This window comes from Pleurodeles waltl, chromosome 1_2 (assembly GCF_031143425.1).
Source record: "Pleurodeles waltl isolate 20211129_DDA chromosome 1_2, aPleWal1.hap1.20221129, whole genome shotgun sequence".
In the NCBI taxonomy this organism is placed as follows: Eukaryota; Metazoa; Chordata; class Amphibia; order Caudata; family Salamandridae; genus Pleurodeles; species Pleurodeles waltl.
In genome coordinates, this window is record NC_090437.1 from 1,342,988,321 (window position 1) to 1,343,132,499 (window position 144,179).

Here is a 144,179-nt window from a genome sequence, read left to right on the forward strand (position 1 = left end):
GTCGGTAAGTGGTGTGGAAAAACCACCAACAAGCCTTGGCAAACACAAATGTCGTGGATGAAGAAAAGTGGAGCTGCCGGTGACCAGCAATGTCCGGGGGCTCAACCCAAGGAGGGGAGTCCTAGGTGACCCTCAGCAGTGAGAAGAGTCACAGGAAGAGGAGGCAGCCCACACAGGCGACCCACAGGCAGCAAGCACAGGAGTTGAGGTGAGGCCCACGCAACACACCTAGAAAGGAGTCCCACATCGCAGGAGAAGCACACAGAGGGCTGTGTGTCGCAGGCAAGAGTGTTAGGTGTTGGGGTTACAAGGAGCCTTAAGATCCCTTGGAGGAGATGCCAAGAAGCCTTGGTAGCTGCAAAAGACGCTGTGTGGAGAGGCAAAGGCTTACCATCTTCAAGTTGGTCAGCTGGTAGAGAGGATCAAGGGGACCACTCCACCCATAAGGCAGGATCCTCACAGCTCTAGAGGAGAGGAGAGCCATGCTTCCGGTCGTCGTTGCTGTTGGTGCCTACAGATGCAGAGAAGGGAACTCCTTCACTCCAAGGCAGATTCATTTTTGCTTCTCGATGCAGACTGAAGAATTGCCACCCTCAGAGGATGCACAGCTGGGAAAATGTTGCAGTTGCTGGAAGGAGCCAGAGAAACAATGTTGCAGAGCAGAGTCGTCACTGTAGCTGCAGATTGTAGGTTCCTGTGGAGTCCAGTGGCCAGAAGTCAAAGTAAACATTGCAGCGGAGTCCTGCTGGAGTCCTGCACATCGAATCTGAGGACCCACCCAAGAGGGAGACCCTAAATAGCCCTGGAAGGTGGATTGGTCACCTAGCAAGGTGACCACCTATCAGGAGGGGGCTGTGACGTCACTTGCCTGACCTGGCCACTCAGCTGCTCCCAGAGGCCTCTGCCCACCTTGGATTCAAGATGGCAGAATCAAGTGGCCACCTGGAGGAGCTCTGGGCACCAAACCTGGGGTGGTGATGGACAGGGGAATGGTTACTCCATTTTCCAAAGTCCAGTTTCACACCAGAGCAGGGACTGGAGGTCCCTGAACCGGTGCAGACTGGTTTATACAAGGAGGGCACCAAATGTGCCCTTCAAAGCATACCAGTGGCTTGGAGAGGCTACCACTCCCAAGCCATGTAACACCTATTTCCAAAGGAAGAGGGTGTTACCTCCATCTCCAAAAGGAGAGCCTTTGTTCTGCCTTCCTGGACTTGAGCTGGTCAAGCAGCAGGAGGGCAGAAAGCGTCTGAGGGGTGCCAGCAGCTTGGCCTGCCCAGAAAACCCCAGAAGGCCTGTAGGAGCAATGGTAGGGGTCCTCTAAGGAGCCCCCAGAGTGCATGGAATCATACTTCGAACACTTGCAACAGTATTGGTGTATGATTCCAACATGTTTGATGCCAAGCTTGCTCAGGTTCGGAGTTACCATTATGTAGCTGGACATAGGTAGTGACCTATGTCCAGTACACATATAAAATGGTGCCCCTGCACTCACGAAGTCCAGGAAAATGGAGCTGGAGTTCATGGGGACACCTTGTAGGAGGCTGGCCTGGCTTGTAGTGGGTACCAAGGGGTACTTACACTCTGTACCAGGTCCAGTTATCCCTTATTAGTGTAGAAGAGGTGTTTCTAGCAGCTTAGGCTGATAGAAGGTAGCTATAGCAGAGCAGCTTAGGCTGAACTAGGAGACATGCAAAGCTCCTACTATACCACTGGTGTCATATGCACAATATCATAAGAAAACACAATACACAGATATACTAAAAAATAAAGGTACTTTATTTTTATGACAATATGCCAAAAGTATCTCAGTGAGTACCCTCAGTATGAGGATGCCAAATATACACAAGATATATGTACACAATACCAAAAATATGCAGTAATAGCAAAAGGAAGTAATGCAAGCAGTGTAAAGTTACAGTAGATTGCAATAGGAGTACATAGGTATAGGGGCAACACAAACCATATACTCCAAAAGTGGAATGAAAAACCACGAATGGACTCCAAACCTATGTGAGCTTGTAGAGGGTCGCTGGGACTGTAAGAAAACAGTGAAGGTTAGAAAAATAGCCCACCCCAAGACCCTGTAAGGTAGGTGTAAAGTGCACCTACAACCCCAAGAGAGCAAAGAAGTCGTGATAGGGGGATTCTGCAAGGAAGACCAACACCAGCAATGCAACAACAGTGGATTTCCAGATCTGAGTACCTGTAAGACAAAGGGACCAAGTCCAAGAGTCGCGACAGTGTCGAGAGTGGGCAGATGCCCAGGAAATGCCAGCTGAGGGTGCAAAGAAGCTGCCACCAGGTGGAAGAAGCTTTGTGTTCTGCAAGAACAAAGAGGACTAGGAACTTCCCCTTTGGAGGATAGATGTCCCACGTCGTGAAGAAGCTTGCAGAGGTGTTCCCACACAGAAAGACCGCAAACAAGCCTTGCTAGCTGCAAGGGTTGCGGTTAGGGTTTTTGGATGCTGCTGTAGCCCAGGAGGGACCAGGATGTCGCCACTTGGATGAGGAGACAGAGGGGGCGACCAGCAAGTCAGGGAGCCCTCACAGAAGCAGGCAGCACCCGCAGAAGTACCAGAACAGGCACTTAGAAGAGGAGTGAACCGGAGTCCACCTGAAGTCAGAAAAGGGAGTCCCACGACGCCGGAGGACAACTCAGAAGGTTGTGCACTGCAGGTTAGAGTGTCAGGGACCCAGGCTTGGCTGTGCACGAAGGAAATCCTGGAAGAGTGCACAGGAGCCGGAGCAGCTGCAAATCACGCGGTACCCAGCAATGCAGTCTAGCGTGGGGAGGCAAGGACTTACCTCCACCAAACTTGGACTGAAGAGTCACTGGACTGTGGGAGTCACTTGGACAGAGTTGCTGAGTTCCAGGGACCACGCTCGTCGTGCTGAGAGGGGACCTAGAGGACCGGTGATGCAGTCTTTTGTTGCCTGCGGTTGCAGGGGGAAGATTCCGTCGACCCACAGGAGATTTCTTCAGAGCTCCTGGAGCAAGAAGGAGGCAGGCTACCCCCAGAGCATGCACCACCAGGAAACAGGTGAGAAAGCCGGCAGGATGAAGCGATACAAGGTTGCAGTAGTCGTCTTTGCTACTTTGTTGCGGTTTTGCAGGAGTCCTGAGCAGTCAGCGGTCGATCCTTTGGCAGAAGGTGAAGAGAGAGATGCAGAGGAACTCTGGTGAGCTCTTGCATTCGGTATCTGAAGAATTCCCCAAAGCAGAGACCCTAAATAGCCAGAAAAGGAGGTTTGGCTACCTAGGAAGGAGGATAGGCTAGTAACACAGGTAAGAGCCTATCAGAAGGAGTCTCTGACGTCACCTGCTGGCCCTGGCCACTGAGAGCAGTCCAGTGTGCCAGCACACCTTTGAATCCATGATGGCAGAGGTCTGGGGCACGCTGGAGGAGCTCTGGGCACCTCCCCTGGGAGGTGCAGGTCAGGGGAGTGGTCACTCCCCTTTCCTTTGTCCAGTTTCGCGCCAGAGCAGGGCTGGGGGATCCCTGAACCGGTGTAGACTGGCGTATGCAGAGATGGGCACCATCTGTGCCCATCAAAGCATTTCCAGAGGCTGGGGGAGGCTACTCCTCCCCAGCCCTGACACCTTTTTCCAAAGGGAGAGGGTGTAACACCCTCTCTCTGAGGAAGTCCTTTGTTCTGCCTTCCTGGGCCAGGCTTGGCTGGACCCCAGGAGGGCAGAAACCTGTCTGAGGGGTTGGCAGCAGCTGCAGTGAAACCCCGGGAAAGGCAGTTAGGCAGTACCCGGGTCTGTGCTAGAGACTCGGGGGATCATGGAATTGTCTCCCCAATGCAGAATGGCATTGGAGTGACAATTCCATGATCTTAGACATGTTACATGGCCATGTTCGGAGTTACCATTGTGACGCTATACATAGGTGGTGACCTATGTATAGTGCACGCGTGTAATGGTGTCCCCGCACTCACAAAGTCCAGGGAATTTGCCCTGAACGATGTGTGGGCACCTTGGCTAGTGCTAGGGTGCCCACACACTAAGTAACTTAGCACCCAACCTTCACCAGGTAAAGGTTAGACATATAGGTGACTTAAAAGTTACTTAAGTGCAGTGGTAAATGGCTGTGAAATAACGTGGACGTTATTTCACTCAGGCTGCAGTGGCAGGCCTGTTTAAGAATTGTCAGAGCTCCCTGTGGGTGGCAAAAGAAATGCTGCAGCCCATAGGGATCTCCTGGAACCCCAATACCCTGGGTACCTCAGTACCATATACTAGGGAATTATAAGGGTGTTCCAGTATGCCAATGTGAATTGGTGAAATTGGTCACTAGCCTGTTAGTGACAATTTAGGAAGCAGAGAGAGCATAACCACTGAGGTTCTGGTTAGCAGAGCCTCAGTGAGACAGTTAGTCATCACACAGGTAACACATACATGGCACACTTATGAGCACTGGGGCCCTGGCTGGCAGTGTCCCGGTGACACATACACTAAAACAACATATACAGTGAAATATGGGGGTAACATGCCGGGCAAGATGGTACTTTCCTACACACCTCTGCTAGTGCGGGGGTGCCCTCAAACACAGGTACCTTCACTCTGCCCTCTGGGCTAGGAGGGCCTGCCATAGGGGTGACTTAAAGTGACCTGGTGCAGTGACCTGTGGTGAAAGGATGCATGCACCCGGGTCACGCAGACTGCAATGGCAGGCCTGCAGAACCCTTTGCACAGGCTCCACATGGGTGGCATAATACATGCTGCAGCCCATGGGGAACCCCTGCTGCCCCAATGCCCTGGGTATCATATACTAGGGACTGATATGGGAGCACCAGTATGCCAAATGTGGGGAGTGTGAAGTCCCAGCAACCAAATTTAGAGGGAGAGAGCACAGTCACTGGGGTCCTGGTTAGCAGGATTCCAGTGAACACAGTCAAAGCACACTGACATCAGGCAGAAAGTGGGGGTAACCATACCAAAAAGAGGGTACTTTCCTACAAATGCCTCCCAGGGGTTCAAATCAGCCTTTCACATTGTAAACAATATTCTTGCTGGTTAGTAAAGAAGTAAACCTGGGGGCACATAGCTCAAGGTATGGAAATCGCACATGGGCAAATGCCTCTCTTTGTACCATAACCTTCTTGGTGCCTGTTAATGATTAATGCTTGTGACTAGCGCCATGAAGCCATCACTTCAATGTGACATGGAACAGAATTCTTCCCAAGGAGGTCAAATGCACTTCTATCCTGCGATAGGTCGGTAGAGGTCTCACTGAGACCCCGACAGTCCAGTGGTCCATCTGTCCAAATTTGGTGGAGGTAAGTCCTTGCCTCCGCTCGCCAGAGAGTAATCCTGTGCACTGCGTGAACTGCAGCTGCTAGGGCTTCTGTGCTCTATAGCAAGGAATCTTTCGAGCACAGCCCAGGTCCCCAGCACTCCGTCCTGCATTGCTCAACTCGCTGAGTTGACCTCCGGCTTCGTGGGACCCTCTTTTGTAGTGTTGAGACGACCGCCATGCTCAGTTTTCTTGAACCCGTGTTCAAGTACTTCTGTGGGTGCTGCCTTCTTCTGCATGGGCTCTCTGTGTTGCTGAGGGCCCCCTCTGTCTCCTCTTCCAAGTGGTGACCCCCTGGTCCTTCCTGGGCCTGGGCAGCGCCCATTTTCTTCAACCGTAACCTTTGCAGCTAGCAAGGCTTGTTTGCGGTCTTTCTGCATAGAAACAACTCTGCATCCTCCAGCATTCCGTGGGACATCTTCTGTGCAAAGGAAAAGTTCCTGGCATCTTCCGTTGTTGTAGAATCTTCAGCTTCTTCCACCCGGAGGCAGCCATTTTGCACCTTCATCCGGGTTTAGTGGGCTCCTGCCCCCCATGGACACTTTCGTGACTCTTGAACTTGGTCCCCTTCCTTTACAGGTCCTCAGGTCCAGGAATCAGTCTTCAGTGCTTTGCAGTCAGTTGTGGTCTTTGCAGAATCTCCTATCACGACTTTAGTGTGTTTCTGGGGAAGTAGGGGAAGTTTACTCCTACTTTTCAGGGTCTTGGGGTGGGGTATCTTGGACACCCTTAGTGTTTTCTTACACTCCCAGAGACCCTCTACACACTACACCAGGCCTGGGGTCCCTAAGTGGTTCGCATTCCACTTTCTTAGTATATGGTTTGTGTTGCCCCCAGGCCTATTGCATCCTATTGTATTCTGCAGTGTTTGCACTACTTTTCTAACTGTTTACTTCCCTGATTTTGGTTTGTGTGTATACTTTGTGTATTTTACTTACCTCCTAAGGGAGTATATCCCCTGAGATATTTTTGGCACATTGTCACTAAAATAAAGTACCTTTATTTTTAGTAACTCTGAGTATTGTGATTCTTATGATATAGTGCTATATGATATAAGTGGTATAGTAGGAGCTTTGCATGTCTCCTAGTTCAGCCTAAGCTGCTTTGCCATAGCTACCTTCTATCAGCCTAAGCTGCTAGAAACACCTCTTCTACACTAATAAGGGATAACTGGACCTGGCACAAGGTGTAAAGTAAGTACCATCCGGTACCCACTATAAGCCAGGCCAGCCTCCTACACTGAGGAAGTGAGCTGCATGTCTGTGCTGTGACAGGTGGGTAGAGGTCTCACTGAGACCTCCACTAGGACCAGAGAAGGGTCACGTGAGCAGGTCCTATCATCAGAAGAACTGTGCCCGTGACTAGCGCCTTGAAGGCATCACTTCAATGTGACATGGACCAGTATTCTTCCCGAGGAAGTGAGCTGCATGTCTGTGCTGTGACAGGTGGGTGGGGGTTAGGAGTAGGGAAGGGTCACGTGAACAGGTCCTATCATCAGAGGCACTGTGCTTGTGACTAGCGCCTTGAAGCCATCACTTCAATGTGACATGGACCAGCATTCTTCCAGAGGAGGTGAGCTGCATGTCTGTGCTGTGACAGGTGGGTAGAGGTCTCACTGAGACCTCCACTAGGACCAGAGAAGGGTCACGTGAGCAGGTCCTATCATCAGAAGAACTGTGCCCGTGACTAGCGCCTTGAAGGCATCACTTCAATGTGACATGGACCAGTATTCTTCCCGAGGAGGTGAGCTACATGTCTGTGCAGTGACAGGTGGGTGGAGGTCTCACTGAGACCTCCACTAGGACCAGGGAAGGGTCACGTGAGCAGGTCCTATCATCAGAGGCACCGTGCTCGTAACTAGCGCCTTGAAGCCATCACTTCAATGTGACATGGACCAGCATTCTTCCAGAGGAGGTGAGCTGCATGTCTGTGCTGTGACAGGTGGGTGGGGGTTAGGAGTAGGGAAGGGTCCCGTGAACAGGTCCTATCATCAGAGGAACTGTGCTTGTGACTAGCGCCTTGAAGCCATCACTTCAATGTGACATGGACCAGCATTCTTCCCGAGGAGGTGAGCTGCATGTCTGTGCTGTGACACATGCTCGTGACTAGCGCCTTGAAGCCATCACTTCAATGTGACATGGACCAGCATTCTTCCAGAGGAGGTGAGCTGCATGTCTGTGCTGTCACAGGTGGGTGGGGGTTAGGAGTAGGGATGGGTCACGTGAACAGGTCCTATCATCAGAGGAACTGTGCTTGTGACTAGCGCCTTGAAGCCATCACTTCAATGTGACATGGACCAGCATTCTTCCCGAGGAGGTGAGCTGCATGTCTGTGCTGTGACACATGCTCGTGACTAGCGCCTTGAAGCCATCACTTCAATGTGACATGGACCAGCATTCTTCCAGAGGAGGTGAGCTGCATGTCTGTGCTGTCACAGGTGGGTGGGGGTTAGGACTAGGGATGGGTCACGTGAACAGGTCCTATCATCAGAGGAACTGTGCTTGTGACTAGCGCCTTGAAGCCATCACTTCAATGTGACATGGACCAGCATTCTTCCAGAGGAGGTGAGCTGCATGTCTGTGCTGTGACAGGTGGGTAGAGGTCTCACTGAGACCTCCACTAGGACCAGAGAAGGGTCACGTGAGCAGGTCCTATCATCAGAGGAACTGTGCTTGTGACTAGCGCCTTGAAGCCATCACTTCAATGTGACATGGACCAGCATTCTTCCCGAGGAGGTGAGCTGCATGTCTGTGCTGTGACACATGCTCGTGACTAGCGCCTTGAAGCCATCACTTCAATGTGACATGGACCAGCATTCTTCCCGAGGAGGTGAGCTGCATGTCTGTGCTGTGACACATGCTCGTGACTAGCGCCTTGAAGCCATCACTTCAATGTGACATGGACCAGCATTCTTCCAGAGGAGGTGAGCTGCATGTCTGTGCTGTGACAGGTGGGTGGGGGTTAGGAGTAGGGAAGGGTCACGTGAACAGGTCCTATCATCAGAGGCACTGTGCTTGTGACTAGCGCCTTGAAGCCATCACTTCAATGTGACATGGACCAGCATTCTTACCGAGGAGGTGAGCTGCATGTCTGTGCTGTGACACATGCTCGTGACTAGCGCCTTGAAGCCATCACTTTAATGTGACATGGACCAGCATTCTTCCAGAGGAGGTGAGCTGCATGTCTGTGCTGTGACAGGTGGGTGGGGGTTAGGAGTAGGGAAGGGTCACGTGAACAGGTCCTATCATCAGAGGCACTGTGCTTGTGACTAGCGCCTTGAAGCCATCACTTCAATGTGACATGGACCAGCATTCTTCCCGAGGAGGTGAGCTGCATGTCTGTGCTGTGACACATGCTCGTGACTAGCGCCTTGAAGCCATCACTTCAATGTGACATGGACCAGCATTCTTCCAGAGGAGGTGAGCTGCATGTCTGTGCTGTCACAGGTGGGTGGGGGTTAGGAGTAGGGATGGGTCACGTGAACAGGTCCTATCATCAGAGGCACTGTGCTTGTGACTAGCGCCTTGAAGCCATCACTTCAATGTGACATGGACCAGCATTCTTCCCGAGGAGGTGAGCTGCATGTCTGTGCTGTGACACATGCTCGTGACTAGCGCCTTGAAGCCATCACTTTAATGTGACATGGACCAGCATTCTTCCAGAGGAGGTGAGCTGCATGTCTGTGCTGTGACAGGTGGGTGGAGGTTAGGACTAGGGAAGGGTCATCTGAGCAGGTCCTATCAGCAAAGCTTATGTCCTGTATTGTTTGTTAACAAAACCTTGTTTCGTGTGTATTAGTTCAATCGGAGTCGCTTTAATGAACTATGACTACATCTCCCAGAATGCATTATGCCCTCAAAGGAAAGGCCAAGAAAATGATGTCCCTGTCTCGTGCGGTAAACTTAGTTTAAAAGGTTTGTTTATAAATGATAACCACTGTGGGGCCCACAGCGATCGCCCTTTTAAGGGTGTAAGTGAAGCTGGATGTGATGTAAAACACCACGAGATACCCGGAAGCGTCTGCAGATCAGCAGGGGGTAGAGTGAGTGAGCAGGCGGGAGTAGTGCAAGCGGAGGAGCAAAGAGTGAGGGTGTGGGAGAGTGCTGCGAGGCCGGGGTGAAGGTAGGAGAGGCGCTAGATACAGATGGAGGAGAGGAGATAGACACAAGGGAGGAGAGGGGGAGGGCTGCAGCCAGTGTGTACAAGAGGGAGTGAAGACCACATGACACAGGGACAGGAGTGAGGGCTGGGAGAGTGCTGCGAGGCCGGGGTGAAGGTAGGAGAGGCGCTAGATACAAGGAGGATAGGAGCTAGACACAAGGGAGGAGAGGGGGAGGGCTGCAGCCAGTGTGTACAAGAGGGAGTGAAGACCACATGACACAGGGACAGGAGTGAGGGCTGGGAGAGTGGAGTGAGGGCTGGGAGAGTGCTGCGAGGCCTGGGTGAAGGTAGGAGAGGCGCTAGATACAGATGGAGGAGAGGAGATACACACAAGGGAGGAGAGGGGGAGGGCTGCAGCCAGTGTGTACAAGAGGGAGTGAAGACCACATGACACAGGGACAGGAGTGAGGGCTGGGAGAGTGCTGCGAGGCCGGGGTGAAGGTAGGAGAGGCGCTAGATACAAGGAGGAGAGGAGCTAGACACAAGGGAGGAGAGGGTGAGGGCTGCAGCCAGTGTGTACAAGAGGGAGTGAAGACCACATGACACAGGGACAGGAGTGAGGGCTGGGAGAGTGCTGCGAGGCCGGGGTGAAGGTAGGAGAGGCGCTAGATACAAGGAGGAGAGGAGCTAGACACAAGGGAGGAGAGGGGGAGGGCTGCAGCCAGTGTGTACAAGAGGGAGTGAAGACCACATGACACAGGGACAGGAGTGAGGGCTGGGAGAGTGCTGCGAGGCCGGGGTGAAGGTAGGAGAGGCGCTAGATACAAGGAGGAGAGGAGCTAGACACAAGGGAGGAGAGGGTGAGGGCTGCAGCCAGTGTGTGCAGGAGGGGGAGAGAACCACAAGACACAGGGGCAGGAGTGAGGGCTGGGAGAGTGCTACGAGGCCAGGGTAAAGGTAGGAGAGGCGCTAGATGCAGAGGGAGGAGAGGAGCTAGACACAAGGGAGGAGAGGAGGAGGGCTGCAAGCTGACCCCTCAACCTCCTCAGCGCTGACCCCTCCTGACCTCTAAATAAGCAGACATGACTCTCCCGGTCTTCTTCGGGTGTGCCTTCATCGCCTTCGGGCCGGCCCTCGGCCTCTTCCTCTTCACAGTGGTCCGGGACCCTCTCCGCGTCATCATCCTTGTTGCAGGGTAAGTGGGCAGGAACCAGTATATTCCTAATAACTGCTCGAGTGTCTGCTAACACCCAGCAAACCAGCCTCAAAGCGCTGCAGAGCAGAGTTTATTCTCACTAAACACATTTTATCGACATCGGAAGGATGCATGCTGAATGGACCTGGTGGCTGTTGTACCTATGACCCGCAGCCCCGGATCACTGAGATACCTTATCGGACCAATCGTCGCATGAAGGGTCGCGCGCACTGTCTGATGGAAATTAATGGGTCACCCTAAGGTTTCTGGGTGTATGGAAGGTGCTATCTCCCTCGCCCTGGTTGTCGTCTCCCTCGCTCTGGTTGCCATCGTCTCCCTCGCCCTGGTTGCCATCGTCTCCCTCGCCCTGGTTGCCATCGTCTCCCTCGCCCTGGTTGCCATTGTCTCCCTCGCCCTGGTTGCCATCGTCTCCCTCGCCCTGGTTGCCATCGTCTCCCTCGCCCTGGTTGCCATCGTCTCCCTCGCCCTGGTTGCCATCGTCTCCCTCGCCCTGGTTGCCATTGTCTCCCTCGCCCTGGTTGCCATCTTCTCCCTCGCCCTGGTTGCCATCTTCTCCCTCGCCCTGGTTGCCATCTTCTCCCTCGCCCTGGTTTCCATCTTCTCCCTCGCCCTGGTTTCCATCTTCTCCCTCGCCCTGGTTGCCATCTTCTCCCTCGCCCTGGTTGCCTTCCTTCTCCCTCGCCCTGGTTGCCTTCCTTCTCCCTCGCCCTGGTTGCCATCTTCTCCCTCGCCCTGGTTGCCTTCCTTCTCCCTCGCCCTGGTTGCCTTCCTTCTCCCTCGCCCTGGTTGCCATCTTCTCCCTCGCCCTGGTTGCCATCTTCTCCCTCGCCCTGGTTGCCATCTTCTCCCTCGCCCTGGTTGCCGTCTCCCTCCCCCTACATCTAGGGAAGGGCCCTTCCTACCATGCTAGTGTCATGGAAATTGCTTTTCTCACTCCCTTTGCCAGCATTGGGCTTGTGTCCACAACGGTATAGATCTCCCTTGGTTTCTTCCTCATACTCCTTATACTCATTATAGCGGTCTCCCCTGTCTCCTCAGCAACGGGGCTCCCTCTTTTCGCATGATAGCATTGATGGGGTCTCCCTCTGTCTCCTCAGTTTGTTGCATTGAAGAGGTCTCTCTGTATCTCCTTATTGCCACTGAAGAGGTTTCCACCTGTTCTCCTAGTTACCTTGAAGGACTCTCTCCCTGGTTGTATTGAAGGGATGTCTCCCTGGATGTATTGAAGGAATGTCTCCCTGGTTGTATTGAAGGGATGTCTCTCTTGTTGTATTGAATGACTCTCTCCCTGGTTGTATTGAAGGAATGTCTCCCTGGTTGTATTGAAGGAATGTCTCCCTGGTTGTATTGAAGGGATGTCTCTCTTGTTGTATTGAATGACTCTCTCCCTGGTTGTATTGAAGGAATGTCTCCCTGGTTGTATTGAAGGGATCTCACTCTGGTTGTATTGAAGGGATCTCACTCTGGTTGTATTGAAGGAATCTATCCCTGGTTGTATTGAAGGGACTCTCTCCCTGGATGTATTGAAGGGACTCTCTCCCTGGTTGTATTGAAGGGATCTCACTCTGGTTGTATTGAAGGGATCTCACTCTGGTTGTATTGAAGGGATCTCACTCTGGTTGTATTGAAGGGATCTCACTCTGGTTGTATTGAAGGGATCTCACTCTGGTTGTATTGAAGGGATCTCACTCTGGTTGTACTGAAGGGATCTTTCACTGTTTCGCTGGTTGCATTGAAGGAATCTATCCCTTTTCCTCTTGTTGCATTAAAGGAATCTCCCCCGGTTTCCCTGGTTGTATTGAAGGGGTTGATGTAATCTATCCCTGCTCCCCTGGTTGCATTGAACAGATCGCTCCCTGTTTCTCTGGTTGCATAGAAAGAATCACTACCGATTTCCATGGTTTCACTGAAGGAATCTCCCTCCTGTTTCCCTGGTTGCATTAAAGGAATCTCTCCACGTTTCACTGAATTAATCTCTCCTTGTATCCCTGGTTGCATTGAAGGAATCTATCCCTGTTTCTCTGGTTGCATTGAAGGAATCACTCACTGTTTCTCTGGTTGCATTGATGTAGTCTCTCCCTGTTTCCCTGGTTTCATTGAAGGAATCTATTCATGTTTCCGTGGTTTATTTGCAGGAATCTCTCCATGTTTCCCTGGTGGCACTGAAGGAATCTCTCGCTGTTTCCCCAGTTCCATTTAAGAAATCTATTCCTGTTTCCCCGGTTACATTGAAGAAATCAATCCCTGTTTCCCTGGATGCATTGAAGGGGTCTCCCTCTGTTCCTTTGTTGCATCGAAGGGGTCTCCCTCTGTTCCTTTGTTGCATCGAAGGGGTCTCCCTCTGTTCCTTTGTTGCATCGAAGGGGTCTCCCTCTGTTCCTTTGTTGCATCGAAGGGGTCTCCCTCTGTTCCTTTGTTGCATCGAAGGGGTCTCCCTCTGTTCCCTTGTTGCATCGAAGGGGTCTCCCTCTGTTCCCTTGTTGCATCGAAGGGGTCTCCCTCTGTTCCCTTGTTGCATCGAAGGGGTCTCCCTCTGTTCCCTTGTTGCATCGAAGGGGTCTCCCTCTGTTCCCTTGTTGCATCGAAGGGGTCTCCCTCTGTTCCCTTGTTGCATCGATGGGGTCTCCCTCTGTTCCCTTGTTGCATCGAAGGGGTCTCCCTCTGTTCCCTTGCTGCATTGAAGGAGTCTCCCTCTGTCCCCTTGTTGCATTAAAGGGGTCATCCGCTTCCCCTGGTTACATTGAAGGGGTCATCCTCTGTCCCTTTGTTGTAATGAAGTGGTCTCCCTCTGTCCCTTTCTTGCATTGAAGGGGACTCCTTCGGATGCATTGAAGGGGTCTCCCTCTGTTCCCTTGTAGAATTTAAGTGGTCGCCCTCTGCCCCCTTTGCATTGAAGGAATCTCCCTCTGTCTCTGTGTTGCACTGAAGGGGTCTCCCTCTGTCCCCTTGTTGCATTGAAGGGTTCTCCCTCTGTTCCATTGTTGCATTGAAAAGATCTCCCTCTGTCCCCTTGTTACATTGAAGGGGTCTCCCTCTGGTCCCTCGACGCATTGAAGGGGTTCCCTTCTGTCCCTTTGTTGCATTGAAGGGGTCACCCTCAGTCCCCTTGTTTGATTGAAGGGGTCCTCCTCTGTCCCCTTGTTGCATTGAAGTGGCCTCCTTCTGTTCCTTTGCTTCAAAGGAGCTTCCCTTTGTTGCATTGAAAGGGTCTCCCTTGGTCCCTTGGATGAATTTAAGTTGTCTCCCTTTGCCCCTTATTGGATTGAAGGGGTTTCCCTCTCTCGCCTTGTTGCATTGAGAGATTATTCCTTTGGTCCCTCTGATGCATTGACGGGGTCTCCCTCTGCCACCTGGATGCATTGAAGGGGTCTCCCTCTGGTCCCTCAGATGCATTAAAGGGGCCTCCCTATGTCCCCTTGTTGCATTGAAGGGGTCTCCCTCTGGTGCCTTGGATGTATTGAACGGGTGTCCCTCTGTCCCCTTGATGCATTAAAGGGGTCTTCCTCTGTCCCCTTGTTGCATTGAAGGGGACTCACTCTCGTCCTTCAGATGCATTGAAGGCGTTTCCCTCTGGTCCCTTGGATGTATTGAATGGGTCTCCCTCTGTTCCCTTGATGCACTGAACGGGTCTACATCTGTTCCCTTGTTTAGGGTCCCTTGGATGCATTGAAGGGCTCTCCCTCTGGTCCCTTCGATACATTGAAGGTGTCTCCCTTTGTCCCCTTGTTGCATCTCTCTATGTCCCCTTAATGCATTGAAGGGGTCTCTCTGCGGTCCCATGGATGCATTGAAGGGGTCTCCCCCTAGTCCCTCGGATGCATTGAAGGGATCTCTCTCTGTCCCCTTGTTGCATTGAAGGGGTCTCCCTCTGTTGCATTGAATGTGTCTACCTCTGTCCCCTTGTTGCATTGAAGGTGTCTCCCTATGTCCCCTTGTTGCATTGAAGGGGTCTCCCTCTGTCCCTTTGTTGCATTGAAGGGGTCTCCCTCTGTCCCTTTGTTGCATTGAAGGGGTCTCCCTCTGGTCCCTCATATGCATTGAAGGGGTCTCCATCTGTCCCCTTGTTGGATTAAAGGGCTTTCCCTGTCTCCTTTTACATTGAAATAGTCTCCCTTTGTTGCACTGAAGGGGTCTCCCTCTGTTCCCTTGTTGCATTGAAGGGGGTCTCCCTCTGTCCATCGGTTGCATTGAGGGGATTTCCCTATGTCCCCTTGTTGCATAGAAGGAGTCTCCCCCTGGTCCCTCGGATGCATTAAAGGGGTCTCCCTTGGGTCCCTTGGATGTATTGAACGGGTATCCCTCTGTCCCCTTGATGTATTAAAGGGGTCGCCCTCTGTGCCCTTGTTGCTTTGAGGGGGTCGTCCTCTCGTCCCACAGATGCATTGAAGGGATCTCCCTCTGGATCCTTGGATGCATTGAACAGGCCTCCTTCTGTCCACTTGTTGCATTTGAAGGGGTCTCCTTCTGTCCACTTGTTGCATTGAAGAGGTCTTCCTGTTTCTCCTCCTTGCAATGAAGGGGTCTACCTCAGTCCCCTTGTTGCATTGAAGGGGTCATAATCTGTCCCTTTGTTGCATTGAAGGTGTCCCCCTCTGTCCCCTTCTTGCATTGAAGGGGTCTCCCTCTGGTACCTCATATGCATTGAAGGGATCTCCCTCTGGATCCTTGGATGCATTGAAGGGGTCTCCTTCTGTCTCCTTGTTGCATTGAAGGGGTCTCCCTCTGTCCCCTTATTGCATTGAAGAGGTCTTCCTCTTTCTCCTTGTTGCATTGAAAGGGTTTCCCTCTGTCCCCTTGTTGCATTGAAGGGGTCAACCTCAGTCCCCTTGTTGCATTGAAGGGGTCTTCCTCAGTCCCCTTGTTGCATTGAAGGGGTCATCATCTGTCCCTTTGTTGCATTGAAGGTGTCTCCCTCTGTCCCCCTCTTGCACTGAAGGGGTCTCCCTCTGGTACCTCATATGCATTGAAGGGATCTCCCTCTGGATCCTTCGATGCAATGAACGGATCTCCTTCTGTCCACTTGTTGCATTGAAGGGGTCTCCCTCTGTCCCCTTATTGCATTGAAGAGGACTTCCTCTTTCTCCTTGTTGCATTGAAGGGGTATCTCTCTGGTCCCTCGGATGCATTGAAGATGTCTCCCACTGGTTCCTCGGATGCATTGAAGGGCTCATCATCTGTCCCTTTGTTGCATTGAAGGTGTCTCCCTCTGTCCCCTTGTTGCATTGAGGGGGTCTTCCTCTCGTCCCTCAGATGCATTGAAGGGATCTCCCTCTGGATCCTTGGATGCATTGAACTGGTCTCCTTCTGTCCCCTTGTTGCATTGAAGGGGTCTCCCTCTGTCCCCTTATTGCATTGAAGAGGTCTTCCTCTTTCTCCTTGTTGCATTGAAAGGGTTTCCCTCTGTCCCGTTGTTGCATTGAAGGGGTCTACCTCAGTACCCTTGTTGCATTGAAGGGGTCATCATCTGTCCCTTTGTTGCATTGAAGGTGTCTCCCTCTGTCCCCCTCTTGCACTCAAGGGGTCTCCCTCTGGTACCACATATGCATTGAAAGGATCTCCCTCTGGATCCTTCGATGCAATGAACGGATCTCCTTCTGTCCACTTGTTGCATTGAAGGGGTCTCCCTCTGTCCCCTTATTGCATTGAAGAGGTCTTCCTCTTTCTCCTTGTTGCATTGAAGGGGTATCTCTCTGGTCCCTCAGATACATTGAAGATGTCTCCCACTGGTTCCTCAGATGCATTGAAGGGGTCTCTCTGTCCCCTTGTTGCATTGATGGGGTTTCCCTCTGTCCCGTTGTTGCATTGATGGGGTTTCCCTCTGTCCCCTTGTTGCATTGAAGGGGTCTACCTCTGTCCCCTTGTTGCATTGAAGGGGTCTCCCTCTGTCCCCTTGTTGCATTGAAGGGGTCTCCCTCTGTCCCCTTGTTGCATTGAAGGGGTCTCCCTCTGTCCCCTTGTTGCATTGAAGGGGTCTCCCTCTGTCCCCTTGTTGCATTGAAGGGGTCTCCCTCTGGTACCTCATATGCATTGAAGGGATCTCCCTCTGGATCCTTTGATGCATTGAACGGGTCTCCTTCTGTCCACTTGTTGCATTGAAGGGTGTCTCCCTTTGTCTCCTTGTTGCATCTCTCTATGTCCCCTTAATGCATTGAAGGGGTCTCCATCTGTCCCCCTGTTGCATTGAAGGGGTCTCTCTGTGGTCCCATGGATGCATTGAAGGGGTCCCCCCCAGTCCCTTGCATACATTGAAGGGGTCTCCCTCTGTACTCTTATTGCATTTAAGGGGTCTCCTTGTTGCACTGAAGGTGTTTTCCTCTTTCTCCTTGTTGCATTGAGGGGGTATCTCTCTGGTCCCTCGGATGCATTGAAGGTGTCTCCCACTGGTCCCTCGGATGCATTGAAGGGAACTCTCTCTGTCCCCTTGTTGCATTGAAAGGGTCTCCCTCTGTCCCGTTGTTGCATTGAAGGGGTCTACCTCTGTCCACTTGTTGCATTGAAGGTGTCTCCCTATGTCCCCTTGTTGAATTGAAGGGGTCTCCCTCTGTCCCTTTCTTGCATTGAAGGGGTCTCCCTCTGTCCCTTTCTTGCATTGAAGGGGTCTCCCTCTGTCCCTTTCTTGCATTGAAGGGGTCTCCCTCTGTCCCTTTCTTGCATTGAAGGGGTCTCCCTCTGTCCCTTTCTTGCATTGAAGGGGTCTCCCTCTGTCCCTTTCTTACATTGAAGGGGTCTCCCTCTGGTCCCTTATATGCATTGAAGGGGTCTCCATCTGTCCCCTTGATGGAATAAAGAGGTTTCCCTCTGTCTCCTTTTACATTGAAATAGTCTCCCTTTGTTGCACTGAAGGGGTCTCCCTCTGTCCCCTTGTTGCATTGAAGGGGTCTCCCTCTGTCCATCGGTTGCATTGAAAGGGTCTCCCTCTGTCCATCGGTTGCATTGAAGGGATTTCCCTATGTCCCCTTGTTGCATTGAAGGAGTCTCCCCCTCGTCCCTCGGATGCATTAAAGGGGTCTCCCTTGGGTCCCTTGGATGCATTGAACGGGTATCCCTCTGTCCCCTTGATGCATTAAAGGGGTCTCCCTCTGTCCCCTTGTTGCATTGAGGGGGTCTTCCTCTCGTCCCTCAGATGCATTGAAGGGATCTCCCTCTTGATCCTTGGATGCATTGAACGGGTCTCCTTCTGTCCACTTGTTGCATTGAAGGGGTCTCCCTCTGTCCCCTTATTGCATTGAAGAGGTCTTCCTCTTTCTCCTTGTTGCATTGAAGGGGTCTCCCTCTGGTACCTCATATGCATTGAAGGGATCTCCCTCTGGATCCTTCGATGCATTGAACGGGTCTCCTTCTGTCCACTTGTTGCATTGAAGGGGTCTCCCTCTGTCCCCTTATTGCATTGAAGAGGTCTTCCTCTTTCTCCTTGTTGCATTGAAGGGGTATCTCTCTGGTCCCTCGGATGCATTGAAGGTGTATCCCACTGGTTCCTCGGATGCATTGAAGGGGTTTCCCTCTGTCCCCTTGTTGCATTGAAGGGGTTTCCCTCTGTCCCCTTGTTGCATTGATGGGGTTTCCCTCTGTCCCCTTGTTGCATTGATGGGGTTTCCCTCTGTCCCCTTGTTGCATTGAAGGTGTCTCCCTCTGTCCCATTGTTGCATTGAAGGTGTCTCCCTCTGTCCCCTTGTTGCATTGAAGGAGTCTCCCCCTGGTCCCTCGGATGCATTAAAGGGGTCTCCCTTGGGTCCCTTGGATGTATTGAACAGGTATCCCTCTGTCCCCTTGATGCATTAAAGGGGTCTCCCTCTGTCCCCTTGTTGCATTGAGGGGGTCTTCCTCTCGTCCCTCAGATGCATTGAAGGGATATCCCTCTTGATCCTTGGATGCATTGAAGGGGTCTCCCTCTGTCCAATTGTTGCATTGAAGGGGTCTTCCTCTTTCTCCTTGTTGCATTGAAGGGGTTGCCCTCTGTCCCGTTGTTGCATTGAAGGGGTCATCATCTGTCCCTTTGTTGCATTGAAGGGGTCTCCTTCTGGTACCTCATATGCATTGAAGGGATCTCCCTCTGGATCCTTCGATGCATTGAGCGGTCTCCTTCTGTCCACTTGTTGCATTGAAGGGGTCTTCCTCTGTCCCCTTATTGCATTGAAGAGGTCTTCCTCTTTCTCCTTGTTGCATTGAAGGGGTATCTCTCTGGTCCCTCGGATGCATTGAAGATGTATCCCACTGGTTCCTCGGATGCATTGAAGGAGTCTCTCTCTGTCCCCTTGTTGCATTGAAGGGGTTTCCCTCTGTCCCCTTGTTGCATTGAAGGGGTCGCCCTCTGTGCCCTTGTTGCTTTGAGGGGGTCGTCCTCTCGTCCCACAGATGCATTGAAGGGATCTCCCTCTGGATCCTTGGATGCATTGAACAGGCCTCCTTCTGTCCACTTGTTGCATTTGAAGGGGTCTCCTTCTGTCCACTTGTTGCATTGAAGAGGTCTTCCTGTTTCTCCTCCTTGCAATGAAGGGGTCTACCTCAGTCCCCTTGTTGCATTGAAGGGGTCATAATCTGTCCCTTTGTTGCATTGAAGGTGTCCCCCTCTGTCCCCTTCTTGCATTGAAGGGGTCTCCCTCTGGTACCTCATATGCATTGAAGGGATCTCCCTCTGGATCCTTGGATGCATTGAAGGGGTCTCCTTCTGTCCCCTTGTTGCATTGAAGGGGTCTCCCTCTGTCCCCTTATTGCATTGAAAGGGTTTCCCTCTGTCCCCTTGTTGCATTGAAAGGGTTTCCCTCTGTCCCCTTGTTGCATTGAAGGGGTCTACCTCAGTCCCCTTGTTGCATTGAAGGGGTCTACCTCAGTCCCCTTGTTGCATTGAAGGGGTCATCATCTGTCCCTTTGTTGCATTGAAGGTGTCTCCCTCTGTCCCCCTCTTGCACTGAAGGGGTCTCCCTCTGGTACCTCATATGCATTGAAGGGATCTCCCTCTGGATCCTTCGATGCAATGAACGGATCTCCTTCTGTCCACTTGTTGCATTGAAGGGGTCTCCCTCTGTCCCCTTATTGCATTGAAGAGGACTTCCTCTTTCTCCTTGTTGCATTGAAGGGGTATCTCTCTGGTCCCTCGGATGCATTGAAGATGTCTCCCACTGGTTCCTCGGATGCATTGAAGGGCTCATCATCTGTCCCTTTGTTGCATTGAAGGTGTCTCCCTCTGTCCCCTTGTTGCATTGAGGGGGTCTTCCTCTCGTCCCTCAGATGCATTGAAGGGATCTCCCTCTGGATCCTTGGATGCATTGAACTGGTCTCCTTCTGTCCCCTTGTTGCATTGAAGGGGTCTCCCTCTGTCCCCTTATTGCATTGAAGAGGTCTTCCTCTTTCTCCTTGTTGCATTGAAAGGGTTTCCCTCTGTCCCGTTGTTGCATTGAAGGGGTCTACCTCAGTACCCTTGTTGCATTGAAGGGGTCATCATCTGTCCCTTTGTTGCATTGAAGGTGTCTCCCTCTGTCCCCCTCTTGCACTCAAGGGGTCTCCCTCTGGTACCACATATGCATTGAAAGGATCTCCCTCTGGATCCTTCGATGCAATGAACGGATCTCCTTCTGTCCACTTGTTGCATTGAAGGGGTCTCCCTCTGTCCCCTTATTGCATTGAAGAGGTCTTCCTCTTTCTCCTTGTTGCATTGAAGGGGTATCTCTCTGGTCCCTCAGATACATTGAAGATGTCTCCCACTGGTTCCTCAGATGCATTGAAGGGGTCTCTCTGTCCCCTTGTTGCATTGATGGGGTTTCCCTCTGTCCCGTTGTTGCATTGATGGGGTTTCCCTCTGTCCCCTTGTTGCATTGAAGGGGTCTACCTCTGTCCCCTTGTTGCATTGAAGGGGTCTACCTCTGTCCCCTTGTTGCATTGATGGGGTTTCCCTCTGTCCCGTTGTTGCATTGATGGGGTTTCCCTCTGTCACCTTGTTGCATAGAAGGGGTTTCCCTCTGTCCCCTTGTTGCATTGATGGGGTTTCCCTCTGTCCCCTTGTTGCATTGATGGGGTTTCCCTCTGTCCCCTTGTTGCATTGATGGGGTTTCCCTCTGTCCCCTTGTTGCATTGAAGGGGTTTCCCTCTGTCCCCTTGTTGCATTGAAGGGGTCTACCTCTGTCCCCTTGTTGCATTGAAGGGGTCTACCTCTGTCCCCTTGTTGCATTGAAGGGGTCTACCTCTGTCCCCTTGTTGCATTGAAGGGGTCTCCCTCTGTCCCCTTGTTGCATTGAAGGGGTCTCCCTCTGTCCCCTTGTTGCATTGAAGGGGTCTCCCTCTGTCCCCTTGTTGCATTGAAGGGGTCTCCCTCTGTCCCCTTGTTGCATTGAAGGGGTCTCCCTCTGGTACCTCATATGCATTGAAGGGATCTCCCTCTGGATCCTTTGATGCATTGAACGGGTCTCCTTCTGTCCACTTGTTGCATTGAAGGGTGTCTCCCTTTGTCTCCTTGTTGCATCTCTCTATGTCCCCTTAATGCATTGAAGGGGTCTCCATCTGTCCCCCTGTTGCATTGAAGGGGTCTCTCTGTGGTCCCATGGATGCATTGAAGGGGTCCCCCCCAGTCCCTTGCATACATTGAAGGGGTCTCCCTCTGTACTCTTATTGCATTTAAGGGGTCTCCTTGTTGCACTGAAGGTGTTTTCCTCTTTCTCCTTGTTGCATTGAGGGGGTATCTCTCTGGTCCCTCGGATGCATTGAAGGTGTCTCCCACTGGTCCCTCGGATGCATTGAAGGGAACTCTCTCTGTCCCCTTGTTGCATTGAAAGGGTCTCCCTCTGTCCCGTTGTTGCATTGAAGGGGTCTACCTCTGTCCACTTGTTGCATTGAAGGTGTCTCCCTATGTCCCCTTGTTGCATTGAAGGGGTCATCATCTGTCCCCTTGTTGCATTGAAGGGGTCTCCCTCTGTCCCTTTCTTGCATTGAAGGGGTCTCCCTCTGTCCCTTTCTTGCATTGAAGGGGTCTCCCTCTGTCCCTTTCTTACATTGAAGGGGTCTCCCTCTGGTCCCTTATATGCATTGAAGGGGTCTCCATCTGTCCCCTTGATGGAATAAAGAGGTTTCCCTCTGTCTCCTTTTACATTGAAATAGTCTCCCTTTGTTGCACTGAAGGGGTCTCCCTCTGTCCCCTTGTTGCATTGAAGGGGTCTCCCTCTGTCCATCGGTTGCATTGAAAGGGTCTCCCTCTGTCCATAGGTTGCATTGAAGGGATTTCCCTATGTCCCCTTGTTGCATTGAAGGAGTCTCCCCCTCGTCCCTCGGATGCATTAAAGGGGTCTCCCTTGGGTCCCTTGGATGCATTGAATGGGTATCCCTCTGTCCCCTTGATGCATTAAAGGGGTCTCCCTCTGTCCCCTTGTTGCATTGAGGGGGTCTTCCTCTCGTCCCTCAGATGCATTGAAGGGGTCTCCCTCTTGATCCTTGGATGCATTGAACGGGTCTCCTTCTGTCCACTTGTTGCATTGAAGGGGTCTCCCTCTGTCCCCTTATTGCATTGAAGAGGTCTTCCTCTTTCTCCTTGTTGCATTGAAGGGGTCTCCCTCTGGTACCTCATATGCATTGAAGGGATCTCCCTCTGGATCCTTCGATGCATTGAACGGGTCTCCTTCTGTCCACTTGTTGCATTGAAGGGGTCTCCCTCTGTCCCCTTATTGCATTGAAGAGGTCTTCCTCTTTCTCCTTGTTGCATTGAAGGGGTATCTCTCTGGTCCCTCGGATGCATTGAAGGTGTATCCCACTGGTTCCTCGGATGCATTGAAGGGGTTTCCCTCTGTCCCCTTGTTGCATTGAAGGGGTTTCCCTCTGTCCCCTTGTTGCATTGATGGGGTTTCCCTCTGTCCATCGGTTGCATTGATGGGGTTTCCCTCTGTCCCCTTGTTGCATTGAAGGTATCTCCCTCTGTCCCATTGTTGCATTGAAGGTGTCTCCCTCTGTCCCCTTGTTGCATTGAAGGAGTCTCCCCCTGGTCCCTCGGATGCATTAAAGGGGTCTCCCTTGGGTCCCTTGGATGTATTGAACAGGTATCCCTCTGTCCCCTTGATGCATTAAAGGGGTCTCCCTCTGTCCCCTTGATGCATTAAAGGGGTCTCCCTCTGTCCCCTTGTTGCATTGAGGGGGTCTTCCTCTCGTCCCTCAGATGCATTGAAGGGATATCCCTCTTGATCCTTGGATGCATTGAAGGGGTCTCCCTCTGTCCAATTGTTGCATTGAAGGGGTCTTCCTCTTTCTCCTTGTTGCATTGAAGGGGTTGCCCTCTGTTCCGTTGTTGCATTGAAGGGGTCATCATCTGTCCCTTTGTTGCATTGAAGGGGTCTCCTTCTGGTACCTCATATGCATTGAAGGGATCTCCCTCTGGATCCTTCGATGCATTGAGCGGTCTCCTTCTGTCCACTTGTTGCATTGAAGGGGTCTCCCTCTGTCCCCTTATTGCATTGAAGAGGTCTTCCTCTTTCTCCTTGTTGCATTGAAGGGGTATCTCTCTGGTCCCTCGGATGCATTGAAGATGTATCCCACTGGTTCCTCGGATGCATTGAAGGGGTCTCTCTCTGTCCCCTTGTTGCATTGAAGGGGTTTCCCTCTGTCCCCTTGTTGCATTGAAGGGGTTTCCCTCTGTCCCCTTGTTGCATTGAAGGGGTTTCCCTCTGTCCCCTTGTTGCATTGATGGGGTTTCCCTCTGTCCCCTTGTTGCATTGAAGGTGTCTCCCTCTGTCCCGTTGTTGCATTGAAGGGGTCATCATCTGTCCCTTTCTTGCATTGAAGGTGTCTCCCTCTGGTACCTCATATGCATTGAAGGGGTCTCCATCTGTCCCCTTGTTGGATTAAAGTGGTTTCCCTCTGTCTCCTTTTGCATTGAAATAGTATCCCTTTGTCCCCTTGCACTGAAAGGGAGGGGTCTCCCTCTGTCCCCTTGTTGCATTGAATGGGTCTCCCTCTGTCCCCTTGTTGCATTGAATGGGTCTCCCTCTGTCCCTCAGTTGCATTGAAGGGGTTTCCCTCTGTCCCCTTGTTGCATTGATGGGGTTTCCCTCTGTCCCCTTGTTGCATTGATGGGGTTTCCCTCTGTCCCCTTGTTGCATTGAAGGGGTTTCCCTCTGTCCCCTTGTTGCATTGAAGGTGTCTCCCTCTGTCCCCTTGTTGCATTGAAGGGGTCATCATCTGTCCCCTTGTTGCATTGAAGGGGTCATCATCTGTCCCCTTGTTGCATTGAAGGGGTCATCATCTGTCCCCTTGTTGCATTGAAGGGGTCATCATCTGTCCCTTTCTTGCATTGAAGGGGTCATCATCTGTCCCTTTCTTGCATTGAAGGTGTCTCCCTCTGTCCCTTTCTTGCACTGAAGGGGTCTCCCTCTGGTACCTCATATGCATTGAAGGGGTCTCCATCTGTCCCCTTGTTGGATTAAAGCAGTTTCCCTCTGTCTCCTTTTGCATTGAAAGAGTATCCCTTGGTCCCCTTGTTGCACTGAAGGGGAGGGGTCTCCCTCTGTCCCCTTGTTACATTGAATGCGTCACCCTCTGTCCCTCAGTTGCATTGAAGGGATCTCCCTATGTACCCTTGTTGCATTGAAGGAGTCTCCCCCGGGTCCCTCGGATGCATTGAAGGGGTCTCCCTTCAGTCCCTTGGATGTATTGAACGGGTATCCCTCTGTCCCCTTGATGCGTTAAAGGGGTCTCCCTCTGTCCCCTTGTTGCATTGAGGGGGTTCCTTCTCATCCCTCAGATGCATTGAAGGGATATCCCTCAGTTTTTTTGGATGCATTGAACGGGTCTTCTTCTGTCCACTCGTTGCATTGAAGGGGTCTCCCTCTGTCCCCTTGTTACATTGAGGGGGTCTCCTTCTCATCCCTCAGATGCATTGAAGGGATATCCCTCCGTTTTTTTGGATGCATTGAACGGGTCTTCTTCTGTCCCCTTGTTGCATTAAAGGGATCTTCCTCTTTCTCCTTGGTGCATTGAAGAGGGTGCTCTGTGGTCCCCTTGATGCATTGAAGGGGTCTCCCTCTGGTCCCCTTGTTGCATTGAAGAGGTCTCCCTCTGTCCCCTTGTTGCATTGAAGGGATCTTCCTCTTTCTCCTTGGTGCATTGAAAGGGTTTCTCTGTGGTCCCATGGATGCATTGAAGAGGTCTACCTCTGGTCCCCTTGTTGCATTGAAGAGGTCTACCTCTGGTCCCTTTGTTGCATTGAAGAGGTCTACCTCTGGTCCCTTTGTTGCATTGAAGAGGTCTACCTCTGGTCTCTTTGTTGCATTGAAGAGGTCTACCTCTGGTCCCTTTCATGTATTGAAGTGGGTCTCCCTCTGTCCCCTTGTTGCATTGAAGTGGTCTCCCTCTGTCCCTTGTTACTATGAAGTGGTTCCGTGGATACATTGAAGGGGTCTCCCTCTGGTCCCTCAGGTGCATGACCAGGTTCTCCCTCTGTCCCCTTGTTGCATTGAAGTGGTCTCCCTCTGTCCCTTGTTACTATGAAGTGGTCTCTCTGTGGTTCCGTGGATACATTGAAGGGGTCTCCCTCTGGTCCCTCAGGTGCATGACCAGGTTCTCCCTCTGTCCCCTTGTTGCATTGAAGGGGTCTCCCTCTGTCCCCTGGAAGCATTGAAGGGGTCTCCCTCTGGTCCCTCGGATGCATTGAAAGAGTCTCCTCCTGCTTCCCTGGATGCATTGAAGGAGTCTCTTTCTTTTCCCTCGGACGCATTGAAGCCGTCTCCCTCTGTTCCCTAGTTCCATTGAAGTTGTCTCCCTCTGGTCCTTCGGATGCATTGAAGGGGGTCTCCCTTTGTCCCCTTTTTGCATTGAAGGGGGTCTCCTTTGTCCCCTTTTTGCATTGAAGGGGGTCTCCTTTGTCCCCTTTTTGCATTGAAGGGGGTCTCCTTTGTCCTCTTTTTGCATTGAAGGGGGTCTCCCTTGTCCTTTTTTTGCATTGAAGGTGTCTCCTTCTGTCCCCTTATTGCATTGAAGGAGGTCATCATCTGTCTCTTTGTTGCATTGAAGGTGTCTCCCTCTGTCCCTTGTTACTATGAAGTGGTCTCTCTGTGGTTCCGTGGATACATTGAAGGGGTCTCTCTCTGTCCCTTTCTTGCATTGAAGGGGTCTCACGTGTGCTCTAGGTAAGAGTGTCATGTAGGGAGGGCGTCGTGTGTGTGTGGGGGGGTGGTGTCCTGTAGGGAGAGTGCTGTCCTGTGGGAGGGCGTCCTGTGGGGAGGGTGTGCTCTAGGGAAGAGCTTCCTGTACGGAGGGTATCGTCCTTTGGGGAGGAGTGTCCTGTATGTAGAGTGTCCTGTATGTAGAGTGTCCTGCAGGGTGAGGGGTGTCCTGTGGGGAGGGTGTCCTGTGGGGATGATGTCCTGTAGCTAGAGGGGTCTCCTGTAGGGTGGAGTCTCCTGTAGGGAGGAGTCTTCTTCAGGGAGGGTGTCCTGTGGGGAGGAGTGTCCTGTAGGGAGAGCCCTGTGAGGGGTGGTCTACCTTGGCTAAGCCTGCCAGAAGGCACACATGTTCCGTGCTGTCGGATTACATTGTGTACAGTAATCTTTATTGCCCTCTAGTGGCAGGGATTGTATATTGCTTGACAGCTGTACGTAGTACCTATGTGTCATTGTGTTACCTTAGACCCAATGCCTGCATTGTGAGATGTCCTATGACCAAGGCCGGAGGTCTGAGTTAGTTATGGTGACAAACCAGTCATGAAGGCCTGATTGTTTACAATGAAACCTACTGATAAAGGCAATAGGCTTGACGTATTGATTGTGAGACGCATACGGTGAAGCCTAGAGATGAGTATTTTGTTACATGGAATCTCACAGATTATTATAGTTGGCAAGGGATTTGGTGCTGGCTACCTCCGCTGACAAAGCCTGGGTGCAGACGGTTTGTACCTCTCAATCCCTTCTAGGCCCTCTCAGGAGAGGTGGTATGTTGCGTTGGCATCTGCAGAGTTGTATAATATGTCGTTTTCTGAGTCCGTGCTTGATGCCCGCCTGTTGAACACGCTTAAGCTCAGTGCAGGAAGCGGGTGGGTTTGGTGACCCGTCAGTGATATCAGCGAGAGGCCTGATTGCTTCACTAGGAAAATTATTTGTGGTGCCGTAGGTCTGATCTATTTATTTTGAAAAGTTATGATAAAGTAGCCTGACATATTGACTGTAAATTGTTGTATTGATCAAGGTCCAACACTCCTTCTTGTTAAGACACCCATCGCCAGCTTCTTGAAGTTTGGATCTGTGGTCTCTATATTGATAAATGTATAGGAAAGTATTGGGTGTTTCTACCCTTTATTTAAAAAAAGTTCAAAGTGATTGTTGTCTCGTCGCCTTATTGATTTACTTGGAAGTTGAATCACATTGTCTCCATCATATATTGTTACATCCACTAATTGTAGGTGTACATTTTTGGTACGTTGTGTGCAGCCGACACGTGTTTCGCCTCCTCAGTGGCCTCATAGCTTGGGGATTTGTCAAGGCTTAATAAAACATGTTTATTCTAAATATATTTTCTTCACACACATTTAGGAGATTCATAGTGTCACTAGGTCTCAGAGTTAAAAAGCTTGTTAAAGCCAATAAGTATTTAGGCGTGGGTATTTCTCTTTTTTAAAGCCTACGGGTAGGTGTTTTATAAAGTGAAATGTTGCAGGTTAACTTTGCAGGACAGGATTTTGGTGTTGGGGAGGTACTTACACTGTAAAAATGATTGCGTGAATCGCTTCCCCACCTTCTGCCAATATTTTGCATTAGAATAATAAATAATACCAACATCCAAATAGATAAATACATATAGAAACATAAGGGGCCTTGAGTAATGTCTGGTCTCGTCAGGTATCTCTGAGTGTCATTTACACTCTGCTCCCATCCTGGACAGGGTACTGCTGGGGTAATGGTTAAGCCACATTAGTCACTGTCTCCTTGCTTTGTGAATGACACCATTCTTAGGTCGAGCATAGCAGAGCGCAAGCGCTGCTTTTCCGATATGTTGGTATGTATCTGGGCTTTTACCATGCCCACCGCACACCCATCCCTATCACTCGTTCGTGGGCTTGCCTTTCAAAAATGCTTTGTTATCATTGGTAAATGTTTTACGTTTGTCGCTCCTTGGGGCAGTTTTGTTACTGCCTTGTACATCGACCCTGTTACATGGATAATTGCACGCAAGCGAACTTCTTTTTCATTTTGTGTCTCTCTTCGCACGCATGGCGACCGTGGCTCTTTGAATCGACTCGCTTATGTCAACTGTTTTACTTTTTATTTGCAGTTTGTGTGGCAAGAAAAGTCCAGTTAGGAATTTACAGCGCTAATAGCTCTAACTGAAACAAACGCAAGACCCATTGCATTGCAAATGCTTGTTCACTTTTGTATGTGCCCTTCGCATCCATGGGCACTAGCGGGTGAGTCAAGCAACTCGGAAATATGTGGTAATCCGAGGGCTTCGCATTGGGTCTTTACAGGGAGAGCGGTGGGACGGGGTGGGCTAATGCAATATCAGAATAAGGGGGTTATTCTAACTTTGGAGGAGTGTTAATCCGTCCCAAAAGTGACGGTAAAGTGACGGATATACCACCAGCCGTATTACGAGTTCCATAGGATATAATGGACTTGTAATACGGCTGGTGGTAAATCCGTCACTTTTTCCGTCACTTTTGGGACGGATTAACACCTCCTCCAAAGTTAGAATAACCCCCTAAATGTCTTATTCTTCCCAAGCTGCTGCTTAACTGCTGAAAACCATGTATTTGCTGCTGTGCCCAAGAGAGTATGTCTGTAGAGCCGGTGAGCTGGGGGTCTGAGAACACTGCTGTGTTCCCGAGCTGTACCCACAGAGTTAGAGTCCTGTGGCCTGCATTTCCATCCAGAAACGCAGAGAGTAACTGTAGGAAAAGTAAGAAATAGTGTGCACAGAGTCCAAGGGTTCACCTTAGAGGTAAGATAGTGGCAAAAAGAGATAATTCTAATGCTCTTTTGTGGTAGTGTGGTCCAGCAGTAGGCTTATCAGAGGGTAGTGTTAAGCATTTCTTGTACACACACACGCAATAAATGAGGAACACGCACTCAAAGACTTACTCCAGGCCAATAGGTTTTTACATAGAAAAATATATTTTATTTGTTTATTTTAAGAACCACAGGTTCAAGATTTGAAGTAAATACATAAAATGCAAGGTACTCCACACAGGTAAGTTAGGAACTTTGAATAAAAGCAATATCCTATAGAGTCTTTGTTAAAATGGCAATAAGCTATTTTAAAAGTGGACACAGTGCAAAAATCAACAGTTCCTGGGGGAGGTAAGTAAAGGTTAGATTATGAGGTAAGTAAGACGCTCTCAGTTCCTGGGCATAGGCAGCCCACCGTTGGGGGTTCAAGGCAACCCCAAAGTTACCACACCAGCAGCTCAGGGCCGGTCAGGTGCAGAGGTCAAAGAGGTGCCCAAAACACATAGGCGCCTGTGGAGAATAGGGGTGCTCCGGTTCAAGTCTGCCAGCAGGTAAGTACCCGCGTCCTTGGGGGACAGACCAGGGGAGTTTTGTAGAGCATTAGGGAAGACACAAGTAGGCGCACAAAACACACCCTCAGCAGCACAGGGGCGGCTGGGTGCAGTGTGCAAAGCAGGGGTCTGGTTTTAGATAGGAAACATTGGAGGGACCCGGGGGTCACTCTAGCGGTGCAGGCAGGCACAGGGGGGCTTCTCGGGACAGCCACCACCTGGGATAGGCAGAGGGTCGCCTGGGGGTCACTCCTGCACTGAAGTTCGGTTCCTTCTGGTCCTGGGGGCTGCGGGTGCAGTGCTCGATCCAGACATCGGGTCCCTTGTTACAGGCAGTCGTGGTCAGGGGAAGCCTCTGGATTCTTTCTGCAGGCGTCGCTGTGGGGGTCCAAGGGGGTCGTCTCGGGCTACTCACGGGGTCGCAGTCCCCGGGGAGTCCTCCCTGTTTTGTTGGTTCTCTGGATCTCGAGCCGGGGGCGTTGGGTGCAGAGTGTGAAGTCTCACGCTTCCGGCGGGAAGAGTGAGTTCTTTGGAAGTTGCTTCTTTGTTGCAAAGATGTAGCTGTTATTTAGCAGAGCTGCTGCTCACAGGAGTTTCTTGGTCCTGGGGGTCAGGGCAGTCCTCTGAGGCTTCAGAGGTCACTGGTCCCTGTTGGATGCGTCGCTGGTTGCAGGTTTTCGACTCTGGAGACAGGCCAGTAGGGCTGGGGCCAAAGCAGTTGTCGTCGTCGTCTGTCGTCTCTGCAGGCTTGTAGGTCAGCAGTCCTTCTTCTGTTCAGGTTGCAGGAATCTGATTTCCTGGGTTAAGGGTCACCCTTAAATATTAAATTTAGGGGTGTGTTTAGGTCTGGGGGCAGTAGCCAATGGTTACTGTCCTTGAGGGTGGCTACACCCTCTTTGTGCCTCCTCCCTGAGGGGAGGGGGGCATATCCCTATTCCTATTGGGGGAAATCCACCAAAACCATGATGCAGGATTTCTAAAGGCAGGGGTCACCTCAGCTCAGGGCACCTTGGGGGCTGTCCTGACTGGTGGGTGACTCCTTGTTTTTCTCATTATCTCCTCTGGACTTGCTGCCAAAAGTGGGGGCTGTGTCCAGAGGGCGGGCATCTCCACTAGCTGGGGTGGCCTGGGGCATTGTAACACGAAGCCTGAGCCTTTGAAGCTCACTGCTAGGTGTTACAGTTCCTGAAGGGGGGGGAGCTGTGAAGCACCTCCACCCAGTACAGGCTTTGTTTCTGTCCTCAGAGAGCACAAAAGCTCTCACCCCAGGGGAGCAGAAACTCGTCTCAGCAGCAGGCTGGCACAGACCAGTCAGTCCTGCATTGAAGGATTGGGTAAAATACAAGGGGCATCTTCTAAGATGCCCTCTGTGTGCATTTTGTAATAAATCCAACACTGGCATCAGTGTGGGTTTTTATTCTGAGAAGTTTGATACCAAACTTCCCAGTATTCAGTGTAGCCATTATGGAGCTGTGGAGTTCGTTTTTGACAAACTCCTCGACCATATACTTAATAAGGCCACACTGTACTTACAATGTCTAAGAATAGACTTAGACACTGTAGGGGCATATATTGCTCATGCAGCTATGCCCTCACCTGTGGTATAGTGCACCCTGCCTTAGGGATTTAAGGCCTGCTAGAGGGGTGACTTACCTATGCCACAGGCAGCATTTTGTGTGCATGGCACCATGAGGGTGATGCCATGTCGACTTTGCCTTTTTCTCCCCACCAACCCACACAATCTGCAATGGCGGTGTGCATGTGTTAAGTGAGGGGTCCCTTAGGGTGGCGCAACATATGCTGCAGCCCTTAGAGACCTTCCCTGGTCACAGGGCCCTTGGTACCACTTGTACCTTTTACAAGGGACTTATCTGTGTGCCGGGGGTGTGCCAATTGTGGAAACAATGGTACATTTTTAGTGAAAGAACACTGGTGCTGGGGCCTGGTTGGCAGGGTCTCAGCACACTCTGAGTCAAGTCAGCATCAATAACAGGCAAAAAAGTGGGGGGTAACTGCAACAGGGAGCCATTTTCCTACAGTAACCTTGTAGGAAAGTACCATCTTGCCTGGCATGTTACCCCCATATTTCACTGTATATATGTTGTTTTAGTTGTATGTGTCACTGGGACCCTGCCAGACAGGGCCCCAATGCTCATAAGTGTGCCCTGTATGTGTTCCCTGTGTGGTGCCTAACTGTCTCACTGAGGCTCTGCTAATCAGAACCTCAGTGGTTATGCTCTCTCTTTGCTTTCCAAATTGTCACTAACAGGCTAGTGACCAATTTCACCAATTCACATTGGCTTACTGGAACACCCTTATAATTCCTAGTATATAGTACTGAGGTACCCAGGGTATTGGGGTTCCAGGAGATCCCTATGGGCTGCAGCATTTCTTTTGCCACCCATAGGGAGCTCTGACAATTCTTACACAGGCCTGCCACTGCAGCCTGAGTGAAATAACGTCCACCTTATTTCACAGCCATTTACCGCTGCACTTAAGTAACTTATAAGTCACCTATATGTCTAACCTTTACCTAGTAAAGGTTGGGTGCTAAGTTACTTAGTGTGTGGGCACCCTGGCACTAGCCAAGGTGCCCCCACATTGTTCAGGGCCAATTCCCAGGACTTTGTGAGTGCGGGGACACCATTACACGTGTGCACTATACATAGGTCACTACCTATGTATAGCTTCACAATGGTAACTCCGAACATGGCCATGTAACATGTCTAAGATCATGGAATTGTCACCCCAATGCCATCCTGGCATTGGGGAGACAATTCCATGATCCCCCGGGTCTCTAGCACAGACCCGGGTACTGCCAAACTACCTTTCAGGGGGTTTCACTGCAGCTGCTGCTGCTGCTGCTGCTGCTGCCAGCCCCTCAGACAGGTTTCTGCCCTCCTGGGGTCCAGCCAGGCTTGGCCCAGGAAGGCAGAACAAAGGACTTCCTCAGAGAGAGGGTGTTACACCCTCTCCCTTTGGAAAAAGGTGTCAGGGCTGGGGAGGAGTAGCCTCCCCCAGACTCTGGAAATGCTTTGATGGGCACGGATGGTGCCCATCTCTGCATAAGCCAGTCTACACCGGTTCAGGGATCCCCCAGCCCTGCTCTGGCGCGAAACTGGACAAAGGAAAGGGGAGTGACCACTCCCCTGACCTGCACCTCCCCTGGGAGGTGCCCAGAGCTCCTCCAGTGTGCTCCAGACCTCTGCCATCTTGGAAACAGAGGTGCTGCTGGCACACTGGACTGCTCTGAGTGGCCAGGGCCAACAGGTGACGTCAGAGACTCCTTCTGATAGGTTCTTACCTGTGTTGCTAGCCTATACTCCTTCCTAAGTAGCCAAACCTCCTTTTCTGGCTATTTAGGGTCTCTGCTTTGGGGAATTCTTTAGATAACGAATGCAAGAGCTCATCAGAGTTCCTCTGCATCTCTCTCTTCACCTTCTGCCAAGGAATCGACCGCTGACTGCTCTGGACGCCTGCAAAACCGCAACAAAGTAGCAAAGACGACTACTGCAACCTTGTATCGCTGATCCTGCGGCCTTCTCGACTGTTTTCCTGGTGGTGCATACTTTGGGGGTAGTCTGCCTCCTCTCTGCACTAGAAGCTCCGAAGAAATCTCCCGTGGGTCGACGGAATCTTCCCCCTGCAACCGCAGGCAACAAAAGACTGCATCACCGGTCCTCTGGGTCCCCTCTCAGCACGACGAGCGTGGTCCCTGGAACTCAGCAACTCTGTCCAAGTGACTCCCACAGTTTAGTGACTCTTCAGTCCAAGTTTGGTGGAGGTAAGTCCTTGCCTCCCCACGCTAGACTGCATTGCTGGGTACCGCATGATTTGCAGCTGCTCCGGCTCCTGTGCACTCTTCCAGGATTTCCTTTGTGCACAGCCAAGTCTGGGTCCCTGACACTCTAACCTGCAGTGTGCGACCTCCTGAGTTGTCCTCCGGCGTCGTGGGACCTTCTTTTGTGACTTCGGGTGAGCTCCGGTTCACTCTTCTTCATAGTGCCTGTTCCAGCACTTCTGCGGGTGCTGCCTGCTTCTGAGTGGGCTCCTTGTCTTGCTGGGCGCCCCCTCTGTCTCCTCATGCAATTGGCAACATCCTGGTCCCTCCTGGGCCACAGCAGCATCCCAAAAACCCTAACCGCTACCCTTGCAGCTAGCAAGGCTTGTTTGCGGTCTTTCTGCGTGGGAACACCTCTGCAAGCTTCTTCACGACGTGGGACATCCATCCTCCAAAGGGGAAGTTCCTAGTCCTCTTCGTTCTTGCAGAATCTACAGCTTCTACCATCCGGTGGCAGCTTCTTTGCACCCTCAGCTGGCATTTCTTGGGCATCTGCCCACTCCCGACTTGAGTGTGACTCTTGGACTTGGTCCCCTTGTTCCACAGGTACTCTCGTCTGGAAATCCATTGTTGTTGCATTGCTGGTGTTGGTCTTCCTTGCAGAATTCCCCTATCACGACTTCTGTGCTCTCTGGGGAACTTAGGTGCACTTTACACCTACTTTTCAGGGTCTTGGGGTGGGCTATTTTCCTAACCCTCACAGTTTTCTTACATTCCCAGCGACCCTCCTCAAGCTCACATAGGTTTGGGGTCCATACGTTATTCGCATTCCACTTTTGGAGTATATGGTTTGTTTTGCCCCTATACCTATGTGCTCTCATTGCATTCTATTGTGACTATACATTGCTTGCATTGCTTTCTATTGCTATTACTGCATATTTTTGGTATTGTGTACATATATCTTGTGTATATTTGGCATCCTCATACTGAGGGTACTCCCTGAGATACTTTTGGCATATTGTCATAAAAATAAAGTACCTTTATTTTTAGTATATCTGTGTATTGTGTTTTCTTATGATATTGTGCATATGACACCAGTGGTATAGTAGGAGCTTCACTCGTCTCCTAGTTCAGCCTAAGCTGCTCTGCTAAGCTACCTTTTCTATCAGCCTAAGCTGCTAGACACCTCTTCTACACTAATAAGAGATAACTGGACCTGGTACAAAGTGTAAGTACCCCTTGGTACCCACTAAAAGCCAGGCCAGCCTCCTACAAACCTCCCCTGAAAGAAGGAGCCTGGTGTGGGTTTTTACAGAATAGTTTCTCTTCAGGAGGGCTGTGGGGGGTACGAGCATGCAGGTAGAAGTCCTGCCGAAGAGTAGGTGAAGAAGAGAGGCGTCCGCTCGCCCTTGGCATTCACCAAAGGTTACACTAGCAGATGCCTCAGATTGGAGCTTCTGGTTCAAGGAGCCACAGGAGCCCCAGACCTGGCCGGAGCCGCAGGAGCCTCAGTCCCTGGCCCGAGCCGAAGGAGCCGCAGACCCTGGCCTGGCTGGAGCCGCAGGAGCCCAGGAGCCCCGGAGCCCCAGACCCGGTGCCTGGCCAGAGCTGCAGGAGCCCAAGACCCGGTGCCTGGCCAGAGCCACAGGAGCCCAGGAGCCCCTGTCTCCCGCGGCTTGGGCTTGGGCTGGGGCCGGGGCTCTCCCGCGACTCCGGCCGGGACAGGGGCCGGGGCGCTCCTGCGGCTCCGGCCAGGACAGGGGCCGGGGCGCTCCTGCGGCTCCAGCCGGGACAGGGGCCGGGGCGCTCCCGTGGCTCCAGCAGGGGCCGGGGCATTCCCGCGGCTCCTGAGGCTCCAGCAGGGGCCGGGGCGTTCCCGCGGCTCCAGCAGGGGCCGGGGCGTTCCCGCGGCTCCAGCAGCGGCTGGGGCGTTCCCGCGGCTCCGGCCGGGGCAGGGAGAGCCCCGGCCCCGGCCCCAGCCCCCCGGGCGAGCCCCGGCCCCAGCCCCCTGGGCCAGAGCCGCGGGCGAGCCCCGGCCCCAGCCCCAGCCCCCTGGGCCAGAGCCAGAGCCGCGGGAGAGCCCCGGCCCCCGGGCCAGAGCCAGAGCCGCGGCCCCCGAGCCAGAGCTGCGGGAGAGCCCCGGTCCCTGGGCCGGGGCCAGAGCCGCGACCGCGGGAGAGCCCCGGCCCCAGCCCTCTGGCCCGAGCCGCGGGAGAGCCCCGGCCCCAGCCCTCTGGCCCGAGCCGCGGGAGAGCCCCGGCCCCAGCCCTCTGGCCCGAGCCGCGGGAGAGCCCCAGCCCCAGCCCTCTGGCCCGAGCCGCGGGAGAGCCCCAGCCCCAGCCCTCTGGCCCGAGCCGCGGGAGAGCCCCAGCCCCAGCCCTCTGGCCCGAGCCGCGGGAGAGCCCCAGCCCCAGCCCTCTGGCCCGAGCCGCGGGAGAGCCCCAGCCCTCTGGCCCCAGCCCCAGCCCCAGCCCGAGCCGCGGGAGAGCCCCAGCCCTCTGGCCCGAGCCGCGGGAGAGCCCCAGCCCTCTGGCCCGAGCCGCGGGAGAGCCCCAGCCCTCTGGCCCGAGCCGCGGGAGAGCCCCAGCCCTCTGGCCCGAGCCGCGGGAGAGCCCCAGCCCTCTGGCCCGAGCCGCGGGAGAGCCCCAGCCCTCTGGCCCGAGCCGCGGGAGAGCCCCAGCCCTCTGGCCCGAGCCGCGGGAGAGCCCCAGCCCTCTGGCCCGAGCCGCGGGAGAGCCCCAGCCCTCTGGCCCGAGCCGCGGGAGAGCCCCAGCCCTCTGGCCCGAGCCGCGGGAGAGCCCCAGCCCTCTGGCCCGAGCCGCGGGAGAGCCCCAGCCCTCTGGCCCGAGCCGCGGGAGAGCCCCAGCCCTCTGGCCCGAGCCGCGGGAGAGCCCCAGCCCTCTGGCCCGAGCCGCGGGAGAGCCCCAGCCCCAGCCCTCTGTCCCGAGCCGCGGGAGAGCCCCAGCCCCAGCCCTCTGTCCCGAGCCGCGGGAGAGCCCCAGCCCCAGCCCTCTGTCCCGAGCCGCGGGAGAGCCCGAGCCCCAGCCGAGCCCGAGCCCGAGCCGCGGGAGAGCCCGAGCCCCAGCCCGAGCCGCGGGAGAGCCCGAGCCCGAGCCCCAGCCCCGAGCCGCGGGAGAGCCCGAGCCCCAGCCCCGAGCCGCGGGAGAGCCCGAGCCCCAGCCCCGAGTCGCGAGAGAGCCCGAGCCCCAGCCCCGAGCCGCGGGAGAGCCCGAGCCCCAGCCCCGAGCCGCGGGAGAGCCCGAGCCCCAGCCCCGAGCCGCGGGAGAGCCCGAGCCCCAGCCCCGAGCCGCGGGAGAGCCCGAGCCCCAGCCCCGAGCCGCGGGAGAGCCCGAGCCCCAGCCCCGAGCCGCGGGAGAGCCCGAGCCCCAGCCCCGAGCCGCGGGAGAGCCCGAGCCCCAGCCCCAGCCCCAGCCCCGAGCCGCGGGAGAGCCCGAGCCCCAGCCCCAGCCCCGAGCCGCGGGAGAGCCCGAGCCCCAGCCCCGAGCCGCGGGAGAGCCCGAGCCCCAGCCCCAGCCCCGAGCCGCGGGAGAGCCCGAGCCCCAGCCCCAGCCCCGAGCCGCGGGAGAGCCCGAGCCCCAGCCCCGAGCGAGCCCGAGCCCCAGCCCCGAGCCGCGGGAGAGCCCGAGCCCCAGCCCCGAGCCGCGGGAGAGCCCGAGCCCCAGCCCCGAGCCGCGGGAGAGCCCGAGCCCCAGCCCCGAGCCGCGGGAGAGCCCGAGCCCCAGCCCCGAGCCGCGGGAGAGCCCGAGCCCCAGCCCCGAGCCGCGGGAGAGCCCGAGCCCCAGCCCCGAGCCGCGGGAGAGCCCGAGCCCCAGCCCCGAGCCGCGGGAGAGCCCGAGCCCCAGCCCCGAGCCGCGGGAGAGCCCGAGCCCCAGCCCCGAGCCGCGGGAGAGCCCGAGCCCCAGCCCCGAGCCGCGGGAGAGCCCGAGCCCGAGCCCCAGCCCCGAGCCGCGGGAGAGCCCGAGCCCCAGCCCCGAGCCGCGGGAGAGCCCGAGCCCCAGCCCCGAGCCGCGGGAGAGCCCCTGGCCCCAGAAGCCCCAGTCCCTGGCCCGGCTGGAGCATGAAGTGCAGGCGAGCACCGCTGCCCGTGCAAACTCTGCCGCACTGCATAAAGCACTAGTGAGCACTGCTGCCCGTGCAAACTCTGCAGCGGAGCATGAAGCACTGGCGAGCGGTGCTGCCCATGCAAACTCTGTTGAGCAGCATGAAGTGCTTACTGCAGTTTATGAAGCTAGTCCGGCAGTACAATTTTTGACAGAATGAGATTTGTGTGCACACCCCCACAATGCCACTCTACTCCATGCCACACAATTCCACTCCTCACTGTACAATTCCACTCAATTCCACTCTACTCCACACACTCCCACTCCACTACACAGAATGCTGCACAATTCCACACTAGACCATTTAGCTCCACTGCATGCCTCAGAATACCACACTGTTCCACTCTTTGCCACACAATACCACACAGTCCTATATCACACATGCCATACTATGCCACACAGTTCCACTGCACTCAATTGCGCACAAGCCACACAATGCCACTCAACACCATCCAATTCTATGCCACGCCACTGTCCCACACAATTCCACTGTACTCCAGACAGTGCCACACAATACCCCCCACTCCACAACACAATTCAGCTCCAGTCCACACTTTGCTACACAGTTCCACTCCTGCACAATGCACTCCACTCAAGTCTACACTATCAATCAATCAATCAATCACAATATTTTAAAGCGCGCTACGTACCCGTTAGGGTTTCAAGGCGCTGAGGGGGGGGGCTGCTATTGGTCGAAGAGCCAGGTCTTGAGGAGTCTCCTGAAGGTGAGAAGGTCCTGGGTCTGGCGCAGGGGGGTCGGGATGGAGTTCCAGGTCTTGGCGGCGAGGTAGGAGAAGGATCTGCCGCCGGAAGTCTTGCGTTGGAAGTGGGGAACGATGGCGAGGGAGAGGTTGGCAGAGCGGAGTTGGCGGGAGGGCACGTAGAAGTTGAGTCTGTTGTTCAGGTAGGCGGGTCCGGCGTTGTGGAGTGCCTTGTGCACGTGGGTGAGGAGCTTAAAGGTGATCCTCTTGTCCACGGGGAGCCAGTGGAGGTCCTTCAGGTGGTGGGAGATGTGGCATCGGCGGGGTACGTCAGGGACCAATCGGGTGGAGGCGTTTTGGATGTGTTGGAGTCGTTTGATGTCTTTTGCTGGGATGCCTGTGTAGAGTGCGTTGCCTTAGTCAAGTCTGCTACTGACGAGGGCCTGGGTCACTGTTTTTCTGGTTTCCGTCGGGATCCATTTGTAGATTCTACGGACCATGTGGAGGGTGTTGTAGCAGGAGGAGGAAACTGCATTGACCTGTTTGGACATGGTGAGGGCGGAGTCGAGGATGAAACCGAGGTTGCATGCGTGGTTGGCTGTTGTTGGGGGGGGTCCCAGCGCGGTGGGCCACCAGGAGTCGTCCCAGGCCGAGGGGGTGCGTCCGAGGATGAGGACCTCCGTCTTGTCGGAGTTTAATTTCAGGCGGCTGTTTCTCATCCACTCGCCAATGGATTTCAATCCCTCATGGAGGTTGGCTTTGGCGGTGTGTGGATCTTTAGTGAGGGAGAGGATGAGCTGGGTGTCGTCGGCATAGGAGAGAATGCTGAAATTGTGCTGACGGGCCAGTTGTGCGAGGGGTGCCATGTGGATGTTGAACAGAGTCGGGCTTAGCGAGGAGCCTTGGGGGACGCCGCAGATGAGGTTGGTGGCTTTGGAGCGGAAGGGTGAGAGTCGGACTCTCTGGGTTCTGCCGGAGAGGAATGAGGAGATCCAGTTGAGGGCTTTGTCTTGTATTCCGGCTTCGTGGAGGCGTGTTAGTAGGGTGCGGTGGCAGACCGTGTCGAAGGCAGCGGAAAGGTCCAGGAGGATGAGGGCTGAAGTTTTGCTGTTGTCCATTTGCTGTCTGATGTCATCTGTGGCGACGAGGAGCGCAGTCTCGGTGCTGTGGTTGCGTTTGAAGCCGGACTGGGAGGGGTCCAGGATGGAGTTGTCCTCGAGGTAGTGGGTGAGCTGGGCGTTGACGATCTTCTCGATGACCTTCGCTGGGAAGGGGAGGAGGGAGATCGGGTGGAAGTTTTTGAGGTCGTTGGGGTCAGCCTTGGGTTTCTTGAGGAGGGCTTGGATATCGGCGTGCTTCCAGCTGTCCGGTAAAGTCGCGGTTTCGAAGGATAGGTTGATGATCTTTCGAAGTTGGGGGGCGATGGTGGAGTCGGCTTTGTTGTAGACGTGGTGTGGGCAAGGGTCTGAAGGGGATCCTGAATGTATGGAGTTCATGATCTTGCGAGTTTCGGCGTCGTTTACGTGGGTCCAGGTGGTGAGGCGGTTGGTGTAGGAGGAGTTGTCGGGGGGGGTCTGGCGGCGGTGTGGTGTTAAGGCTGTCGTGGATGACGGCGATCTTGTGATAGAAGAAGGTGGAGAGTGCGTTGCAGAGTTTCTGGGATGGTGGGACGTCGTTGGCGCTGGGGTTGGAGAGCTCCTTCACGATGCAGAAGAGCTCCTTGCTGTCGTGTGCGTTGTTGTTTAGGCGTTCTGTGAAGTGGGAATGTTTGGCAAGTCGGATTAGTTGGTGGTGCTTGCGGGTGGCTTCCTTGTGGGTGGTCTGAGTTGTGCTGGCCACCAGCTATGGTCCCATGTGGAGGCGTTCTTCCCGAAGATCGAGACGTCCGTTTTGTCGGAGTTTAGTTTGAGGCAGCTGTCTCTCATACATATTGCTACATTGATCATGGCATTGCAGAAGTTGGATTTGGCATTGGCGGGGTCCACAGTGAGCGAGAGGATCAGCTGAGTGTCGTTGGTGTAGGAGATTATGTTGAGTCTGTGGGATCTTACAATGTTAGTGCAGGGGCCATGTAGCTTTTAAACAGAGTGGGGCTGAGGGATGATCCTTGGGGTACGCTGCATGTGATGTTCTTGGGTTCAGAAGTGAAGGGAGGAAGGTGGATTCTCTGTGTGAAAACTGAGAGGAAAGATGCGATCCACTACGGAGCATTTTACTGAATGCTGATGTTTTGGAGTCCATTGAGGAGAGTGTGGTGTGAGACGGTATCGAACGCAGCAGAGAGGTCGAGGAGGATTACGGCTGCTGTTTCTCCTTGGTCGATGAGGGTGCTGATGTACTCAGTGGCCGCGATCAGTGTGGTCTCCGTGCTGTGGATGGCCAATAATCCTGATTGTGAGGTGTCGAGAAAGTGGTTTAGCTCCAAGGATTCAGTGAGCTGTTGGTTGATGGCTTTCTTGAGTACTTTGGCAGGGTAGGGAAGCAGGGAGATTGGTCTGTAATTTTTGAGGTTGTTGGGGTCGGCAGAGGGTTTCTTTAGGAGGAGTCTTACTGCCCCATACTTCTATCCCTCTGGGAAGGTTGCTGTGGAGATGGAGGTGTTGAGAATGTTGGTTAGTTCCGTGCTGATAGGGTTGGTTCTGAGGTTGAAGAGACGTGGGGCCTGGGTCGCAGGGTGCTTTGGAGTGGATGAATAACATGGTAGCTAATGTGGTCTGAGTGGTGATCGTGGACCAAGTGGTCATCGTGCAGCTGGTGTTCACTGGTTGAAAGAAGTTTTCAAGGCTGATAGTGGTGGGTTGGGGCTTGAAGTTGTTCTAGATTGTGATGATCTTGCTGTGGAAGTAGCATAAGAGGGGGGGTTGCAGAGTTCCTGGGATGGGTGGATGGTTGGCTGATGTGTCGATGCAGACGATGATTTCAGCTCTCTTTGCTGAGTTGATGTGGTGGTGGTAGTTGCTGAGGGCTGCCTTGTGTGGAGGTCTGCTGGACGGGTCATGCGCCAGCACTTATCGAGTCGGTGGCAGTTGCGTTTGGTGTTTCTGAGCTCAGGAGTGTACCATCTGGTTTTTGCTGGTTTTACCACTGCGACTCTGTCGGTGCATTTGTTGATCCATGCGATGAAGTTCTGGACAGCCTGGTTGAGGTCTGCCGTGGGCTCGGGCTGTGAGGTTCCTAGGGCATGTGTCCATTGGGTCTCGGTTACCCTGCCCCAGCTCCGGTGTGGGGTGCTGTGGTGCTTCGAGATTGTATGTTGGGCATCGGAGATGGTAAAGTGGACGATGTTGTGGTCGGTCCAGGTGGTGTGGGTGAATTTGATTCTATTGATGGAAGTGAATTTGGCATTGAGTGTGTGTCCGGCTTTGTGCTTGGGTTTGGTTACCAGTTGGGTGAGGCTGATGTTGCTGAGATTCTCAAGGAGGGAGGTAGAATTGGTGGTGTTGAGGTCATGGAGGTGGAAATTGTGATTGCAGAGTAAGATGTAGTGGTGGGAGTCGATGGTGAGGGGGCGATGAGACTAGAGATGGCATTGCAGAGGTGCCTCACATAGTAGTCATAGCATCGGTCTGTTGTCAGAAGTTGAGTTGTTCCATGAAAGGCATTGGGTCCTCGGTGATGGTGCATTGGATGGATTCCTTGAAGATGATGGCAATACCCTCGCCGTGTCTGTTGCTGCAGTCTTGGTGTATCAACTTGTAGCCATCAGGGATGGCTGTAGCAATGTCAGGATTTGAGGAGGGGTTGAGCCATGTTTCGGTGATGGTGTTGACCGGACAGTGGGCGGTGATCGTATCCCAGATTTCCATGGCATGTTTGCAGAAGGAGCAGGATGCAGTGGAGCGGTTCTGGGTTATTCGTAGTCTTCTGCGTGGAGGCGGCATGGGTGTTCGTAGTCGCCTGCATGGAGGTGACATGGGTGTCAGTTTGGGCAGGTGGGCCAGAGTCGCAGGAGAAGCTGCAGCGACCGTGGGGAGGCAGAGAAGCAGCTGTGGTTGATGTTTCCAGCATTCAGGGCCCAGAGCTCCTTGGTGGTGTAACAGCGAAAGGTGGGAGGACCAGGGGTTTTGGCGCTGGGTGTAGTCCAGGCATGGACGGGCACAGATGGGCTTGCCATAATAATGGCTTTGTTAGTTCTTAGACAATGCCTCATAATTCAACTGCACCCCACACAATTCCACTCCACGCAATTCCACTCCACACAATACCACACAATTCCTCTCCACACAGTGCCACTCCACACAATTCCACTCAAACAGTGCCATTCCACTCCTTGCCACACAATCTCACACTATTCCACTCCACACAATGCCACACAGTGCCACTACCTGCCACATAATTCAGCCCCCGCCAAACAGTGCTGCACAGTTCTACTCAACACCACACAATGCCACTCCAATTCACTTAGTGACACACAATTCCTCTCCAGTCAGTACCACACATTTTTACTCCACACCACTCAATTCTACTCCTCTCTTTCTATTCCACACACTTTCCCACTACTGAGTGCCATACAGTTCCATTCCACGCCAAACAATGCCGCACAATTTCAATCCAAGTAATGCTGCACAATTCTACTCCACACAATGCCACATTATTCCACTCCAGTACCTACATTTCCACTACACACAGCTCCTCTGCACTCCACTCCCCACAGTGCCATACAGTTCTCCTTCACTCCACACAATACCACACAGTTCCACTTCACACAATGCCACACAATTCCACTCCACACAATGCCATGCTATTTCACTTCATACTACAAAATTGCACTTCACTTAATGCTGCACAATTCCAGTGCACGCCAAACAGTGCAACACAGTTTCACTCCATTCCACACAATTTAACCATATGACACACAGTGCCACACCACACTGTGCCACTCCAGTCCACTTAATGCCACACAATTCCACTCCAATCCACTTGGTGACGCACAATTCCACTCCACGACGCATAATACCACACACTCCCACTCCACACATTGTCCCTACTGTCCATGTCACATAGTTTCACTCTATTACAATGTCACACAATTCCAGTCCACACAATGCTACACATTTCCACTCCACAGAATGCCACATAATTCCCCTACATACACTACCACACAGTTCCACTCCACTGCACACGGCACGTTATTGCACTCCAATCTATACATTTCTACTCCACACAATTCCTCTGCACTCCACTCCCTATAATACCATACAGTTCCCGTCCACTCCACACAATATCACACAATTTTACTCCACACAATGCCACACTTTCACTCCAAGCCATACGATTCCACTCCATTTTACACAATACCACTGCACAACAACTGAATTCTATTCCACACAATGCCATACTATTCCACTCCACACAATTCTGTGCCACATAATGCTACACAATTCCACTGCACGTCACACAGTTCCACACAATTCCACTTCATGCCACACAATTCCTGGAATTGTTGGAAGGACCATCTGTTGATTTGCCAGTTGGGAGGGTATTTTGTGAAGGGCTTAGAAGGGCGAGGGATGCTGTAAGGATGCTGGGACTCTGGAAGAGGGGCTTGTCAGTGCTGTCAGTGCTGGTGGATGGAGGTTGGGAGCACTTGCAGTCATTCTTAGTACCTGGGCTGTATGTTCCATCATCAGACATGCTCCCAGAGCAGGAGAAGGAGAGGGCGTGAATACGAGGAAGCAGGGATGAATTATCTGACGATGGGCAGGAGGTGCAGGAAGATGGCAGGTGGAGGAATGATGTGACGTCATGATAACGCAGCCTAGGTATCTGCTGGCTTCTAAGGAACACTCTACGCTCTGTTTGCTGTTATTAACTGACGCCGGAGCTGGTGTTGCAAAGGCCATTGAGGTACTGCGCTTTTTTTCAAGTTTTCATTGTAACCAGTGTTTGCCTCCTACTCTTCCTCGTTACAGTCCCAGAGGTTAATTTGTGCAGGTGGCTGCTGGTGGGCGCCAGTGGTGCATCTTTCGGTGGACCGAACATAAGAGAGGAACAGATGAGTCCTTCCTTTATTTTCGGGGGTACCTTCACCATTTCACTATGTAGGTGGCCCCTCTTCTATTTCCATGAACCACAATGGACTGCTGTCCCCGGGCCTTGGGGAGACTGACTGCACAGTGTACAGCTGGGCCCCTGGGAGAGGTGACTGAAGGTTTGCCTTCCCTCCTCCCCCACCTCTTCAGACAAAGTTTGGGGACCAGCACTTGTGAGGGTGTAAACTAAGCAAAGGCCGCACCCCTCCTGCCTGTGCCTTCTAGCAGGGTGGTAATTCTTGAATTTTACAACCAGGGATTACTGGGTGAAGGGTCGGGCATTTCAAGGCTATGGGAGGGGCTTCGGATGTATGGTGAACTTTTCGAGCTGGCACCGTGGTCTGTTTCCTAGATGTGGGCACCTATTTATAAAGCAAGAACTGTGGCACCAGCGTTAGGAGTCTGGCTTGGTAAGTGGAGCTGTCTCTTGTGTGAGGATCCGTCCTTGGCACACAGGTCCTGGCACTCAAGTCCTGGCACGGCTGCTGTTGCCCTTCTGGCTGCCCGCACCTGCCCGGGGGTCCCTGTGGGGCTGCCGCCTACAGAAGCGCGTCTCTGCGGGATCGCAGGCTCTCCACAGGCCTGTGCATGCTCTGAGCTGCGAGGCGCTCACCCCCGGCCTCAGCTGCCTTGTTGACATCCTTGGCACCCGCGCCTGCTGCACAGGGCCATCCACGGTCCCATCTGGGGAGCTGTGTGGCTGTGTTTATTTATCTGCAATCTGATGCATTTCTAGGGCCACATCAACGGGATTTGGTGTAGGGCAGCACCCAGGTCACTTTGCTGTGCTGTCCTCCCTGAAAGGGTTAGTGCAGGAATGCACCGTATTTATGCAATACCGCACACTCTTGCCTTATGCACTGCACAGGTGACATTACAGCAGGGTGGTGGCAATGCAGGCATCCTTGTACCCTGGTGCAAGGGTGTCTGCGTTACATGAAGGATTGTTTCTATGCAAAAAGGGACGCTTTCCTGCACAGAAACAACCCTGAGAGGTTTTTTCCTTCATGGAAAGAAGAAAAAACGATCTCCTCACTATGCCTGCCCTGGGAGGCGTAAGGTTTTGACGCATCCCCAGGTTTACATGGTCTTGTAAATTTGGGGATGCGTCAAAATCCATGGGTGTTGCGTGGGGAAAACCCACCTCAACGCCCATAGAGCGCCTCCCGGATTCAGAGTAAGGCAATGCAGCAACTTGCCCTGCCTTGCCTTACTGCATATCTGAGGCCATTCAGAGCCACGCAAAGTGGCTCTGCGTGGCCTCGTAGATACGATTTTGTGTCTGTGCCCCCAGAGTGTTGAAAAAAGTGACGCACTGGCGGCGCATGAGGCTCATATATCTGCCCCTCAATGCGTGTGCACGACCGTGTACATCAGGGGTCTCCAAACCTTCCTATAGTGAGAAGTACTTCTAATGATTAAATGCCGCACTGAGCTGGCGTCCGATATAGGGATGGGATAGTGGTACCCAAAGGCCAGGTAACTTCAGCTCCATCTCTGGATCTACACCAGGGGCACAAGAGCTTTATCACAACAGATGTACATGTGGGGTTCCCAAAAGTCACATTTGTTCACTTTGTGTTGTGTGTGGATCACCCCTAAGAGGTGGACGTCTCACCGAGGCATATAGCATCACTGCCATGTAATACATAAGGTGAGCCAGCTCTCCTTTTGTGATCTAGAGTCCATATGTCTTCCTAGGTCTGGCTGGTTTCCCTGAAGTTCATTGGTTGATGTCCACAAACCAGCAAATCACAACATTGACATTGTGTCCTTCTCTAGGGCTCTTAGCAAAGATGCCCATAAGCGTCCAACTCCGCCCCACACGCGATATATCTGTCGGCTTATCGCGATACACGAACGAATGCATGAACAGATTGCTTTAAAAAGCTAATCAGCGTGAAGAAAGGATGGAAAGACAAAAAGGCAGGAAGAAAAGATAGAAAGGCAGGAATGAATGAAAGGGAGAAAAGGAAAGAGCAGGGAGGATAGGAAACAAGAAAGAAAGACAACGTGAGACGAAGAAATGGAGAGAGGAAGGGAGAAAAACCAGGGGAGGCAAATAAAGAGAGAGAGGGAAAAGGAATGACGAGGAAAGAGTGGAGGAGTAAGAGAAATGGGAAGAGACCAAAAGGTAGATGAAGAGCACCAAAGAAAGAAAAGAGGAAGAAATTAGAGAAAAAACAGGCAGAAAGAAGGAAAAGGATAGAAGAAGTAAAAGGAGAGACAATCGCAGAGATAGGGAAAGCAAGAGAGAAAAGACAGGAGGGAATGAAAGCAGCAAATAAACAAGCAGAGGAAAAAAATGCAAAAAATAAAATAAAGGAAGGGGCAGAAAAAGTAAAGAAGTAAGAAAAAGAATACAAAAGATAAAAACAAGAACAAAAGAAATCAGACAATGAAAGAAAAAAGAGAAAAACTTGAGAATGAAGGAAAGAACAAGCTGGAAGGGTAGAAAGAGGGAAATAAAAATGGAGGGATGCATTGAAGGAATAAGGAAGATGAAATAAACTAAAAAAAGTAAGACAGAAACATAAAAGGAGAGAAGTGTAGTGAAGACTCAGAGTCACTGCTACAAGTAGAAGTAGAACTCTACTGAATCCTGGAGCCGTGCAGTTCACGTCCGACACAGTCCTCTGGTCTCAGTCACCTCCCTCAGCCTTCCGTACCACCTACATCTAGACATGTGCCTACATTCTAACCCTTGCATCACACTTAACAACACCTTGAGACCTAAGCACGACAAGAAGGGAGAACCAGTAGAGAAGAGTAGAAAAGATATTAGCAAACTATAAAAAAGGAAAACCAAAGTGTAGGAGGCTGGCCTGGCTTATAGTGGGTACCTTGTGGTACTTAAACCCTGTGCCAGGTCCAGTTATCCCTTATTAGTAGAATAGAGGTGTTTCTAGCAGCTTAGGCTGATAGAAGGTAGCTATGGCAAAGCAGCTTAGGCTGAACTAGGAGACATGCAAAGCTCCTACTATACCACTTATATCATACAGCACTATATCATAAGCAAACGGTGTAGAATTACAATAGGATGCAATAGGTGAACATAGGTCTAGGGGCAACACAAACCATATACTCCAAAAGTGGAATGTGAATCACAAATGGACCCCAGACCTATGGGAGCTTGTAGAGGGTCCCTGGGACTGTAAGAAAACAGTCAGGGTGTCCAGGATACCCCACCCCAAGACCCTGAAAAGTAGGAGTAAAGTACCCCTACTGCCCCAATAGAACACAATAGTCGTGATAGGGGGATTCTGCAAGAACCACAAACACCAGCAAAGCACTGAAGACTGAAGACTGATTCCTGGACCTGAGGACCTGCAAGGCAAGGGGACCAAGTCCAAGAGTCGCAATAGTGTCCAGGGGGGACAGGAGCCTCTGGAAATGCTTTGATGGGCACAGATGGTGCCCATCTCTGCATAAGCCAGTCTACACCGGTTCAGGGATCTGTAGGAGGCTGGCCTGGTTTGTAGTGGGTACCAAGGGGTACTTACACTCTGCACCAGGTCCAGTTATCCCTTATTAGTGTAGAAGAGGTGTTTCTAGCAGCTTAGGCTGATAGAAGGTAGCTATAGCTGAGCAGCTTAGGCTGAACTAGGAGACATGCAAAGCTCCTACTATACCACTGGTGTCATATGCACAATATCATAAGAAAACACAATACACAGATATACTCAAAATAAAGGTACTTTATTTTTATGACAATATGCCAAAAGTATCTCAGTGAGTACCCTCAGTATGAGGATAGCAAATATACACAAGATATATGTACACAATACCAAAATATGCAGTAATAGCAAAAGGAAGTAATGCAAGCAGTGTATAGTTACAATAGATTGCAATAGGAGCACATAGGTATAGGGGCAACACAAACCATATACTCCAAAAGTGGAATGCGAATAACGTATGGACCCCAAACCTATGTGAGCTTGTAGAGGGTCGCTGGGGCTGTAAGAAAACAGTGAGGGTTAGAAAAATAGGCCACCCCAAGACCCTGAAAAGTAGGTGTAAAGTGCACCTATATTCCCCAGAGAGCACTGAAGTCGTGATAGGGGAATTCTGCAAAGAAGACCAACACCAGCAATGCAACCAAAGTGGATTTCCGGACGAGAGTACCTGTGGAACAAGGGGACGAAGTCCAAGAGTCGCGAAAAAGTCGAGATTGGGCAGATGCCCAGGAAATGCCAGCTGAGGGTGCAAAGAAGCTGCCACCGGATGGTAGAAGCTGTGGATTCTGCAAGAACGAAGAGGACTAGGAACTTCCCCTTTGGAGGATGGATGTCCCACGTCGTGAAGAAGCTTGCAGAGGTGTTCCCACGCAGAAAGACCACAAACAAGCCTTGCTAGCTGCAAGGGTCGCGGTTAGGGTTTTTGGATGCTGCTGTGGCCCAGGAGGGACCAGGATGTCGCCAATTGCGTGAGGAGACAGAGGGGGGCGCCCAGCAAGACAGGGGGCCCTCACAGAAGCAGGCAGCACCTGCAGAAGTGCCAGAACAGGCACTACGAAGAGGAGTGAACCGGAGCTCACCTGAAGTCACAAAAGAAGATCCCACGACGCCGGAGGACAACTCAGGAGGTTGTGCACTGCAGGTTAGAGTGTCGGGGACCCAGGCTTGGCTGTGCACAAAGGAAATCCTGGAAGAGTGCACAGGAGCCGGAGCAGCTGCAAATCACGCGGTACCCAGCAATGCAGTCTAGCGTGGGGAGGCAAGGACTTACCTCCACCAAACTTGGACTGAAGAGTCACTGGACTGTGGGAGTCACTTGGACAGAGTTGCTGAGTTCCAGGGACCACGCTCATCGTGCTGAGAGGGGACCCAGAGGACCGGTGATGCAGTCTTTTGTTGCCTGCGGTTGCAGGGGGAAGATTCCGTCGACCCACGGGAGATTTCTACGGAGCTTCTAGTGCAGAGAGGAGGCAGACTACCCCCAGAGCATGCACCACCAGGAAAACAGTTGAGAAGGCGGCAGGATCAGCGATACAAGGTTGCAGTCGTCGTCTTTGCTACTTTGTTGCGGTTTTGCAGGCGTCCTGAGCAGTCAGCGGTCGATTCCTTGGCAGAAGGTGAAGAGAGAGATGCAGAGGAACTCTGATGAGCTCTTGCATTCGTTATCTAAGGAAATCCCCAAAGCAGAGACCCTAAATAGCCAGAAAAGGAGGTTTGGCTACTTAGGAAGGAGGATAGGCTAGCAACACCTGAAGGAGCCTATCAGAAGGAGTCTCTGACGTCACCTGCTGGCACTGGCCACTCAGAGCAATCCAGTGTGCCAGCAGCACCTCTGTTTCCAAGATGGCAGAGGTGTGGAACACACTGGAGGAGCTCTGGGCACCTCCCCTGGGAGGTGCAGGTCAGGGGAGTGGTCACTCCCCTTTCCTTTGTCCAGTTTCGTGCCAGAGCAGGGCTGGGGGATCCCTGAACCGGTGTAGACTGGCTTATGCAGAGATGGGCACCATCTGTGCCCATCAAAGCATTTCCAGAGGCTGGGGGAGGCTACTCCTCCCCAGCCCTGACACCTTTTTCCAAAGGGAGAGGGTGTAACACCCTCTCTCTGAGGAAGTCCTTTGTTCTGCCTTCCTGGGCCAAGCCTGGCTGGACCCCAGGAGGGCAGAAACCTGTCTGAGGGGTTGGCAGCAGCTGCAGTGAAACCCCGGGAAAGGTAGTTTGGCAGTACCCGGGTCTGTGCTAGAGACTCGGAGGATCATGGAATTGTCTCCCCAATGCCAGAATGGCATTGGGGTGACAATTCCATGATCTTAGACATGTTACATGGCCATGTTCGGAGTTACCATTGTGACGCTATACATAGGTCGTGACCTATGTATAGTGCACGCGTGTAATGGTGTCCCCGCACTCACAAAGTCTGGGGAATTTGCCCTGAACGATGTGGGGGCACCTTGGCTAGTGCCAGGGTGCCCACACACTAAGGGTCTGATTACAACTTTGGAGGAGGTGTTAATCCGTCCCAAAAGTGACGATAAAGTGACGGATCTACCACCAGCCGTATTACGAGTCCATCATATCCTATGGAACTCGTAATACGGCTGGTGGTATATCCGTCACATTTGGGACAGATTGACACCTCCTCCAAAGTTGTAATCAGGCCCTAAGTAACTTAGCACCCAACCTTTACCAGGTAAAGGTTAGACATATAGGTGACTTATAAGTTACTTAAGTGCAGTGGTAAATGGCTGTGAAATAACGTGGACGTTATTTCACTCAGGCTGCAGTGGCAGGCCTGTGTAAGAATTGTCAGAGCTCCCTATACCCTGGGTACCTCAGTACCATATACTAGGGAATTATAAGGGTGTTCCAGTATGCCAATGTGAATTGGTGAAATTGGTCACTAGCCTGTTAGTGACAATTTAGAAAGCAGAGAGAGCATAACCACTGAGGTTCTGGTTAGCAGAGCCTCAGTGAGACAGTTAGTCATCACACAGGGAACACATACAGGGCACACTTATGAGCACTGGGGCCCTGGCTGGCAGGGTCCCAGTGACACATACACTAAAACAACATATATACAGTGAAATATGGGGGTAACATGCCCAGCAAGATGGTACTTTCCTACAGGATCCCCCAGCCCTGCTCTGGTGTGAAACTGGACAATGGAAAGGGGAGTGACCACTCCCTTGACCAGTACCTCCCAGGGGAGGTGCCCAGACCTCCTCCAGTGTGTCCCAGACCTCTGCCATCTTGGAAACAGAGGTGTTGGCGGCACACTGGACTGCTCTGAGTGGCCAGTGCCAGCAGGTGATGTCAGAGACCCCCTCTGATAGGCTCTTACCTTTCTTGGTAGCCCATTCTCCTTTCTTGGTAGCCAAACCTCCTTTTCTGGCTATTTAGGGTCTCTGCTTTGGGGAATTCTTCAGATAACGAATGCAAGAGCTCACCAGAGTTCCTCTGCATTTCCCTCTTCGACTTCTACCAAGGATCGACCGCTGACTGCTCAGGACGCCTGCAAAACTGCAACAAAGTAGCAAGACGACTACCAGCAACATTGTAGCAACTCTGCCGGCTTTCTCGACTGTTTCCTGGTGGTGCATGCTCTGGCGGTAGCCTGCCTTCACCTTGCACCAGAAGCTCAGAAGAAATCTCCCGTGGGTCGACGGAATCTTCCCCCTGCAACCGCAGGCACCAAAAGACTGCATCACCGGTCCTCTGGGTCCCCTCTCATCCTGACGAGCGTGGTCCCTGGAACACAGGAACTCTATCCAAGTGACTCCCACAGTCCAGTGATCCCTCAGTCCAAGTTTGGTGGAGGTAAGTCCTTGCCTCCCAATGCTAGACTGCAAACCTGTGTACTGCGTGATTTGCAGCTGCTCCGGCTTCTGTGCACTCTTCCAGGATTTCCTTTGTGCACAGCCAAGCCTGGGTCCCCAGCACTCCGTCCTGCAGTGCACAACCCTCTGAGTTGGCCTCCGACGTCATGGGACCCTCCTTTGTAACTCTGCATGGACTCTGGTTCACAAATCTTCCAAGTGCCTGTTCAGGTACTTTTGCGGGTGCTGCCTGCTTCTGTGAGGGCTCTCTGAGTTGCTGAGCGCCCCCTCTGTCTCCTCCTCCAAGGGGCGACATCTTGGTCCTTCCTGGTCCTCAGCAGCACCCAAAAACCTCTACTGCGACCCTTGCAGCTAGCAAGGCTTGTTTGCAGTATTTTTGCATGGGAACACTTCTGCAACCTTCATTGCGACGTGGGACATCTTCCTCCAAAGGAGAAGTTCCTAGTCCTCTTCGTTCTTGCAGAATTCCAAGCTTCTTCCATCCGGAGGCATCTTCCTTGCACCATCATCCAGGGTTTTCTGGGCTCCTGCCTCCCCTGGACACTGTCGCGACTATTGGACTTGGTCCCCTTGCCTTGCAGGTCCTCAGGTCCAGGAATCCATTTTCAGTGCACCGCTGGTGTTTGTGGTTCTTGCAGAATCCCCCTATCACGACTATTGTGCTCTTTTGGAGTAGTAGGTGTACTTTGCTCCTACTTCTTAGGCACTTGGGGTGGGGTATCTTGGACACCCTGACTGTTTTCTTACAGTCCCAGCGACCCTCTACAAGCTCCCATAGGTCTGGGGTTCATTCGTGATTCTCATTCCACTCTTGGAATGTATGGTTTGTGTTGCCCCTAGACCTTTGCTTGCCTATTGCAACCTATTGTAATTCTACACTGTTTGCATTACTTTTCTGACTCATACTTACCTGTTTTAGGTTTGTGTACATATAACTTGTGTATATTACTTACTTTCTTACTGAGGGTACTCTCTGAGATACTTGTGGCATATTGTCATAAAAATAAAGTACCTTTATTTTTAGTATATCTGTGTATTGTGTTTTCTTGTGATATTGTGCATATGACACCAGTGGTATAGTAGGAGCTTTGCATGTCTCCTAGTTCAGCCTAAGCTGCTTTGCCATAGCTACCTTCTATCAGCCTAAGCTGCTAGACACCCCTATACACTAATAAGGGATACCTGGGCCTGGCACAAGGTGTAAGTACCTCTGGTACCCACTACAAGCCAGGCCAGCCTCCTACAAGACCATCAACACCGTCGCCTCATCATGGTTCCACATCCTGTGAAGGTACACAAGAGTTTCAAGTGGACCCGACTTAACACCAGATGAACAGTCCCCCAGGCTCTTATCACAAGCCGACTGAAATACGCAAATATCCTCTAAAGCGGAATCCCAGCCCATGTTCTGGGCCAACTCCAAACCATGAACAACACCGCGCAAGACATCCTGAACAACCCACATATAACCACATGTCTCCACACCTCAACAGTCTCCACGGACTCCCAGTGCAGGAGAGATGTGAATTCAAGCTACTCACCCACGCTTACAAAGCGTTGCACAGCAGTGGTCCAGCAAACCCCAACCTCAACTTCTGCCTGCTCACCAGACACCCTGGATCTGGGCCCGTGGCACGAGCAGCCCCCCTCTCATTGAAGGAAAACGGAAGCGGGGGCATTGCTTCTGAAAGCTTGAAGCCAAGACCTGGAATGATCTTCTGTAACACCTCAGAACCCCCCCCTCCCTCATGGGCTTCCGTAGGAACCTCAAGACCTCTGTTCCAGACAGAACAGTGAGATCTCCTCCTCCTCCCTCAGCCCGACCCTGCTCAGCACCTGGATGCTCTCACAGCAATCCACTTAACATGACATAAAGAAAAATGCAAGAAAGAGCAGAAAAAAATCAAATGGAGAATAAAGAAAATGAAAGGATGCAGTCGAAAAAAGAAAAAGATTAAATGAAAGAGAAAGGAGGAGAGGGAGAGGGAGAAAGAACAAAAGAGGAAGAAATATTTATTCGCAGGTCGGTGGGGGGGCATTTCCCTGCACTGTCTGCTTCGGAGGCCTAACACAATTGGGTCCCAGTGTTTAAAGAGCTGCTGAAGCAGGCAGGTAGCTGTGTTTTTCTCAAGCAGGCTTATGTGCGAGCTACCTGTGGCTCGCAATCGACCTGTTGGAGACCCCTGGACATTGTGCCATGGTGAGGTCAGTGTAAGTTTGATTTGCTGCGTGTGGCACATGGCAAGTGTCCGAAAGGACGCATGAGGAGGGCACATGTGCTGGCCACGAGATGTGACGTGTGGAGTGTTTGAGAAGTCATGATGGGGCAGTCTGTGAGCAGAGGGAACCTGCGAGACACCAGCAGCAGTCTCTGTTTGTGCGAGTCTCTGTTTTCTTGGGCAGGACTGAGTGTCTTGTGTTCTGTGTAAGCGCAGAGCTTGAGACATATTTTTCTGTGATACATTTTATCACGTTTTGACAGAAAAAAAACAAATAAGGTACAGTAAGAAAAACAATCAGAACGCTCCTTATCGGCCCCAGTCCCTCCCCCGCCCACCATAAATCAAACCACATGACTTGGCATAGTACCCCCACCATTTACCCCAAATCTTGTAAAGTTCCCAGGACACCCCGGGGCAGTATGGATTGGCTCTGCCTGCTTTGCACACCGGTCCGTTCCAGCGCCATTGCCTCAGCTTCGGTGAGCTTGAGACGTCCCGTTTCTCTTTAATACCCTGGCTGCTGGGCCTCCTGTCCTGTGGTCTGTCTTCTGTGTTCATTGATACTCGTTCTGCCAGTCGCTCCATCACTGGAGGATGGAGTGATCAGGCGTCCCGGATTTGCCGGGGCAGTCCCGGTTTTTGATTATCTGTGCCGGCTGCTGGGCCTCCTGTGGTCTGTCTCCATTGATACTCCTTCTGCCAGCCTCCTCTGAGAAGGAAGGACCCCATCACTGGAGGACAGAGTGACCAGGCGTCCCGGATTTGCCGGGGCAGTCCCGGTTTTTGATTATCTGTGCCGGCTGCTGGGCCTCCTGTGGTCTGTCTCCGTTGATACTCCTTCTGCCAGCCTCCTCTGAGAAAGAAGGACCCCATCACTGGAGGACAGAGTGACCAGGCGTCCCGGATTTGCCGGGGCAGTCCCGGTTTTTGATTATCTGTGCCGGCTGCTGGGCCTCCTGTGGTCTGTCTCCGTTGATACTCCTTCTGCCAGCCTCCTCTGAGAAGGAAGGACCCCATCACTGGAGGACAGAGTGACCAGGCGTCCCGGATTTGCCGGGGCAGTCCCGGTTTTTGATTATCTGTGCCGGCTGCTGGGCCTCCTGTGGTCTGTCTCCGTTGATACTCCTTCTGCCAGCCTCCTCTGAGAAGGAAGGACCCCATCACTGGAGGACAGAGTGACCAGGCGTCCCGGATTTGCCGGGGCAGTCCCGGTTTTTGATTATCTGTGCCGGCTGCTGGGCCTCCTGTGGTCTGTCTCCGTTGATACTCCTTCTGCCAGCCTCCTCTGAGAAGGAAGGACCCCCATCACTGGAGGATGGAGTGACCAGGCGTCCCGGATTTGCCGGGGCAGTCCCGGTTTTTGATTATCTGTGCCGGCTGCTGGGCCTCCTGTGGTCTGTCTCCATTGATACTCCTTCTGCCAGCCTCCTCTGAGAAGGAAGGACCCCCATCACTGGAGGATGGAGTGACCAGGCGTCCCGGATTTGCCGGGGCAGTCCCGGTTTTTGATTATCTGTGCCGGCTGCTGGGCCTCCTGTGGTCTGTCTCCGTTGATACTCCTTCTGCCAGCCTCCTCTGAGAAGGAAGGACCCCCATCACTGGAGGATGGAGTGACCAGGCGTCCCGGATTTTGATTATCTGTGCCGGCTGCTGGGCCTCCTGTGGTCTGTCTCCGTTGATACTCCTTCTGCCAGCCTCCTCTGAGAAGGAAGGACCCCCATCACTGGAGGATGGAGTGACCAGGCGTCCCGGATTTGCCGGGGCAGTCCCGTATTTTGAAGGTCTCTCCTCGCAGATGTCACAGTCACACCCCTACACTGGCTCCACAAAATGTCGCTCACCAGAAGGAGGCTTGGACAGCAACGAGAACTCGGCTCCCCTGCACCAACTGCTGTCTCCATCAACAAATACTTGCAGGATTTCAGGGAAAGGAGTGCCCACAGGTGCACCCAAACTGTAGCTGGCCTCTCAGTGGGCCTGGTGCACCACCAGTAGAACATCAACACTAGATTCAACAGCACACCACCATGGGAGCAGGCAGTGCTTCGATGGGACTTGTATCCTCCACCACTCGTGTTGGGAGAGCTACTCACTTCTTTTTCTACCCATGCATGTGTTTTCTAGCTTTCCCTCTCATGAGCTAATCCCCCCTCAATAACCCTCCCCACCGCCATGTTCTGATGTTCTCCACCCCTCCCAGTTTGTCTGTAGGAACACAGCAGTATGCATGTTTCTGCTGTGCTGTTGCTGAACAGCAAACTTTAATGTTTTTTTTTTTTTATCTCCTGCACTCTGTATATTGCATGAAAGCATAAGCTCTAGCACTCAAAGTCTTTTATGGAGCTGGTGAAGGGCTATGTGCTGCGCTCACTCAGCTGTTGTGTGAGGCAGAAGATGTACTCAGCATGACACTTCTACTCATGGCCCATAAAGTGGATCCTTGGACTACTACATAGGACCAAATGGCTGAGTCCCATGGAAAGATAATTAGGCCTAGGCAAATGTTTCCCTTCACATTTCAACATTTCCTTATACACCCTTAAATGAAATTCTAAGTTTCTTGTTTGAAAAGAATGAGATTTAATTTACAAGGATTGAAAACATTCAGATCAGCGTACAGTTTTGAGATAATGTAGGAGATGTATTTGCTGTTCATCCAATATTTTGATTTTTTAAACTATAGCTTACAGACAAACATTGGCAATGCAAGCAACTCAGCACTCACATTATAAGGGCAAGACCAATGTGTTTTGTGTAAAGTGGGTTATTAATTGGGGTGCATGTCTGTCCTCCACAAGGAATAGGACTGTAACCGTGTTAGGGTAAAACATATTTTCAGTTATTGAAACCTGGGCTCAACCCCTTGGTAGCTATGACACTGAGCAGATAGGCTTAACTTGGGGAAATGTGTAAAGAATTAAGCAGCAAAAAAACAGTTAAAAAGTCAAGACACAGCATAATAAAACTCCCTCAACCAGTTTCTAAAAATAGAGACAAATTTAATGAGCAACAACACACAAAAGTGAAAATAAAATCCAATAAGGCGAAGCGTAGATATGAATTTCTAATAATTTAAAGCCAAAAAGCTCCAAGAAAAAGTAAAGCGCCAATCCCAAGTCACTGTTGGCGCTTCAGCGCTACCTTAGTACAATTTCAGGCTCCACGCAATGGAGCATATCTCAGAAACACCAAGCGGGTCATCCTGATCAAAGATTTTACCTTCTGACTTAGATGCTGAAATGGACGTTGAGATCCTCCAGTGGGGCAAGGCTGCAGGCTACAAACTCCTCCATTACCAGAAAGCCGTTTAACGCCGTTGGCTTTGGCGCAAAAAGCTTTAGGTGGGAGATATTCAAATTCCATTGAAGCTGAAGTCTTCATTTGTGGCAGATATTGTTTGCGCCTACACATGGTCAAGATTTCTACCTTCAAACTTTGTCTTGTTTATGGAGCTCAGAAACCTCCAGCAGGCCAACCTGAAGCTGTATCAGACGAAGTCCACTTGAAATCAGACACCTTTGACGCAAGTCCTGTTGATGCTCTAGAGGTCATGGAAGTTCAAAAATGGTCTAAATCCTTTTCGGACTTTCTGGAGTAGCTCCTCTTAACCACTTCTAAGACTCCCAGGACCTCAGGGACAGCAGGTGAGGGCCAGGACTCCAGCAGAGGGTTTCAGCAAGGTCCAGTCAGGGCATAGTTTCTACTGGTCAGGTGAGCACTTCGGGAAATAACCTCTTCAAGCTCATTGTGTCACTGTATCCACACAGGAGGTCAGCCAACTGCCCCTTAAGTCCATTTGTTAGTCCTGGGTACAAGTGGGAGCAGGTCCAACCCTTCGAATCTCCTCACAGGTCTCAGACAGCAAGTCCAGCCCTTGACTGTTGTTGCACAGATCCCGCCAGAGTTCTGATGATCTGCAGCTGAAATGCCACTTTTGTAAGTTTGTAGGTGTCACTAGCCAGTGGGTGGGGCTGACTTCTGGACACTACCTGACCACTCATAAAAAACGTTCCCAGGGGCAACCCTTCCCGCTATTTCAGCACATCGCATTTCCCTTCTGCAAGCAATCCCACAATGCACTATTGTGAGGTAAATGCAAGAGGCGGCCCCTTCCTGCCCCTGCAGGCTGCCGCTGTGCCAGTCAGTGGTGTGTGTAGGGAAACGAGCAGTCCCCTCCTCCCCACTTCATGAAACGTGTTCAGGGACAGCTCCTCCCACTTCTGGGACAGCTCCTCCCACTTCTGGGACAGCTCCTCCCACTTCTGGGACAGCTCCTCCCGCTTCTGGGACAGCTCCTCCCGCTTCTGGGACAGCTCCTCGCGCTGGGCTGCTGCCAAGCTGCATACTGATAGCCCAGGGAACGAGGCTTCTCTTCCCCAGTCCCCGGTTACACTTAATTATGAATGTGCAGACCTCACCCAGGTTGCTTTCACGGTAATGACGTTCTTGAACCCTCCCTGAGCTGATAGAAGTCACAGCCTTTGTTCCTGCTCTGGGGGTGGTTTTCACACCTCGTTAAAGGGGAGCACTGACAGGGGTTGGCAGCAGGCAGGCTGATGCTAATTAGTCTACTCGAGGTTCTCACCGAAAGTCTTACCTTTCCTAAATATTTATTAAAAATACGACTTCACCACTGAATTGGATTTTTAATAAATGTCACAAATATGGTTTATTATCCAGTAGCTTATCTCCAACCATACATAGGAAAGTTATGGTATTATTCCGAACTTTGGGTTTCTCCATAGGACAGCTACTGCCCTTTTACAATAAAAATAGCTTTGGGGACAGTCACTGTAGGTACCTGCCAACACGAAATGCTTGCACGAACCACTTTTAAATACTACACGCTCTTCCTTGTGGGCTATTTTATTTATTTATTTTAATTCTTTATTTTGGCTTTTTTGATAGAACGCATCATTCATCCCCAGGGATATCACAGTGCTATAAAGCTCACTATCATTCATCCTGGCGAGAAACCCTACAGTAGCCTCTCTAAATGCTGCAAGAACACCAGTCCGAAAACAGCAACGTTTTCAATTGCTTTCTGAAATTAAGACGGTTGTCCATAAGGCGAAGATCCAGGGGTAGGGAGTTCCGCTGGACTGCTACCAGATGCGAGAATGAGGTCCGCCTGTAGAAGGCCTACATAAGGGTGACTTATGTACCTGGGTTATTGAGACAGTTTCACCTGCAGGATTAGAAGCTGAGTCAGGTGACACAGGTAGGCCTGAAGCCATGTTTTCTTTATGAGATGAGTGGATGGCACCACATGCGCTGCAATCCACAGGCGCCATTTAACATTTCCATGCCTGGTGTAAGCCCTTATTAGGAAGGTAAACATGCCAGTTAGCCAATTATACTCTGTGCTAGTGGTCAGGGCGCATACACTGGTCACTGCACACTGGTGTCCTAGTCTGTATAATCCAAACAACAGCAGTGTCAGTCCACAACAATGAGGGCTGACCACAGAAAAAGAGGCAATTCTTCACACATTACCAAAGTCTGATTTTTAAGATAGTTCAATTTGTGCTTTTGATGTTACTGCCACAGCACACGCCATGAATCAAATGATTAATTTCTCATTTATGTTGTAAAGTTTTATAAAGGTTCTGTCATGCAGTGAATCAAAAAATAATTTGTCTTTTTTTAGAATCAGGTCAAAAGTTTTTTTTGAGTCACCACCAGATTACTTTGCTGCCAAACATTGCACCAGAGTTGGAAATCTGTTAGTGTCTTAAGCCATGGGTGCACAATCTAGGAAAACACATCTGATCGAGTGGACCAGTTGAGCTGTGTTCTGTGTAATCGTAATCCTGAGTGAGTGGCTTGAGAAGCCTTGCGCTCTGTAGGCTACGTACACTTCAGGCATGTGATGTACTTATTGGGTGATGCTACGTAGAGGCCGCCTTGTTTGTACGCCTCCTGCGCATCTTCGAGTGATCTCGTCTGTCTGCACTAGATCGTGAGTGAGCACTGTTGGAGCAGGGATTGTGGCCTTGCTCAGATCTGGTGCCAGGGTGTGATTGTAGTGAAGAGCTCAACAGAGAAGGCTTATGGACCTGTTAATGCTTCACAGCCTTTGAGTGTCTTACGGCCACGAAGAGCTTGGGCCGTGTGCGCCTTAACTCTTCTGAAGATGAGGTTAACGTTTACAAGTAGTGCTGGTTCTTGGATAACCAGTGGACTCTCTAGACAACACCAAAGATTCAATGAATGAGACTTTTAAATATGAAGTTAATATTTAGGGCACAGATAGTGGGATGAGAGTAAACCTCCTGGAAGGAAGGTGCACATCATGGATGAGACAGGCGCCCCTCTTTCTTGCTCTCCCCCATCTGACTCCCCTTAGCCAAGGACATTGAATCCCATTATAATCTCACTTCAGACACATATGGATCTTGGAAGGAGCCTCAGCCTTACATCAGTAGATGGAAGCTCAAAGATGGGAGGAGTGGCCTGACCTGCATTTCAGATCCTGGAAATAAGAGAGGAGCAAACATCTGAGAGAGAGGAGCAAACATCTGAGACACCAGGGACCACCTTGAACATGGTCTAAGGCCTGCCAGACCAAGTACATAATGTAACACCCCTGCCAGGTGATCCCCCAGCTTGTTTCTGGCAGACACCTGCTTGAACACAAACACAGATGCTGATTGGATGGTTCAGACTTAAGACCCCCTAATCTAGGTAGATGAGGGAGCTGAGAGCAAACCCCTAGATGCCTTCTCCTCATTATATTGTCCAGAAGGATGGGTTCCCTCATCCCCATCCAGTGGCATGGTTCTCCATCGGCTTCCTCTCCGCTACCACCAATTATTTGGGTAGGTGGCGGACTCCCTTGGGCGCTCTTACCAGGTGAGAAACGTTTAGCAAAGATGTATGTTGTACACAGTCGCCTGATTGGGTTCACTCTGTGTCTGTACCAAGGAAGAGGCCTGCAATCAGTATGGATATCTCTTGCGGGGGACCTTTGAGGTTAACAGTGCATAGAAGAAAGGTCACAATAAATAAGCATTATTATAGGCCTGTCAAAGAAAATATATGCTTTCAGGCTTCATTGAAGCCTGAAAACAATCACTGGGGTTGAGCCTCAATGTGTGTCACAGAACCAGGCGACAACGGTGCGCCTGAATGGTAATGCACACATGCACACAGAACAAATGCATGTGTTTTTCACTCATGTTTGTCAGTAGAAGTCACATAACTGAAACAATGAGAACACTCCATGTGCAGACAGAACATGTGCCACAGAGGACATTCGTCTTTCAGAATGATGCAAAGATGTAAACTTTCCTGTACAAGCTACTTGAGAATTCTCTTTTACTATTGTTACCAAGAAAGTGAGTTTCAGAGGCCTCCTCCTTGCATGAATTAAAGCACATGTCATAAAAGCTTTGCACAGTGCAAGCCTTTCGTGTAGTCAACACGTTTTGGCCCCCGTTTAAGCCACAAAGGGGCATTCATCAGGACGGGTTCCCGTCTCTCCTGTGTGTCCACCTTACCCTGAGCAGTCATGTAACATGAACAACTACAGCAGAAATGTGGAATGAGGGATGAAAAATAATTATACCTTAAAGTATCAGTGCCAAGGCTCTCAGTCTGTTTTCTTTTGCATAGTTCCTACATCGGGACATTGATACACCTCATTTCATGGATTCTCAGTGTCTTCAAAAGAGGGCCATCAACATATACTGGTTCATTCATAACCAATGATTTGTCATAGATCAGTGGTCGATGTGGCCTCTAGTGACTCGCACATACAACAAAGGTGTCTCATCACTGCACGAGCCGCGCCTCGTGTCACTGGGAATTATGTGTGGAGAAACTAGTGAAACCTTACCAGATGTAGAGGAATATTTTGCTGCCTAATATGACCTCAACACTTGCTGCACTGAGAGGACAGTGAGGGCCATAATGTCACTGTCTGACATCTGGCCATGGTCCATCTTTATTGGGTGACAGAGGGCACTTGCTTTCTGTCTTGTGAAGGTGGCCTAACCTCTCTCTAGTAGGTCGCCTGTAAGTGATCTAGCCAGTCTTATTTTTTTAAATTATGTTTTTATTGAGCTTTTAAATGAACATTCACGCAATTAATCACAACATTGGTACAATTTCGTATACAGGGGGAGTATTAGGGCAATTTGCGGTGTACATGGTCTCGCTGTTGGGTAACTAGTTGTAACCACTGGAAGAGGGTACAGTTACCGATACAGGATGAGCTCCAGAACAGTGAGACATTACAATACTCGATGGGGGATAGTAGCCGCCTTTAGGGCGCCAACGTGCTGTAGCGTACGCTGTGAACAGGTCCAAGTTTTAATGGTTCAAACAAACAACCACAAATGGGTAAATACAAAATGATGTCTCCTCACACAGCGCGTGATGTGTCGCATGCTACTAACAAACGTACAATTGGCATGAAACTGTGGCAGAGCCGATGGCCTGTTTCAAGGGGGGGGGCCATGGAACGCCTCGGTCGCTGACGGTAAGTAGTCATGCAGGGGTTGCCATGCGTCCTTTGGCCTGGAGGTTGGGGTTTGGATCCAGCCAGTACATTATGCGAGTGGCCATCATGTCCCGCCACACCTTGTGATGTTACGTACCACCTGAGTGGCCATGTTGTCTCTATGGGAGGGAGGAATGCAGTCTAGACATGGAGGATTGAACCTGTCGAGCTATCAGGGTCTCTTGTATTCTAAGCACCTATGGTTCCTCTCCACAGCCTGTGATATGGGCACAGACACACCCTGAAATCACTGCCTTCCCACTGAATGCCATTGCCAGTTGATAGCTGGGCAGACAGATGCAGGGCGGGTGGGCCATGGGGATGGCATCGGATCACCTGGAGGGATGGTCTCCTGGATGGGCTTCTTGCTTTTCATGGACCCATCTTTCTAGTCCTTGGCCTTCACCTCCCTTCTTGTGATTCTTCTCACTTAGCGATGCTCTGTGTCTTGTTACCACCCTCCTGTTTCAGCACTTCGCTCCAAGACTCTCTCACTGTCTGCCTAGCTCTTTATCTAAATTCCTCTTCTCTTCCTCTGCCAGCCCCTCTTCTTCCTGCATTTACCTCCTTTGCTTCCTCGCCTGTTAATTTTTGTTTCCTGACTTCTGACATGTTTCGCTTCCTTTGCAGGGCCTTCTTCTGGCTGGTCTCCTTGCTGCTCTCCTCCCTGGTTTGGTTCATCGGGATGAAAGCCAGTAACCCTGAGGACCAGGCTGTGCGTGGCGGCCTCCTTATTTTTGGAGTTGTTTTCTCCGTGCTGCTTCAGGAACTGTTTAGATTTCTCTACTACAAGCTGCTCAGGTGAGGATACGAAGACTCTTGTGAAGACATACTGTATGTAGCTGATGTTTGTGCTGTAGTGTCTACCTCTGTAATCCACCTAGCCTGAGCAGAATGTGATACGACACCATGAGTTATCCACCTGTGCTCCAGTGCTCTGTTGAGATCTCCACTTCAAGATCTTGACTCACAAACACGGTTGAACCAGCCAGCAGTGTGGCCAGTGAGACGTCTGACAACTGCAGTCTGGTATGGTTGATGTAATTCCGTTCATACAGCCTCTCCACTACCTTATCTAATACTTCATGGTACGGTAAGAGCTGTGTATTGTGATGATATCCTGTGGTGGGCATGGTGAATTCTGTCTTGTGGAGGCTATGGTGAATGGTGTCCTGTGGTGGGTATGGTTTTGATATCCTCTGGTGAGTTTGGTGAATGGTATACTGTGGTGGATATGGTGATGGGGGTCCTGTGGTGAGTATGGTAAATGGTCTACTGTGGCGGCTATGGTGGTGGTGTTCTGTGGTGAATGGTGTCCTGTGATGATTGGTGTCTTGTCGTGGCTGTGGTGATTGGTGTCCTGTGCTGGGTATGGTGAATTATGTCCTGTGGTGGGTATGGCGAATGGTCTCCTGTATTGGGTATGGTGGTTGAATTTTATGATGACTTTGGTGAATGGTGTACTATGAGGGTACAGTTGATGGTGTCATGTGTTTATGATGAGTTTGGTGAATGGTGTTCTGTGAGGGTACATTTGATGGTGTCCTGTGGTGGGTATGGTGATGATATCCTCTGGTGAGTGTGGTTGATGATGTCTTTGGTGGGTATGGTGATGGTGTCTTCTTGTGAGTACGGTGAATGGTGTACTGTGATGTGTATGGTGAATGCTGTCCTGTGGTGGCTGTGGTGATGTGCTGTGGTGATTGGTGTCCTGTGGTGATTGGTGTCCTGTGGTGGGTGTGGTGAATGGTGTCCTGTGGTGGGTGTGGTGAATGGTGTCCTGTGGTGGGTATGGTGAATGGTGTCCTGTGGTGGGTATGGTGAATGGTGTCCTGTGGTGGGTAAGGTCAATGTTGTCCTGTGGTGGGTATGGTGATGATATCCTCTGGTAAGTGTGGTTGATGATGTCTTTGGTGGGTATGGTGATGGTGTCTTCTTGTGAGTACGGTGAATGGTGTACTGTGATGTGTATGGTGAATGCTGTCCTGTGGTGGCTGTGGTGATTGATGTGCTGTGGTGATTGGTGTCCTGTGGTGGGTGTGGTGATTGGTGTCCTGTGGTGGGTATGGTGAATGGTGTCCTGTGGTGGGTATGGTGAATGGTGTCCTGTGGTCGGTATGGTCAATGGTGTCCTGTGGTGGGTATGGTGAATATCTTCTTTATTGCGGTAGAGGACAAACACCCCTTTACTACCAGTCAAGACATCTGCTTAGCAACAGTATCTGGGCGCCCACCTTTTTGGACACCGCCTAGACACATGATACCTCGCCTTGGGCGTCTGGGAGGCCGGTGCCCCATCTAAAGTGACAGTGCGGTCCTCGCCTCATCACTGCACCCCTAGAGCTCAGAAAGAAGCTTGAAATAACAAACTGCCAGGATGTGAGGGGAGTTCAACAGTCAAAGACAGCTTGTATGCTTATGTCCCTGGCTGCCCTCCAATGCACCCAGGAAGTGTAAAGACAGCCCCTGAGCAAAGAACATGCGCTTCACTTAGATTTTGAGTCCTTGTATTCACCTGCGCTTGAGCCCAGCTGTTGTCACTTGTCCAAGAAGGAGAGGAGATGAGAGATGTAGAGAGGACCAGGCCTCAGAGCAGGGGGCCAGTATGAAAGAAGTGAGGTACAGGGTAATCACGCTGATCTTGTATCCTCACTGGCCAGGAGTTCATTGAAAGTTTTATTTGAAAAGATACAGAGAGTTTCCGAGCTGCAGCTGTGAGGAGCTAGCTTATGCTTCGCCTGTGAATTCATGAGATAAAGATACAGGAAGTGTAGAGTGGTTGAAGAAAGAGGCCTGACGTGAAATCAGTACTGAACAGTTTGGTTTTCATGAGACAAAGATACAGGAAGCGTAGGGTGGTGGAAGAAATAGGCACTAGGTAGACTCAATACCAGGTAGTTTAGTATTCATGAGATAACGATACAGGAAGCGTAGGGTGGTGGAAGTAATAGGCACTAGGTAGACTCAATACCAGGTATTTTAGTATTCATGAGATAACGATACAGGAAGAGTAGGGTGGTGGAAGAAATAGGCACTAGGTAGACTCAATACAGGTATTTTAGTATTCATGAGATAAAGATACAGGAAGTGTAGAGTGGTGGAAGAAAGAGGCCTGACGTGAAATCAGTGCTGAACAGTTTGGTTTTCATGAGACAAAGATACAGGAAGCGTAGGGTGGTGGAAGAAATAGGCACTAGGTAGACTAAATACCAGGTAGTTTAGTATTCATGAGATAACGATACAGGAAGCGTAGGGTGGTGGAAGTAATAGGCACTAGGTAGACTCAATACCAGGTATTTTAGTATTCATGAGATAACGATACAGGAAGAGTAGGGTGGTGGAAGAAATAGGCACTAGGTAGACTCAATACCAGGTATTTTAGTATTCATGAGATAAAGATACAGGAAGTGTAGAGTGGTGGAAGAAAGAGGCCTGACGTGAAATCAGTGCTGAACAGTTTGGTTTTCATGAGACAAAGATACAGGAAGAGTAGGATGGTTGAAGAAATAGGCACTAGGTAGACTCAATACCAGGTAGTTTGTTATTCATGAGATAACGATACAGGAAGCGTAGGGTGGTGGAAGGAAAAAGATTGAGGTGGTTTCAATACTGAGCAGTTTGGTATTCATGAGTAACGATACAGGAAGCGTAGGGTGGTGGAAGTAATAGGCACTAGGTATACTCAATACCAGGTAGTTTGGTATTCATGAGATAACGATACAGGAAGCGTAGGGTGGTGGAAGTAATAGGCACTAGATAAACTCAATAACAGGTAGTTTAGTATTCATGAGATAACGATACAGGAAGCGTAGGGTGGTGGAAGTAATAGGCACTAGGTAGACTCAATACCAGGTAGTTTAGTATTCATGAGATAACGATACAGGAAGCGTAGGGTGGTGGAAGGAAAAAGATTGAGGTGGTTTCAATACTGAGCACTTTGGAATTCATGAGATGAAGATACAGATAGCATAGAGTGGGGCATGTAGGAAAGTGACCTTTTTGGCATAGTTACCCCCCAACCTTTTGCCTGGTATTGAGGCTAAATTCACTGAGTGTGCGCTGGGACACTGCTAACGATTGTTCCCACAATTGGCACAGCCCGGGCACACAGATAAGTCCCTTGTAAAAGGTGTCGGTGATACTAAGGGCCCTGTGGCCAGGGAAGGTCCTCAAGGGCTGCAGCATGTCTTATGCCACCCTGGGGACCCCTCACTCAGCACATGCACACTGCCTCCCAGCTTGTGTGTGCTGGTGGGAAGAAAAAGACAAACTCAACATTGCACTCCCCTCAGGGTGCCATGCCCACAACCCACTGCCTGTGGCATAGGTAAATCACCCCTGTAGCAGGCCTTACAGCCTAAGGCAGGGTGCACTGTACCACAGGTGAGGGCATAGCTGCATGAGCAATATGCCCCTACAGTGACTAAGTCCATTCTTAGACATTGTAAGTGCAATGTAGCCATACTGAGTATATGGTCTGGGAGTTTGTCATTACCAACTCCACAGCTCCATGATGGCTACACTGAATACTGGGAAGTTTGGTATCAAACTTCTCAGAATAATAAACCCACACTGATGCTAGTGTTGGATTTATTGTAAAATGCACACAGAGGGCATCTTAGAGATGCCCCTGTATTTTACCCACCCCTTTAGTGCAGGACTGAAAAGTCTGTGCCAGCCTGCCACCTACAGTCAAGTTTCTGACCCCATCGGGTGACAGCCTTTGTGCCCTCTGGGGTCAGGAACAAACCTGCACTGGGTGGAGGTGCTTCACACCTCCCCCCTGCAGGAACCGCAACATTTGGCAGTGAGCCTCAAAGGCTCAGCCCTCCTGTTACAGTGCCCCAGGGCACTCCACATAGTGGAGATGCTCGCCCCTCGGACCAAGCCCCATTTTTGACTGCAGGTCTGGCGGGAAAATTAGGAAAAACAAGGAGTAGTGACCACTTCAGCTGGAACCTCACCTAAGGTGTACAGAGCTGAAGTGACCCCCTCCCTACAGAATCCTCCATCTTGGTTTGGAGGGCAGGGACCAATAAGGTTAGGAATGCGCCCCCCTCCTCAAAGGGAGTGGGCACATGAAAGGTGTAGCCACCCTCAGGGACAGTAGCCATTGGCTACTGCCCTCTGACCCCTGTAACCCCTAAACCTCACTCACCAGATTCCTGGCGACCTCAGAAGAAAAAATACTACTTAGCCAACCCCAGCAGTGAAGACTCCAGACGACAACTAACTTGGCCCCCGCCTTACCTGCCTGTCTGCAGCTTCAAGACTCCTGCTACAAAAAGGCAATGCATCCTGCTGGACCAGCAACCTCTGCAAACCCCCAGAGGACTGCCTGTTCAGCAGAGGAGCAAGAACTTCAGAGGACAGCGGCCCTGTCCAGAGGAAACCACCGAAAAGGACTCCAGAACCGCCCGCGAGCCATGCCCACTCTGCACTCAATGCTCACGGCCCTAGTCTAGGTGGCCCACGAGTCCAGAGAAGGTCCTCAGGCGATTCTGACCTTGAGTCCACCCTGGGTTGACCCCTCCTGGCCAACAGAATAACACCTGTAGCCTGAATCGGGAGGACCCCACTGACCGCGCCTATATCCGATGAAGATTCCCGATGCCCAAGGAGACCCCTTCATCCGCAGTCCCCTGGCTGCGGGGAATCTGACCAATGGTCATGAAACGTCCAGCTGGCACCCCTCCTGCCTGTCCAGCCTTTGGTTTCATGGAACCGATCCCCTGGACCCAGCCTGCAGCATCTTTTGTGACCCCTGGGGTGCCCCTATTGCAAAGCATCGGGCACCAAGCTCTGTGTTTGCACCCTGCACCCGGCTGCCCCTGTGCTGCTGAGTATGTGTGTTTGGTGTGATCCTGTGCTCCTGATGCTGACCTAAACTCCCCAGGTCTATGCCCTGGAACCCCGAGCACTTACCTGCAATCGGATTTCTACTGAGCAACCCCAGTCCTCATAGGTTTCCATTGAAAACCTGATGCCAACGTTGACCTCTGCACCCAGCCGCCCGTGTTGCTAGTGGTGCACTTTTGAGGCCAGCCTAAACTTTGACCTGTGGACATTGTAAATCGGAAGTCTTGTACTTACCTGTTTTCTATGCTAACACTCTCCCTCATACCCCCCCACGGACTCTGTTGACTCCTATGAACAAGTAGGACTCTTGTGACCACATTCCAGTCGCATAACATTCTTACACAACCAGTGCAACTTGCTAATAGGAAGGGATGCCCTTTACAAGCCCCTTCCTAACAGCGACTCGCAAACCCTATTTTGCGAGTCTGTAATGTCTACCGACTCGCAAAATAGGGTTGATACATAGGGAAATTCATTTTACCAGTCGCAAACGGCCCAATGGTCCATTTGCGACTCGGAAATGGATCGTACATCCGGCCTGAAGTTCTGACAAGCCGGCCCGCGGGCGGGGTGAGTGGTGGGGGTCGTGTGTGGTTGAAGTGCTCAGAGACACGATTAGGAGAGACCTGGACACCTCAGATGCAGTTACAGGGGTTAGCTGGTCTGGGACAGGCTGAGGCACATGCGTGGTTGGGGGGTCTCCAGTTATGGGTCCTCAGACTCCCAGCGTAAGCTGTGGGTATGTCCTTCAATGAGTCCTGCGTGTGAACCTAGACAAAAAAGGGTTTGGACAAAATATAAACGTTCTTCTGGTGGAAGAATTTGAACAGTTTGTAAGACTTGTTTGCATTTAGGAGGCTTTGTATGGCACGAACTAGCTTTAGGACAATGCAGTGCATCAGATAAGAATGATTTATAAAGCCTGACTTTTATCTGCACAATTCATATCAGTATTTAACCCATCCCACTGCACACTCTGGTATAGAAAAAAGGCTCAGCAGAAGGCAATGGCGTGATCTGCCCAGGGTCACACATCTTGGTCATGCAGGGACAATGGGACTCAAACGCTGGTTTCCTTGCTCAGCAAGTCCTCCACTAGCTCACGAGTGGCTGATCTACACTTCTTCGTGTGCAGGGTTTGGGGCTGTGATCCCTTTACGGAGCTTGTCAACTAACAGGACATTTATTGCTTCAAAGTTTTTGTTTAAATAGGTTTCTATCAGAGTGTTACGGGCCACATGTACAAATGTTGTAAAGGACGAGTTCCTAATTGCGATTAAATGCGAATCGCAATTAGCAAATCAGAATTTCAAATGTAGGAAACTCTTTTGAGTGTCATTTGCAATTCCCAGTGGGTGGCAAATAGACCTACCTCACGAATATTAATGATGTATGTCTCGCATTACGACTCATTGGGAATCAAATAAATCACAGGGATGGTGGCCTGCTGGGGTCAGTAGACCACCATCTCTCTGATTATTTTCCAATAAAGCAAGGTTTATTTTTATTTTTTTAAATGCAGACTGGTTTCCTTAAAGCAAAACAGGATGCATTTAAAAAGGAAAAGAAATACTTTTCTTTTCATTTGTTAGGAGCAGGCAGCGGTCCTTGGGCCCTCTGCCTGCTCCTAACAAATGCTTTTACAAACATTCACAGAGAGGGAGGGTCCCTCGTGGACCCCTCCCACTTGCCAATTGGTTATCACCAATTTGAAATTGGTAGTAAACGGCAAATGTTTGTGACGGCATTCAAAGATACCACTGCGAGTCACTGTTGGGAAGGAACGCCCCCAACATACTCCTGCCTAATACTGAATTGCAAACCCAAATTGCGATTCGGTAACAGGTTAATGCAATTTGGCCTTGGTACATACAAAAATACTTTTTAGCTGTGGCAAACGGCTCAATTCTGCGAGTCAGACTGTTTGTGACCTCTAAAAAGCTTTGTACATGTGGCCCTAGACCTCATTTCAAAGCAGCTTGGACTATGAAGAAACAACGTTGACTCAGGAGCTTGTTGGACCTTCGACCCCATTACTGCTTTCAAGTTCTTGATGTGGGCGGCAGGTTTTTATGTCGCAGTTACTTTGGCTAGGCAGTTTGTGGACTTCAAACCTTATTTATGAAGCCAGCCATCAAGAACACCCTTAAGGATAAGGCAATGCCCTGGGTTACACCGCTTTTTATCCTTTAGATCACAAGAAATGTTTGTATCACTAACCTGGCCGGACTCCATCTTTGTAACTTGCTCCCTCTCTCTAAATGTGAGGCGAAAATTAACCAGTGTGACTCACAGTCTATTGTTTAACCCTAGAATTCTTCAATGAGAGGCGCATCTCAGCCCCAAGATCTTCGCAGGGTTGCGATTGGCTGGTTAGTATTGTGACCAGTCATCTCAAGAAGGTTGTCTGTCAGCCTTGATGTGCTTAGACAGCTCTTCTACTGGGTTTGTGGGATCCCTGCTTGAGTGCAGGTGGTTGCTACTCTTTATGGGGGACTCATATCAAGGATGTCTCAAAGCTGCCACATGGTCATCACCGCACACCTCTGCTAATGTCCTTCAGTGCACACGTGACTCGCCGCCATTATCATTTGCTTAACTGCAGGATCCAAGGCTACTGGTGACCACTCAGCACTGAGCATTAACTGAATGATTTGCTGTTAAAAGTTAAGGACTGTTGTGGCATTGCATTCACTGAAAATTTAGGAATCTGCAAAAGAAACCATCTGCTATCATTGTGATATAGCTGCCTCTAAGGGTCCTATCTGGGGAGTCCCACACTGGTGGTCTGGGATAATATTAATTAGAAATACATTTTGCTGCCTTTTGGTTCACTCACTGACACATTTTGCAAGAAGGTGCTCCTCCCACAGATGTGGGCAATGTTTTGTGTTCTGCATCACCAGACAGCTGTGGTGGTGCTAAGCATTGTTAGTCTGGTTTGTGGAGGACATGTGTCTTTCTCAGAACCCAAACCTGCCAAAGGATCTGTCAGAGGCTTGGGACCCTGCGCCCTGGAGAGTTGGAGCAGAGGTAGAGCCTACCTCCGTGGACCCCCACTGAATCACTACCGGAGGGTATGGACCCTGCCCTAAGCAATTTCTACTGATTGACCAATACAATGAATTGCAAAAATACAAAAACAAGTACACATCCAACACATACAAAAACTATGAAGTTTTTCATTTAATTAAAGGTTAGATCTTTTGAAAATGTGGTTTTATTTCCAGAAGGCGAAGCAATTTTATGAGAGTCCAGCATTTCATTTTGCCTTTTTCCCAGAGCACGCTGTGATGTTGGCGCGCACCGAGGTATCAGTTGAGCCACCGATAATCCATATTAGATTCTGTTTGGAGCACTTGTGCTGCTCTCACGAATCAAGTGAAGGATACCTTCTTAACTTTTAGCCTCCAAATTCCTTCATATATAAAGAGTGTTTTAATTTTGCTTTTTTAATGTATTTATAATTTATTATTCTGCTAATATCTAGTTTTCAAAGCAGTTGCAGACTCTGAATATTCATCACAGACCCTCTGGTGTCTGCAGACCCCAGTTTAACAACCTCTGGTGGTCTCCAGGCGCCACAGATGTCCAAATTTGGGGATAACACAAATATGCATCAACCTTTGCTTCATGAACCGTGATTAATTGATTGATTGTTTTTTTTAATCTATCTTTATTGTGTTTTGATGCTGCACGCCAGGCAGTGTCATGCAACCGTGACTGATTGTTGATTGAATATCTTGGAATAACACTGGTACCTGTGATACTGGGACCCTGCATTTCGAGGGGGTCTTCACTGATCATCAGGTGAGCAGTTGCACACTGAGTGGTGTGGATTTTTTTGAGATCCTGACACATTTAGCAGCAGGCCCCCCATATGTTTGCGTGATGCCAGCATTGCATGTGTTGGGGGTTGCCCAGTAGGCAGTGGGCCTTAGCATTAACGTCTGTCACTGGGATCCACCATCTCACAGTACTTCCTGCTCCCAGAGCTGCAAGACCTGGGGATGGTCTCATCTGCTGATCTTTGAGTCAGCTGCAGTTCCTCATTCTTTCACAGATAACAACAGCCTTTATCTTAAACCTCTGCGGATGAGCAGGCTGGGGCAGCACACGCATGAGCAATGCAAGAGGAGGGCAGAGCAATGCTGATCACATGTGCTCACGCTTCAGCCTCTGCTTATCTGCAGCATCACGTGTTCTACTTCAGTCTCCACCCATCTGCAGCATCACATGTTCTACTTCAGTCTCCGTCCCATCCGCAGCATCATATGTCCTACTTCAGTCTCTGCCCTTCTGCAGCATCACATGTTCCACTTCACCCTCTCCCCACCTGCAGCATCACATGTTCTACTTCAGTCTCTCCCCACGTGGAGCATCACATGTTCTTCAGCCTCTCCCCACTTGCAGCATCACATGTTCTACTTCAGTCTCTGCCCACCTGCAGCATCACATGTTCTACTTCAGTCTCTGCCCACCTGCAGCATCACATGTTCTACTTCAGCCACTGCCATCATGCAGCATCACATGTCCCTGCACTTCAGCATCTGCCCCCTGCAGCATCACATGTGTTCGAGCTTCAGCCTCTGCCCACCTACAGCATCACGTCCTCACACTTCAGGCTCTGCCCACCTGCAGCATCACATGTCCTTGCACTTCTTCCTCTGCCCACCTGCAGCATCACATGTCCTTGCACTTCAGCCTCTGCCCACCCGCAGCATCACATGTCCTTGCACTTCAGCCTTTGCCCACCCGCAGCATCACATGTCATTGCACTTCAGCCTTTGCCCACCCGCAGCATCACATGTCCTTGCACTTCTTCCTCTGCCCACCTGCAGCATCACATGTCCTTGCACTTCAGCCTCTGCCCACCCGCAGCATCACATGTCCTTGCACTTCAGCTTTTGCCCACCCGCAGCATCACATGTCATTGCACTTCAGCCTTTGCCCACCCGCAGCATCATATGTTCTACTTCAGCCTCTGCCCACCCACAGCATCACATGTCCTTGCACTGCATCCTCTGCCCACCTGCAGCATCACATGTCCTTGCACTTCATCCTCTGCCCACCTGCAGCATCACATGTCCTTGCACTTCAGCCTCTGCCCACCCGCAGCATCACATGTCCTTGCACTTCATCCTCTGCCCACCTGCAGCATCACATGTCCTTGCACTTCAGCCTCTGCCCACCTGCAGCATCACATGTCCTTGCACTTCAGCCTCTGCCCACCTGCAGCATCACATGTCCTTGCACTTCAGCCTCTGCCCACCTGCAGCATCACATGTCCTTGCACTTCAGCCTCTGCCCACCTGCAGCATCACATGTCCTTGCACTTCAGCCTCTGCCCACCTGCAGCATCACATTTCCTTGCACTTCAGCCTCTGCCCACCTGCAGCATCACATTTCCTTGCACTTCAGCCTCTGCCCACCTGCAGGAACACATGTCCTTGCACTTCAACCTCTGCCCAACCGCAGCATCATATGTTTTACTTCAGCCTCTGCCCACCTGCAGCATCACGTCCTTGCACTTCAACCTCTGCCCACCCGCAGCATCGTATGTTCTACTTCAGCCTCTGCCCACCTGCAGCATCACGTCCTTGCATGTCAGCCTCTGCACCTGCAGCGTAACATGTCCTATTTCACCCTCTCCCCACTTGCAGCATCACATGTTCTACTTCAGCCTCTGCCCACCCACAGCATCACATGTTCTTGCACTTCAGCCTCTGCCACCCGCAGCATCACATGTCCTGCATTTCAGCTTCTGCCCACCCGCAGCATCATATGTTCTACTTCAGCCTCTGGCCACCAGAGCATCATATGTTCTGCTTCAGCCTCTGCCCACCCACAGCATCACATGTTCTCGTGCTTTAGCCACTCCCAGCCTGCAGCATCAAGTCCTTGCACATCAGCCTCTGTCCACCTGCAGCATCACATGTCCTCGTGCTTCAGGTTCTGCCCCCCCTCCCCCCGCAGCATCACATGTCCTCGTGCTTCAGGCTCTGCCCAACTGCAGCATCCCATCTCCTTGAACTTTAGCCCCTGTATTATCACATGTTCTCATTCACCCTCTGCCCACCCGCAGAGTCACATCGTCTGGTTCATTCTCTGCCCTTCAGCCGTTTCTGCCCACGCTGAGGTGTAAACAACATTATAATAATAACAACTTTAGCATGTCATGCCCGCATGCCTGTCACTTCTAAGCTTTGTAAAAGAAAGGTGCTGCTATGTCTCAAGGTGGGGTGGTAGGCAGGGGCAGAGGAGGTGTTGGGGGGTAAATAAAAATGCAGGCCGCCTTATGCTCCACTTCTGATGGTGTTCCAGCAGGCCTGGGAAACTAGCACAGGCTCCCCGGGTAATGCTAGCGCTGCTCTCATGCTATACTTAGCATGAGAGCAGCATCAGGATTGGTCTGAGCAGCTTGTTCTGCTGCTCAGACACTGCGTTGAAGTCTGCAGTTTCTCCAACCCGGCTGAGTAACAGAACTGTGTTGGAGAAATCAAAGTGCACGTGTCAGTTTGGCCCTAGAGGTCCTGCCAGTCTACATGCTCACGTAAGTGCACTCCATTCCTTCAACCCTCTCCTCCCTCCCATGGCCCAGCACCGCCCCTCCCTTCATACGCTGGCTCATCTGAGCCAGCAGCTGAAAAATAAAACTAAATATTGTTTTCCTTTTCAGCTGTTGGTTCTTAGCCAGTGGGGCGAATCCACCATTGCAGAGGGGACGCTGCTGGTGGTTCCCATGTAATTTCCTTGGAAGGATAAACGGCTGAGTTGGTATGGTTCAGATTTGCTGCCGTTCCTGAAGAACACCATAGATGTCAGTGGCATGTTTCTACTCTCTTTCTGTGTGTCTCGGAGCACACGGCAGTCTGGGCAGGTGGGAAGGGTTTGAATGGGTTGAGTTTGGTTGGTTTGTGTATATTTCCTGGTTATCTGTAGGTTCTGGAGATGTTATGTCACAGTTTATTAGTCTTGGATTTCGGGAGGCTGTCTCTGACACTGCCCCCAAGAAGGGGCTGTCTCTGACACTGCCCACAGGAAGTGCCTGTCTCTGACTACCCTCAGGAAAGGCCTGTCTCTGACATTGCCTACATGAAGTGCCTGTCTCTGACATTGCCTACATGAAATGCCTGTCTCTGACATTGCCTACATGAAGTGCCTGCCTCTGACATTGTCTACAGGAAGGACCTGTCTCTGACATTGCCCCCAGGATGTGTCTGTCTCTGTCTCTGACACTGCCCCCAAGAAGGGGCTGTCTCTGACACTGCCCACAGGAAGTGCCTGTCTCTGACATTGCCAAATGAAGTGCCTGCCTCTGACATTTCCTACAGAAAGGACCTGTTTCTGACATTGCCCCCAGGATGTGCCTGTCTCTGACACAACGCTGTGTCCTCGTCTTGGCTTCTGAGGCTTGAAAAAGCAGACCAGCTCGCTCCGCCAACAATGTTTGTTTGTTTTGTCATCATTTGAATGTGGTTTCATCCGTTCTTATGATCTCAGGCTGGGCAGCAGCTTCTTTTAAGTTTGAAAGTTTCATTAAATAAATTCAAATTAAGAAACACGTTTATACAAACATTATATCAGAATATATCATATGTAATACCAGAAAATTGAAATATAATAGAATATTATACACAAAGAAATAAACGTAAATGTCTGTTTAGACGGATATATTGATTATGCAATGAAGACTTGAAGAATAAAGCTTAACATTTAATGCAAAGAGAAGTGAACTGGGGGGCAGGGAACAGCACTTGAGTAGCTATTCACAGAAAGTCTGATTTATCATTAGGTGTAGTAATAGTCTTAAAATTAGTGTAACTCAAACATATTGAAAGCTTTTAAAACATTTGAAAGCGAAACTACAAAACAGTGATACATTATTTTTGGGGGCTTAAAAGCTTCCTCTAAATAATTTCTCCGATCGGTAAAGTTCAAACTTACTTTGTAATAAGAAGGTAACATATTGTGACAAACCCCAAACCAACACGCCTTAAAATATAGCTTTGAGTTATTCTTCTAATAAGTGATTTTTTAGAAGGAAACTGCTAATAAAAGATCAACCAACTTATTGATAGAAAAACCTGAAGACGAGTCATCTGCCAAGTGTCCAAGAAATAGGTTTTTGAATTTGATTGGAATGTTAAACCAAAATATTACAGAAATAGGTTTCCACACTTGTTACCAAGAAGTGAAAGTATTGGACATAAAAATAGCATATGCATAAAGTCACTTTTAAGTCAATTACAAGATCAACACTATTCTCGGTTTTGGAAATCTTCATAATTGACTATTTGCAGCCATTGTGGTGTTATTTATGTTTACCATATTGTATTCCACAGTTGACTAGGCCAATGGTCCACAATCTTTGGTGGGCAATGAGCAACCCTTGAGTGTGAATGAATTAGTGAGGAACAGCTGAACCATGCACAATGTATTGACATGTGTTGGTAGAATGATTGAAGCAAGAATTAAGATTGAAAGGCATGTACTGCAAAGGCCTACTATACTCTATTTACTCTCGGTATATTTACAAACATTATATACAACGTTTACATTATATAAAATATATGTATATACACAGTGAAATGGAAGTATGAAATCTCTTTCGCTGTTTGGTAAACTTACCACACTTTAGGACTAATGAAGAATATGATTACATTTTCAATATTCTTCTAAAGGAAATGAAGGCGCATTTACAAAGAAAATTAATGCCCCCCCCCCCTTTTTAGTAAAACATCATGTACTTTATTTTTGTTTGACAGCGCAATAAAGGGGATAAAATTTTCTGTTCATAAATCAGGCCCAGTATATTTGGAGTGATGGCCTTTCCTATCGATAAAGAGGAAGCCTTCTAAGATCTAAGGAGAGTACAACACACTTCTTTATGGATGTTTGCAATTTAATTTTATTAGAAAACAGAGTGCACTTTAATTATATTATGCGGATTACATTTTTGAGAAAAGGAATGCAATAATGTGAAATGCACCAGGGTTCATGTATTAAAATATATTGTATTTTAGGAGGAGATTAGCTTGATTTTGTATTCTGAGTTCAAGTGAAGTAGAAAAATATATATAAGAAATTTTGAATTTGAAGTATGATTAAAAATTGGATTGATTTGTGAAAACATATGTCCAGACATCAGGGTGTAGAAACAATATAGTGTATTATAAATAGTGATTGATTTGAGAAATAGGAAGTTATTAATCTATTGAAATGTGTAAATATATAGGTACACACTGTTTCTCCAGTACACTGTGAAGTATATGTTTATCAACAGATGTCTGGATATGTTGGAAAATGGATACTAAGTAATCCTATGAACATGAAGAGGTTGGCATTCTAGTCGTTAGGGCCCATGGAAAGGGATGAAGGACAAGCAATGTTTTCTAGTACAAAAACACCCACACTTATCACAAAATAGGTGTCATGTTTTCCCTTTTGACCCTTGTTTCACTTTATTAGAATTTGGGGATAAAGAGTTTCCCTGCACTACACATCGATTGTCTTCTTGCTCCACGGTAGCCGCTGAGGAGCAGAGTCTATAGTGTACTGAGCGAAGAAATAAATATATATATATATAAATTATCTGTTTAAGTTCAACAAGAGAAGATCAGTGTTGCTTTCCATAGTATTCTTCAATTTCCATCCAGTTTTATTTCATTATGTTTTGTATTGTGCTTGTCAAAATCTCCTCCAGTCAATTCAATACAGATTCTTACACTTCCAGCCACCTTTTTCAGCCAACAAGTGTTTCGTCACGCGAAGGATAATCGCTAGGGCTTCATCAGGGCTGCCTGTGATGCCAAAATCTTCCAAACCACCAATCACATATCCATGGGAGACCCAATGTGTTATCTTGAATATCCCAAACAAGTTATTACTCTATTTTGTCTCCTGCGGTCTCCAATAGTGTGTGTACGCTCATTATTCAGTCGTGTATGTGTATATATATATATATATATATATAGATAGATAGATATAGATAGATATATCAATATATCAATAAAGTAGCAAAATGTGGTAGACATTGAACATTTGGGTGTTCTTCCCAAGGAATTCTGTGAACATTTAGTGGTAGAAGGTGTTACCTTGAAGCCCATCAGATAGATCAGTACAAACTGAAAGAATTTAAAGATCATTTATTGAAGGGGAAGTGGGTGGCCTCCCTCAATACTTTTGTTAGGAAATGTGGCTGCCAATCATGACTTTCAAGTGATATTTTGTCATTAAATCTGGTAAAACCCTATTAAATGAAATATTCTTATAAGAATGTTTTGGGTTCTCCTCCAATAAATGTTTGGAAAATGTAGTGTGAAATGGCAAACATTTAGGAGCAAATTTATGAAAACTTAGTAAGATTTAAATGTACTCTGTTTATACTGGTATTTATGTATAAAGTGCAACCATAGCTGCTTAGGGACTGATTTGATTTGAATATCACAATGATACTTCTGCTCAGATTTTTTAATTGAATTGCATTTTATGTATATTTTCAACTTTAGGTAGGGGAGAGTAGGTGATTTCCCAAGTATCAGACTACATCCTGTCGACCGCAGGTTCCAAAGCCAGCAGCTGTCAATCCGTAGTCACACGACCACCAGGTGCTACTGTTGCAAGCAGGGGCACCACAAACCAATTTTGTTCAAAGAGTACATAACAGTTAACACAAGTACAAACAATATAAAGTCCATCAGAAGGTCAGTAGTAGATCACTAGAATGCTGTATAGGAAACAGGTCTCAAACGTAGTAAAGGGCACCAGGGGTATGGTACTCCCTGCAAGGAGTCAGTGCCATTTCAAGATTGAAGCACAGACAGCCCATAGGTGCACATGTTCCTAGCTGCTCCCAGATTGTTAGTGGCTTGGGGCCATAAGCTGATTTTAAAGCAGCTTTCAAGGCACTAGTATTCATAAGGCATGTGTTGGCATGCTCTGCTTTGCAAGCTTCCACAGTGTTGCTCTTAGTACGCGCCCTTGTCAAACTCTGTAGTGCGAATATCGAAAGGGCCACGTAGGCACGTTGTAGGTTTTCAGAGTCCACGCTAGTAGAATGTGGTATTCTATAATGACCAATGTATATAATTCTTCCATTAATACACTCTCCAAACTTTTTTTCAAACTCCACAGTGTCAACTATCATATTTTGTTGTTTTCGTAAACCTGCTGGTTGACACACAGTGCGAATATCATAATGCTGCAGTTTGCCTAATGCTTTCCTGGCTGCCAGCCCATGGCTCAGTAGACGCTCCCTGCGGGCCACGCCCATGTGCTAAATCAGTGGTTGACAATAAAGTGAATTATGAAAGTTCAGTAGTACCCTGAAAGAAAATGGGATATTGGTTGAGGGGGTGAAAACCCTTCTAATCAACAACCACAATCCTTGTCAGGGTGAACTATAAAAGTCACTGCATTAACCTGTGGTTAACCCTTGCTAGCTTGGCACAAAAGCAGTCAGGCATAATGTAGATGCACTGTGATGAGTATTGATGCAGCCCACAAACAGTAATAAAGTGAAAACACAACACCAGAAAAATTCCAAACTAATTTAGAAAAACAGAGTAACGCGCAATAAATAAAATGGCACCAAAACCAAATAAATCAAGTCAGTAGAATCACAGTTATGGATTTCTTATTTTGTATTTTATTTCTAAAGATGAATCCAGTCTCCCAATGTGCCCCTCTGCAGGGTTCTCAGTGCCCGGGGGGGGGGGGGGTGGAGTTTGTGTTTTAGTCTGTCCTACAATAGAGCTCTATCTTGACTCTGCCATGTGATTGCCTTTGCCGGCGACCACCTTGTAACGTTGTAGACCCTGCACACCTTCCCAATGTGGCAGCGCGTATGTGCTTCGTCCCAGTAGTAAATGTGCTCTCTCTCCCGCAGGAAGGCGAATGAGGGGCTTGTGGCGCTGAGTGACAACGGAATCTCTCCCATCTCCATCCAAGAGATGGCCTACGGTGAGTTTCCCACCATCCTTAAGTGTGGTGTGCTGGAATGAAGAACAAGACTGTGAGTTTTGCTAAGGCCCCATGTGACCCAAAAATTAGTCTTGGTGGTAATGACCTGCTATTTCGGTTTCCCACCCATTGATGGCTCTAAAATTAAGGGGTACGGTTTTTCAGTTGGCATTGTGGCTTTAATGCCCCATTTTAGCAGCGTGTCATCATGATGGAATGTAGTTTTTAGCAAATTTGATGCCAACCACAGAGCTTCTGTCATTTCTTTTTCTGACCCCACTTTTTGAACGAAACATTCTACTGATGTGATATCGTGTGAAGAAATGTTTTCCAAGCCCAGTAAAGTTGTAATTATTTTCAAGATGTTTCCCCTGTTAAGAATATCGTGAGAACCTCATAAGGTATAACGGGGGTTAAAGAAGACACTATTGATTCGTCCTCGATTTCATTGATCATGTGCAGCTCTCATCTGAGCTGTTGCCTAGCCGGCTCAAAGGAAGGTCTTTTTGTCACCTGTCGGCAAAGGCCTTATCTTGTGCTGTAACCGTATCGGTTGCAGCGGTTCTTCAAGGACCTGAGTAAACAGTTACCTCTGTCTCCTTTGCAGTTTTGGTGTTTTTTGCAAAATAAGGTATAGAACCACCTACTTACTTTGCAATAAGAATTGAGAGTTGCATGCTGATATCTGGCACCTTCTGACAGGAAAGTCATTGGTGCAGAAGAATAACTAAATAGCTGTAATGGCCACTCGCCAATTATTAACTCAGATGAAATAAACCCATAGAAATTGATCAAGTAGTGTTCATAAGAAGAGGCTCCTTGTACTTCTGAGACCCAACAAGGGCATTGTGGATTCACTAAGATCAGCTGCATCCATGATGTTCCACTTACAATGGCAACAGAAACCACCTGAATCTGTTTTGATAATGAACAGAGCTCCAGCGTTCTCATATCTGGATGCAGAGGTGTTTCAGCTTACTAGAACCAATCAGCCCAACCAGAGGGATAATATAATCTCCAAAGCAAGATGAGCACAATGCTAGAGGAAGACGACCCGATGCGAAAGCAAGACAAATCCGATGCTAGAGTAAGACAAACCCGACACTATAGCAACACTAACCCGATATGAGAGCAAGATGAACCTGATGCTAGAGTAGGACAAACCCGATGCTAGAGTAAGACGAACCCGATGCGAGAGCAAGACGAACCCGATGCTAGAGCAAGACTTACTCAATGCGAGAGCAAGACTAACCTGATGCGAGAGCAAGATGAACCCGATGCAAGAGCAAGACAAACCCGATGCCAGAGCAAGACTAACATGATGCGAGAGCAAGATGAACCTGATGCTAGATTAAGACGAACCTGATACCAGAGTAAGACAAACTCGATGCTAGAAGAAGACAAACCTAATGCTAGAGCAAGACGAACCTGATGCTAGAGTAAGACGAATCCGATGCTAGAGTAACCTGATGCTAGAGTAGGACGAACCTGATGCTACAGTAAGACGAACCTGATGCTACAGTAAGACGAACCTGATGCTACAGTAAGACGAACCCGATGCAAGAGCAAGACAAACCCGATGCTAGAGCAAGACGAACCCGATGCTAGAGCAAGACGAACCCGATGCTAGAGCAAGACGAACCCGATGCTAGAGAAAGATAAACTCGATGCGAGAGCAAGATGAACCTGATGCTAGAGTAAGACGAACCCGATGCTAGAGTAAGACAAAGCTGATGCTGGAGGAAGACTAACCTGATGCATGAGTAAGACGAACCCAATGCTAGAGTAAGACAAGCCCAATGCTAGAGTAAGACAAACCCGATGCTAGAGCAAGACTAACCTGATGCGAGAGCAAGACTAACCTGATGCGAGAGCAAGATGAACCCGATGTATGAGCAAGACAAACCCGATGCCAGAGCAAGACTAACATGATGCGAGAGCAAGATGAACCTGATGCTAGATTAAGACGAACCTGATACCAGAGTAAGACAAACTCGATGCTAGAAGAAGACAAACCTAATGCTAGAGCAAGACGAACCTGATGCTAGAGTAAGACGAATCCGATGCTAGAGTAACCTGATGCTAGAGTAGGACGAACCTGATGCTACAGTAAGACGAACCTGATGCTACAGTAAGACGAACCTGATGCTACAGTAAGACGAACCCGATGCAAGAGCAAGACAAACCCGATGCTAGAGCAAGACAAACCCGATGCTAGAGCAAGACAAACCCGATGCTAGAGCAAGACAAACCCGATGCTAGAGCAAGACAAACCCGATGCTAGAGCAAGACGAACCCGATGCTAGAGCAAGACGAACCCGATGCTAGAGCAAGACGAACCCGATGCTAGAGCAAGACGAACCTGATGCTAGAGCAAGACGAACCCGATGCTAGAGTAAGACGAATCCAATACTAGAGTGAGACGAATCCGATGCTAGAGTAGGACAAACTCGATCCTAGAGTAAGACGAAACCGATGCTGGAGTAGGACAAACCCGATGCTGGAGTAGGACAAACCCTATGCTAGAGTAAGACAAACCCGTTGCTAAAGCAAGATGAACCCGATGCGAGAGTAAGACAAACCCGATGCGAGAGTAAGACAAACCCGATGCGAGAGTAAGACAAACCCGATGCGAGAGTAAGACAAACCCGATGCGAGAGCAAGACAAACCCGATGCGAGAGCAAGACAAACCCGATGCGAGAGCAAGACAAACCCGATGCTAGATTAAGACTGTTAGACCTGACATGCCTTAGGGTGGTCACCCCTAACTTTTTGCCTGCCTCCATCCACTTTTTGGACTCTGTTTTTGCTGGCTTTTAGACTCTGCGCACTTTACCACTGCTAACCAGTGCTAAAGTGCATATGCTCTCTCCCTGTAAACATGGTAACTTTGGATCATACCCAATTGGACTATTTAATATACTTATAAGTCCCTAGTAATGTGCACTGTATGTGCCTAGGGCCTGTAGATTAAATGCTACTAGTGGGCCTTCCGCACTGGTTGTGCCACCCACTCAAGTAGCCCCTTTTACCTTGTCCCAGGCCTGCCATTGCAAGGCCTGTGTGTGCAGTTTCACTGTCAATTCAACTTGGAATTTAAAAGTACTTGCCAAGCCTAAAGCTCCCCTTTTTCTACACATAAGTCACCTCTAATGTGTGCCCTAGGTAACCCCTAGTGCAGGGTGCTGTGTGGGTAAAAGACAGGACATGTACCTGTGTAGTTTCCATGTCCTGGTAGTGTAAAACTCCTAAATTCGTTTTTACACTACTGTGAGGCCTGCTCCCTTCATAGGCTAACAATGGGGCTGCCCTTATACATTGTTGAAGTGGTAGCTGTTGATCTGAAGGGAGTAGGAAGGTCATATTTAGTATGGCCAGAATGGTAATACAAAGTCCTGCTGACTGGTGAAGTTGGATTTAATATTACTATTTTAGAAATGCCCCTTTTGGAAAGTGAGCATTTCTCTGCACTTTCTGCATTTTCTGTGCCTTACAATCCATGTCTGGCTAGGTGTAGTTGACAGCTCCTGGTGCATTCACTCAGACACACCCCAAACACAGGGTACTCAGCCTCACTTGCATACATCTGCATTTTGAATGGGTCTTCTTGGGCTGGGAGGGTGGAGGGCCTGCTCTGACACAAAGCACTGCCAAACCCCCTACTGGGACCCTGGCAGACAGGATTGAACTGAAAGGGGACCTGGTGCACTTCTAAGCCACTCTTTGAAGTCTCCCCCTCTTCAAAGGCACATTTGGGTATAAAACAGGGCCTCTGCCCTACCACCACAGACACTTGCTGGAGAAGAAACCAGAACCTACATCCTGCCAAGAAGAACTGCCTGGCTGCTCAAAGGACTCACCTGTCTGCTTTCTACAAAGGACTGTTGCCTTGCTGTTGGCCTGCTGCCTTGCTGAACTCTTGTATGGCTGTAAAAGTGCTCTCCAAGGGCTTGGATAGAGCTTGCCTCCTGTTTCCTGAAGTCTCAGGACCAAAAAGACTTCTTGCTTTCAACTGGATGCGTGTGCGCCGAAAAATTTGATGCACAGTTTGTTCCGCGGTGAGCAATTCACCGCACGCTGATCCGGAAAGACGCTGCTTGACGCGACGCCTACGGTGCGACCGGAACTTCGACGCATGGCCTCGCCTGGACAACGCTGCCCGACTTCCAGAGAGGAAATCGACGCGACGCCTGCCGTGAGGAAGAAAATTCCACGCACAGCCTCCCGGAATGACGCGCAGCCAGTTAACAAGTCTAGGATTCCACGCACAGACCCTGGGACATCTGGTAATCCCGCGACCCACAGAAGGAGTCGGCCCGCGTGCCGGAAAACGACGCACGTCTTCCCCGAGTGAAAAATAACGGCGCAAGTCATTGTGTGAAGGGGCGAAACCGCCGCACACACCATTTTTCTTCCCGCAGAACGACGCACGTCTCCCCGTGTGAAAAATAACGACGCAAGTCCGTGTGTGAAGGGGCGAAACCAACGCACACACCATTTTTTTCCGCACATCTCATCCTCTGTGAACCTCTGCGGAGATTTTACACTCCAAACCAGGTACTTTGTGCTTGAAAGAGACTTTGTTTGCTTTTTAAAGACTTAAAACACTGTATATCACCTTTCAGTGATATCTCTACAAATTCTTATTGCATCTTTTATTGTGTTGATGTACAAATATCCAGATAAATATTATATATTTTTCTAAACACTGTATGGTGTATTTTTGTGGTGCTATATTGTGTTATTGTATGATTTATTGCACAAATACTTTACACATTGCCTTCTAAGTTAAGCCTGACTGCTCGTGCCAAGCTACCAGAGGGTGGGCACAGGATAATTTGGATTGTGTGTGACTTACCCTGACTAGAGTGAGGGTTCTTGCTTGGACAGAGGGTAATATGACTGCCAACCAAAAAACCCATTTCTAACATTGGTGATCAGCGGTGAGGATAGGACTTGTATTTGTGCAGTGACATACAGTAGCTAAGTATTTCACTACCTACCCACAGTTGAAGGTCAACTTGATTTTTATCTCTTTTTGCAAATTTGTTTTTCCTGACAGTTTTTAAAAACGAAATCCTCACTCAACATGTCTCTGGCTGGGTCTCAAGCAGGAGATTTGGACCTAGGCCTGTTGGAGACATATACTGTCAAACAGCTAAAAGAGTTCTGCAGGGTGATGAGAGTACCCACCCAAGGGGCCTCCAAAAAGGAGGACTTTCAAGTGGCGCTGAGGGCCTGGGCAGAAGCCCATTTAGAGGAGGATGATGAGGAAGAGGAGCCAGAAAATGGCCTCTCAGAGGATTTATTGCCAGCAGTGGGTGATGTTACCACTGCAGTTGGGCCCCCTTCCAGACCAGGGAGCAGTGTCTCTGTGCAAAGCCTGACCGCAGAGGAAAGGAGAGAAGAAAGGGAGTTCCAATTACAAATGGCAAAACTGAAAATTGAGGCTTAACAGGAGGAAAGGAGGGCAGAGAGGGAAGCCAAGGAAGCTGAAAGAGCAGCCAAACAGATGGAGGCTGAAAGAGCAGCCAAACAGATGGAAGCTGAAAAGAAACTGTTGTTGGCTCATGAACTGAGTCTCAAGGAGCTGGAGATCAATGCGAGACCGTCTGAATCCAGCAATAATGGTGGCAGCATACAGACAGGACCTGCTGGAGAAAAGAAGGTTCGTATACCCAAAAATGTGGTGCCCAGTTTTGTGGTGGAAGATGACATAGATAAATGGTTAGCTGCATATGAAGTTGCACTAAGGGCTCATGAGGTTCCTGAAGTGCAATGGGGTACAGCTATGTGGGGTTATGTGCCGCCATTGGGGAGGGATACACTCCTCACATTGGATCAACCTGATAAAAAAACACATACCCACTTCAGAAAGCCATTTTACTTGCCAAGTTTGGGCTGACCCCTGAGGGATACCGTCAGAGGTTCCGGGGCAGCACCAAACAATCCACACAAACATGAGTAGATTTCTTTGACTTTTCCAGTAAGGCACTGAATGGATGGGTGCGGGGCAACAAAGTAGGTGATTATAAAGGGTTTTATGACTTGATTCTGAGAGAGCATATGCTCAATACTACTTTTACAGAGTTGCGCCAGCACTTGGTAGATAGTAAGCTGACTGATCCCAGGAAGCTTGCTGAGGAGGCGGACCTCTGGGTTAGCACCAGAGTGTCTAAAAAGGTATCGGGGGGGGGGGGGGGGGGGACACCCACAAAGGTGGTCAGGGTTCCCAACAGAAGAAAGAGGGGGGCGATAAACTTACAGATAAGGAACTCTCAAAAGGCCCCCAAAAGAATTCCCAGGGAGGGGGTGGCAACCATTCCTCTTCCAGATTTGGGAAAAAGCCAGGGACTTATGATAAATCAGAGAAATGCAACCCCAAATGCTTAGTGCTACTAGTATGGTCACTATAAGGGCGACCCCCAATGTTCCAAGAGAGAACCGTCCACTACTAGACAGACACCTGGGTTGACTAGTGTAGCGCTCGGGGGAGACAGACCCAGATAGCTTTGGGGAGCAGGTAGAGATTTCCCTAGTGTCCCTGGGAGAAAGAGAAATGGTGCCCAAAGCCCACATGCCCCAAAATACTTCCAAGTACAGGCAGTGGGTCACCATTGATGGGCAAAAGGTGGAGGCTCTGCATGACACAGGAGCCAGTATGACTACTGTCAAGAGTCAGCTGGTGTCAACAGAGCAGATAGTCCCTAATACATTCCACCAGGTCATAGTCGCTGACAATCGTGAGAGTCACCTACTGGTGGCTCTGGTTGCCTTTGAGTGGGGGGGGAGGGGGTCTCTGGTACTCTGAAAGTAGCTGTGAGTCCTGCCATGCCTGTAGATTGTCTGTTAGGCAATGATCTTGAGCATACTACTTGGAAAGAGGTAGAGCTCAGATCCCACCTGGAGATGTTAGGGTTGCCTGAGTGGGTCTGCATGACCACACGGTCCATGGCTGCCCGGGAAGGGAGTCAAGGGTGTCAGGAGCCTGGAGAAATTGCCCAGACAACGGCAAAGAGGAATGGCCAGAGGCGTGGGAAACCCGCCTCAAATGTTCCCACAGTGGTGGACGGGGCCCCTGAGGAGGAGGAGGAGGTCCCTCAGCCAACTGGGGAGGACATAGCTGACCTGGGTAACCTACCTGAACTTGCTGGCTGGCAAGTAGAGGGGGGGCCAACCAGGGCAGAATTCTGCAAGGCGCAGAAAGAATGCCCCGCCCTGGAGGGTCTGAGGCAACAGGCCACAGCCCAAGCAGCAGGTGACGCCTCTGGCACTCAACATATTTACTGGGAGAATGATCTCCTTTACAGTGAGTGTAAGGTTCCAGGTCCTGGGGCAGCCCGTGTGCTGGTGGTCCCCCAGTGTTACCGGAACTTCCTACTGGGTCTGGCTCACGAAATCCCCCTGGCAGGACACCTGGGCCAAGACAAGACCTTTAACAGGCTTGACACCCACTTCCATTGGCCCAGAATGAGGACAGCCTCAGATAACTTCTGCAGAGCTTGCCCCACCTGCCAGGCTAGTGGGAAGACAGGGAAACGGCTTAAGGCTCCCCTGCTCCCACTCCCAGTCGTTGGCACCCCCTTTGAAAGGGTGGGCATCGACATTGTTGGTCCCTTGGACCCCAAAACTGCCTTGGGCAACAGGTTTATCCTGGTTTTGGTGGACTATGCCACCCGCTATCCAGAGGCCATCCCTCTGAGAACAGTGACTGCACCGGTGGTGACCAGAGCCCTGTTGGGAATATTTACCCTGTGGGATTCCCTAAAGAGGTTGTGTCGGACAGGGGCACAAACTTCATGTCTGCATACATGAAGTCCATGTGGGATGAGTGTGGGGTGACTTACCGGTTTACCACTCCTTATCATCCTCAATCCAATGGGCTTGTTGAGAGATTCAACAAGACCCTGAAAGGCATGATTAGTGGCCTGACTGATGCCATGAGGCGTAAGTGGGACGTCCTCTTACCCTGCCTGTTGTTTGCTTACCGAGAGGTGCCCCAGAAAGGGGTGGGGTTCAGCCCCTTTGAGCTTCTCTATGGTCACTCTGTCAGGGGACCCCTAAGCATTGTTAAGGAGGGTTGGGAGAAAGCTCCCAAGTCACCTCCCCAGGATGTGGTCAGCTACATGCTGGCCCTCTGCAACCAAATTCAACGCTTCTGGAAGCAGGCCCAGAGTAACCTCGAGGCCAGTCAAGAGGTGATGAAGGAGTAGTATGACCGGAAGACCACTCTGGTTGAGTTCTCACCTGGAGACAAAGTTTGGGTGATGGAGCCAGTAGAGCCCAGGGCTCTCCAGGACCGCTGGACTGGCCCCTTTGAGATCAAGGAGCGTAAAGGGGAGGCCACTTACCTAGTGGACCTCAAGACCCATAGGCACCCCCTAAGGGTCCTCCATCACAACCGGCTCAAACCTCACTTTGAGAGGTCTGAGGTCAGCATGCTCCTGGTCACAGATGAGGGCATGGAAGAGGAGAGTGAACCCCTCCCCGACCTCCTCGCTGTCAAAGAAGGGGATGGGTCAGTGGGGGGGCGTCATTCTCTCTGATTCCCTGACTCTAACCCAGAGAGGAGACTGCTATGAGCTGCTAAAGCAGTTCTCCCCCCTGTTCTCCCTTACTCCTGGACTGACCCACCTCTGTGTTCATGACATTGACACAGGTGACAGTCCCCCTGTGAAGAACAAAATTTACAGGTTGTCGGATAAGGTGAAGGCCAGCATCAAGGAGGAGGTCTCCAAGATGTTGACTTTAGGGGTTATTGAGAAATCCAGTAGTCCCTGGGCCAGCCCTGTGGTATTGGTTCCTAAGGCTACTGCCCAGGTGCGAAGCCAGAACTCCGGTTCTGTGTGGACTACCGGGGTCTCAACTCAGTCACCCGGACTGATGATCACTCCATCCCCCGAGCTGATGAGCTCGTTGACAGACTCGGCGCTGCCAAGTTCCTGAGTACGTTCGATCTTACTTCAGGGTACTGCCAGATCGGCCTGACTGAGGGGGCTAAAGAAAGATCAGCATTTTCCACCCCTGATGGCCATTACCAATTCTGGGTGATGCCATTTGGGTTGAAAAATGCCCCTGCTACCTTCCAATGGTTGGTTAACGGGGTCCTAGCTGGTAAAGATGTCTACTGTGCAGCTTACCTGGACGACATAGCTGTCTAAGGTTCCAGCTGGGAGGAACACCTGCTCCACCTCAAGGAGGTGCTTCAGGCTCTGCAACAGGCAGGCCTGACTATCAAGGCTAGTAAGTGCCAGATTGCACAGGGTTCCGTGGTGTACTTGGGACACTTAGTAGGTGGTGGCAAGGTGCAGCCACTCCAGGCCAAGATTGAAACTATCAAGGCCTGGCAACCACCTGGAACACAGACTGTGGTGAGAGCCTTTTTGGGCCTCACTGGATACTACCGCAGATTCGTCAAGGGCTATGGTACTATTGTGTCCCCCTTGACAGAACTCACTTCCAAGAAACAACCTAGGTTGGTGAATTGGACAGAGGCTTGTCAGAAAGCCTTTGATTCTCTGAAGGAAGCCATGTGCACGGCCCCCGTGCTCAAGGCCCCTGACTACTCCCAGGAATTTATTGTGCAGACAGACGCTTCAGAGCATGGCATAGGGGCTGTTCTAGCACAGCTAAATGAGGAGGGCTCAGACCAACCGGTAGTCTTTATTAGCAGAAGGCTATTACCACGGGAACAGAGGTGGAGTGCTATTGAGAGAGAAGCATGTGCTGTGGTCTGGGCACTGAAGAAGCTAAGACCCTACCTGTTTGGGACTCACTTCCGGGTTCAGACAGACCACAGGCCCCTCAGATGGCTCATGCAGATGAGGGGTGAGAATCCTAAACTCTTGAGGTGGTCCATTGCCCTACAGGGGATGGACTTTACGGTGGAGCATCGCCCAGGGGTCGACCACGCCAATGCTGATGGTCTCTCCAGATACTTCCGCCTTAGCGATGAGAGCTCCCAGGAGGTCGGGTAGCTCTCCCCACTTTCAGCTGGGGGGGGGGGACACATGTTAGACCTGACATGCCTTAGGGTGGTCACCCCTAACTTTTTGCCTGCCTCCATCCACTTTTTGGACTCTGTTTTTGCTGGCTTTTAGACTCTGCGCACTTTACCACTGCTAACCAGTGCTAAAGTGCATATGCTCTCTCCCTGTAAACATGGTAACTTTGGATCATACCCAATTGGACTATTTAATATACTTATAAGTCCCTAGTAATGTGCACTGTATGTGCCTAGGGCCTGTAGATTAAATGCTACTAGTGGGCCTGCAGCACTGGTTGTGCCACCCACTTAAGTAGCCCCTTTTACCTTGTCCCAGGCCTGCCTTTGCAAGGCCTGTGTGTGCAGTTTCACTGTCAATTCAACTTGGAATTTAAAAGTACTTGCCAAGCCTAAAGCTCCCCTTTTTCTACACATAAGTCACCTCTAATGTGTGCCCTAGGCAACCCCTAGCGCAGGGTGCTGTGTGGGTAAAAGGCAGGACATGTACCTGTGTAGTTTCCATGTCCTGGTAGTGTAAAACTCCTAAATTCGTTTTTACACTACTGTGTGGCCTGCTTCCTTCATAGGCTAACATTGGGGCTGCCCTCATACATTGTTGAAGTGGTAGCTGCTGATCTGAAGGGAGTAGGAAGGTCATATTTAGTATGGCCAGAATGGTAATACAAAGTCCTGCTGACTGGTGAAGTTGGATTTAATATTACTATTTTAGAAATGCCACTTTTAGAAAGTGAGCATTTCTCTGCACTTTCTGCATTTTCTGTGCCTTACAATCCACGTCTAGCTAGGTTTAGTTGACAGCTCCTGGTGCATTCACTCAGACACACCCCAAACACAGGGTACTCAGCCTCACTTGCATAGATCTGCATTTTGAATGGGTCTTCCTGGGCTGGGAGGGTGGAGGGCCTGCTCCGACACAAAGGACTGCCACACCCCCTACTGGGACCCTGGTAGACAGGATTGAACTGAAAGGGGACCTGGTGCACTTCTAAGCCACTCTTTGAAGTCTCCCCCACTTCAAAGGCACATTTGGGTTTAAAACAGGGCCTCTGCCCTACCACCACAGACACTTGCTGGAGAAGAAACCTGAACCAGAACCTACATCCTGCCAAGAAGAACTGCCTGGCTGCTCAAAGGACTCACCTGTCTGCTTTCTACAAAGGACTGCTGCCTTGCTGTTGGCCTGCTGCCTTGCTGAACTCTTCTCTGGCTCTAAAAGTGCTCTCCAAGGGCTTGGATAGAGCTTGCCTCCTGTTTCCTGAAGTCTCAGGACCAAAAAGACTTCTTGCTTTCAACTAGACGCCGTGTGCGCCGAAAAATTTGATGCACAGCTTGTTCTGCAGTGAGAAATTCACCGCACGCCGATCCGGAAAGACGCTGCTCGATGCGACGCCTACGGTGGGCCCGGAACTTCGACGCATGGCCTCGCCTGGACAACGCCGCCCGACTTCCAGAGAGGAAATCAACGCGACGCCTGCAGTGAGGAAGAAAATTCCACGCACAGCCCCCCGGAACGACGCGCAGCCGGTTAACAAGTCTAGGATTCCACGCACAGACCCTGGGACATCTGGTAATCCCGCGACCCACAGAAGAAGTCAGCTCGCGTGCCGGAAAACGACAGACGTCTTCCCCGAGTGAAAAATAACGACGGAAGTCCGTGTGTGAAGGGGCAAAACCGACACACACACCATTTTTTTCCACGCATCTCCTCCTCTGCGGAGATTTTCCACTCCAAACCAGGTACTTTGTGCTTGAAAGAGACTTTGTTTGCTTTTTGAAGACTTAAAACACTTTATCACCTTTCAGTGATATCTCTACAAATTCTTATTGCATCATTTATTGTGTTGATCTACAAATATCCAGATACATATTATATATTTTTCTACACAGTGTGTGGTGTATTTTTGTGGTGCTATATTGTGTTATTGTATGATTTATTGCACAAATACTTTACACATTGCCTTCTAAGTTAAGCCTGACTGCTCGTGCCAAGCTACCATAGGGTGGGCACAGGATAATTTGGATTGTGTGTGACTTACCCTGACTTGAGTAAGGGTTCTTGCTTGGACAGAGGGTAACCTGACTGCCAACCAAAAACCCCATTTCTAACAAAGACAAACCCGATGGTAGAGTAAGACAGTTCAGATGCGAGAGCAAGATGAACCCGATGCGAGAGCAAGATGAACCCGATGCGAGAGCAAGATGAACCCGATGCGAGAGCAAGATGAACCCGATGCGAGAGCAAGATGAACCCGATGCGAGAGCAAGATGAACCCGATGCGAGAGCAAGATGAACCCGATGCGAGAGCAAGATGAACCCGATGCGAGAGCAAGATGAACCCGATGCGAGAGCAAGATGAACCCGATGCGAGAGCAAGATGAACCCGATGCGAGAGCAGGACAAACCCGATGCGAGAGTAGGACAAACCCGATGCGAGAGTAGGACAAACCCGATGCGAGAGTAGGACAAACCCGATGCGAGAGTAGGACAAACCCGATGCGAGAGTAGGACAAACCCGATGCGAGAGTAGGACAAACCCGATGCGAGAGTAGGACAAACCCGATGCGAGAGTAGGACAAACCCGATGCGAGAGTAGGACAAACCCGATGCGAGAGTAGGACAAACCCGATGCGAGAGTAGGACAAACCCGATGCTAGAGTAAGACAAACCCGATGCTAGAGTAAGACAAACCCGATGCTAGAGCAACCATGAGCCTGATCCTAGAGCAAGCATGGAACTGATGATTAGAGCAAGACAAACCCAATGCTAGAGTAAGACAAACCCGATGCTAGAGCAAGACTAACCAAATGCGAGAGCAAGACTAACCCAATGCGAGAGCAAGACTAACCCAATGCGAGAGCAAGACTAACCCAATGCGAGAGCAAGACTAACCCAATGCGAGAGCAAGACTAACCCAATGCGAGAGTAAGACTAACCCAATGCGAGAGTAAGACTAACCCAATGCGAAAGCAAGACTAACCCAATACAAGAGTAAGACGAGCCCGATGTTAGAGCAAGGGAAACCTGATGCTAGAACAAGAGAAACCTGATGCTAGAACAAGAGAAACCTGATGCTAGAACAAGACGAACCTGATGCTAGAATAAGACGAACCTGATGTTAGAGCAAGGGAAACCTGATGCTAGAACAAGACAAGCCTGATGCTAGAACAAGACAAGCCTGATGCTAGAACAAGACAAGCCTGATGCTAGAACAAGACAAACCTGATGCTAGAACAAGACAAACCTGATGCTAGAACAAGACAAACCTGATGCTAGAACAAGACGAACCTGATGCTAGAACAAGATGAACCTGATGCTAGATCAAGATGAACTCAAAGTTAGAGCAAGAGAAACCTGATGCTAGAACAAGACAAACCAGATGCTAGAACAAGACAAACCTGATGCTAGAGTAAGATGAACCCGATGTTGGAGCAAGGGAAACCTGATGCTAGAACAAGAGAAACCTGATACTAGAGCAAGATGAACCTGATCCCAGAACAAGATGAACCTTATCCTAGAGCAAGAGAAACCTGATTCTAGAACAAGTTGAATCCGATGCTAGCGCAAGACAGGCCTAGTCCAGCTTCACAGAATGAGGCATCTGGTATCACAGCTTGAGACCCACACCCACAAAGAAGTTCAAAATTAACCAGAAACTAAGGCAGCAAATAACTTGGAATGCTGATGAAACACAAACAGTGCTATAGAGAGGTTGGCACAATGTAAATGACACCTAATCAATAGTAAGTATATAAAACACCCAGTCAAAACAATACAAACACACAGTGTAACATAATTCATGAGCATACAACTCTGCATTAAGTCACTTACTGAACAGAATGTCATAAACTGTAACAAATAACAGCAGAATCTTTTCTACCAGTCACTGGATCTTTAGGTTGGAGAGTGTTGGCAGTTCAATATCTCTACTGTGCTTCTCTCCACAGTGGCCGGCCTTGGTTTTGGCATCATGAGCGGTGCCTTTTCCATGATTAATATTCTGGTGGAAGCGATAGGCCCAGGAACGGTGGGGATCTACGGAGACTCCAACCTCTACTTCCTGACCTCAGGTAGGAATCTGATTCGTTGCTTTACCCACCTTTTTGTTCACAGGATCATCGTGTGATCTGGGCTGTATCAGAGTTCATCCTGGTCCAGATCTGCTTTTATGCCACCTTTCAGCTTTGGTGGCATAGTTTAAATGATTTTATTTGCTGCTTTGTTTGTACACGGATGAAAAAACCTTCTTGTACCTACCATTCCTAAATGTGTGCCACGGAGTTCCTGCTGATGATCCGGACTGACAATGGTCATGGGTGAAATATCAACTTGTTGATGCAGAAGCGGCAGACAAGCAGACCTACCCCATGGTCTGCTTTGGCAAAGACTTAAAGGAGAGAATCACAGGTTCCTACTTATTTTTCCCTTTAACAGAGTGTTGCAGGTGGCACAGGAGACACATGGTGGCCTGGACCCCAGGACAGAAGTGCAGACCCTCTCCTCACATGGTGGGGGGCAATGTCTTGGCACCCCCATACTGCCCAGGGTCAACATCCAGGGGCCCGTGAACACTGCACTGCGGTTTAGTTTTGAAGTGTGTGTCTCTCCTCATTCACATACAGATATGAAAGATTCCCAATGGGTGGGATGCTGCTGGCGGAGTCAGCCTGACCGAAGTGCAGTGTGAGAGTCATATCTCCTCAGCCAGGGTATTACATCTTGACACTCACCTACAGCATCAGAACTAGTCTTTCTTTAAAACCTACAAACCTTCTATAAATCAAAGGCAGTGGGCCCTGTCTGTTATAGTCACAACCTAAAGGATCAGTATTTTCAAAATCAGCAATAAAATGCTGTTTTAACCCAAAAGTCCAATTTGTAATTTTTTGGGAACGTAGTCGCTTAGGTCTGATGTATTGCAGGCGGTGTTGGTTATAAATGTCTCTTGCTAAACAAGACTGTGCAAGGAAAGTGGGTTCTAGGCTATGAAAATACCCCATTTCTTACACATTAGTAATTACCATAGCGGTCAGATTTGTAGAATGTGCTTTCACCTCTGAGTATTCTCTTGACATTATTGACTGATAAGGGAGGTCTGGTACCCCATGCACTGGTGCTCATGTTATCAACTTACGAAGGATCAACCCAGAATGGGGCTGCTGGGGTGCAAACCTGTGCCCATGACGGCAGACACAGATCCCTGGAATGCATGCATTGGTCTATTCAGCCACCAAGCCAGGCTTTCGGGTGAGCCCCCTTGTTTTGGAGTCTCACGCACTGTAAAATCAGTTTAAATTGGATAAAGAATGCAACCTGTAGTGCCTGCATATTAATATGCAGCTTGTTGACTGTGGCCAGCTACAGTAAAGGGCTCATGCATGGGGGGTAGGGAGGAGTCTTTGTGTGGAATATAGCGAACAGGGAGTTTATCTGTGTGGAATATAGTTAACAAGGAGTTTATCTGTCTCTGTGTGGAATATAGTGAACAAGGAGTTTATCTGCCCATGTGCGCAATGTAGTGAACAATGAGTTTATCTATCCATGTGGAATATAGCGAGAGAGGAGTTTATCTATCCGTATGGAATATAGCGAAAGAGGAGTTTATCTGTCCATGTGGAATATAGCGAGAGAGGAGTTTATCTATCCGTGTGGAATATAGCGAGAGAGGAGTTTATCTATCCGTATGGAATATAGCGAGAGAGGAGTTTATCTATCCATGTGGAATATAGCGAACGAGGAGTTTATCCGTGTGGAATATAGTGAGAGAGGAGTTTATCTGTCCATGTGGAATATAGCGAGAGAGGAGTTTATCCATGTGGAATATAGCGAGAGAGGAGTTTATCTATCCGTGTGGAATATAGCGAGAGAGGAGTTTATCTGTCCATGTGAAATATAGCGAGAGAGGAGTTTATCTGTCCATGTGAAATATAGCGAGAGAGGAGTTTATCTGTCCATGTGAAATATAGCGAGAGAGGAGTTTATCTGTCCATGTGGAATATAGCGAGAGAGGAGTTTATCTATCCGTGTGGAATATAGCGAGAGAGGAGTTTATCTGTCCGTGTGAAATATAGCGAGAGAGGAGTTTATCTGTCCATGTGAAATATAGCGAGAGAGGAGTTTATCTGTCCATGTGAAATATAGCGAGAGAGGAGTTTATCTGTCCATGTGAAATATAGCGAGAGAGGAGTTTATCTGTCCATGTGGAATATAGCGAGAGAGGAGTTTATCTGTCCATGTGGAATATAGCGAGAGAGGAGTTTATCTATCCGTGTGGAATATATCGAGAGAGGAGTTTATCTATCCGTGTGGAATATAGCGAGAGAGGAGTTTATCTCTCCGTATGGAATATAGCGAGAGAGGAGTTTATCTATCCGTATGGAATATAGCGAAAGAGGAGTTTATCTATCCATGTGGAATATAGCGAACGAGGAGTTTATCCGTGTGGAATATAGTGAGAGAGGAGTTTATATGTCCATGTGGAATATAGCGAGAGAGGAGTTTATCCATGTGGAATATAGCGAGAGAGGAGTTTATCTATCCGTGTGGAATATAGCGAGAGAGGAGTTTATCTGTCCGTGTGGAATATAGCGAGAGAGGAGTTTATCTATCCATGTGGAATATAGCGAGAGAGGAGTTTATCTATCCATGTGGAATATAGCGAGAGAGGAGTTTATCTATCCGTGTGGAATATAGCGAACGAGGAGTTTACCTATCCATGTGGAATATAGCGAGAGAGGAGTTTATCTGTCCATGTGGAGTATAGCGAACAAGGAGTTTGTCTGTGTGGAATATAGTGAACAAGGAGTTTATCTGTCCATGTGGAATATAGTGCACAAGGAATTTATCTGTATGTGTGTAATATAGCGAACAAGGAGTTTATCTGTCTGTGTAGAATAAAGTGAACAAGGAGTTTATCGGTGTGGAATATAGCAAAAAAGGAGTTTAACTATCTGAGTGGAATATAGCAGGCAAGGAGTTTATCTGTCCATGTGCGCAGTGTAGTGAACAAGGAGTTTATCTTTCTATGTGGAATATAGCAAACAATGAGTTTATGTGTCCGTGTGGAATATGTGAGAGAGGAGTTTATCTATCCATGTGGAATATAGCGAGAGAGGAGTTTATCCGTGTGGAATATAGCGAACAAGGAGTTTATCTGTTTGTGTAGAATATAGCGAACAAGGAGTTTGTCCATTTGTAAAATTTAGTGAACAAGATGTTTATCTGTCAATGTGAGGAATATAATGAACAACACAGTTTTCTGTCTGTGTAAAGTGAACATGACACTTGTCTGTCCGTGTGTGGAATATGATGAACAGGCAGTATGCCTGAAGTACTTTGGGACAAAATCCCTTTTAGGTGGTGTGTGTTTGTATGTACCCAAGATGGAGGATGGAGACAACCGGCCAAACACCAATGTAGATTGTAAGGAGAGGGCTATGAAATGAAGGAGGGAGACGTAAGGCCCTTAGAAGCATAGGGACAGTCTATACACTTCTATCACCCCCAACCAGCAGAGACGTTTTAATGCACGGGGCAAAGTGGGCTCTGGCCCAAGGCCCCAACCTTTCAGGGGGCCCCTGATAGAGCCAGCTCTGTTCTGCAGAGATTCTTGCCCTGATGATCTTCAATCATTCTTAAAAATATTTTTTTGAATACTGTTTTTCTTTAATTTATTTTTAATGTGGTTGATGTGTGAGAGTCTATTACAGGCATTTTGCAGAGAAATGTGTGTATGTTTCATGCAGCATCCATAAAAAAAGTTTATTTTAGATCAAAATAGAACCTCACTTGCAAGAAATGGGCGGGTGCCGCAGAGATTGGTTGCAGTAATATTAATGAGCTGTTGCTGTGTTACAATATTGAAAATACCCATTTAGAATTTGGACCAGTGCCTGTGCCCCGCCAGAGACCTGGCAAAAGAGGTCATGAAAGAGCTAAAATTGGATCATAAATTCAAAGCTGTTCTGAACAGCAGCCCTCAAAATATGTTTGGCCCCTAAATACATTTGGTCTTCAAAATTTGTTTGGCCCCGGACCCCCAAAATCCTTAAGATGTCCCTGCCAACAGTGCTTAATATGTGAAAAAAACATAAATACCAGTCCCCTCGTCAGGAGGCCACTGCAACTTGCACCACCTATTGCCCCTGCTTTGCCACCAATGGCAGTACGAACACAGCTACTAACCATCACACTCCTAAAAGTGGGGCAATTCAAACTATTCCAGCCCCCCAAAGCTATAAGAATGGCTTGGGTGGCAGGAAATAGTCATTCTTAATGTAAAGTGAATTAATAATTAACTGTTGTTTTGAACATCTTGAAATTAGCCAGACAGCACCACCTTGTGGCAGGCTGCCACAAGCACTGGGGTCGACAATTAAGTGCCGGTGCCGAGCACCGGAAACCACTGGCTCAAATTAAGCACTGCCTGCTAACCAGTGAGATGTCATTAAGTGAGGAAGCCTCGCCCTCTGTTGTGACTTTGTTCTCAGTCTACCTGACGGGGAGCCCCAAGCCCCACCCTGCTAATCCTATTGACACCAGAGGGCAAAGCCTGTGGCTTGATCAGTCTGGGAGGGATACATGAAAAAGGCATGAAGTACCTTAAACGAGTCCCAGAGCTGGACCCGTGGTATATACAACCTCTGTCTGCAAACCTGTTACACGAAAGGGCATCTTCATGTCCTAGCCACCGGCTGCATCTGTTTATTAGCACTGGCTGCGTTCCTACATTCTCATCAGTGCCTGCTTCTCCAGATGTTGTCAGTGGCTGCCTTCTTATGTCCTGAGCATTGCCTGCATCTCCATGCCTTGGATGTGTTAGCACTGGCTGCGTTCGCATATCACGGGTACGGGAAGCTTGTACCTCCATGTGATGGGCAGAGGGAGGTTGTATCTCCATGTGATGGGCAGAGGGAGGTTGTATCTCCATGTGATGGGCAGAGGGAGGTTGTATCTCCATGTGATGGGCAGAGAGAGGTTGTATCTCCATGTGATGGGCAGAGGGAGGTTGTATCTCCATGTGATGGGCAGAGGGAGGTTGCACCTCCATGTGATGGACAGAGGGAGGTTGTATCTCCATGTGATGGACAGAAGGAGGTTGTATCTCCATGTGATGGGCAGAGGGAGGCTGTACTTCCATGTGATGGGCAGAGGGAGGCTGTACTTCCATGTGATGGGCAGAGGGAGGTTGCACCTCCATGTGATGGACAGAGGGAGGTTGCACCTCCATGTGATGGACAGAGGGAGGTTGTATCTCCATGTGATGGACAGAGGGAGGTTGTATCTCCATGTGATGGACAGAAGGAGGTTGTATCTCCATGTGATGGGCAGAGGGAGGCTGTACTTCCATGTCATGGGCAGAAGGAGGTTGTACCTTCATGTGATGGGCAGAGGGAGGTTGTATCTCCATGTGATGGGCAGAAGGAGGTTGTATCTCCATGTGATGGGCAGAGGGAGGCTGTACTTCCATGTCATGGGCAGAAGGAGGTTGTACCTTCATGCCTTGGCAATGATTACATTACATTTCTTTGGTGATGGCTGGGTGTCTTTGTCATTGGCACTGGCTGTGTTCTTATGACCTGAATAATGTTTATATTGCCGTGTACTCTGATTGGTTGTCTGATATCCTCATGGTTTGTTTACATAAATACTTCTTCTTTTCTAGCTTTCATGACGATGGTGCTGACCCTGCTCCATACCTTCTGGGGTGTTGCCTTCTTCCACGGTTGTGAAAATCGGTGCTGGTGGGAGCTTCTTCTTGTCATCATCATGCACTTGATCGTCTCGGGTTTGGTGAGTACCAGTTCACTAATCGAAAGCTTATCCACACCTTAAGGTACTCGGAGCCATCCTGGCATTCCATCTCTACTTATTGCATCACTGACCTGCAAACTTCTTCACTCCACAACTATCTCAAGATTATGGGCCTGATTTACAGTTGGTGGCTGGGGTTACTCTGTCACAAACATGACGGATATCCCGTCCTCCATATTAGAAGCTCATTATATCCTATGGAAATTGTATTATGACGTACGGATATCGGTCGCATTTATAACAGAGTAATCTGTCCACCAAACACTAGATCAGGCCCTAAGTCCTTGCCGGCCATCACATCACTCCAGTACACCTTTGACATCAGTGTTATAAGTTTAGGAATGTAAGCATTGAATGTTGCCGTTTGATTGCGAACATGTGTAAATTATATTTTGCATGAAATTCCAGATGCACAGGTGGGCATGGAATGAGCGCCTACTTTGGTATCCTGTGTATCTTGCTATATGTGAAAGGGGGCAGCACGCAGAGTGGACAGATGGCGGGATGTGGGATTAGGCAGGTAAGCAGGTAGGACAAGAGGACTGAGCATGGGAGTGATGCAGGAATGATACTGCGACAATACACACTTGGAGAGCAGTAGAGCGGGCAGGAAACTGAACCTAGCAGGGAAGTGTGCGGGCACCGTGTTTAGACAGGTAATCTTAGAGAGGGAAAGTGGAGTCTGGTGTTGAGAGTCCCTCAAGTGAAAAAGGAAAATGGCAGAATTGAGTGAGAAGATTGTGGACCTAAAGTGAAAGAGCTGAACCCCTCAATCTATGCAGAGACAGCTGGTCAACACTTTACTCCCAGCACAATCCACACACACACCTCACCACTCCATCTGCAGCGTTCGCACGACCTCCCTTTTAACCTTCAAGCTGAAGAGTCAATTACTCAAAGGTTTGAGTTGCACTGTTGCTCCACCCACTACCATTTTACACTCCATCTACACCTGTCTTGTCTTTCCATCTGAAAGTATCCCAGACACTCCATACTCAACTATCTCACCACTGACATCTGTAATCCCTTATCTATATCCTTAGCCATCTCACCCCTTTGGCATCAGTTCACTTCTCACTCCACCTTAAGTCACTTCTACACCCATCCCTCAACTTTTTAACTACCCTCTCCACCTGTTTCCACTAATTTTCATCTATTTAGACTCAATAATTTCCAACTCAATCCCCAGACATCGGAATACTCCATTGTCAAGCCAATTATCACTTCTGCGGAATTGATAATCCATCTCTGCCCCTGGTCCTGCTTCTTCTGTATAATCAGTAATGTACAGATGGATTCGTGGCCATCTCCCAACTCTACCTCCAGCTGTCGCACTACTTCATTGTCAAGTTACTCTTGACCTCATTCTACTGTTCTGCCCACAAACCTCATACACCGATATTGTCCTGTGACATCTCCAGCCATCTCACTGCTCTTCTGCCAGCTCGGGAAGCAGTGTGCCAGTCTGGCGGTTGGGGGGGTGCAGCACCGCCTGCCCCCTTACAACAAACCCCATGTGTGTATTAGGGGTCACAACTGTGAGCACCTTACAATGCAGTGACATGATGGGAGTGAAGACTGAGGGCCACTGTAGAACATGGGAGGAGGGTGGCTTCATGGTTATTGGGTATATATTGCCTTTGTGCCAGGGGGCACCGGCATCAACACCCACTGCAGCAGCATAACCACATCAAACTCACTCACACCCCTGTCCCCACACTCTAAGGCCATCACATGACATGGCTTAACAATTGCTGCACTGAGTGTACAACTACGCACCACAGCACCACATCCAGCTTTCTCCTCTCCCAGTCGTGCTCGCCCTGCCTTTCTCCTGTGCCAGCGCCACCACTGGCCTGCACAGTTCAACCAACCCACCATCCCTTGTTCGCTGTCACGCACCTCCATTCCAGTCATTCCAGTACAACTTATCTACGACAGCAAAGCACCAAAGCTGTCCAATAACTCCATCCAGCAGTCATCTCACCATTCCACAGAACACCTTCTCACCTTTCGTTGTCACTCGCCTCGTTGCAACATCTCCTGCACAGGTCTGGTCAACCTCTGCAGCAGCCTTAGGCAACCGGACCTTCTCTGTAGGAAGACCATTGTTAGAAGAGCCGAGCAACACAACGCAGTCCGGCAAAGGTAGGGCAGAGGAGAGCTGCCAAATCTACATAGCAACAATGAAATTCACACATCATCTTTTTCCCTTTTAATAGCCATAAACTGCATCTGTAGCTACTCTAGACAAAAACCTGAAGACCACACCCCTGAGCAGCACTACAGCTGAAGTGGTACAAGCAGTACCCTAAGTCAACTATTGCAGCTCTTGTGCAACCACAACACTACACGTCTCTGGGCCCGACTCACAAAGGTAAAATTACACTTCTGTGTAAGTTTGTACTTTCTGTAGTAACTTTACTACTTTTTGGTATTCACAAACTGTGTGTAATTTCACTAGTAGTATTTATACAAGTGCAATGTTTTACTGCTAGCACAATTGCTAGTTGTAAAATCGCACTTGTAGTTTGTGAATAAACAGTAGTAACATTACTAAAACAAGTGTAAACTTACACTTCTGTGTAAGTTTACACTTGTGACTCAGGCCAGGTGTGTGCTGAAACACCTTGTCGTAACCTTACGCCTGTACTTTCCTGAAGATTCACATACACATCCGCTCAGTCGGTCTCATTTGGTAGCACTTCAAGCTCCTCTGAAGACCATAACATCTAAACATTTGCTTTCTTCCAGACGTTCTTGAATCCGCTCTACGTGGCTACCCTGGTCCCTGCTTACCTCATAATGATCGGCACAGGAGCCTGGACGTACTTCATCTCCGGAGGTTCAAGTAAAAACCTTCAGCGCTTCTTTCTGTGTGAGTACACTGCTTCTTCCTGTTGAAGTACATCCCTCATCTGTGGTGGGCTATGTTCCACCGGTGGATCCCCTCCTAATTTGGAGGGATTTCCATAGTAACCCAATTCTATCATGGACTATGTGTTTATGTAGAAAAATCCAACTGGCTTTCTAATGAACACATTAGACCCTCATGGGTGATTTGCCGTACTTCATAAATCCTTGACTAACTGAACTGGTAGTGCAGGATAACCGGCAGCAGTTGTAACAGAGTGGACATTGAATGCAGGTCAACAAAGTCTACAGGTTCCTGGGAAGTAGCTGTTCTTGGTTCCTACCATCCAAGCAGTGGGAGCTGGTAGTTGAGCAGGATAGAGGTAAATTGTGAAATGAAGTGCTGGTGTGCAATCTTTTTAGGGAGCGTTCAAGGATGATTGATGAAAGATGCCTTTTGAGTTTGTATCTGCATCCTTCTTACTTGTTGCTGATATGATTTCACATCCATTTTTAGGTCTGGTTGACAGTGCAGGCATCTGCAATTCCTAAACATACAAAGTGTTGGCTTTATCTGTTGGTTGTATTTCACCTCCTAAAGAGTGCTTGCATGACTATTTTACATTTAAAATACACTAAATCATACAAATTAAATAGTTTTCCTCATGAGTGCATTGTACATAAATAAATATTTTTTTCTTTTGTTTATTCACTGCAGCATGCTTTTTTCTATTTAACAATTTTAGTTAGAAATTCAAATGCAAGTTAGACCCATTGGCTTTTCCAAGGTTTTTTACGTTCATTTTGCAAACACAAGTCTTTAATTTTCTTTTCTGTAGTTTTTGAAAATATCAATAATCTATTATAGATTGATTGATACAGCATTGCTTGATCAGATGTGGCTCTGGTCTTCGGGGCAGCAACAAAGAACATAGAGTCTGGCGGTGCTTTTGTTGCGCTTTCTGCTCATGTTGGATGTTCTCTTGATCTCAGTCATGCTGTTCTACCCTAGGATGTTCACCTCTTGCTACTTCAGCGTTCCCCTTTCTGAGTACATTTCTGGAGGTGGCTGTAGTTGCTGCCTTTTGAAAGTCCTTTCCACCTTCAGAGAAAGCGGTCATCCTGGGCGTGGTGATCACTCGTAGGAGAGAGATAAAGGGACAGATTTATATTTCAGCAGATGAGTCACTCCGTCACAACGGTGACCGATATCCCATCCTCCGAAATATATATGCCATTATATCCTATATGGTTTATATCGGCGGACAGGACATCCGGTAACTCATCGGCTGAAATATAAATTAGGCCCAAAGTGCTTTGTGTGACTGGTGCTGGTTTGGTGCTTTGTTCTCTTGAGCAGTTATTTCTGTTGTGGCCTGTACTCAACAGAAGTTAGCGGGCGTGTGACCTGTTTAACTTCAAGGCAAGCTGTTAAATCTACTCGGTGCGCAGCAAACAGGAATTGCAGTAGCCCGCAGATTGAGAAGGTGGTCTGCTCAGCTGTGCCCGGAGCCAGACCTGTTGTACCTGCTTGTATGGACTGGGTGTATTGAGGAAGTGGTCTGCTGAACTGCTTGTGTACTGAGTTAAAAATGTGTGGCACTGAACATTTGGCAACCTAGTGGAAAGTCAGTTGGGGGAACAGCTGGTGTCAGCATTTAAACACGATCTGAAGAGTGATCAGTGAACCTGCGCACTTGAAGCGCTGTGCTTAAGGGCACACATTGTGAGTAACTGTTGACTGGGTTGCAGAGTTTCTCCACCCCCTATTCTGCAAGGGAGGTCATTGGGCATCTGACCTGTTCCTGGGAAGTTTTCTGAGAGGAAGACTAGAGCATGGTAACAACTTATGTGCAGTGGAGAACATGTGTGCCAATTTTTCGTACGAGAATATAGAACTGTGCGTGCATTCAAATGGAATAAAATGTACAGTGATGGTGTATTCAGGTGAGAAGTCGCTCCCTGGCATGGAGCATTTGACCATTCCGGAGAGTAATTTAACTTTGGATATGCTGCCATGTGCATTTTACTCAATAGCAAACATTGCTTGAGCGTATTTTTCAGTGCTGCAATGCTGGATTTTAAAGATGCCTTGGGATGAATTGAGTAGTGTTATGTTTATGCTGACAATGCTTGCCACTGCTGAAATTAATTTGTAATGCTGTATTGAATTGAGAAATGTTATGCCGTTACTGACATGTTTTAAAGTTGTTGAGTCGTGGCATGTATGTTATACATGGGAGGTGCACCCTAATGCTATTTCAACATGAAATTTTGCTTACCATATTTTGTGTGCACATATTGGGCTGAAGTTTTTAGAGACATATAATTTGAGGTGCTAATTTGGATGCTAAAGCCACGTACAGAGTAACATTTTAATGTTGTGATATTAGTATCTTAGTCCGTATTTTGGATTGTGTTTTTGACAATCCTTCCTATTGGTCCAAGGACATGGGGGCAGTGTTTTAAGCCCAATGTTGAGGAGGGTACACCCCAGTGATATGTCAGTGCTTCCTAAGGGGTCAAGGACGTGGGGCAGTGTGTTAAGCCCAATGTTAAGGGGGTGCACCCAAATTGATATGTGTCAATGCATCTTATGGGGTCAAGGACGTGGGGGCAGTGTGTTAAGCCCACTCTTTAGGGGGTATACCCCAGCGATATGTCCCAATCCTTCCTATGGGGTCAAGGACGCGGGGCAGTGTGTTAAGCCCAATGTTAAGGGAGGTACACCCCAGCGATGTGTGTCAATCCTTCCTAAGGGGTCAAGGACGTGGGGCAGTGTGCCAAACCCAATGTTAAGGGGGTACACCTCAGTGATGTGTGTCAATCCTTCCTATGGGGTCAAGCAGTGGGGGAAGTGTGTTAAGCCCAATGTTAAGGAGGGTACAACTCAGTGATGTGTTAATCCTTCCTATGGGGTCAAACAGTAGGGGCAGTGTGTTAAGCCCAATGTTGAGGGGGTGCACCCCAGTGATGTGTGCCAATCCTTCCTACAGGGTTAAGGATGTGGGGCATTGTTATAGGCTCAATGTTAAGGGGGTAAGTGGTGACATCCCAATGCAGTAGAGGGTAGGTGAAACCCTGGTCCTGTTTGAGCATAGGGTGATGGGAGTTCGTGGTTGCACCCCAATGCAGTAGAGGTGGAAGAGACTCTGTTGAGTGTTGAGTTGTGGAAGGCAACCGGCTGGTCCTGTTTTGTGGAGGGGAACAGGTAGTTAGCGTTCTCTGTTGGGTGAGCAAGGAAATGTGAGTTATTTGTACACTCCTATTGTGCATTTGTGGAATGTATTGATTTCCTGTGTTTTAGCATCTTACCTCCCGTTGGAGTATTGAAGTTAAGCAGGGAGCGCTTATTAAACTGTTCTGTTTATTTCAATGGGGTGGTACTCATAATTTCAGAGGACAGTTGATGGGGTGTTTTGCCGTTTTCCATTCTGTTGAATATTTCATTGTTTTCATAAGGGGGAGAAGTGTTGTGGCCTCTTTCTATCTCATGCATTCTCCCCACTCCCTTAATGCTCCCTGCTGCTCAGCCGGTGAGAGAGGTCATTGTATGGTTGAATGTGGACAGTGTTTGGATGAGTGGAGAGTTGGGGTGAGAAGGGCCGAGCGGCAGGATGCTGCTCCTGGTGGGGCTTTATCTGTAACCTACAACTAAGCTAATAAACCTACTTCTTTTATATCCTACGAGTAGCCATTGTTGATTGCAACACTTTCCTCGGTACGCAGTAGTGTTGGTCTTTAAAGTGAGCCAAATGAAGGGTTTCTCTGCTTCCAAGCAGCAGTGGTAGGTATCATCCGGAGCCTGGTCTCTTCTGTCGTGGATTCTAGGCAGAAGAAGTGGTGATGGATTCTTAGAGCCAAGAAGAGAAGTTTCATCTTTACTCTGTATTCCCGTTATAAATTTGCGTCACTCAAGAATGTATTACTCGCCCCTATCTGGCAGAGAATAGCCTACAGTGGTTTGTTTGAGAGCATTAATGTAATTTATTTGGCCAATGCTAGCTGGCAGACGTTGGTTTATCCTGGACTTGTTTAGAAGGAGGACACTTACCTGGTGTTATCTGCTTAAGGCGGGTTTAGTCTCTGCTTGTTAAGAAAATGCTTTTAGAGATTGGAGTTCTGTTAACCAAAATGTAGATTAAGTCTTACAACCAGGAATGTGGAACTTGCAGGTCTGTTAGGAAGAGCAGGCTCAGGAAGGACAGTTGAGTCATGGATGAAAAGCTGGTCCTAAAGGTTGCAAACAAATGCAGAGATCAAAAGAGAAATATTGATTAAAAGAGGTAACCACAGAAGGCACACAGAGGCAAACCCTAGATGTGAGCTCATGGCTGTGAAAAGCAGCAGCACAGGATCTTCTCAGGTACTTACTAAATGTTCAGGTGGAGACTTGTAAAAAGTCCAGACAGCAACAAGGAGCTGCAGAACACTTGGAGTTGGGTTTAATCTGCAAAGGGTTTTGGGCCTAACCTTAACCATAGGCATGATATTAAGCTACACTCCTAATATTTAAGGCTAAATGTAATTGTAAATAAGGGGCAAGGAAAGATGTGTCTCAAACATGCACCAGGCCTGGCCCTACATGCCCTAGAATTGTCTGCACTTAGCAGCAAACAGACATAGTTACTAAGTCTGCCAGAAAGAGTAAAGCAGCAAAATCTTTGGTAAAACCCAGATGGGACAAAAGGGTGAAAAGAAAGTCCACCTAATAGAGAAGAAGATCTTTGTGAAAGGCACTGCTACAAAGAACAGCTGTTAGAGAGTAGATGAAAGGTAGATGATCCCCAGCCCTAGGAGTGTGCCAGTCTCATGAGCCAATCAGGAGCAGGCACTCCACAGGTGTATAGTAAAGAGTCCCGGGCTCCTTCTATTATCACACTGCCAATTACCTTGCAGCTTGGGCTGAGAGGGCAGTAGCCACTCTCCCTCAGGATAGGGATGCCAATCACCTCACAACCTGGGCTGAGAGGGCAGTAGCCACTCTCTCTTTGGATAGGGATGCCAGTCACTTCACAACCTGGGCTGAGAGGGCAGTAGCCGCTCTCTCCCGGGATAGGGATGCACAGTCACTTCACAACCCGGGCTGAGAGGGCAGTAGCCACTCTCTCCCGGAATAGGGATGCCAGTCACTTCACAACCCGGGCTGAGAGGGCAGTAGCCGCTCTCTCCCGGGATGCCAGTCACTTCACAACCTGGGTTGAGAGGGCAGTAGCCACTCTCTCCCGGGATAGGGATACCAGTCACTTCCACTACACAGCCCAAGCTGAGAGGGCAGTATCCATTCTCTCCCGGGATAGGGATGCCAGTCACTTCACAACCCGGGCTGAGAGGGCAGTAGCCGCTCTCTCCCGGGATGCCAGTCACTTCACAACCTGGGTTGAGAGGGCAGTAGCCACTCTCTCCCGGGATAGGGATACCAGTCACTTCACAACCTGGGCTGAGAGGGCAGTAGCCGCTCTCTCCCGGGATAGAGATGCCAGTCACTTCACAACCCGGGCTGAGAGGGCAGTAGCCACTCTCTCCCGGGATAGGGATGCCAGTCACCTCACAGCTTGGGCTGAGAGGGCAGTAGCCACTCTCTCTCAGGATAGGGATGCCAGTCACTTCACAACCTGGGCTGAGAGGGCAGTAGCCACTTTCTCTCAGGATAGGGATCCCAGCTCTTATTTTGACTAAAATATAAAGCATAGAGCGCACCTTCGATGGGTTTATATGATAGATGAGCTCCCTGGAGAAAAACACAGAGGTCTGTCCAAAAGTGTCAGGCAGAGGGACAGATCTCACAGCTCTCAAATCGTAGCCACGCTTAGGACATGTTCTAAAAGCTTTTCCTAACAAATAATGTCCTAATTGGAGTTTTCTTAGAAGATAAAACCTCACTGGTGTCTTTTCCTGGATATCAAAGAATGTGCTAGTTTGGTGTGTCTTTAGACAAGCCCTGCTTGACTTGAAAGGGCGGCCTAGTGTACGGCTGTAGTGGGATGTGGCGCGAGGGAATCTACTCGATGAACCTATGTGCACCTGCATGTGTGGTCATTATACCAAGGCTCTCCCTGTGTTGTATGTCTTTGTCACTAGGCTCTGGGTTTAGATTGCTCTCCTGCCCTGACCACTGTGCTGACTCTGTTTTGTCTCACAGGTCTCAGAGGTGACAACAGCCAGGTGACTGGAACCTGACGTCCTCTTGGTGTTTCTCCCTGCTGTGTGTTCCTCCTGCTCGGAGGACCTTGGGTACCCCAAGATGTTGCTCTGTGTGGACATGACTTCCTGGGATCTCTTTCCTGCTGAGATCTCCACCGCGGAGGACCTGTCGCGTCAGGAATCCTGTTCCGCTGCCTCTTTAAGCAATAATCCTGCAGCTGACGCGTTTAACACAACTAACCTCACATGCAAACCTGCCATGGCTTGGAAGGCTTTCTGCTGTGATGATCTACAGACCATTCTGGTCCAACCTCTCTGAACTGGAAGCTTTGCCCTGAAATGCTCTGCACTGTGGGGTTTTTAACAGACTGTCCTGGCGTTTACCCACAGCACTCTGTGTGGCAGGATTCTTCACTCAGTTGCCTTAACTGGAAGTATTTGACTCAATCAGCGGAGGACACTACACCCTTCGACTTCCTGTACTGACGCCTACTACGCTGACCTTTCTGTTCTGGAGAATTACTTCCACCTCCCTGCCCCCGAAGACTGCAGCCTGAGCTCGCACGCCCTTCTGAAGACCCAAACCCACAGTCCTTTCTGGGTGAAACGTCTGGGTCAGTTCTTTGTGTTTAGAGATTCTCTAGGAGCCAGGCGATGGTACTTCAAAAAGACTTTGTGTAAAATCATATGTACTAACTTCTAACGTGGTCAAGGCTGCAGCTTTTTTAATAATCATTTTGGATAGTTTAAACAACTCTAAAATACATCTCAAGTAATTTATTTTTGTATTTGTTTCAGGTTTATTTTTCAAAGTGGATAAACACTTGCTTTTGCTGATTTACCCATAATTTTAAGTGGCCTGAGCATGAAAATAGTGGTTGTGTCATTAAAATACTGGCCATCTCGCAACCCCACCTGAACCAGTACTTCAAACAAGATGACCTCTGACAGCCCTGCCTCCTTGAAATGCCCATTCTGGAGGCCTGCCCGCTCAACTGCCCTGCACAGAGGTTCTGTCAGAGGGGCAGGCATCAAGCATCGTCCTGCCTTGTGTGTGGTCCTGGTAGGTGTGCTGCCCTCTGTCCTGCTGCCCTCTGCAGTGCTGCCCTCCTCGCTGTGTTACCTTGCAGAATCTTTCTGCCCTGCAGTTCAGCCCAGCCGGTTTCACTCTTTGTGGTAACTATTCTGCCCTGCAGCGGAGTACTGCCACGTGTACCACAGTGCCACTCCCTCCTGCCCTGCAGTGGTGTCCCAGTATTACTACTGCATGGGGCAGCCTGTAATCACCTGCCCTGCAGTGTACTCTTCCCAACTATACTGCCCTGTGGTTCATCAGCAGTTCTAAGTAGAAAGAGAACTGTTCTCGGATTGGAAGATTGTACCTTCCTGGTCTTATGCTTGGGATGTATATTTTTGTCTCTTATGGGTAAGTGTAAATGTACCACCTGCCCATATCATAGAAAGCATCGTGTGTGTTTTGTATATAGATGGGTTTGTACAGATATTCTATTCTTCTACGTAAAGGTTGTATTTTCTGTGCTCCCTCCTGGTAGAACTGCCCACCTTTTGATCAGGATACCCGTATCTGTCCCTCATTCTACTTTCATCTGTTAAACCAGAGAGCACTTCCCAACCCACAATGATAAGTACTTTCCTCTAGCTCCTGACCCTCCTGCCTTACAGAGTGAGGGTCAGTATCCAGTCTTTGACTCCCACAATCCCACGCAGTCTATCATGTTAACCCTCTCGATTGCTCTCATACACAAGAATATGTTGTCCATGAACCCTCTTATTCAGCCACCATTGCGTGTTCTGTCAGCATTGAGAGACAACTCTCTCTAACCCTCAGGTTGAATCTTGCACTGTTAGATGAAATAAACTCCAGTTCCTGTTGCAGATCTCTCTGTTGTGCAGTCAGATGGGAAGCCCTCCACCCCAGTGTCGGCCCACGGTACTCTTGGATTGGAGTCTATATGTCACTTTACACCATGAGCCTCCTACCCTCCTCACTCAGTCTTGAACCCCCTTCGCACGCAGTCACAGCAGCGTAACCTGGCAGACGATTCACTGAGAGAACATGCTCGATCTTCCTGTTTGACGTGTCATCAACCTCTGAACCCAACACTTTGGACCACTCTTGTAGAGCATCCTCCGTCAACTCAACCAGCGGGAACTTCTCACCCCATTCCTTTTCTCTCTTCTTGAGCCTGTCGTCACCTTCCTCAAGTCATCCTGCTTTAGACGTTTGGTTGCCACCTACAGACCTGGGCATCATACAATTTAGATACTTTCTGACGGGCTCTTGACCTGACTGCAAAGCAGCTGCTGGTGAAGGAGCCCACCAGGATCTCTCCCCACCCCTCAGCTTGGGTCCTTCTTCCAGTCTGCCTATTCTTGGCGAACACCGAGTGAGAAAGGAAGAGGAGAAACATGGGCTTCTGGACTGGCCTCTTTCTGCTTTCATGCACCATTAAAGCCTTTGAACATTCTCTGTGCTTGAATCACCAAAATAAGCAACTTCATGATGCTCAGGTGGCAAAAACTGAACAGCCAGCCTATTAGGGGGTCTGTGACGTATAATTAAACTCCTCTACTGGTTTAATTTGGAATTCACTTCAGGATGTCATGTGCAGACGCCTGGGCAGCCCACCGTTAGTGCTGGTGGCATCAAAAGCTGAAGTTTCACTTGTACTGTCCTTGGCGGGTCCTCCTGCATTGAAGTCACACTTTGTAAACCTTCATTCTTTGAGGATGCCTGAAATTGAGAGAACAGAAGTTCCTAAACTTTGTGGAAATGGTGATACCAAGGTCTGAAATCCCTTACCTTCAGCTGTCCACGTAAAGCACATAAATGTTTGTTTCAAGAAAGATCTGATATCCTTCCTCACATGGTGGCCCTCTGTCTGGCATTGTCTCTGACCAACCTTCTGTTGTCCTCATTTTTATTAGTGTTGCCTACTCTGATGCCCTGATTCCCCCCTAAAGGGTATGCAGCCTAGGTATAACTTATCAGTCAGTGACCCTTCTCCACGCTCTGCATGACACTGATTCTGGGGGTGCCATCCTGGCTCAGAAGACGGGCACAGATATTCTGCACTTTTTGTTCCCCACATTCAGTCCCATTATGGAAACAATTCATTGCACCACCCTCTAAGTTGGCGTTAGTTCTTCTTGATGCAGTTGGGGTGATGTCACTGATGTCTACAAAGATACTGACCCTTGCGCTTAAACTTACGTTGTACTGAGTTTTTCATGATGATCATGAGGATATGAAGATCAACACTTCTGCACACTTTCTCGTTGCACTTCCATCTCATACGTGAGTACTTGTGCACAGTTGTGTCTCATAAAGACCCAATGCATCAGTTTCCATTGGAGGTAAGGAGGGGGCCTTTGTTAACGCTCCTTTTCACACCCGAAGACATACTAACGTACACCTCCCAACCCCAGCAGTGGCACTCCAATCTGCTTTCTCTGTCACCTGGCGCCATTCATACCAGTGAAGTACTCATTCCCGTACCAAATGTTGCGCGGGCACAGTCCACTTACTATCCCAGGTGTAGCCATGCCTCTCCCACTCAGTCCACGATAAAACTTTCAAACACTGGGAAGGGAGAGAGTATGCATTGGAGGGAAGTGACAAGATGATTTTTGGAAGGATACTTCTACCTGCAGAGTTCTCACCTTTTGCATTTCTCTAGATGTAGAGTGAACAGAGGAACTTGTCCCAGTAATTGCTCCTGTTATCTGGTGGATGCTTCCATCAATGTTTAAGGTGACTTTGCTGTGCCTACAGAAGTGCCCAGCTATGTATCGGTCCCACAGTTCATTCCTTTCTGTGCCCTTTGACTCCCCTCTGGAGGTTTGCTCATCAACCTTTGTGGCTATTTTCAGTAATAGTGTGCTAGGGACATGCTCCTCCCTGAAGACTGCAAGCTTCAAGCCAGGCCATTTCTGGAGGACGTAGAAGTTGGTTACTGACTCCCTGGATTTGGTGGGGTCCCCAGCTGGACTTCCATTGGTGGGACCATCCCTGGTGCGGACATGCTCCTCCCTGAAGACTACACGCTACAAGCCAGGCCATTTGTGCAGGAAGTAGATGCTGGTGACTGACTCCCTGGATCTGCTGGGATCCCCAGCTGGACTTGCATTGGTGGGACCATCCCTGGTGCAGACATGCTCCTCCCTGAAGACTACAATCTTCAAGCCAGGCCATTTGTGCAGGAAGTAGATGCTGGTGACTGACTCCCTGGATCTGCTGGGATCCCCAGCTGGACTTCCATTGGTGGGACCATCCCTGGTGCAGACATGCTCCTCCCTGAAGACTACAATCTTCAAGCCAGGCCATTTCTGCAGGAGGTAGATGCTGGTGACTGACTCCCTGGATCTGCTGGACTTGCATTGGTGGGACCATCCCTGGTGCAGACATGCTCCGGCTCCTTTGCTGAAGGCTTCCCCCGTTCTGGCTGATCCAGCCCCAGCTGCAGAGGTGCTGGTTCTGGATCTGACCCAGACATCGACCAGGTATCCAGAGCCGAGTTCAGCGAATTCACAACCAGTGCCTTGTTACGAGATTACTAACACGCAGAATTCTCCGGAACTCCCTTTGCCTCGGAGTTAGGATATGCCACACTTTGAGGCCCTTTTCTGCTCTGGTTCAGACACTGTAAATGTGCTGCACAGTGAGAAGGAATCAGACAATGTGTTGGCACCTCACTAACTGATAATGAACTATATTTAACCTCTAAAATGGGAGTGGTCTTGAGATCTCAACTGAGATAACGCAGCCATTTAGGGGCAGAATATATTTTTACCTGCTCAGCTGGTGTTCAGTTGCTTCCTACCTGTGGGTCCTGGATATTACACCCTTCCCCTCTATCAGCATCTCCTCCAGTGTCTCCTATTTTTACTCCGACTCAGCAGAGCATTTCTTCACAGAGGTTCACTCATTACTAGCCAAGGGCGCCATAGGGAGGGGCGAAGGGTACCCCTCCTGTTATTTCTTGGCCCCCAAGAAAGACTTCAGAAACACCCTCTTTCAGAAGGACAAGTTCGGGTTGCTCAGTAGCCCAGGTCTTCTCTGCCTTAGTTCCTGGGGACTAGATGGTGTTTACTTTCTTGTGCCCATATTGGGGGGATAAAAAGAACACTTTGTTTGGCCTCACCTTGGCGCAGTGGATATTTACAAAGGTGATGGCAGTGGTTGCAGCTCATCTCCCCAGATCATGAGGGCACGTATTGAGCTGCGATGACTGGCTGTTGAAGGCAGGCTTGTCACTGTCATCCTGAAAGACTGGTTGATGGCTAGCTTGTTAGTATATTCCCAGGGGTTCTCCGTCAATGAACCAATATCACATTTTCAATGAGTTCAAAAGATTCCCTTTATGGGGGCTGCTTTCAACACAGCTGGCATTCAGAGCTGGTGTACACTCAGTGAGTCTGTGATGTGCCATATGTAAGGCCGGTATTTTAGACTTGTTCCTGGGTTCTGGCTTGGAATGCCTGGTGTTGGAAGAGTCAATGGTGGATGAAGGATACCAACTGTGGGCCATTTCTCCATACCCTATCCAGGGGTCACAGTGGTGATGGATGTGTTTGATGTTAACTGAGTAGCAACATGGATGAGGTCAGGATCAGATGCCTCTGGTCTCTGCTGGAGCAGAGGCACCACATCAGTCCTTTGGTGCTGTGTGTAACCCACCTGGCTTTCAGTACCTTTCTGCCTTCTATCAAGGGGAGCCCTGTGTAAGTTCTGAGAGAAAACTCAACTGCCATGTCACACTGCAACAAACAGGGCAGTGTGGGATCATGTGTGCTGTGCCAGGAGGTGTTGGGAATATGGCACTGGCTGGAACCTAATGCGATTTCCTTAACATTTCTGCATCAACAGCCATTTTTCTGCTCGGTCGTGATGGATTTCCTGGTGTGAAGTCCACTCCTCAGACCCTCCACCTCGTGGGAGCTACTGCTTTGGTTTCTGTTGAAAAGGTGAGGAATCTGTAACTAGAAGTATCCATTGGAAGAACAAGTCACTTACATTTTGCAGCATTCTTTCTGGTGGACACTCTGCCCCTTCTCCACATTCTGTGCAGTGGACCTCTTAGCTTTAACAATGTTCTATGTTACATTCCTCACGTTGTTGTGGTTCTTCATCTGTTACTGATGCTCGACACCGGAGGGCATTGAATGGGTTTTTGTAGATGGATGTTGGTGCCTATATATGTCTCCTCAACGTCACTTCGGGAGGTGGGATGAGGCTGCCTCAGTGTCTAATGTGGCCTCCTATTGGCACGCAAGAGCAACTGTTGGAGAAGGTTTCTTATTCCACTCTGACACCTGTGGGAATTCAAAAAGTGGGAAATCCGTGGTAAAATAAACTGTCCACCAGAAAGAGTGTTACCAAAGTTGAGTAATGTTCTTTTAGGGTCTTTCTGAGGTGAAGACCTCCTGCCTCTCCTTGACTCACTCTACAGAGTCCTTCAGCCACACTCCCTCAAAGCCCCACACATCAGCATCTTTCACATCAACCCACCTTTTTTATTAGCTTAAATGTAAGTACCTACTTGACTCATTTCTTTTTCTAACTCCAGGCCCTGCAGCCAGGGAGCCAGTTTGAGGTCATGACAGTCTCACTGTGATGGGAGTGCAGCCTCTCTCGCACTTAGTGACACAATCTGAAAGTTCTTCTAATCCACGAGGATAATAAATCAAGTGAAGAAATGGAATCTAAGGTAGTTTGGAGAACTTGTTAGAGAAAACAGTGCAGTTAGAGAGGCCAGCATAATGCACAGCCCAGAGTTCTTTCATGGGGTGAGATGACTGGAAACTGATCACAGATTTTCTTGCTGGTGTTTTGGTATCTACAAGTGCCCAGCTGCACTTAATTGGTTCATTACTGTTGACTGCATCACTTTTATATCAATAAACGAGTTTTGTTTACATTGAAAGGATGTGCATTGGTGTTTCTGCTAAATGCTGTTTCCATAGTGTATCTTATGAAGTGATCTGTAGTGTCAGTGTGGAAAAAAGGTTGAATATGAGTGAACCTGCAGTATGACTGCAATATGAGCGTCAGTATTCCTGTGACTTTATGGAAGGGAATTTCATGAACTTAGTATTGGAGAGAAGATGTGAATATTAATTAAATCCCAGTAAGAGTGGCTTGAGTATGCTCAGCGTTTCTATAGTGACTGGGGATATCATAGGTGTGTAATGGGTTTAGAGTTAATGGGTAGCATGAGTATGATTTGTGGTTCAGGCATCGAGTAAAGTGTGGGATGAATGTCATGCGTTTATATCACAGCAATAGAGAGTATAGGCCAGAGAGGGCAGAAACTGGTTGTAACTTACTGGTCCTAAATTGCAACAACCATTTTTCTAGCCAGTAAAGTAGTTTCAGAAACCAACCTTAGGTCAGTTCCTAAAAGTTCATAGCATGTGCGGCTATAGATATGTTCTGCTGACTCCTTCTGTCTACTGTTGGGCTCGGATGTTCTCTTTCTTTGAAGAAGTCCTTTCACATCACAAGGAATACTGTAGCCATGTTCCAGTGCATGTTTCTCCTTGTTCCAGTGTCTGTTTCTCCTTGTTCCAGTGTCTGTGTATCCGTGTTCTAATGTCTGTGTGTCCTTGTTCCAGTGTCTGTGTATCCATGTTCCTGAGTGTCCTTGTTCCAGTGTCTGTGTCCTTGTTCCAGTGTCTGTGTGTCCCTGTTCCAGTGTCTGTGTCCTTCTTCCTGTGTATTCTTGTTCCAGTGTCTGTGTGTCCTTGTTCCTGTGTCTGTGTGCCCCTGTTCCAGTGTCTGTGTGTCCTTCTTCCTGTATGTCCTTGTTCCAGTGTCTGTGTGTCCTTCTTGTAATGTCTGTGTGTCCTTGTTCCAGTGTCTCTGTGTCCTTTTGCCTGTGTGTCCTTGTTCCAGTGTCTGTGTGTCCCTGTTCCAGTGTCTGTGTGTCCTTCTTCCTGTGTATCCTTGTTCCAGTGTCTGTGTGTCCTTGTTGTAAAGTCTGCGTTTCCTTGTTTCAATGTGTGTATCCTTGTTCCAGTGTCTGTGTGTCCTTCTTGTAATGTCTGTGTGTCCTTATTCCAGTGTGTCCTTGTTCCAGTGTCTGTGTGTCCTTATTCCTGTGTATCCTTGTTCCAGTGTCTGTGTGTCCTTGTTGTAAAGTCTGCGTTTCCTTGTTTCAATGTGTGTATCCTTGTTCCAGTGTCTGTGTGTCCTTCTTGTAATGTCTGTGTGTCCTTATTCCAGTGTGTCCTTGTTCCAGTGTCTGTGTGTCCCTGTTCCAGTGTCTGTGTGCCCTTATTCCTCTGTATCCTTTTTCCAGTGTCTGTGTGTCCTTGTTGTAAAGTCCGCGTTTCCTTGTTTCAATATGTGTATCCTTGTTCCAGTGTGTGTGTGTCTCTGGTCCACGGTCCGTGTCTCAGTGTCTCTCTGTACAGGTGTAAAGGTCTCCCTCAGTGGTCTCACCCCCTCACTGTCCCATCTTTGGTGCCTTCTGTGAGTCTCGGAGGTGCCCCCTGGACTTGTTTAGTGAACGTGCACCTGGGTGAAGCAGTGCGTGTAGCGGTGTGTGTCCTGGGGAGATGTGTGAGGGATATAATCTCCTTTCTGGGGTGTAGGAAAGTACCATCTTGCCTGGCATGTTACCCCCATATTTCACTGTATATATGTTGTTATAGTCTATGTGTCACTGGGACCCTGCCAGGCAGGGCCCCAGTGCTCATAAGTATGTGTCCTGTATGTGCTCCCTGTGTGATGCCTAACTGTCTCACTGAGGCTCTGCTAACCAGAACCTAAGTGGTTATGCTCTCTCTGCTTTCCAAATTTGTCACTAACAGGCTAGTGACTGAATTTACCAATTCACATTGGCATACTGGTACACCCATATAATTCCCTAGTATATGGTACTGAGGTACCCAGGGTATTGGGGTTCCAGGAGATCCCTATGGGCTGCAGCATTTCTTTTGCCACCCATAGGGAGCTCTGACAATTCTTACACAGGCCTGCCAGTGCAGCCTGAGTGAAATAAAGTCCACGTTATCTCACAGCCATTTACCACTGCACTTACGTAACTTATAAGTCACCTATATGTCTAACCTTCACCTGGTGAAGGTTGGGTGCAAAGTTACTTAGTGTGTGGCCACCCTGGCACTAGCCAAGGTGCCCCCACATCGTTCAGGGCAAATTCCCCGGACTTTGTGAGTGCGGGGACACCATTACACGCGTGCACTACATATAGGTCACTACCTGTGTACAGCGTCACAATGGTAACTCCGAACATGGCCATGTAACATGTCTAAGATCATGGAATTGTCACCCCAATGCCATTCTGGCATTGGGGTGACAATTCCATGATCCCCCGGGTCTCTAGCACAGAAGCCGGGTACTGCCAAACTGCCTTTCCGGGGTCTCCACTGCTGCTGCTGCCAACCCCTCAGACAGGTTTCTGCCCTCCTGGGGTCCAGGCAACCCTGGCCCAGGAAGGCAGAACAAAGGATTTCCTCTGAGAGAGGGTGTACCACCCTCTCCCTTTGGAAATAGGTGTGAAGGCTGGGGAGGAGTAGCCTCCCCCAGCCTCTGGAAATGCTTTGATGGGCACAGATGGTGCCCATCTCTGCATAAACCAGTCTACACCGGTTCAGGGACCCCTTAGCCCTGCTCTGGCGCGAAACTGGACAAAGGAAAGGGGAGTGACCACTCCCCTGACCTGCACCTCCCAGAGGAGGTGCCCAGAGCTCCTCCAGTGTATCCCAGACCTCTGCCATCTTGGAAACAGAGGTGTCTGTGGCACACTGGACTGCTCTGAGTGGCCAGTGCCAGCAGGTGACGTCAGAGGCTCCTTCTGATAGGCTCTTACCTCTCTTGGTAGCCAATCCTCCTTCCTAGGTAGCCAAACCTCCTTTTCTGGCTATTTAGGGTCTCTGCTTTAGGCAATTCTTCAGATAACGAATGCAAGAGCTCATCAGAGTTCCTCTGCATCTCCCTCTTCACCTTCTACCAAAGGATCGACAGCTGACTGCTCAGAACGCCTGCAAAACCGCAACAAAGTAGCAAGAGGACTACTAGCAACCTTGTATCGCTTCATCCTGCCGGCTTTCTCAACTGTTTCTAGGTGGTGCATGCTCTGGGGGTAGCCTGCCTTCACCCTGCACCAGAAACTCTGCGGAAATCTCCTGTGGGTCGACGGAATTTTCCCCCTGCTAACGCAGGCACCAAAAGACTGCATCACCGGTCCTCTGGGTCCCCTCTCATCCTGACAAGTGTGGTCCCTGGAACTCAGCAAGTCTGTCCAAGTGACTCCCACAGTCCAGTGACTTTTCAGTCCAAGTTTGGTGGAGGTAAGTCCTTGCCTCCCCACGCTAAACTGCATTGCTGGGTACCGCATGATTTGCAGCTGCTCCGGCTCCTGTGCACTCTTCCAGGATTTCCTTCGTGCACAGCCAAGCCTGGGTCCCCAGCACTCTGTCCTGCAGTGCAGAACCTTCTGAGTTGGCCTCCGACGTCGTGGGACCCTCTTTTGTAACTTTGCCTGGACTCCAGTATACTAATCTTCTAAGTGCCTGTTTGGGTACTTCTGCGGGTGCTGCCTGCTTCTGTGAGGGCTCTCAGAGTTGCTGAGCACCCCCTCCATCTCCTCCTCCAAGGGGGGACATCCTGGTCCTTTCTGGTCCTCAGCAGCACCCAAAATCCTCTACCGCAACCCTTGCAGCTAGCAAGGCTTGTTTGTGGTATTTCTGCGTGGGAACACCTCTGCAAGCTTGATCGCGACGTGTGACATCCGTCTTCTAAAGGAGAAGTTCCTAGTCCTCTTCTTTCTTGCAGAAATCCAAGCTTCTTCCAACCGGAGGCAGCTTCCGTGCACCTTCATCCGGGGTTTCCTGGGCTCCTGCCCCCCCGGACACTGTCGCGACTCTTGGACTTGGTCCCCTTGCCTTGCATGTCCTCAGGTCCGGAAATCCATTGTCAGTGCACCGCTGGTGTTTGTTGTACTTGCAGAATCCCCCTATCACGACTATTGTGCTCTCTGTGGGTAGTAGGTGCACTTCGCTCCTACTTTTTGGGGTCTTGGGGTGGGCTATCTTGGACACCCTGACTGTTTTCTTGCAGTCCCAGTGACCCTCTACATGCTCCCATAGGTCTGGGGTCCAATCGTGATTCGCATTCCACTTTTGGAGTATATGGTTTGTGTTGCCCCTATACCTATTGTTAGACCGTACAGCCTTAGGGTGGTCACCCCTAACTTTTTGCCTGCCTCCCTCCACTTTTTGGACACTGTTTTTGCTGGCTTTTAGACTCTGCGCACTTTATCACTGCTAACCAGTGCTAAAGTGCATATGCTCTCTCCCTTTAAACATGGTAACCTTGGATCATACCTGATTGGACTATTTAATTTACTTATAAGTCCCTAGTAATGTGCACTATATGTGCCTAGTGCCTGTAGATTAAATGCTACTAGTGGGCCTGCAGCACTGGTTGTGCCACCCACTTAAGTAGCCCCTTTACCTTGTCTCAGGCCTGCCATTGCAAGGCCTGTGTGTGCAGTTTCACTGTCACCTCGACTTGGCATTTAAAAGTACTTGCCAAGCCTAAACCTCCCCTTTCTCCACATATAAGTCACCTCTAAGGTGTGCCCTAGGTAACCCCTAGAGCAGGGTGCTGTGTGGGTGAAAGGCAGGACATGTACCTGTGTAATTTACATGTCCTGGTAGTGTAAAACTCCTTAATTCGTTTTTGCACTACTGTGAGGACTGCTCCCTTCATAGGCTAACATTGGGGCTGCCCTCATACAGTATTGAAGTGGTAGCTGCTGATCTAAAAGGAGTAGGAAGGTCATATTTAGTATGGCCAGAAGGGTAATACCAAATCCTGCTGACTAGTGAAGTTGGATTTAATATTACTATTCTAGAAATGCCACTTTTAGAAAGTGAGCATTTCTTTGCACTTAAATCTTTCTGTGCCTTACAATCCACGTCTGGCTGGGCTTAGTTGACAGCTCCTTGTTCATTCACTCAGACACCCCCCAAACACAGGGTACTCAGCCTCACTTGCATACATCTGCATTTTGAATGGGTCTTCCTGGGCTGGGAGGGTGGAGGGCCTGCCCTCACACAAAGGACTGCCACACACCCTACTGGGACCCTGGCAGACAGGATGGAACTGAAAGGGGACCTGGTGCACTTCTTAGCCACTCTTTGAAGTCTCCCCCACTTCAAAGGCACATTTGGGTATAAAACAGGGCCTCTGCCCTACCACCACAGACACTTGCTGGAGAAGAAACCTGAACCAGAACCTGCATCCTGCCAAGAAGAACTGCCTGGCTGCCTAAAGGACTCACCTTTCTACAAAGGACTGCTGCCTTGCTGTTGGCCTGCTGCCTTGCTGAACTCTTGTCTGGCTGCTGAAGTGCTCTCCAAGGGCTTGGATAGAGCTTGCCTTCTGTTCCCTGAAGTCTCAGGACCAAAAAGACTTCTCTTTTTCATTTGGAAGCCTTGTGCGCCGAAAAATTCGACGGACAGCTTGCTCCGCGGTGAAAAATTCACTGCACGCCGTTCCGGAAAGACGCCGCTCGACACGACGCCTGCGGTGTGACCGGAACTTCGACGCACGGCCTCGTCTGGACAACGCTGCCCGACTCCAGAAAGGAAATCGACGCGATGCCTGCAGTGAGGGAGAAGATCCACGCACAGCCCACCGGAACGACGCGCAGCCGGAAAACAAGCCTAGGATTCCACTCAGAGACCCCGGGACATCTGGTAATGCCGCGAACCACAGAAAGAGACTGTCCGCGCACCAGAAAATGACGCACGACTTCCCTGTGTGAAAAATAACGACGCAAGTCCGTGTGTGCAGGGGAGAAATCGACGCACACACCATTTTTCCAAGTAACTCTTCTTCTGCGTCCCTTTGCGGAGATTTTCCACTTTAAACCAGGTACTTTGTGCTTGAAAGAGACTTTGTTTGCTTTTTAAAGACTTAAGACACTTTATATCACTTTTCAGTGATATCTTTACAAATTCATATTGCATCTTTGATCGTTTTGACCTGCAAATACCCAGATAAATATTATATATTTTTCTAATCACTGTGTGGTGTATTTTTGTGGTGCTATATTATGGTATTGTATGATTTATTGCACAAATACTTTACACATTGCCTTCTGAGTTAAGCCTGACTGCTCAGTGCCAAGTTACCAGAGGGTGGGCACAGGATAATTTGGATTGTGTGTGACTTACCCTGACTAGAGTGAGGGTTCTTGCTTGGACAGGGGGTAACCTGACTGCCAACCAAAAACCCCATTTCTAACACCTATGCTTGCCTATTGCAGCCTATTGTAGTTCTACACTTTTTGCATTACTTTTCTGACTCTTACTTACCAGTTTTGGGTTTGTGTACATATAACTTGTGTATATTACTTACCTTCTTACTGAGGGTACTCACTGAGATACTTTTGGCATATTGTCATAAAAATAAAGTACCTTTATTTTTAGTAACTCTGTGTTTTCTTATGATATTGTGCATGTCTCCTAGTTCAGCCTAAGCTGCTTTGCCATAGCTACCTTCTATCAGCCTAAGCTGCTAGAAACACCTCTATTCTACAAATAAGGGATAACTGGACCTGGCACAAGGTGTAAGTACCTTTGGTACCCACTACAAGCCAGGCCAGCCTCCTACACTACTCCAATGGAAACACTCCGGCCTAAACTGCCAGGCTGGGTCCTCCCTGAACCAAAACACAAGCAACCCAGGACTGGTTTCGCCCTAGTTAGGGCTCACAAGACAGTTGTAGCCTGGTTCCTAAGTGGGATGGGTACGCCCCCTCCAGTGCACACTGTGTCACTGGAACCAAGCTGTACCCATCTAATGAGCCTATAACAAGAGCAAAACCTGTCCTGGGTTGCTTGTGTTTCGGTTCATGGAGGACCTGGCTTAATAGTTTGGTGTGGACTCTTCCCATTGGAGCAGGGTCAAGACTAATTTGCATATAGCTGGGTCAAAATGAGGTCGCCTGGAAAGCAAAAAACAAATAAGATACTTCAGTGTGTCACCCTAAGTGGGACGGGTATGCCCAGATGTGGGTCCATTGCAAACTGTGTCCCTAGAAGCAGGCCATACCCGGCTAAATTACTGGTTTCATAGAAATAAAGGAATAATCCTTCTAATAATAATGTGCAGAATTAATGTGCAAAAACTGAAAGAAAACGTATGCTAAATGTAGTTTAAAATAGTAAGATACACCAGGCCTGAATAATCCAAGCAGCATTTTTTTCAACAAGACTTGGGTGAAGAATGTGAGTTGTTTATTTTCTGACCTTCCTTTTGACATATTTCCTAAGAGATTTATTATTTCAACTCTGCAAAATGTTTCTCCTCATAGAGAGACTATTGTATTATTAAATAAATAAAAGTAATATTAGTGAGGCAATGTGGAAGCTCGTATACAATGACACAGCACAGCCCTGTATTAGTAAATAGTGAGAGTCTTCGTTCGATTAGCTTCATGCTTGATAACAATTGTTTCATTCAACAAGAGTGTCTGTAGACCATTGTATCTGTGGTGAGTAGACGAGGAGAGATCCTGTTCCCATGAGGACAGCAGAAGCTGATTGGTTGACAGGACAAAGAAGAAAACTTATATGAAGTTTATAAAGTGTGATCCCAGAGCAAGTTAACGCACTAGTCTTGTCCCGTCTCACCCACAGAGCGCACTGCTCAAGCAGAGACTCTACTGAGGTTTCTTGAAACTCTCTTTATGGGAAGTTCTGTGCTGATTTATTGAGATTTTGATTTTGAAAACGTTATACTTATGATCGCTTCATATCTTGAGTTTAAACTCTTTATGGGATCTAACTGACACATTTTCATTCCCCAATCCTAGAGCAAGAATGTATTCCTTTATAGAATACACATAATGCATTTTTTATTATTTATTTATGACTATTAAAATTCTCTATTGACTTCAAATAAAGATTTAAATTACTAAAATAATTTATTAGTAAAACCCTTTAAACTTCACTAAACCCTCATTATTGGCCGAAAGTAGATTTGAAATTATATTTGATGATTTATTGTTAGTCTACAGCTCCTTGTTAATCTAAACAAACGTCCAAAGTCCATTGACCCAATAAAGTGGGGATTTCTCTCCGATAAATTGGTAATCCATAACTTTGTAAACCTTTTGTTAACTGAAATCACCCTCCAACACAGCTGTGGAGCCCATAACTAGGGTGAAGCCGGTCCCAGGATGGTTATTTCTGGTCTAGGGAGGACCTGACCTGGCAGTACGGGCTGGACTGTTCCCATGGGGAGCAGGACAAGACTGATTTGCCTTCGGCTGGGCCCAATCTGGGGTGGCATGGGTGGGCAATAAATGATTAATTAAACCCAGATCTGTGACTGGGTGTAAATGTTCAATTTGTTCTACATTCCATCCATCATCTGTTCTATTTGCTTTTGCCACCCTAAGTGGGAAGGGTATGGCCAGACATGGGTCCCATGCTCACTGTAACACTGGATTCAAGCTATCCTGGCTGGTGAGGGGTGATACCCTGAAACCGTCCCAGGATGCTTGTTTCCGGTCCAGGGAAGACCTGGCCTGGCAGTTCAGCTGGATTGTAACCGTGAGGAGCAGGGTCAAGACTGATTTTGTATATGGTTGGGTTCAAAGTGGGGTGGCATGATGTGGAAGATAACAAAGGATTTGGATGCAGGCTAGGGTGATTACCAGTGGCTGAGAGTCATTCAAGCATTCGAAACATCACTGGTACACTGCAACGAGCCTTATCTAAAGGAATCACCTCAGCAAAATGTATGGGCTCCCACCTAAGAAACTATGCTATGTCCTTCTTAACGTGGAAGAGATGTTCAAACATGCACAATTACAGTGAAATCGCCTCCGTAGGCTCAGCTCTTCATCAAAACAAAACCTGAATATTTCCGTCTAGGCCTTAGCCATTACATTACATAGAGGTGTTGCGTCTGACCAAACCTTGAGACAGCCGGCAGAAACGGAAGCCTAAAAATGGAAGCAGCTCTCCAGCTGACAACCTCTGCCCGCAAACTGACCGTGCACACCACAGGTGTGAGGTGCTCCCCAAGGCAAGTCTCCCCAGCATCTGCCTTCAAGAGGGACCTCGAAAGTACTGTCTTCAGCACCTGTCTTAGCTAGAACCTCAATATGGACAGGTGAGAGGTCAATGATGAAACCGCTGCTCCCTTCCCTATTACAAAATGTTGTAATTTATCTCTTCCTTTGAACCAGTTGCTTCCTTTCAGCCACACCCACTCCACTTCCTATGCCAGGTCCTTTCTTTCATAAAGTGATGTAACAGCACTGTGGTTCCTGTCAAAATTCCAGCTGCCAGTCTCTCTCCGACCGAACTTGTGATAGTTAATAAGTGAAGAATCCGAAACCCAGTCCTGTGTTTAAATCAGATTAGAGACAAGTAATGTTGATAATGTAAATCTCTCCATCTGCACTTTGTGCTATACAGCGTGACCAGGCGTCCCGGATTTGCCAGGACCGTCCCATTTTTTTTTAGCAGGTGTCATGGCAGATTCCAGTAAATTTGGCTCATGTCCCGGTTTTCAGAGAGGGTCGACTGAAAACCGAGGGAGGCACGTTTTTATATGTTCCTGAGCAGGACTGGTTAGCAGCTCTTCTCAGAAAGCAATTCCATTAAGAGATGTGATAGTGGATTTAAAAATTGAACTTTATTTTCTCAGTGCTTCGTCTGTTTTTCTTATGTAATGTGCTCTGTTATTCTGTGCCTCTTGGGTGATACAAATTGTAGTCCTTCTATTTTAGTGTTGTCCTGGATTTTGTTTTTTAATATCTGGTCACCTGAGTGCTATCAATGGTGGCACAAGGGGAGGGGTGGGTGGGGACGGGAGGGATGGAGACAAGGGGGGGAATAACAAAAACATTTTTTAAAAAGTACCTCTTCCCATTGCCGCTGCCTCCTGTTGCCTCGCTGCTCTTCTCTCGAAGGTGTTGGTGTCCCAGCAGTCCCTGGGATACCAGCACAGGCTCCCCACGCAATCCTGAACCTAGCATGAAAGCAGCGTCAGGATTGGTCTGAGCAGCTTAGACTGTCGCTCATACACTGCTCTGCGGTCTGTGCAGTTTCTGCAGCTCGGCTGTTCAACACAGCCAGGCTGGAAAGCTAAGTGTGCATGTGTGTTTGGCCGGCCATTGTGAACGAGCCGCCCCTGGTGAGGAGTGTTGCCGCTGTACGTCAAGAACCTGTGTTGATGATAAAAGTACATGCAGTTCCCTGTTGTTCCACTGAGTGGCAGTGTTTACCACTGGATGGGCTGAGCATCGCCGATTTACGCAGGATTAGCTATTAAAACATGCCACGTGGCTGAAGCTGGTCCCAGTGCTTGTAATAAATATAACTTGGTTTGATAGTCCCCTTGGCCCCCTACTTCTAATCGCTGTAGTTGAAACTTGTTAGCATTCCAATTATCTTGGGCAAGGACCAATTGAGCAAGGAGGCTATCATTGTTGAACAACCTTAAATCCTTTGAAAATGATTTCTCTACACATAGGGTGGCCAGAATCTGTTGCTCTTGTAGACCAACTTCCCTGTGTTAATAAATCATATAGGTTTGTTTCTACATTCAACTTCTGAAATGTTTACCAGCACAGTATCCTCCATATTTTATCCTTTATCCTCCCTCATAATTTCCACATCTGTCCTCCTCACTTGATATGCCCATAATACCCTCTTGTATGCACTTCACTTCGCCACTTTTGTTAGTTTTCATTCTGCAAACCTGTGCATAATAACCTGCGTTTTCACATATTCCACATTTTTCTGAGCCTGTTGTATGCTCAATGTTTGGTGCTATCACATCCGTAGCACTGTAAATTGTCTCTATTAATTTTTTGTTTTACATATCTTTTCCTTTCAATGTGATTTGTTTGTTGTAGGTTTATCAGAAACTATCATAGCCATCTCTTCAGGTTCAGGTTGAGGAGTTGTGTTTTTAAGTGCTTTCAGCATTTTGAACAATACTTCTTTTAAATCTGCACCCCCATTTACCAGTGGTCTCTCTTGCACAGCTGGATCACGAGCATTCATCACAACCTACAGGCTCCTCAGCTAACACAGCAAATCTGCAGTCGAGTGATCCTTTCTTAAAGCTGTTAGATATTCCGGTATTGATTCAGCTTTCTGTTGTGTTCTGTAGAAAAACACATGTCTGCTTGTACCTATGTATACCTTTGGCGAAAAATGTATATCTAATTGTGTAACAGCTTCATTGAAGACATTACCACCCCCCACTGAAGCATCGTAGACAGCTGAATATACATCCTCAGACCTTCCGAACAATACATCTTTTTTCCTTTCAGATGTCAATGCTCCACTGACATCAATAGTTGCAATGTAATTTTAAAATAATCTTTCGTTGTAATGAATGCACTGGTGGTTCTCATGGACAACACAACAAGTTTTAGGTGGAGTCGCTGTACTTTTAGCCATGAGTACAAGTCGACTAGTTGTAAGGCTAACACCCTTAGGCTCAGACTTACAAACCTGTCACACAATACAACCAGCGCCCAAAGCTGTAGCTCTGTGCTGCGTGACAGAGAGAGCAGGAAAGCACCAGATCTACAGAGGCATGACACGTTCCCGCCCTCTCCCCAGAGCTGGCGCAGAAACAAGCTGCCTAGCGCCACGCTCACACCTTTGCACCAACGTGTCAGCGTGAGTCTAGCGCTTTAGTACTGGAATGGTGTCCTTCCAGTACAAAATACTATTCCTTGACAGACTGTAAATGTTTCCTCCACTTTCGATGTGTACTGTAGGGTACAGTACACATGCATACAGGAGCGGCAGCTGCAAATCTCAAGGGGTGCGGGGAGTGGGACGGAAGGGGGGCATAAATACAAATAAAAAATAAACATACCTTGTTAGAGGTGGGACATGTACTTATGTGTTTTACATGTCCTGACAGTGAAATACTGCCAAATTTGGATTTCACTGTTGCAAGGCCTATCTCTCTCATAGGTTAACATAGGGGCTGCCTTTAAATATCATTAAAGCTCAAATTCTCTTTGGGAGCAGATAGAAATTTGGAGTTTAGGGTCTCTGAACTCACAATTTAAAAATACATCTTTTGGTAAAGGTTGTTTTTAGATTGTGTGTTTGAAAATGCCACTTTTAGAAAGTAGGTATTTTCTTGCTTAAACTATTCTGTGACTATGCTTGTTTGTGGATTCCATGTCTGGGTCAGTTTGAAAGTTGGGTTGTTTGCACCTCTCTCTAGACAGTGACACAAAGGGAGCTGGGGTGTAGCCTGCATATCCTGATGGGTTGAGGGGAGGAGTGGTCACCCACACCTGAAAAGGGCTGTGCCTGCCCTCACACAATGCAGTCTCCAACCCCCTAGTTTGTGTCTGGGTCCTGGCCTGAGCAAGGCAGGATCTTGAAAACAACAGAGACTTCTCTTTGAAGTAGGCCTACTTCAAAGGCAGGAAGTGGTATAATAAGAGCACCCAAAACCCCTGAAAATCAGATTACTTCTGGAACCAAGAGGAACCTCTGCCCGGGAGAAGAGCTGGAGAAGATGGAGGAGGAGTACTGCCCCTTTGCCTGTGACTTTGCTTTGCTGGGATGGCCTGCAGTAGCTGCATCTGCCTGAGAGAGGGCAAAGACTGACTTTGGTGTGACTTCCCACTGGTGAAGAATCTCCAAGGGCTTGAACTGAGCTTGCCTCCTGTTGTTGAAGTCTCAGGGACAGCAAAGACCTCTCTCTGCCAGCACTTGGGCTTTCTGCTGAGAGTCCTTTCCTGCCAAGTGGAGCCCTAACCTGTCTCTGGGCCCTTGAAAAGTGCAGCTGGTGGAAAAGGACAGAAATCCACGCAAAGACCGCCGTGCAGGGAAATATTTGCTGCACCTCCTGCCCCGCGGCTGATAAATGATGCACCGCCGGCCTCGCGGGTAATATCGACGCTCCACTTGCATTGCATTAAGGAGATTTGTTGTTCGGAAGGTCTGAGGATGTATATTCAGCTGTCTATGGATGCTTCAGTGGGGGATGGTAATGTTTTTAATGAAGCTGTAACACAATTAGATACACATTTTTCTCCAAAGGTATACATAGGTAGACACAGACATATGTTCTTTCACAGAACACAATGGAAAGGTGTCCTTTCAGTACAAAATACTATTCCTTGACATACTTCAAATGTTTCCCCCACTTTTGATGTGTGCTTTAGAGTACAGTACACATGCAAACAGGAGCGGCGGCTGCAAATCTCGAGGGGTGCGGGACGGAATGGGGGCATAGATAAAAATAAAAAATAAACGTACCTTTCCCAATGCTGCCGACTGCCTCGCACTTCTCTTCTGATGGTGTCCCAGCAGTCCCTGGGACACCAGCACAGGCTCCCCCACACAATCCTGGCACTGCTCTCATGCTAAACCTATCATGAGAGCAGTGTCAGGATTGTTCTGAGAGGCTTGGTCTGCTGTACGGACAGTACACTGAGGTCTGTGCTGTTTCTCAAATGTAGCAGTGCAACAAAGCCGGGTTAGAGAAAACGAAATGCCATGTCAGTTTGGCCAACTTACGACAGCCGACTTAACTGACATGCACACTTAGGGGCAGATTTAAGAAAAGTGGCGCTGCACCCAGTGCAGGGGCACTTTTCTTGCACCCCTTATCGCCCCCTTACTGCCACCACGTGTGCACCGTATTTAAAGTACGGCACACCCTGGCGCAGGGTAGGGGGCAATAGCGTCAAAACTTTTTACGCCAAAATGTTGGTGCTAACCCTGAACAGTACATAGGAGCCCATTGTAACCAATGGTGTGCCGCCTTCTAACGCCTGCTCTGAGCAGGTGTTAAAAGTAGCCACAGAAATGATGCAGTAGAATCTTTTAGATTTCTTCACGCCATTTTTTAGGTCCCCCTAAGAGCTAAATGCCTCCTTTGTCTACAATATGCATGGCGCATGCACAATATGGTGCAAAACGTTACAAAGTGATGCATGCATTGCGTAACTTTGTAAATATGGCGCAGCGATTTTTGAAGCCTAACCCCACATTAGTTTAAAACCAATGACGCTAATGTGACATTACTGCTTCTTAAATCTAGGCGTTAGTCCACTTCACTTCTCCTCCTCCCCCCCATAGTCCAGCCCCACCCAGCTCTTCACATGCTAGATCAGCTGAGGCAGCAGCTGAAAAACAAAATGAAATATCGTTTTATTTCCCAGTCGCGGGCTCTTATCCAGTGGGGTGACCGCTGCATGCAAAGTGAGAAAAGTTAGGGGAAACAAAATGAATTTATTAATTTTTGGTGCATAACTCTGTCTATTATTGTAAGTAGATCGAGTTTTGCGTCAGATGTCATGGGTGGTTACACAGGAACGCCCATGTATCACCCATGGAACGCCCTCTTGATGGAGAGTAACTCTGAGCTGCGCTTCAAACTGTTTTTTTTCTTACGAACCAACACAAATACCAATTTGCATTTGTTTGTAAATCCTGAAAGGAATTTTGCATCGGGTCGGCAACGGTGTCAGTCTGGCAAACCTGACGCAAAACCTTTGTACATCTGGCCCTTAGACCTCTCTTCACCACTCCAAGCACAATAGATCGTTGTAATTCGCCTTCCCCTTCATTTCTTGTTACTCCTTAAAAATGCTCCGACTCATCCCCCCATTCCATATGTGATATAACGTTGATACCTCGGTACAAGGGCTCCTTAAAAGAAAGTGCTCACTCGTAAAATGGCGTGTGGCCCCAGTAGTATCCATTTGCCCTCCCTCGGAGTAGGAGTAATGTTGGTGCACAGAGAGAGTTGTGTGGGGTCACACCACGTGTTCAATAACAGAGACAAACACTGATTGCCAATAGCATAGACACGGTCTAGTCATTTCCAAGATGGCAGCAGGGATTAAGTAACAATCAATCAACCAATCAAAATGCTTTATTGTTTTGGTTCATTAAAGCCGTAACAATGTTACTTTTCAAACGTACAAATGTATACATTTAACTTATGGAATAAAATACATAAACGCTGAGTTTCATAGCAGTGGCGTGCCGCGTCGCTTAATATCTAACAGTTGTCATATTGCGCAGATGCAGCACAGAGGTCTGTACTCTCCCAGGAGTCTCCACATCAATGGTAACAACATACTCCACTGTACCCCGATGCGACGGGGAGACAAGCTGCTTGCCCTGGTACTTCTACCCCAGGGTACCACAGTGTCACCCAGGTTCACCTCCCAGGACTGCTGACTGCTTGTCCACAACTATGAGAGCTGGGCACTGAAGCTAGAGATCAGTAGAACCACGCGTGGATTCATTCTGTGAGTCACTGACTGCAACGTGTCACCAGTGCAGTGTAGTACCAATGCTGCGCTGTTTAAGGTAAAGGTACCTTTATTGTCTGATCAAGCGACACACTCAGGACCCCGCGCTCCCCGCATTCTACATTTGAACCCTTACTTCCCAATGATGACCTACACTACCGGGGACCTAGTCACAGAAGTGGGAAAAGAAAACACAAAGGGCGTGATTAGGATCTTGGCGGATGAGTAACTCCATCTCCACGGTGAGGGACACCCCACCGGCCAAAATATAAATCCCATAGAATATGATGGGATTTATATGTCAGCGGGCGGGATACCCGTCACCGTTGTGAGAGTAACTCATCCTCTGAAATCTAAATCAGTTTCAAAAAATGAGGCAAAACCCACTAACCCTTTGACCTGGGTACATAAACATTAGAAATAGTATAAGGTCACTACAACGGGGAAGTAAACCTATTTTTATGATAACAATAAGAAGTCTATGAAGAGTTTTGTAGATTATAATAATTGAGTTGACAAAAGAAATAAAATATAAATTAATCCAAGGAGATTGGATGAACTGAATTTATTCCTTTCCTTCAAAAAGTAACTTTACCGTGGAAGTCTAGGTTTACTTCCCTCTTGTAGTGACCACATACGAAACCTAAATCAGGGCGTAACTCCCCTTGGAACTTGTGAGGTCCTTTTTCTGTAGAGAGCCGCTGATTAGTTTCCCTCAATACTGCCATTTGAGGGATGGTACGAGTGAAGGGTCCTATAGAAGAGGGTCAGTCTTCTGTCTCTCTTCCTGATCTAGAAGAGGGTCAGTCTTCTGTCTCTCTTCCTGATCTAGAAGAGGGTCAGTCTTCTGTCTCTCTTCCTGATCTAGAAGAGGGTTAGTGTTTTCTGTCTCTTTGCAACCTCTCTAAGGCATGGCTGTGATGACCAAGTGCAGAAGGCTCACTCCTCCTTGTGCCTTTGCTGGGGGTCCTCCATCCTAGAGATGCCCCTACTGCGAGGAGCATCCCTCTGGACAAAGTCTGAGTCTGGGACACAGCTTGAGAAGGACAAATAAAAGAAGAACTGACCCGAACTCGTTCTGAAAGTATGGACAGAGACTAAACATCCCTTGCCTGTGGTACCCCAATAGGAGGGAGCTCTTTTGACCCAGTTGTAGTTCCAGTTCAATGTTGTCTTCAGTCAAGGATGGGGTGCTCCTCAGAATACTCAGAGGACTACTGAACAACCAAGGCTGATGTCTGCCGGACAGCTAACTTCTCAGAGGCGAAGGGGTATCACCTCGAGTCTGACCTGCAAGAAGAACTGTTCTTGGTCCTGGAGTGCCTGAAAGATCCTGTCTGAGTAATAGGGAAGGAGTGATCCATCCCTGCAGAAAGAGCAGACTACTGGTGATGTCATGAGGGGGACCGGTGCTGTGGGTCCAGGACTTGTTAAAGCATGATGGCCATGCTCTACTCTGTTGGCATTATAGCAGAAGGTTTGTGGCACTGCTGAAGCGCGCCCGATTGAGTCACCACATCTTCTGTGATGCCTCATCTGTGGCACTTCCTCCACTGTGTGCCCGAGACGCTTGTGCCATCGAAGCAAAAACTATTACCTAGTCACAGATCTTGCCAACCAAGGTGCTTCATACTTTGCTGCCACAACCATAGCACTTACAACCCAGTGTGTGAAAGCAGTCTGCACCGCTGAACATTACCTGTCCCAAGAGTGCCTGAAAGACTTGCATAGTGGCTAGCCCCATGGCTCTTGCAAATCCAGTGCCCATGTGGCTACACCAGGAGAAAGTTGCTGTCTGGAGGCACTTGCCAGAGTGCATCCAAGTTTCTGTGGGACTGCGAAGGAGCTGAATGCTTGTGTGCCTGATCAGAACTCAACAACCGTTGTTGCATCGCCTTGAAGCAACTCAGCTTCTGTCCCAGACCTGCACCGCAAGTGGGCTGCATCACCACTTCAATCAGCGAGGACCAAGTCGCTGACTCACCCTTTTCCCAGAGGAGGCCCTTACATACACAGGGCCTCATTTACAACTTTTTGCCAGAGGACAGCATCACAAGGCTTCTTGCTGTGCTGGGCTTCGTCAAAAATAAAGGACAGGAGTGTGCCATACTAATGACACATGGGGGCATATTTATACTTTATGATGCAAAAGTGCACTAACGCAGTTTTGCATCAAACAGTTTAGCGCCGGCTTGCGCTATTCCTGAGCGCCAGCCGGGCACCATATTTATGGACTGGCGCAAGCTGGTGCAAAGGGTGAGATAGCGTAAAAAAAATTACATTAGCCGGTTGGGGGTGGTGGTATGGGAGAAGGGCTTTTGCACCAGAAAATGACATTAGGCTGGTTAGAGGCACACAAAAAATGCCTCTAACCAGCCTTGCATCATTTTCTGATGCAAAACCATCCATACGACATAAGTCATGTCTTAGAAAAGACAGGAGTCATGCCCACCACCCCAATGGCCAGCACAGTGGACCAGTGTCCCCTGGGTTTGGCCATTGCACCCTGTGCCATACTTACCTGGGATGGGGGTCCCCCATCCTCCGGCATCCCTCAGGTGGGGGTGTTCCTAGGGCTTGAGGAGGGCACCTGTGGACCCGTTCCATGGAAATGGGTCCAAAGGTCCCCTAACACCTGGTCTAACCCAGGCGTTAAATAAAGGTGCAAAGCAAGCTTTACACCATTATTTGGCCCTTTCTTCCACCCATGTGTCATATTAGCACGGGGGTAAAAATGGGGCTATGTGGATAGCACCATTTTTTAGACGGGAACGCCTACCTTGCATCTAATTGATGCAAGGAAGGTTCAAACATCTAAAAAATTGTGCAAACTCCAGCATTTTGACGTTAGACGTGTCTGACATCAAAATATAAATATAAATATGGAGTTCGTTTTGTGCCATATCTGCAAAAAAAAATATATTGCAAATTCAGTGCGAATGGAGTATAGATATGCCCCATGGTGCATTCCTGTCCTATCTGCCTGCACCGGCGTACAGACTGGTGCCTCCCATCAGTGCAAGCACTCGTGCACCATGGTGCAAGGGAATCTGCGTTGTTGGCACAATTGTTTTTGTGTAGGAAAAGACTCCTTCCTGCACAAAAACAATCAATGGAGGCGTTTTCCTCTGTCTATGTCTTCTCGTTGCTCATCCTCTGAGGAGGCCTACAGTTTTTACACATTCCCAGGTTTACAGCTTCGGGCAAATCTGGGAATGTGTCAAAAACCGTGGGTGTTGCGTTGGAGAACCCACTGCAATGCCCATGAAATGCCTCCTTGACGTAGAGTAAGGCATCACAGCGCTTTGCGCTGCCTTGCCTTACTCCGCATCTATGAAGCCGTGCGAAGCAGCACAGGGTGGCTGTGCGTCGCGTCATAGATATGATTGAGATGCCTGCAGCACCAGAACACCACAAGGAGTGATGCTCCTGTGGCGCAGGCGTCTTGTAAAGGAGGCACTCAGTGTGCCCACTGGGTCTATCGACTGAGGGCCATGTTTATACTTTTTCACGCAAAACTGCGCTAACGCAGTTTTGCGTGAATACGTTTACCGCCGGCTAGCGCCATTCCAAGATGCCAGCCGGGCGTCTTATTTATGAAATGGCGCAAGCCAGCGCAAAGGGTGGGCTAACGTCATGGAGAATGACGTTAGCAGAGTGGGGTGGCGGTATGGGAGATGGGAGTTTAGCGTTAAAACATGACGTTAGGCTGGTTAGAGTAAAAAAAGATGACTCCAACCAGATTAGCGTCATTTCTTGACGCTAAACCTACCATACTGCATGACTCCTGCCTTATAAAAGACAGGAGTCATGCCCACCACCCCAGTGGCCAGCACAGGGGACAAGGGCCCCCAGGGCATGGTCACTGCATCCAGTGCCATGTATGGGGGCCCACTTCAGGGCCCCCAATGGCACTTTCAAAAATAAATGAAAATACCCACCTCTACTTACCTGGGATGGGGTTCCCCATCCTCTGCTGTCCCTCTGGTGTGGGTGTCCCTGGGGCCTAGGGAAGCCACCTGTGGACTTATTCCATGGTGTTCCAGAATGGAAATAGGCCCATGGGTCGCCTAACGCCTGCCCTGACCCAGGCATTAAATAATGGCACTAAGTAATCTTAGCGCCATTATTTAGGCCCGCCTCCCTCCCGTGCACCATTTTTCCATGGGAGGATAAATAAGGCACATGGTCCTTAGAGTCATTTTTTTGCCCGTGAATGTCTACCTTGCATCTCATAGCGGCAAGGTAGTTTTCTGCAGGGAAAAAATGACATTAACTCCAATATTTTGGATCTAGACATGTCTAGTGCCAAAGTATAAATATGGAGTTAAGTGAGCACTGAATTAGCGTAATTGTTTTTACTCTAATTCAGCGGAAACTGAGTATAAATATGCCCCTAAGTGCCTGGAAGAGGGTTGCATGCTGAGGGTAGCTGTGTCTGTTGATGGAAGGAGATGCATCAACTACCCAGACACCTCTGCCTCGCAGGACTCCTACTCGTACATATCCCATGCATGCACAGAGCCAGATGAGGACGGGAGTTCTTTTATATCCCTGCGAAAATGTGGAACAGCCTCCCAGTCCACATCAGAGCTTCCTCATTCTTCCCTCTTCTTGAATTCCAGAAATAGATGAAGACCTTACATTTCAATTAAGCAGCCAACCATAGGTAGGGCTAGGCACGCACACCTGCTCAGTGCCAGGATACTGTTGAGTGTGATCATGGGCTTTAACATAACATAACAACATGACATAACATAACATAACAACATGACATAACATAACAACATGACATAACATAACATAACATGACATCTGCCACTGAGAATCAAGTGCAGAAGGGGTTGTACTTGGCCTAGTTTACAGAGCCATAGGAGGACAGACTCCTGGACATCAGAAGGAAACAACCCCAGCCCCCAAAGCTGAGACCCGGTACCCACCCTCTGCTCTGCAGCCCAGCGAGTGGGGTCAGACGCGCAGTTAGGTACAGCAGCTGTGAAATACAGTACACATTGCTAATCAGTGAGATATGGCTCTTACAATTTATTTACCTGTTTAAAATTATCTACTACACACATTTATGACCTGTAGGGACCATGGCGCCGAGCACGTCAAAAGTAATCTTCATTGAAGCGCAGGACATTCACTCACATGGACTGAGGTGTCCAGCCTAAGATCCTGGAAATGGCCGGTTTTAGCTGCTTTCTGAAGTTTCAGAGTGGGTCAGGTGGAGATTATTCCACAGCTGTGCTGCCACTGGAGAGAAGGCCCTGCACTCAAAAGGCCCAGTGAAGATTTGGAATATTAAGTCTAAGGACTTCCTCTGACTGTCTTAGAACATAAAATGAGAACATTCTAGATAAAGGATGAAGTCTCCTATAGAAGAGTCTTCTGTGCACTAAACATCCAGGTCTAGTTTGCATGTTGAAGTATCTGCAGACATCTATTTCTTGGGGTCCTGAGAACCTGCACCGGCTGCTAGGCTATGGAGGCTCCAGACCCCAAGAAATAGATTCCAAGGTCTTTGTATTGAAATCCTTCTGGCTGCTGCATGTTGAAGTATCTGCAGTTTGTTCAGTTGCTTGGATGGCTGATCCAAGTCAGCAGAATTACACCAGACCAGCCTTGCAAACACAGGCTTATTCATAGTGTGCATCCTTTGCTGAAGACTAATAGAGTAAATAATCATTCTAATCCCCCCAATTGAAAGCAGTCTGGGCTTCACGTACCAAACAATTTTGCCTTTGCAAACGGCCTATTCACAGAATCGGGTTGTTTGGAAACGTAAATATGGCTTTTCTGATGTACAAAGCCCAAATTGCAATGCAGTAACTTGTTACCAAATCGCAACTTGGGTTTGAAAATCGGTATTTGGGAGGGGCTTGTTTGGGGCGTCCCTTCCAAATACCAATTCGCATTGGTACGTATGAATGTTCTGGAACCTAAAACATGCAGTCGCAAAACATTCGCACTGTACTGCCAACTCAAAGTTGGTTGAATAAATATTTTTTACGCGCACGCAGTGCTCCCACAGGACACTGCCTACACATAAATAATAAAAATGAAACTTTTAATTTTTTATCTTTAAACACATCACGATTTTCTTTAATGAAAACGGACTGAATTTGAAAAAAATGTTTGCTTTATTAAAAAGCAATCACAGACATGGTGGTCTTCTGAGCCCAGCAGGCCACCATCCACGTAATGGCAGTGAATCCTAATGGGTCACAAATTAAAATGTGATTTACCTCATTAATATTCATGAGGTAGGTCTATTTGCAATGCACAATGAATCGCTATTCAGGGAATAGGGGCTAAATAACACCTTTGAACATTAGTGTTCACGATTCACAAAAATCGTTGTTTGATAATCGCTATTGCTATTGGTCGACAACTAGACCTGAATCTTTACTACGGACTGTAATGGAACTTCCATGGTAAGAGTCGGTTTCTACTCAGATTCTTCACACTTTGCATTGGAGTGGAAAGTGCATTTCCTTAGGACGTCTGTCCGTAGGGAACTAGAATTTCTGTTTTTTGTCCGCATCACTTTAATCATTTTTAGCCATTCAGTATAACACCTGCACGCAATCCTTGGAAACGTCTGCATCAGAGTGGATCAGTGCTGGTCTGTAACTAATGAAATATTCAGCATAAATGTCTTATAGCCTTACAGATGCCAATATGTGCTGTAAGGAAGCACCTTACCCGGCTTGCGCCAGCCACCGGTGCACCGAGACGGGGCAGTCGGACCCTATCGGGATAAAAAAATACACACCAGACAAAAGCACCCCATTGAAGACTCTGGAGAAGAAATAACACATTCAATTCTCAAACATCATTTAATCGTCACACAGATGTTTGATTTTCATAATAAAAATATTTATTTTGTATATTTATATATAATTGTATGTCTAGGTCAACATATTGTGATAGACGCCTCTTCCCTTCACACAGCAGTGAGTGATTGTTACCAAAAAACAGGAGAGTTCGACAATCGTTAATCCTCCTCAGACTATGCTATTAATAAATATGCTCAGATTTGGTTGAGTGACCGTAGAGGAATGAGGGATAGATGGAGGTCTGGGAGACCTTTGGTTTAGTGGCAAGGCGTGATGATGCTTTTTTATTACAGACATCGTAAGCTGATAGTTGTATTAAGCGCGATGGCTATCCTTCCGAAGGTATGACCTGAGGCGGTACGGTAGAATAGTGCGGATGTTCACTGCTTGGATGGAGAGGGCACTTGCTGCTATGATGGGGGAAGGAGGAAGAGCTGCAAAGGCAATGCTGGTGTCCCCAGTGGTGATGGTTGGGATAATGAAATGTGAGGACAGTGATGGGGTAGACATCTGAGAGGAACATGGTGAAAATTGAGAGTTCTAAAGAAATTGATCCTAGTCATAACTATGAAGTTCCAGCACATTGGAAGGATAAGACCAGGTAGCAGATGGAAAGAGACCTAAGAGAGGAGTCACTTGTGGAGATATTCCTCAAAAAGAAGCCTGTGTAGAGAGCCCTACGTATGGTATCTGTGGGGGGTCAGCCCTGTGTGCGATCTGTGTGATTGGACAAAACACTTTTTAATGAAAATCTGTGAGTCCAGTTTGGAAATGAAAATTGTATGAGAATGTTTCAGAAACGAGAAAAGAGAACCGGTGTGTCAAGGTCAAAAGCAGTTCCCCACAAATTTCTACTGTCCAACTATTGCTGAGGTGGCAATTATGAGCATTTAATACAATTTACTAATGTAAGTATCTATTACATACGTTGGTGCTTTTGTTGCACAAAATGCAGTGGTTTACAGAAACCCGGGAAATAAGGGAAATATTTTATGGATGTCTGTGAAATATGTATTTTATCATCATAATGACTGCCCTCAAAGTACATTGTCAGGGCTCCTAGTATTACGCTTTCCTTATCTACATCTATTGAATAGAAATAAATATGCACACTTGCTGAATAGGGAGCTAAGGAGATACCTGCTGCTTAGATACCTGTCAGGACACAGACCATCCGGGACACCTGTTGCACTGAGGCATAAAAGTGATGCTAGTTGGACTGAGAACTGTAAGGGCACAGTTGTATAAGGGCACCGCTGTGTAAGGGCACAGCTCTATAAGGCACAGCTGTGAAAGGGCACAGCTCTATAAGGACACAGCTCTATAAGGGCACAGCTGTGTAAGGGCACAACTCTATAAGGGCACAGTTGTGTAAGGGCACAGTTATATAAGGGCACAGCTGTGTAAGGGCACAGCTCTATAGAGGCAAAGTTGTGTAAGGGCACAGCTCTTTAAGGGCACAGTTGTGTAAGGGCACAGCTCTATAAGGGCACAGTTGTATGAGGGCACAGTTCTGCAAGGGCACAGTTGTGAAGGACACAGTTGTGTATGAGCACAGTTGTATGAGGGTGCTTGTTAAATGGATTACAGTAAAGACATTCACTGGATAGAGATCCATAGTACACATCTAGAACTGTGACCTTAGCACACTCATTGAATTGAGACCTCAAAAGGCACTTATGAGATTTAGATTGGTAATGCAGTCATCAAACTGCGACCTCAAACTACCCTAATTTAATCAAGCTGTGTAAAGACACTTTGGAATGAGTAAATATGCTAACAGGTCACTGGATATAGATTTTTTTTAACATACCCATTGAGTAGATATCTGTGAAGTTACACATTGGTTTTAGATTTGTCAAGATACCCATGTGGAGAGATCTGTGAAATACTCACTGGTTTTAAACTTGTTAAGATGCTCATCTTGTACATAGCTGTGTAAATACTCACTGGGTTTGGATTTATTAAGATATCGCATGAGTATATATTTATGAATGCACCCATTCAATTTAGATTTGTGAAGATACACATAGAATAGATATCTGTGAAGGCACTCTCATTGGATATAGATTTAAGATAACCCATTGGGTAGATATCTGTGAAGGCACACATTGGTTTAGATTGGTTAAGATACGTATGGAGTAGATATCTAGGAGGGCACGCATTGGATACAGATTTGTAAAGCTACCCGTTTTGTACATATCTGTAAAGGCACTCATTTGTTTAGATTTGTTAGGATACATATAGAGTAGATATTTGTGAAGGCACACATTGGATATAGATTTGTTAAGATACACATTATGTTGACTTCTTTAATTGTACTGAGAACTGTAAAGATATTTGTGGGATAAAGATATGAAAAGATCCTTGTTTGATTGAAATTCATAAGGATGCACACTACAATACTATGTTTTGGAATGATGTCTATTGGGACAATCATTAAATTAAGATCTTTAAAGATTCTCACTGGATTGGGACTTACAAGAACATATGTTGCATTAGGTTAAGGAAGGACACTCACTTGAGTGTTATCTATTAGTGCACACTTTGAATTCTGTGTGCTGCAATATGTACAAATACTTGTTAGGATAAGAGCTGTATATGGACTCATTGAATTGCAGTTTTGTTTACTGCACAAAAAGAGTGAGATCTGTAACTAATTATTAGATTTTGATAAGCAAAGACACTAATGGACAGAGATCTGTAAAGACATCTGTTTGCTTAAGTTCTGTTGGACACATCTGCAAAGATGCAATGGGTTACGATTTGTAGAGACACTCAGGTAAAGATATGTAAGGACAATGATGGGACAAAGATTTGTAAGCATACACGATATACTGAGATATGCAAAGACAGTAATTTGACAAATGTTTGTGCAGACAAATGTAGGTTAGAGTTCTTGATATCGGTTAGGCATAGACTTCATTGTTTATGTGTTGATATCAGTGAAGCTATGAAGAAACCTGGCTTGGGTGCTGTGGTCTCTCAGCTACACTGTTGTAGTGGGGGTGTGGGGGGGGGCTTAAGAGCTCAGCACAGTGGCTAATAAAATAAAAACTTTCAAGGACAGTGGTAGAAAGGTGAGATGTAAGAACGGCAATGAGTGTTAGACATGCACGATTCCCCATGTGGGATAAATGGGATACAGAACTGCAATATTAGGGTCAGAAAAGCAGAAATTCATTCATGATGACTAAATAGGGACTTACAGATAAACCAATAATTTGAAAAGCTGTAATTATCCTTTTTGCGTATACCTTTCTGAAGATTAAAATGTTAACTAAAATGAGTTAGGACATTGGTTGACTGCAAATGGGAGAGTTTTAAGATAAGTGAATGATCCCTTGATCTATGAGCAAACATGATAATGTTTCTGAGGTGAGGGAAGGTCAAAGTGATTAGGGTAAGCGTTCTCTGAAACCCTAGAGAACAGTAGTTTATTTTTTAAAAGCAGGGTACCTAGGAATCAGACGAGTGTCAATGAGCACCAGCAGACTGTGACCCAGTATGTAAGAGGCCGCTCCATTGACATTTCATCATTATAATTCCTGCACCTTCATATATATGCCACGGGATCAGATTTATTTCACTTACAGTGCCCTGGACCGGGAATACTGCTCTTGTCTTGTATGACGTTCAGTTTTTGTTGTGAAAATATTGTCTTTAACATGTAGGGAAGTGGTATATCTCTCTCTGTTTTTGTTGTGTGATCTATGTAACACTGTACCAGTTGAAAGCATGGTGGTGTGGTTATAAAGAGTTACATTCAGGGCTGGTGTTGCTGTGGTGGGTGTTGAAATGGAGTAGTGCTACTTTTGGGGTGACAGGGTGTGTGTGTGTGCTTCAGATGATGAAGGGGTCTTTCTCTGCAGCTTGGCCTTGTTACATTGAAATCAGGACAGTCTCTCAGTGCTAATGACGTGCTGCACTTGGGTGTTTGTGACTTCACTCCAGGCGTTATGATAGATGAGTTAACACCATGTTGCTTGTTTGACTGCTTGGTGATGCCTTCGCTTCTTCTTGTTGCGTAACACCCAGTGGTTTAGGTTCCAGATTGCCCATTGGCCCTCTAAGCAATGTTCTCCTCTGTGGTGGCTGCTTTGTAGATGACGTTTGGCTTGTCTTCAGAGTTCATCCTAAGAAGAAACCATTGAGGGGATTAGAAAAGAGATACAGTGGAATGAACTTTGAGAACACTGCAGTAAAGGGGGAAAGTAACAAGTCATACCTCTTAATTCCAAAACATGTACATGTTCTCCTCACTTAAACTTGAAGCTAAGCTTCACGTTCATATTCACTTCAGGGACCAAGAAAGATCGCTGAGAATACACCCATATTTCTTATTCCTATCTATTGGTTCAAGGTGTTGCTATGCGTGATCGCTGTAGAATCCGATTGCAGCGAACTCAGTGATCCCATCTTGACACAAGATCTCAGTGTCATAAGCCAATAAGGAGAGCAAGAGGCGGACATACAAATGATAAGGATAAGCAAAGTCCTTGATTGACCCCCCCCCCGAAGGAAACAAAACTAAGGGGACTGAGGCACAACTTGCACTTCTTGATAGGCGTTAGTCAAGAAGGATGTGAAGGGTTAAAGTGCTGTACAGATGTTTATATTAAAAGCAATATCTACCAGTGAGTTAATGAGCTATACTGATTCCATTAGAAATAACAACATCTATCAGTGTGGTAAAGCGCTCTTATAAAGTCTACAATAACAAAAATATCTATCAGTGAGGTAAAGCGCTGTACTAATGTCAATAATAATCAATAAATCCATCAAAGGTTTAAAGAGTGATAATAATAATACAAATATCAATTGGATAATTAGCTAGATTGATGCTGATAATAATATCTATCAGTGGGACAAAACACTATTCTATTGTTGATAAAAAATAACAGTATCTATATTATTGATGGATTGAGAGTGATACTAACATTGATAACAATATCAATGAGTTAAAGAGCTATAACTTTAGGAATATGAACAAAATCTATCAGAGCAATAAAACGCTATCCTAATGTAGATAATAAAAATGTAAGAAAGATGTAGATAATAATATCTTTAAGAAGGATAAAACGCTATTCTAATGTAGATGATAATATCTTTAAGAAGGATAAAGAGCTGTTCTAATGTTGATAGTAATAACAATATTTATCAGAGGGACACAGCATTATCATAGTTTTGGAAAATAAAACTATCTATAAAAGTGAGAAAGTCATAATCTAATTTCGGTAATAACAATATATCTCAGAAGAATTAAATGCTATTATAATGTTGATAACAATGTTAATCTGGTGCCAAATTGATATTCTGATATCGATAAATAATATCTAGCAGAAAGATAAAGTGCTATTCTAATGTTGATAATAATAACAATATGTCTCGGGGGATAAATTTATATTCTAATGTGGCTAATAATAACAGTCTGTATCAGAAGGATAAAGCACCAATGTTTATAATAACTGTAGTTATCAATGGCTTAACAAGCAATACTAATGGCCAAAGTAACAAGAATATTGATGGATTAAAGAGATAAATTGACATAGATAATAAAAATGTCTATCGGTGGGGAAAAAGCACTGTTCTAATATTGATAAAAATAGTAATCTCTACCCAAGCAACGGTTAACCAGTGATACTAACATTGATAATGATATCAATATTAATTAGTTAAAGATCTATAATGTTGGGAATAATAAAATCTACCAAAGCGATAATCTGCTATTCTAATGTTGATAATAACCATATCTTCAAGAGATATGAATAGCCATTCTATTATTGGTAACAATAGTATTATCGACAGAGGGATAAAGCATTATTTTAGTGCTGATAAATAATTTAAAAAATCTGGAAGAGGGATAAAGTGATATTCTAATGTCAATAATAATCCCAATATTTGTCAGAAGAATTAAAGGCCATTATAATGTTGAAAACAATATTTATCTGGGGATAAATTGATATTCTGATGTTGATAATAATAACCTTATATATCAGAAAGATAAAGCATTATTCTAATGTTGATAACAATAACAATATCTATCCGGGATAAAGTGATATTCTAAAGTTGATAATAATATTAATATCTATCAGAAAGATAAAGTGCTACTCTCATGTTGATAATAATAATAATAATATCCATCATGGGATAATGTGATACTCTAATTTTGATAATATTAACAATACCTATCAATGGGTTAAAGAGCTAAACTGAGGTTGACAATAATAATATATAGGTAAATACAGTCACTCTGAGAACCTTGACCACATCTCCGTCATCCGGTTTTGGCCTCACACACTGGGGACCATTGTAGTGCAAACAGTGGACTTGTATCTATTTCTAACCTGAGGTTTAAACACTCAGGGCCAGATTTACCATTCTCTCCTTCAGCTCAAGGCAGCAAGCCACCTTGTTGTGATGCGTGAACGAGCAGGAGTGTGTTATATTTACCACCATACATCGTATTCCGGTCCTTTTCTAGGGCTGTGCACTTTGGCTGCCTAGCACCAATGCAGATACCCTTGTGTCATGGTGCAAGGGTGCCTGCTTTGTGGGCAGAATTGTTTTTGTGCAGGAAGGGACACCTGGATGAAAACAATCCTGAGAGGCATTTTCCTATTTCTACGTGTGCTGC

General features: G+C 48.6%; 2 protein-coding genes across 4 annotated transcripts in view; one reads left to right on the plus strand and one right to left on the minus strand.

Annotated features, from left to right (window-relative positions):
• Positions 1 to 9,338: 9,338 nt before the first annotated feature.
• LOC138252285 (gamma-secretase subunit APH-1A-like) lies at positions 9,339 to 115,316 on the plus strand. Its single transcript, XM_069205724.1, has 7 exons — positions 9,339 to 10,599; positions 62,362 to 62,532; positions 79,481 to 79,554; positions 93,507 to 93,629; positions 99,224 to 99,351; positions 102,127 to 102,250; positions 108,368 to 115,316. The coding sequence occupies exons 1-7, from the start codon at positions 10,487 to 10,489 to the stop codon at positions 108,403 to 108,405; spliced, it is 771 nt and encodes a 256-aa protein (XP_069061825.1). The 5' UTR covers positions 9,339 to 10,486; the 3' UTR covers positions 108,406 to 115,316.
• A 22,244-nt stretch (positions 115,317 to 137,560) lies between these two features.
• CA9 (carbonic anhydrase 9) overlaps positions 137,561 to 144,179 on the minus strand; it is a 324,823-nt gene continuing 318,204 nt past the window's right edge. For all 3 annotated transcript variants that reach the window (XM_069205726.1, XM_069205727.1, XM_069205728.1), the window contains one exon: positions 137,561 to 141,678. In XM_069205726.1, coding sequence (XP_069061827.1) covers positions 141,612 to 141,678 — 67 coding nt within the window. In that variant the 3' untranslated portion in view covers positions 137,561 to 141,611. The remainder of the gene's footprint in view (positions 141,679 to 144,179) is intronic.

What these genes read in the sequence shown, in the direction of transcription:
- LOC138252285 (XM_069205724.1), top strand. Translation starts at nt 10,487, where the DNA reads ATGACTCTCCCGGTCTTCTTCGGGTGTGCCTTCATCGCCTTCGGGCCG. An exon ending in CTCTACTACAAGCTGCTCAG is followed by an intron (nt 62,533 to 79,480) that starts GTGAGGATACGA and finishes TCTCTCCCGCAG; the next exon opens with GAAGGCGAATGAGGGGCTTG. An exon ending in CATCCAAGAGATGGCCTACG is followed by an intron (nt 79,555 to 93,506) that starts GTGAGTTTCCCA and finishes TTCTCTCCACAG; the next exon opens with TGGCCGGCCTTGGTTTTGGC.